The following is a 144,179-nucleotide window of genomic DNA, read 5'->3' as shown; positions in this document are numbered from 1 at the left end:
ATATATCTCGAAAACTACGCTTCTGATCAAAAAATATCATAGAACATAAATTGTAGGAAACATAATTCTCTACAAAAAACGTCTCTTAACATTTTGCCATAGCTCGCTTCGTTTCCGAGATATTTGCAGATATATCTCAAGGGAAGGGGCCTGACAGACATATTTCGAGATATTTCTTCTTCTTGTTGTTCTTCTTCTGCACAGCTAAGCTGGAAGTGGCATTGGCGGCTCGCACTAGTGCAGAGTTATCTCAAAGAAAGGGGCCACGGTGTTTCTGTATCTCTATTATGTTGGTGCGGCTTCGGAACTTTTAAATATCTCGATATATCTCGAAAACTACGCTTCTGATCAAAAAATATCATAGAACCTAAATTGTAGGAAACATAATTCTCTACAAAAAAGGTCCCTTAACATTTTGCCATAGCTCGCTTCGTTTCCGAGATATTTGCAGATATATCTCAAGGGAAGGGGCCTGACGGACATATTTCGAGATATTTCTTCTTCTTGTTGTTCTTCTTCTGCACAGCTAAGCTGGAAGTGGCATTTGCAGCTCGCAATAGTGCAGAGTTATCTCAAAGAAAGAGGCCACGGTGTTTCTGTATCTCTATTATGTTGGTGCGGCTTCGGAACTTTTAAATATCTTGATATATCTCGAGAACTACGCGTCTGATCAAAAAATATCATAGAACATAAAAAGTAGGAAACATAATTCTCTACAAAAACGGTCTCTTAACATTTTGCCATAGCTCGCTTCGTTTCCGAGATATTTGCAGATATATCTCAAGGGAAGGGGCTTGACGGACATATTTCGAGATATTTCTTCTTCTTGTTGTTCTTCTTCTGCACAGCTAAGCTGGAAGTAGCATTTGCGGCTCGCACTAGTGCACAGTTATCTCAAAGAAAGGGGCCACGGTGTTTCTGTATCTCTATTATGTTGGTGCGTCTTCGGAACTTTTAAATATCTCGATATATCTCGAAAACTACGCTTCTGATCAAAAAATATCATAGAACATAAATTGTAGGAAACATAATTCTCTACAAAATACGTCTCTTAACATTTTGCCATAGCTCGCTTCGTTTCCGAGATATTTGCAGATTCAGCTCAAAGGAACTGGCCTGACGGACATATTTCGAGATATTTCTTCTTCTTGTTGTTCTTCTTCTGCACAGCTAAACTGGAAGTGGCATTTCCAGCTCGCAATAGTGCAGAGTTATCTCAAAGAAAGGGGCCACGGTGTTTCTGTATCTCTATTATGTTGGTGCGGCTTCGGAACTTTTAAATATCTTGATATATCTCGAGAGCTACGCATCTGATCAAAAAATATCATAGAACATAAAAAGTAGGAAACTTAATTCTCTACAAAAAAGGTCTCTTAACATTTTGCCATAGCTCGCTTCGTTTCCGAGATATTTGCAGATTTATCTCAAGGGAAGGGGCCTGACGGACATATTTCGAGATATTTCTTCTTCTTGTTGTTCTTCTTCTGCACAGCTGAGCTGGAAGTGGCATTTGCAGGTCGCAATAGTGCAGAGTTATCTCAAAGAAAGGGGCCACGGTGTTTCTGTATCTCTATTATGTTGGTGCGGCTTCGGAACTTTTAAATATCTCGATATATCTCGAAAACTACGCTTCTGATCAAAAAATATCATAGAACATAAATTGTAGGAAACATAATTCTTTACAAAAAAGGTCTCTTAACATTTTGCCATAGCTCGCTTCGTTTCCGAGATATTTGCAGATTTATCTCAAGGGAAGGGGCCTGACGGACATATTTCGAGATATTTCTTCTTCTTGTTGTTCTTCTTCTGCACAGCTAAGCTGGAAGTGGCATTTGCGGCTCACACTAGTGCAGAGTTATCTCAAAGAAAGGGGCCACGGTGTTTCTGTATCTCTATTATGTTGGTGCGGCTTCGGAACTTTTAAATATCTCGATATATCTCGAAAACTACGCTTCTGATCAAAAAATATCATAGAACATAAATTGTAGGAAACATAATTCTCTACAAAAAACGTATCTTAACATTTTGCCATAGCTCGCTTCGTTTCCGAGATATTTGCAGATATATCTCAAGGGAAGCGGCCTGACGGACATATTTCGAGATATTTCTTCTTCTTGTTGTTCTTCTTCTGCACAGCTAAGCTGGAAGTGGCATTTGCGGCTCGCACTAGTGCAGAGTTATCTCAAAGAAAGGGGCCACGGTGTTTCTGTATCTCTATTATGTTGGTGCGGCTTCGGAACTTTTAAATATCTCGATATATCTCGAAAACTACGCTTCTGATCAAAAAATATCATAGAACCTAAATTGTAGGAAACATAATTCTCTACAAAAAAGGTCCCTTAACATTTTGCCATAGCTCGCTTCGTTTCCGAGATATTTGCAGATATATCTCAAGGGAAGGGGCCTGACGGACATATTTCGAGATATTTCTTCTTCTTGTTGTTCTTCTTCTGCACAGCTAAGCTGGAAGTGGCATTTGCAGCTCGCAATAGTGCAGAGTTATCTCAAAGAAAGAGGCCACGGTGTTTCTGTATCTCTATTATGTTGGTGCGGCTTCGGAACTTTTAAATATCTTGATATATCTCGAGAACTACGCGTCTGATCAAAAAATATCATAGAACATAAAAAGTAGGAAACATAATTCTCTACAAAAACGGTCTCTTAACATTTTGCCATAGCTCGCTTCGTTTCCGAGATATTTGCAGATATATCTCAAGGGAAGGGGCCTGACGGACATATTTCGAGATATTTCTTCTTCTTGTTGTTCTTCTTCTGCACAGCTAAGCTGGAAGTAGCATTTGCGGCTCGCACTAGTGCACAGTTATCTCAAAGAAAGGGGCCACGGTGTTTCTGTATCTCTATTATGTTGGTGCGTCTTCGGAACTTTTAAATATCTCGATATATCTCGAAAACTACGCTTCTGATCAAAAAATATCATAGAACATAAATTGTAGGAAACATAATTCTCTACAAAATACGTCTCTTAACATTTTGCCATAGCTCGCTTCGTTTCCGAGATATTTGCAGATTCAGCTCAAAGGAACTGGCCTGACGGACATATTTCGAGATATTTCTTCTTCTTGTTGTTCTTCTTCTGCACAGCTAAACTGGAAGTGGCATTTCCAGCTCGCAATAGTGCAGAGTTATCTCAAAGAAAGGGGCCACGGTGTTTCTGTATCTCTATTATGTTGGTGCGGCTTCGGAACTTTTAAATATCTTGATATATCTCGAGAGCTACGCATCTGATCAAAAAATATCATAGAACATAAAAAGTAGGAAACTTAATTCTCTACGAAAAAGGTCTCTTAACATTTTGCCATAGCTCGCTTCGTTTCCGAGATATTTGCAGATTTATCTCAAGGGAAGGGGCCTGACGGACATATTTCGAGATATTTCTTCTTCTTGTTGTTCTTCTTCTGCACAGCTGAGCTGGAAGTGGCATTTGCAGGTCGCAATAGTGCAGAGTTATCTCAAAGAAAGGGGCCACGGTGTTTCTGTATCTCTATTATGTTGGTGCGGCTTCGGAACTTTTAAATATCTCGATATATCTCGAAAACTACGCTTCTGATCAAAAAATATCATAGAACATAAATTGTAGGAAACATAATTTTTTACAAAAAAGGTCTCTTAACATTTTGCCATAGCTCGCTTCGTTTCCGAGATATTTGCAGATTTATCTCAAGGGAAGGGGCCTGACGGACATATTTCGAGATATTTCTTCTTCTTGTTGTTCTTCTTCTGCACAGCTAAGCTGGAAGTGGCATTTGCGGCTCACACTAGTGCAGAGTTATCTCAAAGAAAGGGGCCACGGTGTTTCTGTATCTCTATTATGTTGGTGCGGCTTCGGAACTTTTAAATATCTCGATATATCTCGAAAACTACGCTTCTGATCAAAAAATATCATAGAACATAAATTGTAGGAAACATAATTCTCTACAAAAAACGTATCTTAACATTTTGCCATAGCTCGCTTCGTTTCCGAGATATTTGCAGATATATCTCAAGGGAAGCGGCCTGACGGACATATTTCGAGATATTTCTTCTTCTTGTTGTTCTTCTTCTGCACAGCTAAGCTGGAAGTGGCATTTGCGGCTCGCACTAGTGCAGAGTTATCTCAAAGAAAGGGGCCACGGTGTTTCTGTATCTCTATTATGTTGGTGCGGCTTCGGAACTTTTAAATATCTCGATATATCTCGAAAACTACGCTTCTGATCAAAAAATATCATAGAACATAAATTGTAGGAAACATAATTCTCTACAAAAAACGTCTCTTAACATTTTGCCATAGCTCGCTTCGTTTCCGAGATATTTGCAGATTCAGCTCAAAGGAACTGGCCTGACGGACATATTTCGAGATATTTCTTCTTCTTGTTGTTCTTCCTCTGCACAGCTAAGCTGGAAGTGGCATTTGCAGCTCGCAATAGTGCGGAGTTATCTCAAAGAAAGGGGCCACGGTGTTTCTGTATCTCTATTATGTTGGTGCGGCTTCGGAACTTTTAAATATCTTGATATATCTCGAGAGCTACGCATCTGATCAAAAAATATCATAGAACATGAAAAGTAGGAAACTTAATTCTCTACAAAAAAGGTCTCTTAACATTTTGCCATAGCTCGCTTCGTTTCCGAGATATTTGCAGATTCAGCTCAAAGGAACTGGCCTGACGGACATATTTCGAGATATTTCGTCTTCTTGTTGTTCTTCCTCTGCACAGCTAAGCTGGAAGTGGCATTTGCAGCTCGCAATGGTGCAGAGTTATCTTAAAGAAAGGGGCCACGGTGTTTCTGTATCTCTATTATGTTGGTGCGGCTTCGGAACTTTTAAATATCTTGATATATCTCGAGAACTACGCATCTGATCAAAAAATGTCATAGAACATAAAAAGTAGGAAACTTAATTCTCTACAAAAAAGGTCTCTTAACATTTTGCCATAGCTCGCTTCGTTTCCGAGATATTTGCAGATTTATCTCAAGGGAAGGGGCCTAACGGACATATTTCGAGATATTTCTTCTTCTTGTTGTTCTTCTTCTGCACAGCTAAACTGGAAGTGGCATTTCCAGCTCGCAATAGTGCAGAGTTATCTCAAAGAAAGGGGCCACGGTGTTTCTGTATCTCTATTATGTTGGTGCGGTTTCGGAACTTTTAAATATCTTGATATATCTCGAGAACTACGCATCTGATCAAAAAATATCATAGAACATAAAAAGTAGGAAACTTAATTCTCTACAAAAAAGGTCTCTTAACATTTTGCCATAGCTCGCTTCGTTTCCGAGATATTTGCAGATTTATCTCAAGGGAAGGGGCCTGACGGACATATTTCGAGATATTTCTTCTTCTTGTTGTTCTTCTTCTGCACAGCTGAGCTGGAAGTGGCATTTGCAGGTCGCAATAGTGCAGAGTTATCTCAAAGAAAGGGGCCACGGTGTTTCTGTATCTCTATTATGTTGGTGCGGCTTCGGAACTTTTAAATATCTTGATATATCTCGAGAGCTACGCATCTGATCAAAAAATATCATAGAACATGAAAAGTAGGAAACTTAATTCTCTACAAAAAAGGTCTCTTAACATTTTGCCATAGCTCGCTTCGTTTCCGAGATATTTGCAGATTCAGCTCAAAGGAACTGGCCTGACGGACATATTTCGAGATATTTCGTCTTCTTGTTGTTCTTCCTCTGCACAGCTAAGCTGGAAGTGGCATTTGCAGCTCGCAATACTGCAGAGTTATCTTAAAGAAAGGGGCCACGGTGTTTCTGTATCTCTATTATGTTGGTGCGGCTTCGGAACTTTTAAATATCTTGATATATCTCGAGAACTACGCATCTGATCAAAAAATGTCATAGAACATAAAAAGTAGGAAACTTAATTCTCTACAAAAAAGGTCTCTTAACATTTTGCCATAGCTCGCTTCGTTTCCGAGATATTTGCATATATATCTCAAGGGAAGGGGCCTGACGGACATATTTCGAGATATTTCTTCTTCTTGTTGTTCTTCTTCTGCACAGCTAAGCTGGAAGTGGCATTTGCGGCTCGCACTAGTGCAGAGTTATCTCAAAGAAAGGGGCCACAGTGTTTCTGTATCTCTATTATGTTGGTGCGGCTTCGGAACTTTTAAATATCTCGATATATCTCGAAAACTACGCTTGTGATCAAAAAATATCATAGAACATAAAAAGTAGGAAACTTAATGCTCTACAAAAAAGGTCTCTTAACATTTTGCCATAGCTCGCTTCGTTTCCGAGATATTTGCAGATTTATCTCAAGGGAAGGGGCCTAACGGACATATTTCGAGATATTTCTTCTTCTTGTTGTTCTTCTTCTGCACAGCTAAACTGGAAGTGGCATTTCCAGCTCGCAATAGTGCAGAGTTATCTCAAAGAAAGGGGCCACGGTGTTTCTGTATCTCTATTATGTTGGTGCGGTTTCGGAACTTTTAAATATCTTGATATATCTCGAGAACTACGCATCTGATCAAAAAATATCATCGAACATAAAAAGTAGGAAACTTAATTCTCTACAAAAAAGGTCTCTTAACATTTTGCCATAGCTCGCTTCGTTTCCGAGATATTTGCAGATTTATCTCAAGGGAAGGGGCCTGACGGACATATTTCGAGATATTTCTTCTTCTTGTTGTTCTTCTTCTGCACAGCTGAGCTGGAAGTGGCATTTGCAGGTCGCAATAGTGCAGAGTTATCTCAAAGAAAGGGGCCACGGTGTTTCTGTATCTCTATTATGTTGGTGCGGCTTCGGAACTTTTAAATATCTCGATATATCTCGAAAACTACGCTTCTGATCAAAAAATATCATAGAACATAAATTGTAGGAAACATAATTCTTTACAAAAAAGGTCTCTTAACATTTTGCCATAGCTCGCTTCGTTTCCGAGATATTTGCAGATTTATCTCAAGGGAAGGGGCCTGACGGACATATTTCGAGATATTTCTTCTTCTTGTTGTTCTTCTTCTGCACAGCTAAGCTGGAAGTGGCATTTGCGGCTCGCACTAGTGCAGAGTTATCTCAAAGAAAGGGGCCACGGTGTTTCTGTATCTCTATTATGTTGGTGCGGCTTCGGAACTTTTAAATATCTTGATATATCTCGAGAACTACGCGTCTGATCAAAAAATTTCATAGAACATAAAAAGTAGGAAACATAATTCTCTACAAAAACGGTCTCTTAACATTTTGCCATAGCTCGCTTCGTTTCCGAGATATTTGCAGATATATCTCAAGGGAAGGGGCCTGACGGACATATTTCGAGATATTTCTTCTTCTTGTTGTTCTTCTTCTGCACAGCTAAGCTGGAAGTAGCATTTGCGGCTCGCACTAGTGCACAGTTATCTCAAAGAAAGGGGCCACGGTGTTTCTGTATCTCTATTATGTTGGCGCGTCTTCGGAACTTTTAAATATCTCGATATATCTCGAAAACTACGCTTCTGATCAAAAAATATCATAGAACATAAATTGTAGGAAACATAATTCTCTACAAAATACGTCTCTTAACATTTTGCCATAGCTCGCTCCGTTTCCGAGATATTTGCAGATTCAGCTCAAAGGAACTGGCCTGACGGACATATTTCGAGATATTTCTTCTTCTTGTTGTTCTTCTTCTGCACAGCTAAACTGGAAGTGGCATTTCCAGCTCGCAATAGTGCAGAGTTATCTCAAAGAAAGGGGCCACGGTGTTTCTGTATCTCTATTATGTTGGTGCGGTTTCGGAACATTTAAATATCTTGATATATCTCGAGAACTACGCATCTGATCAAAAAATATCGTAGAACATAAAAAGTAGGAAACTTAATTCTCTACAAAAAAGGTCTCTTAACATTTTGCCATAGCTCGCTTCGTTTCCGAGATATTTGCAGATTCAGCTCAAAGGAACGGGCCTGACGGACATATTTCGAGATACTTCTTCTTCTTGTTGTTCTTCCTCTGCACAGCTAAGCTGGAAGTGGCATTTGCGGCTCGCAATAGTGCAGAGTTATCTCAAAGAAAGGGGCCACGGTGTTTCTGTATCTCTATTATGTTGGTGCGGCTTCGGAACTTTTAAATATCTTGATATATCTCGAGAACTACGCATCTGATCAAAAAATATCATAGAACATCAAAAGTAGGAAACTTAATTCTCTACAAAAAAGGTCTCTTAACATTTTGCCATAGCTCGCTTCGTTTCCGAGATATTTGCAGATTTATCTGCAGGGAAGGGGCCTAACGGACATATTTCGAGATATTTCTTCTTCTTGTTGTTCTTCTTCTGCACAGCTAAACTGGAAGTGGCATTTCCAGCTCGCAATAGTGCAGAGTTATCTCAAAGAAAGAGGCCACGGTGTTTCTGTATCTCTATTATGTTGGTGCGGCTTCGGAACTTTTAAATATCTTGATATATCTCGAGAACTACGCGTCTGATCAAAAAATTTCATAGAACATAAAAAGTAGGAAACATAATTCTCTACAAAAACGGTCTCTTAACATTTTGCCATAGCTCGCTTCGTTTCCGAGATATTTGCAGATATATCTCAAGGGAAGGGGCCTGACGGACATATTTCGAGATATTTCTTCTTCTTGTTGTTCTTCTTCTGCACAGCTAAGCTGGAAGTAGCATTTGCGGCTCGCACTAGTGCACAGTTATCTCAAAGAAAGGGGCCACGGTGTTTCTGTATCTCTATTATGTTGGTGCGTCTTCGGAACTTTTAAATATCTCGATATATCTCGAAAACTACGCTTCTGATCAAAAAATATCATAGAACATAAATTGTAGGAAACATAATTCTCTACAAAATACGTCTCTTAACATTTTGCCATAGCTCGCTCCGTTTCCGAGATATTTGCAGATTCAGCTCAAAGGAACTGGCCTGACGGACATATTTCGAGATATTTCTTCTTCTTGTTGTTCTTCTTCTGCACAGCTAAACTGGAAGTGGCATTTCCAGCTCGCAATAGTGCAGAGTTATCTCAAAGAAAGGGGCCACGGTGTTTCTGTATCTCTATTATGTTGGTGCGGTTTCGGAACATTTAAATATCTTGATATATCTCGAGAACTACGCATCTGATCAAAAAATATCGTAGAACATAAAAAGTAGGAAACTTAATTCTCTACAAAAAAGGTCTCTTAACATTTTGCCATAGCTCGCTTCGTTTCCGAGATATTTGCAGATTCAGCTCAAAGGAACGGGCCTGACGGACATATTTCGAGATACTTCTTCTTCTTGTTGTTCTTCCTCTGCACAGCTAAGCTGGAAGTGGCATTTGCGGCTCGCAATAGTGCAGAGTTATCTCAAAGAAAGGGGCCACGGTGTTTCTGTATCTCTATTATGTTGGTGCGGCTTCGGAACTTTTAAATATCTTGATATATCTCGAGAACTACGCATCTGATCAAAAAATATCATAGAACATCAAAAGTAGGAAACTTAATTCTCTACAAAAAAGGTCTCTTAACATTTTGCCATAGCTCGCTTCGTTTCCGAGATATTTGCAGATTTATCTGCAGGGAAGGGGCCTAACGGACATATTTCGAGATATTTCTTCTTCTTGTTGTTCTTCTTCTGCACAGCTAAACTGGAAGTGGCATTTCCAGCTCGCAATAGTGCAGAGTTATCTCAAAGAAAGAGGCCACGGTGTTTCTGTATCTCTATTATGTTGGTGCGGCTTCGGAACTTTTAAATATCTTGATATATCTCGAGAACTACGCGTCTGATCAAAAAATATCATAGAACATAAAAAGTAGGAAACATAATTCTCTACAAAAACGGTCTCTTAACATTTTGCCATAGCTCGCTTCGTTTCCGAGATATTTGCATATTTATCTCAAGGGAAGGGGCCTGACGGACATATTTCGAGATATTTCTTCTTCTTGTTGTTATTCCTCTGCACAGCTAAGCTGGAAGTGGCATTTGCAGCTCGCACTAGTGCAGAGTTATCTCAAAGAAAGGGGCCACGGTGTTTCTGTATCTCTATTATGTTGGTGCGGCTTCGGAACTTTTAAATATCTCGATATATCTCGAAAACTACGCTTCTGATCAAAAAATATCATAGAACATAAAAAGTAGGAAACTTAATTCTCTACAAAATAGGTCTCTTAACATTTTGCCATAGCTCGCTTCGTTTCCGAGATATTTGCAGATTCAGCTCAAAGGAACTGGCCTGACGGACATATTTCGAGATATTTCTTCTTCTTGTTGTTCTTCCTCTGCACAGCTAAGCTGGAAGTGGCATTTGCAGCTCGCAATAGTGCAGAGTTATCTTAAAGAAAGGGGCCACGGTGTTTCTGTATCTCTATTATGTTGGTGCGGCTTCGGAACTTTTAAATATCTTGATATATCTCGAGAACTACGCATCTGATCAAAAAATGTCATAGAACATAAAAAGTAGGAAACTTAATTCTCTACAAAAAAGGTCTCTTAACATTTTGCCATAGCTCGCTTCGTTTCCGAGATATTTGCAGATTTATCTCAAGGGAAGTGGCCTGACGGACATATTTCGAGATATTCCTTCTTCTTGTTGTTCTTCTTCTGCACAGCTAAGCTGGAAGTGGCATTTCCAGCTCGCAATAGTGCAGAGTTATCTCAATGAAAGGGGCCACGGTGTTTCTGTATCTCTATTATGTTGGTGCGGCTTCGGAACTTTTAAATATCTTGATATATCTCGAGAACTACGCATCTGATCAAAAAATATCATACAACATAAAAAGTAGGAAACTTAATTCTCTACAAAAAAGGTCTCTTAACATTTTGCCATAGCTCGCTTCGTTTCCGAGATATTTGCAGATTTATCTCAAGGGAAGGGGCCTGACGGACATATTTCGAGATATTTCTTCTTCTTGTTGTTCTTCTGCACAGCTAAGCTGGAACTGGCATTTGCGGCTCGCACTAGTGCAGAGTTATCTCAAAGAAAGGGGCCACGGTGTTTCTGTATCCCTATTATGTTGGTGCGGCTTCGGAACTTTTAAATATCTTGATATATCTCGAGAACTACGCATCTGATCAAAAAATATCATAGAACATAAAAAGTAGGAAACTTAATTCTCTACAAAAAAGGTCTCTTAACATTTTGCCATAGCTCGCTTCGTTTCCGAGATATTTGCAGATTTATCTCAAGGGAAGGGGCCTGACGGACATATTTCGAGATATTTCTTCTTCTTGTTGTTCTTCTTCTGCACAGCTAAGCTGGAAGTGGCATTTGCGGCTCGCACTAGTGCAGAGTTATCTCAAAGAAAGGGGCCACGGTGTTTCTGTATCCCTATTATGTTGGTGCGGCTTCGGAACTTTTAAATATCTTGATATATCTCGAGAACTACGCATCTGATCAAAAAATATCATAGAACATAAAAAGTAGGAAACTTAATTCTCTACAAAAAAGGTCTCTTAACATTTTGCCATAGCTCGCTTCGTTTCCGAGATATTTGCAGATTTATCTCAAGGGAAGGGGCCTGACGGACATATTTCGAGATATTCCTTCTTCTTGTTGTTCTTCCTCTGCACAGCTAAGCTGGAAGTGACATTTGCAGCTCGCAATAGTGCAGAGTTATCTCAAAGAAAGGGGCCACGGTGTTTCTGTATCTCTATTATGTTGGTGCGGCTTCGGAACTTTTAAATATCTTGATATATCTCGAGAACTACGCATCTGATCAAAAAATATCATAGAACATAAAAAGTAGGAAACTTAATTCTCTACAAAAAAGGTCTCTTAACATTTTGCCATAGCTCGCTTCGTTTCCGAGATATTTGCATATTTATCTCAAGGGAAGGGGCCTGACGGACATATTTCGAGATATTTCTTCTTCTTGTTGTTCTTCTTCTGCACAGCTGAGCTGGAAGTGGCATTTGCGGCTCGCAATAGTGCAGAGTTATCTCAAAGAAAGGGGCCACGGTGTTTCTGTATCTCTATTATGTTGGTGCGGCTTCGGAACTTTTAAATATCTCGATATATCTCGAAAACTACGCTTCTGATCAAAAAATATCATAGAACGTAAATTGTAGGAAATATTACTCTCTACAAAAAAGGTCTCTTAACGTTTTGCCATAGCTCGCTTCGTTTCCGAGATATTTGCATATTTATCTCAAGGGAAGGGGCCTGACGGACATATTTCGAGATATTTCTTCTTCTTGTTGTTCTTCTTCTGCACAGCTGAGCTGGAAGTGGCATTTGCGGCTCGCAGTAGTGCAGAGTTATCTCAAAGAAAGGGGCCACGGTGTTTGTGTATCTCTATTATGTTGGTGCGGCTTCGGAACTTTTAAATATCTCGATATATCTCGAAAACTACGCTTCTGATCAAAAAATATCATAGAACGTAAATTGTAGGAAACATAATTCTCTACAAAAAAGGTCTCTTAACATTTTGCCATAGCTCGCTTCGTTTCCGAGATATTTGCAGATTTATCTCAAGGGAAGGGGCCTGACGGACATATTTCGAGATATTTCTTCTTCTTGTTGTTCTTCCTCTGCACAGCTAAGCTGGAAGTGGCATTTGCAGATCGCAATAGTGCAGAGTTATCTTAAAGAAAGGGGCCACGGTGTTTCTGTATCTCTATTATGTTGGTGCGGCTTCGGAACTTTTAAATATCTCGATATATCTCGAAAACTACGCTTCTGATCAAAAAATATCATAGAACATAAAAAGTAGGAAACTTAATTCTCTACAAAAAAGGTCTCTTAACATTTTGCCATAGCTCGCTTCGTTTCCGAGATATTTGCAGATTTATCTCAAGGGAAGGGGCCTAACGGACATATTTCGAGATATTTCTTCTTCTTGTTGTTCTTCTTCTGCACAGCTAAACTGGAAGTGGCATTTCCAGCTCGCAATAGTGCAGAGTTATCTCAAAGAAAGGGGCCACGGTGTTTCTGTATCTCTATTATGTTGGTGCGGTTTCGGAACTTTTAAATATCTTGATATATCTCGAGAACTACGCATCTGATCAAAAAATATCATAGAACATAAAAAGTAGGAAACTTAATTCTCTACAAAAAAGGTCTCTTAACATTTTGCCATGGCTCGCTTCGTTTCCGAGATATTTGCAGATTTATCTCAAGGGAAGGGGCCTGACGGACATATTTCGAGATATTTCTTCTTCTTGTTGTTCTTCTTCTGCACAGCTGAGCTGGAAGTGGCATTTGCAGGTCGCAATAGTGCAGAGTTATCTCAAAGAAAGGGGCCACGGTGTTTCTGTATCTCTATTATGTTGGTGCGGCTTCGGAACTTTTAAATATCTCGATATATCTCGAAAACTACGCTTCTGATCAAAAAATATCATAGAACATAAAAAGTAGGAAACTTAATTCTCTACAAAAAAGGTCTCTTAACATTTTGCCATAGCTCGCTTCGTTTCCGAGATATTTGCAGATTTATCTCAAGGGAAGGGGCCTAACGGACATATTTCGAGATATTTCTTCTTCTTGTTGTTCTTCTTCTGCACAGCTGAGCTGGAAGTGGCATTTGCAGGTCGCAATAGTGCAGAGTTATCTCAAAGAAAGGGGCCACGGTGTTTCTGTATCTCTATTATGTTGGTGCGGCTTCGGAACTTTTAAATATCTCGATATATCTCGAAAACTACGCTTCTGATCAAAAAATATCATAGAACGTAAATTGTAGGAAACATTATTCTCTACAAAAAAGGTCTCTTAACATTTTGCCATAGCTCGCTTCGTTTCCGAGATATTTGCAGATTCATCTCAAGGGAAGGGGTCTGACGGACATATTTCGAGATATTTCTTCTTCTTGTTGTTCTTCTTCTGCACAGCTAAGCTCGAAGCGGCATTTGCAGCTCGCAATAGTGCAGAGTTATCTCAAAGAAAGAGGCCACGGTGTTTCTGTACCTCTATTATGTTGGTGCAGCTTCGGAACTTTTAAATATCTTGATATATCTCGAGAACTACGCATCTGATCAAAAAATATCATTGAACATAAAAAGTAGGAAACTTAATTCTCTACAAAAAAGGTCTCTTAACATTTTGCCATAGCTCGCTTCGTTTCCGAGATATTTGCAGATTTATCTCAAGGGAAGTGGCCTGACGGACATATTTCGAGATATTCCTTCTTCTTGTTGTTCTTCTTCTGCACAGCTAAGCTGGAAGTGGCATTTCCAGCTCGCAATAGTGCAGAGTTATCTCAATGAAAGGGGCCACGGTGTTTCTGTATCTCTATTATGTTGGTGCGGCTTCGGAACTTTTAAATATCTTGATATATCTCGAGAACTACGCATCTGATCAAAAAATATCATAGAACATAAAAAGTAGGAAACTTAATTCTCTACAAAAAAGGTCTCTTAACATTTTGCCATAGCTCGCTTCGTTTCCGAGATATTTGCAGATTTATCTCAAGGGAAGGGGCCTGACGGACATATTTCGAGATATTTCTTCTTCTTGTTGTTCTTCTGCACAGCTAAGCTGGAACTGGCATTTGCGGCTCGCACTAGTGCAGAGTTATCTCAAAGAAAGGGGCCACGGTGTTTCTGTATCCCTATTATGTTGGTGCGGCTTCGGAACTTTTAAATATCTTGATATATCTCGAGAACTACGCATCTGATCAAAAAATATCATAGAACATAAAAAGTAGGAAACTTAATTCTCTACAAAAAAGGTCTCTTAACATTTTGCCATAGCTCGCTTCGTTTCCGAGATATTTGCAGATTTATCTCAAGGGAAGGGGCCTGACGGACATATTTCGAGATATTTCTTCTTCTTGTTGTTCTTCTTCTGCACAGCTAAGCTGGAAGTGGCATTTGCGGCTCGCACTAGTGCAGAGTTATCTCAAAGAAAGGGGCCACGGTGTTTCTGTATCCCTATTATGTTGGTGCGGCTTCGGAACTTTTAAATATCTTGATATATCTCGAGAACTACGCATCTGATCAAAAAATATCATAGAACATAAAAAGTAGGAAACTTAATTCTCTACAAAAAAGGTCTCTTAACATTTTGCCATAGCTCGCTTCGTTTCCGAGATATTTGCAGATTTATCTCAAGGGAAGGGGCCTGACGGACATATTTCGAGATATTCCTTCTTCTTGTTGTTCTTCCTCTGCACAGCTAAGCTGGAAGTGACATTTGCAGCTCGCAATAGTGCAGAGTTATCTCAAAGAAAGGGGCCACGGTGTTTCTGTATCTCTATTATGTTGGTGCGGCTTCGGAACTTTTAAATATCTTGATATATCTCGAGAACTACGCATCTGATCAAAAAATATCATAGAACATAAAAAGTAGGAAACTTAATTCTCTACAAAAAAGATCTCTTAACATTTTGCCATAGCTCGCTTCGTTTCCGAGATATTTGCATATTTATCTCAAGGGAAGGGGCCTGACGGACATATTTCGAGATATTTCTTCTTCTTGTTGTTCTTCTTCTGCACAGCTGAGCTGGAAGTGGCATTTGCGGCTCGCAATAGTGCAGAGTTATCTCAAAGAAAGGGGCCACGGTGTTTCTGTATCTCTATTATGTTGGTGCGGCTTCGGAACTTTTAAATATCTCGATATATCTCGAAAACTACGCTTCTGATCAAAAAATATCATAGAACGTAAATTGTAGGAAATATTACTCTCTACAAAAAAGGTCTCTTAACGTTTTGCCATAGCTCGCTTCGTTTCCGAGATATTTGCATATTTATCTCAAGGGAAGGGGCCTGACGGACATATTTCGAGATATTTCTTCTTCTTGTTGTTCTTCTTCTGCACAGCTGAGCTGGAAGTGGCATTTGCGGCTCGCAATAGTGCAGAGTTATCTCAAAGAAAGGGGCCACGGTGTTTCTGTATCTCTATTATGTTGGTGCGGCTTCGGAACTTTTAAATATCTCGATATATCTCGAAAACTACGCTTCTGATCAAAAAATATCATAGAACGTAAATTGTAGGAAATATTACTCTCTACAAAAAAGGTCTCTTAACGTTTTGCCATAGCTCGCTTCGTTTCCGAGATATTTGCATATTTATCTCAAGGGAAGGGGCCTGACGGACATATTTCGAGATATTTCTTCTTCTTGTTGTTCTTCTTCTGCACAGCTGAGCTGGAAGTGGCATTTGCGGCTCGCAGTAGTGCAGAGTTATCTCAAAGAAAGGGGCCACGGTGTTTCTGTATCTCTATTATGTTGGTGCGGCTTCGGAACTTTTAAATATCTCGATATATCTCGAAAACTACGCTTCTGATCAAAAAATATCATAGAACATAAATTGTAGGAAACATAATTCTCTACAAAAAAGGTCTCTTAACATTTTGCCATAGCTCGCTTCGTTTCCGAGATATTTGCAGATTTATCTCAAGGGAAGGGGCCTGACGGACATATTTCGAGATATTTCTTCTTCTTGTTGTTCTTCTTCTGCACAGCTGAGCTGGAAGTGGCATTTGCGGCTCGCAATAGTGCAGAGTTATCTCAAAGAAAGGGGCCACGGTGTTTCTGTATCTCTATTATGTTGGTGCGGCTTCGGAACTTTTAAATATCTCGATATATCTCGAAAACTACGCTTCTGATCAAAAAATATCATAGAACGTAAATTGTAGGAAATATTACTCTCTACAAAAAAGGTCTCTTAACGTTTTGCCATAGCTCGCTTCGTTTCCGAGATATTTGCATATTTATCTCAAGGGAAGGGGCCTGACGGACATATTTCGAGATATTTCTTCTTCTTGTTGTTCTTCTTCTGCACAGCTGAGCTGGAAGTGGCATTTGCGGCTCGCAGTAGTGCAGAGTTATCTCAAAGAAAGGGGCCACGGTGTTTCTGTATCTCTATTATGTTGGTGCGGCTTCGGAACTTTTAAATATCTCGATATATCTCGAAAACTACGCTTCTGATCAAAAAATATCATAGAACATAAATTGTAGGAAACATAATTCTCTACAAAAAAGGTCTCTTAACATTTTGCCATAGCTCGCTTCGTTTCCGAGATATTTGCAGATTTATCTCAAGGGAAGGGGCCTGACGGACATATTTCGAGATATTTTTTCTTCTTGTTGTTCTTCTTCTGCACAGCTAAGCTGGAAGTGGCATTTGCAGCTCGCAATAGTGCAGAGTTATCCCAAAGAAAGGGGCCACGGTGTTTCTGTATCTCTATTATGTTGGTGCGGCTTCGGAACTTTTAAATATCTTGATATATCTCGAGAACTACGCATCTGATCAAAAAATATCATACTACATAAAAAGTAGGAAACTTAATTCTCTACAAGAAAGGTCTCTAAACATTTTGCCACAGCTCGCTTCGTTTCCGAGATATTTGCAGATTTATCTCAAGGGAAGGGGCCTGACGGACATATTTCGAGATATTTCTTCTTCTTGTTGTTCTTCTCCTGCACAGCTAAGCTGGAAGTGGCATTTCCAGCTCGCAATAGTGCAGAGTTATCTCAAAGAAAGGGGCCACGGTGTTTCTGTATCTCTATTATGTTGGTGCGGTTTCGGAACTTTTAAATATCTTGATATATCTCGAGAACTACGCATCTGATCAAAAAATATCATAGAACATAAAAAGTAGGAAACTTAATTCTCTACAAAAAAGGTCTCTTAACATTTTGCCATGGCTCGCTTCGTTTCCGAGATATTTGCAGATTTATCTCAAGGGAAGGGGCCTGACGGACATATTTCGAGATATTTCTTCTTCTTGTTGTTCTTCTTCTGCACAGCTGAGCTGGAAGTGGCATTTGCAGGTCGCAATAGTGCAGAGTTATCTCAAAGAAAGGGGCCACGGTGTTTCTGTATCTCTATTATGTTGGTGCGGCTTCGGAACTTTTAAATATCTCGATATATCTCGAAAACTACGCTTCTGATCAAAAAATATCATAGAACATAAAAAGTAGGAAACTTAATTCTCTACAAAAAAGGTCTCTTAACATTTTGCCATAGCTCGCTTCGTTTCCGAGATATTTGCAGATTTATCTCAAGGGAAGGGGCCTAACGGACATATTTCGAGATATTTCTTCTTCTTGTTGTTCTTCTTCTGCACAGCTAAACTGGAAGTGGCATTTCCAGCTCGCAATAGTGCAGAGTTATCTCAAAGAAAGGGGCCACGGTGTTTCTGTATCTCTATTATGTTGGTGCGGTTTCGGAACTTTTAAATATCTTGATATATCTCGAGAACTACGCATCTGATCAAAAAATATCATAGAACATAAAAAGTAGGAAACTTAATTCTCTACAAAAAAGGTCTCTTAACATTTTGCCATGGCTCGCTTCGTTTCCGAGATATTTGCAGATTTATCTCAAGGGAAGGGGCCTGACGGACATATTTCGAGATATTTCTTCTTCTTGTTGTTCTTCTTCTGCACAGCTGAGCTGGAAGTGGCATTTGCAGGTCGCAATAGTGCAGAGTTATCTCAAAGAAAGGGGCCACGGTGTTTCTGTATCTCTATTATGTTGGTGCGGCTTCGGAACTTTTAAATATCTCGATATATCTCGAAAACTACGCTTCTGATCAAAAAATATCATAGAACGTAAATTGTAGGAAACATTATTCTCTACAAAAAAGGTCTCTTAACATTTTGCCATAGCTCGCTTCGTTTCCGAGATATTTGCAGATTCATCTCAAGGGAAGGGGTCTGACGGACATATTTCGAGATATTTCTTCTTCTTGTTGTTCTTCTTCTGCACAGCTAAGCTCGAAGCGGCATTTCCAGCTCGCAATAGTGCAGAGTTATCTCAAAGAAAGGGGCCACGGTGTTTCTGTATCTCTATTATGTTGGTGCGGCTTCGGAACTTTTAAATATCTCGATATATCTCGAAAACTACGCTTCTGATCAAAAAATATCGTAGAACATAAATTGTAGGAAACATAATTCTCTACAAAAAAGGTCTCTTAACATTTTGCGATAGCTCGCTTCGTTTCCGAGATATTTGCAGATTTATCTCAAGGGAAGGGGCCTGACGGACATATTTCGAGATATTTCTTCTTCTTGTTGTTCTTCTTCTGCACAGCTGAGCTGGAAGTGGCATTTGCGGCTCGCAATAGTGCAGAGTTATCTCAAAGAAAGGGGCCACGGTGTTTCTGTATCTCTATTATGTTGGTGCGGCTTCGGAACTTTTAAATATCTCGATATATCTCGAAAACTACGCTTCTGATCAAAAAATATCATAGAACGTAAATTGTAGGAAATATTACTCTCTACAAAAAAGGTCTCTTAACGTTTTGCCATAGCTCGCTTCGTTTCCGAGATATTTGCATATTTATCTCAAGGGAAGGGGCCTGACGGACATATTTCGAGATATTTCTTCTTCTTGTTGTTCTTCTTCTGCACAGCTGAGCTGGAAGTGGCATTTGCGGCTCGCAGTAGTGCAGAGTTATCTCAAAGAAAGGGGCCACGGTGTTTCTGTATCTCTATTATGTTGGTGCGGCTTCGGAACTTTTAAATATCTCGATATATCTCGAAAACTACGCTTCTGATCAAAAAATATCATAGAACATAAATTGTAGGAAACATAATTCTCTACAAAAAAGGTCTCTTAACATTTTGCCATAGCTCGCTTCGTTTCCGAGATATTTGCAGATTTATCTCAAGGGAAGGGGCCTGACGGACATATTTCGAGATATTTCTTCTTCTTGTTGTTCTTCTTCTGCACAGCTAAGCTGGAAGTGGCATTTGCAGCTCGCAATAGTGCAGAGTTATCCCAAAGAAAGGGGCCACGGTGTTTCTGTATCTCTATTATGTTGGTGCGGCTTCGGAACTTTTAAATATCTTGATATATCTCGAGAACTACGCATCTGATCAAAAAATATCATACTACATAAAAAGTAGGAAACTTAATTCTCTACAAGAAAGGTCTCTAAACATTTTGCCATAGCTCGCTTCGTTTCCGAGATATTTGCAGATTTATCTCAAGGGAAGGGGCCTGACGGACATATTTCGAGATATTTCTTCTTCTTGTTGTTCTTCTTCTGCACAGCTAAGCTGGAAGTGGCATTTGCAGCTCGCAATAGTGTAGAGTTATCTCAAAGAGAGGGGCCACGGTGTTTCTGTATCTCCATTATGTTGGTGCGGCTTCGGAACTTTTAAGTATGTTGATCTATCTCGAGAACTACGCATCTGACCAAAAAATATCATAGAAGATAAAAAGTAGGAAACTTAATTCTCTACAAAAAAGGTCTCTTAACATTTCGCCATAGCTCGCTTCGTTTCCGAGATATTTGCAGATTTATCTCAAGGGAAGGGGCCTGTCGGACATATTTCGAGATATTTCTTCTTCTTGTTGCTCTTCTTCTATACATGCTAAGCTGGAAGTGGCATTTGCGGCTCGCACTAGTGCAGAGTTATCTCAAAGAAAGGGGCCACGGTGTTTCTGTATCTCTATTATGTTGGTGCGACTTCGGAACTTTTAAATATCTCGATATATGTCGAAAACTACGCTTCTGATCAAAAAATATCATAGAACATAAATTGTAGGAAACATAATTCTCTACAAAAAACGTCTCTTAACATTTTGCCATAGCTCGCTTCGTTTCCGAGATATTTGCAGATTTATCTCAAGGGAAGTGGCCTGACGGACATATTTCGAGATATTTCTTCTTCTTGTTGTTCTTCTTCTGCACAGCTAAGCTGGAAGTGGCATTTGCGGCTCGCACTAGTGCAGAGTTATCTCAGAGAAAGGGGCCACGGTGTTTCTGTATCCCTATTATGTTGGTGCGGCTTCGGAACTTTTAAATATCTCGATATATCTCGAAAACTACGCTTCTGATCAAAAAATATCATAGAACATAAATTGTAGGAAACATAATTCTCTACAAAAAACGTCTCTTAACATTTTGCCATAGCTCGCTTCGTTTCCCAGATATTTGCAGATTCAGCTCAAAGGAACTGGCCTGACGGACATATTTCGAGATATTTCTTCTTCTTGCTGTTCTTCTTCTGCACAGCTAAGCTGGAAGTGGCATTTACAGCTCGCAATAGTGCAGAGTTATCTCAAAGAAAGGGGCCACGGTGTTTCTGTATCTCTATTATGTTGGTGCGGCTTCGGAACTTTTAAATATCTTGATATATCTCGAGAACTACGCATCTGATCAAAAAATATTATAGAGCATAAAAAGTAGGAAACCTAATTCTCTACAAAAAAGATCTCTTAACATTTTGCCATAGCTCGCTTCGTTTCCGAGATATTTGCAGATTTATCTCAAGGGAAGGGGCCTGACGGACATATTTCGAGATATTTCTTCTTCTTGTTGTTCTTCTTCTGCACAGCTAAGCTGGAAGTGGCATTTGCGGCTCGCACTAGTGCAGAGTTATCTCAAAGAAAGGGGCCACGGTGTTTCTGTATCTCTATTATGTTGGTGCGGCTTCGGAACTTTTAAATATCTCGATATATCTCGAAAACTACGCTTCTGTTCAAAAAATATCATAGAACATAAATTGTAGGAAACATAATTCTCTACAAAAAACGTCTCTTAACATTTTGCCATAGCTCGCTTCGTTTCCGAGATATTTGCAGATTCAGCTCAAAGGAACTGGCCTGACGGACATATTTCGAGATATTCCTTCTTCTTGTTGTTCTTCCTCTGCACAGCTAAGCTGGAAGTGGCATTTGCAGCTCGCAATAGTGCAGAGTTATCTCAAAGAAAGGGGCCACGGTGTTTCTGTATCTCTATTATGTTGGTGCGGCTTCGGAACTTTTAAATATCTTGGTATATCTCGAGAACTACGCATCTGATCAAAAAATATCATAGAACATAAATTGTAGGAAACGTAATTCTCTACAAAAAAGGTCTCTTAACATTTTGCCATAGCTCGCTTCGTTTCCGAGATATTTGCAGATATATCTCAAGGGAAGGGGCCTGACGGACATATTTCGAGATATTTCTTCTTCTTGTTGTTCTTCTTCTGCGCAGCTAAGCTGGAAGTGGCATTTGCAGCTCGCAATAGTGCAGAGATATCTCAAAGAAAGGGGCCACGGTGTTTCTGTATCTCTATTATGTTGGTGCGGCTTCGGAACTTTTGAATATCTTGATATATCTCGAGAACTACGCGTCTGATCAAAAAATATCATAGACCATACAAAGTAGGAAACTTAATTCTGTACAAAAAAGGTCTCTCAACATTTTGCCAGAGCTCGCTTCGTTTCCGAGATATTTGCAGATTTATCTCAAGGGAAGGGGCCTGACGGACATATTTCGAGATAATTCTTTTTCTTGTTGTTCTTCTTCTGCACAGCTAAGCTGGAAGTGGCATTTGCGGCTCGCACTAGTGCAGAGTTATCTCAACGAAAGGGGCCACGGTGTTTCTGTATCTCTATTATGTTGGTGCGGCTTCGGAACTTTTAAATATCTCGATATATCTCGAGAACTACGCATCTGATCAAAAAATATCATAGAACATAAAAAGTAGGAAACCTAATTCTCTACAAAAAAGGTCTCTTAACATTTTGCCATAGCTCTCTTCGTTTCCGAGATATTTGCAGATTTATCTCAAGGGAAGGGGCCTGACGGACATATTTCGAGATATTTCTTCCTCTTGTTGTTCTTCTTCTGCACAGCTAAGCTGAAAGTGGCATTTGCAGCTCGCAATAGTGCAGAGTTATCTCAAAGAAAGGGGCCACGGTGTTTCTGTATCTCTATTCTGTTGGTGCGGCTTCGGAACTTTTAAATATCTTGATATATCTCGAGAACTACGCATCTGATCAAAAAATATCATAGAACATAAAAAGTAGGAAACTTAATTCTCTACAAAAAATGTCGCTTAACATTTTGCCATAGCTCGCGTCGTTTCCGAGATATTTGCATATTTATCTCAAGGGAAGGGGCCTGACGGACATATTTCGAGATATTTCTTCTTCTTGTTGTTCTTCTTCTGCACAGCTAAGCTGGAAGTGGCATTTGCGGCTCGCACTAGTGCAGAGTTATCTCAAAGAACGGGGCCACGGTGTTTCTGTATCCCTATTATGTTGGTGCGGCTTCGGAACTTTTAAATATCTTGATATATCTCGAGAACTACGCTTCTGATCAAAAAATATCATAGAACATAAATTGTAGGAAACATAATTCTCTACAAAAAACGTCTCTTAACATTTTGCCATAGCTCGCTTCGTTTCCGAGATATTTGCAGATTCAGCTCAAAGGAACTGGCCTGACGGACATATTTCGAGATATTTCTTCTTCTTGTTGTTCTTCCTCTGCACAGCTAAGCTGGAAGTGGCATTTGCAGCTCGCAATAGTGCAGAGTTATCTCAAAGAAAGGGGCCACGGTGTTTCTGTATCTCTATTATGTTGGTGCGGCTTCGGAACTTTTGAATATCTTGATATATCTCGAGAACTACGCATCTGATCAAAAAATATCATAGAACATAAAAAGTAGGAAACTTAATTCTCTACAAAAAAGGTCTCTTAACATTTTGCCATAGCTCGCTTCGTTTCCGAGATATTTGCAGATTTATCTCAAGGGAAGGGGCCTGACGGACATATTTCGAGATATTTCTTCCTCTTGTTGTTCTTCTTCTGCACAGCTAAGCTGAAAGTGGCATTTGCAGCTCGCAATAGTGCAGAGTTATCTCAAAGAAAGGGGCCACGGTGTTTCTGTATCTCTATTCTGTTGGTGCGGCTTCGGAACTTTTAAATATCTTGATATATCTCGAGAACTACGCATCTGATCAAAAAATATCATAGAACATAAAAAGTAGGAAACTTAATTCTCTACAAAAAATGTCGCTTAACATTTTGCCATAGCTCGCGTCGTTTCCGAGATATTTGCATATTTATCTCAAGGGAAGGGGCCTGACGGACATATTTCGAGATATTTCTTCTTCTTGTTGTTCTTCTTCTGCACAGCTAAGCTGGAAGTGGCATTTGCGGCTCGCACTAGTGCAGAGTTATCTCAAAGAACGGGGCCACGGTGTTTCTGTATCCCTATTATGTTGGTGCGGCTTCGGAACTTTTAAATATCTTGATATATCTCGAGAACTACGCTTCTGATCAAAAAATATCATAGAACATAAATTGTAGGAAACATAATTCTCTACAAAAAACGTCTCTTAACATTTTGCCATAGCTCGCTTCGTTTCCGAGATATTTGCAGATTCAGCTCAAAGGAACTGGCCTGACGGACATATTTCGAGATATTTCTTCTTCTTGTTGTTCTTCCTCTGCACAGCTAAGCTGGAAGTGGCATTTGCAGCTCGCAATAGTGCAGAGTTATCTCAAAGAAAGGGGCCACGGTGTTTCTGTATCTCTATTATGTTGGTGCGGCTTCGGAACTTTTGAATATCTTGATATATCTCGAGAACTACGCATCTGATCAAAAAATATCATAGAACATAAAAAGTAGGAAACTTAATTCTCTACAAAAAAGGTCTCTTAACATTTTGCCATAGCTCGCTTCGTTTCCGAGATATTTGCAGATTTATCTCAAGGGAAGGGGCCTGACGGACATATTTCGAGATATTTCTTCTTCTTGTTGCTCTTCTTATGCACAGCTAAGCTGGAAGTGGCATTTGCGGCTCGCAATAGTGCAGAGTTATCTCAACGAAAGGGGCCACGGTGTTTCTGTATCTCTATTATGTTGGTGCGGCTTCGGAACTTTTAAATATCTCGATATATCTCGAAAACTACGCTTCTGATCAAAAAATATCATAGAACATAAATTGTAGGAAACATAATTCTCTAGAAAAAAGGTCTCTTAACATTTTGCCATAGCTCGCTTCGTTTCCGAGATATCTGCAGATTTATCTCAAGGGAAGGGGCCTGACGGACATATTTCGAGATATTTCTTCTTCTTGTTGTTCTTCTTCTGCACAGCTAAGCTGGAAGTGGCATTTGCGGCTCGCAATAGTGCAGAGTTATCTCAACGAAAGGGGCCACGGTGTTTCTGTATCTCTATTATGTTGGTGCGGCTTCGGAACTTTTAAATATCTCGATATATCTCGAAAACTACGCTTCTGATCAAAAAATATCATAGAACATAAATTGTAGGAAACATAATTCTCTACAAAAAAGGTCTCTTAACATTTTGCCATAGCTCGCTTCGTTTCCGTGATATTTGCAGATTTATCTCAAGGGAAGGGGCCTGACGGACATATTTCGAGATATTTCTTTTCTTGTTGTTCTTCTTCTGCACAGCTAAGCTGAAAGTGGCATTTGCAGCCCGCAATAGTGCAGAGTTATCTCAAAGAAAGGGGCCACGGTGTTTCTGTATCTCTATTATGTTGGTGCGGCTTCGGAACTTTTAAATATCTTGATATATCTCGAGAACTACGCATCTGATCAGAAAATATCATAGAAGATAAAAAGTAGGAAACTTAATTCTCTACAAAAAAGGTCTCTTAACATTTTGCCATAGCTCGCTTCGTTTCCGAGATATTTGCAGATTTATCTCAAGGTAAGGGGCCTGACGGACATATTTCGAGATATTTCTTCTTCTTGTTGTTCTTCCTCTGCACAGCTAAGCTGGAAGTGGCATTTGCAGCTCGCAATAGTGCATAGCTATCTGAAAGAAAGGGGCCACGGTGTTTCTGTATCTCTATTATGTTGGTGCGGCTTCGGAACTTTTAAATATCTTGATATATCTCGAGAACTACGCATCTGATCAAAAAATATCATAGAACATAAAAGGTAGGAAACTTAATTCGCTACAAAAAAGGTCTCTTAACATTTTGCCATAGCTCGCTTCGTTTCCGAGATATTTGCAGATTTATCTCAAGGGAAGGGGCCTGACGGACATATTTCGAGATATTTCTTCTTCTTGTTGTTCTTCTTCTGCACAGCTAAGCTGGAAGTGGCATTTGCGGCTCGCACTAGTGCAGAGTTATCTCAAAGAAAGGGGCCACGGTGTTTCTGTATCTCTATTATGTTGGTGCGACTTCGGAACTTTTAAATATCTTGATATATCTCGAGAACTACGCGTCTGATCAAAAAATATCATAGAACATAAAAAGTAGGAAACTTAATTCTCTACAAAAAAGTCTGTTAACATTTTGCCATAGCTCGCTTCGTTTCCGAGATATTTGCAGATTTATCTCAAGGGAAGGGGCCTGACGGACATATTTCGAGATATTTCTTCTTCTTGTTGTTCTTCTTCTGCACAGCTAAGCTGGAAGTGGCATTTGCAGCTCGCAATAGTGCAGAGTTATCTCAAAGAAAGGGGCCACGGTGTTTCTGTATCTCTATTATGTTGGTGCGGCTTCGGAACTCTTAAATATCTTGATATATCTCGAGAACTACGCATCTGATCAAAAAATATCATAGAACATAAAACGTAGGAAACATAATTCTCTACAAAAAACGTCTCTTAACATTTTGCCATAGCTCGCTTCGTTTCCGAGATATTTGCAGATTTATCTCAAGGGAAGGGGCCTAACGGACATATTTCGAGATATTTCTTCTTCTTGTTGTTCTTCTTCTGCACAGCTAAACTGGAAGTGGCATTTCCAGCTCGCAATAGTGCAGAGTTATCTCAAAGAGAGGGGCCACGGTGTTTCTGTATCTCTATTATGTTGGTGCGGCTTCGGAACTTTTAAATATCTTGATATATCTCGAGAACTACGCATCTGATCAAAAAATACCATAGAACATAAAAAGTAGGAAACTTAATTCTCTACACATAAGGTCTCTCAACATTTTGCCATAGCTCGCTTCGTTTCCGAGATATTTGCAGATTTATCTCAAGGGAAGGGGCCTGACGGACATATTTCGAGATATTTCTTCTTCTTGTTGTTCTTCTTCTGCACAGCTAAGCTGGAAGTGGCATTTGCAGCTCGCAATAGTGCAGAGTTATCTCAAAGAAAGGGGCCACGGTGTTTCTGTATCTCTATTATGTTGGTGCGGCTTCGGAACTTTTAAATATCTTGATATATCTCGAGAACTACGCGTCTGATCAAAAAATATCATAGAACATAAAAAGTAGGAAACTCAATTCTCTACAAAAAAGGTCTCTTAACATTTTGCAATAGCTCGCTTCGTTTCCGAGATATTTGCAGATTTATCTCAAGGGAAGGGGCCTGACGGACATATTTCGAGATATTTCTTCTTCTTGTTGTTCTTCTTCTGCACAGCTAAGCTGGAAGTGGCATTTGCGGCTCGCACTAGTGCAGAGTTATCTCAAAGAAAGGGGCCACGGTGTTTCTGTATCTCTATTATGTTGGTGCGGCTTCGGAACTTTTAAATATCTCGATATATCTCGAAAACTACGCTTCTGATCAAAAAATATCATACAACATAAATTGTAGGAAACATAATTCTCTACAAAAAACGTCGCTTAACATTTTGCCATAGCTCGCTTCGTTTCCGAGATATTTGCAGATTCAGCTCAAAGGAACTGGCCTGACGGACATATTTCGAGATATTTCTTCTTCTTGTTGTTCTTCCTCTGCACAGCTAAGCTGGAAGTGGCATTTGCAGCTCGCAATAGTGCAGAGTTATCTCAAAGAAAGGGGCCACGGTGTTTCTGTATCTCTATTATGTTGGTGCGGCTTCGGAACTTTAAAATATCTTGATATATCTCGAGAACTACGCATCTGATCAAAAAATATCATAGAAGATAAAAAGTAGGAAACTTAATTCTCTACAAAAAAGGGCTCTTAACATTTTGCCATAGCTCGCTTCGTTTCCGAGATATTTGCAGATTCAGCTCAAAGGAACTGGCCTGACGGACATATTTCGAGATATTTCTTCTTCTTGTTGTTCTTCTTCTGCACAGCTAAACTGGAAGTGGCATTTCCAGCTCGCAATAGTGCAGAGTTATCCCAAAGAAAGGGGCCACGATGTTTCTGTATCTCTATTATGTTGGTGCGGCTTCGGAACTTTTAAATATCTCGATATATCTCGAAAACTACGCTTCTGATCAAAAAATATCATAGGACATAAATTGTAGGAAACATAATTCTCTACAAAAAAGGTCTCTGAACATTTTGCCATAGCTCGCTTGGTTTCCGAGATATTTGCAGATTTATCTCAAGGGAAGGGGCCTGAGGGACATATTTCGAGATATTTCTTCTTCTTGATGTTCTTCTTCTGCACAGCTAAGCTGGAAGTGGCATTTGCAGCTCGCAATAGTGCAGAGTTACCTCAAAGAAAGGGGCCACGGTGTTTCTGTATCTCTATTATGTTGGTGCCGCTTCGGAACTTTTAAATATCTGGATATATCTCGAGAACTACGCATCTGATCAAAAAATATCATACAACATAAAAAGTAGGAAACTTAATTCTCTACAAAAAAGGTCTCTTAACATTTTGCCATAGCTCGCTTCGTTTCCGAGATATTTGCAGATTTATCCCAAGGGAAGGGGCCTGACGGACATATTTCGATATATTTCTTCTTCTTGTTGTTCTTCTTCTGCACAGCTAAGCTGGAAGTGGCATTTGCAGCTCGCAGTAGTGCAGAGTTATCTCAAAGAAAGGGGCCACGGTGTTTCTGTATCTCTATTATGTTGGTGCGGCTTCGGAACTTTTAAATATCTTGATATATCTCGAGAACTACGCATCTGATCAAAAAATATCATAGAACATAAAAAGTAGGAAACTTAATTCTCTACAAAAAAGGTCTCTTAACATTTTGCCATAGCTCGCTTCGTTTCCGAGATATTTGCAGATTTATCTCAAGGGAAGGGGCCTGACGGACATATTTCGAGATATTTCTTCTTCTTGTTGTTCTTCTTCTGCACAGCTAAGCTGGAAGTGCCATTTGCAGCGCGCAATAGTGCAGAGTTATCTCAAAGAAAGGGGCCACGGTGTTTCTGTATCTCTATTATGTTGGTGCGGCTTCGGAACTTTTAAATATCTTGATATATCTCGAGAACTACGCCTCTGATCGAAAAATATCATAGAACATAAAAAGTAGGAAACTGAATTCTCTACAAAAAAGGTCTCTTAACATTTTGCCATAGCTCGCTTCGTTTCCGAGATATTTGCAGATTTATCTCAAGGGAAGGGGCCGACGGACATATTTCGAGATATTTCTTCTTCTTGTTGTTCTTCTTCTGCACAGCTCAGCTGGAAGTGGCATTTGCAGCTCGCAATAGTGCAGAGTTATCTCAAAGAAAGGGGCCACGGTGTTTCTGTATCTCTATTATGTTGGTGCGGCTTCGGAACTTTTAAATATCTTGATATATCTCGAGAACTACGCATCTGATCAAAAAATATCGTAGAACATAAAAAGTAGGAAACTTAATTCTCTACAAATAAGGTCTCTTAACATTTTGCCATAGCTCGCTTGGTTTCCGAGATATTTGCAGATTTATCTCAAGGGAAGGGGCCTAACGGACATATTTCGAGTTATTTCTTCTTCTTGTTGTTCTTCCTCTGCACAGCTAAACTGGAAGTGGCATTTCCAGCTCGCAATAGTGCAGAGTTATCTCAAAGAAAGGGGCCACGGTGTTTCTGTATCTCTATTATGTTGGTGCGGCTTCGGAACTTTTAAATATCTCGATATATCTCGAAAACTACGCTTCTGATCAAAAAATATCATAGGACATAAATTGTAGGAAACATAATTCTCTACAAAAAAGGTCTCTTAACATTTTGCCATAGCTCGCTTGGTTTCCGAGATATTTGCAGATTTATCTCAAGGGAAGGGGCCTGAGGGACATATTTCGAGATATTTCTTCTTCTTGTTGTTCTTCTTCTGCACAGCTAAGCTGGAAGTGGCATTTGCAGCTCGCAATAGTGCAGAGTTACCTCAAAGAAAGGGGCCACGGTGTTTCTGTATCTCTATTATGTTGGTGCCGCTTCGGAACTTTTAAATATCTGGATATATCTCGAGAACTACGCATCTGATCAAAAAATATCATAGAACATAAAAAGTAGGAAACTTAATTCTCTACAAAAAAGGTCTCTTCACATTTTGCCATAGCTCGCTTCGTTTCCGAGATATTTGCAGATTTATCCCAAGGGAAGGGGCCTGACGGACATATTTCGATATATTTCTTCTTCTTGTTGTTCTTCTTCTGCACAGCTAAGCTGGAAGTGGCATTTGCAGCTCGCAGTAGTGCAGAGTTATCTCAAAGAAAGGGGCCACGGTGTTTCTGTATCTCTATTATGTTGGTGCGGCTTCGGAACTTTTAAATATCTTGATATATCTCGAGAACTACGCATCTGATCAAAAAATATCATAGAACATAAAAAGTAGGAAACTTAATTCTCTACAAAAAAGGTCTCTTAACATTTTGCCATAGCTCGCTTCGTTTCCGAGATATTTGCAGATTTATCTCAAGGGAAGGGGCCTGACGGACATATTTCGAGATATTTCTTCTTCTTGTTGTTCTTCTTCTGCACAGCTAAGCTGGAAGTGCCATTTGCAGCGCGCAATAGTGCAGAGTTATCTCAAAGAAAGGGGCCACGGTGTTTCTGTATCTCTATTATGTTGGTGCGGCTTCGGAACTTTTAAATATCTTGATATATCTCGAGAACTACGCCTCTGATCGAAAAATATCATAGAACATAAAAAGTAGGAAACTGAATTCTCTACAAAAAAGGTCTCTTAACATTTTGCCATAGCTCGCTTCGTTTCCGAGATATTTGCAGATTTATCTCAAGGGAAGGGGCCGACGGACATATTTCGAGATATTTCTTCTTCTTGTTGTTCTTCTTCTGCACAGCTCAGCTGGAAGTGGCATTTGCAGCTCGCAATAGTGCAGAGTTATCTCAAAGAAAGGGGCCACGGTGTTTCTGTATCTCTATTATGTTGGTGCGGCTTCGGAACTTTTAAATATCTTGATATATCTCGAGAACTACGCATCTGATCAAAAAATATCGTAGAACATAAAAAGTAGGAAACTTAATTCTCTACAAATAAGGTCTCTTAACATTTTGCCATAGCTCGCTTGGTTTCCGAGATATTTGCAGATTTATCTCAAGGGAAGGGGCCTAACGGACATATTTCGAGTTATTTCTTCTTCTTGTTGTTCTTCCTCTGCACAGCTAAACTGGAAGTGGCATTTCCAGCTCGCAATAGTGCAGAGTTATCTCAAAGAAAGGGGCCACGGTGTTTCTGTATCTCTATTATGTTGGTGCGGCTTCGGAAGTTTTAAATATCTTGATATCTCTCGAGAACTACGCATCTGATCAAAAAATATCATAGAACATAAAAAGTAGGAAACTTAATTCTCTACAAAAAAGGTCTCTTAACATTTTGCCATAGCTCGCTTTGTTTCCGAGATATTTGCAGATTTATCTCAAGGGAAGGGGCCTAACGGACATATTTCGAGATATTTCTTCTTCTTGTTGTTCTTCTTCTGCACAGCTAAACTGGAAGTGGCATTTCCAGCTCGCAATAGTGCAGAGTTATCTCAAAGAAAGGAGCCACGGTGTTTCTGTATCTCTATTATGTTGGTGCGGCTTCGGAACTTTTAAATATCTTGATATATCTCGAGAACTACGCATCTGATCAAAAAATATCATAGAACATAAAAAGTAGGAAACTTAATTCTCTACAAAAAAGGTCTCTTAACATTTTGCCATAGCTCGCTTCGTTTCCGAGATATTTGCAGATTTATCTCAAGGGAAGGGGCCTGACGGACATATTTCGAGATATTTCTTCTTCTTGTTGTTCTTCTTCTGCACAGCTAAGCTGGAAGTGGCATTTGCAGCTCGCAATAGTGCAGAGTTATCTCAAAGAAAGGGGCCACGGTGTTTCTGTATCTGTATTATGTTGGTGCGGCTTCGGAACTTTTAAATATCTTGATATATCTCGAGAACTACGCATCTGATCAAAAAATATCATAGAACATAAAAAGTAGGAAACTTAATTCTCTACACAAAAGGTCTCTTAACATTTTGCCATAGCTCGCTTCGTTTCCGAGATATTTGCAGATTTATCTCAAGGGAAGGGGCCTGACGGACATATTTCGAGATATTTCTTCTTCTTGTTGTTCTTCTTCTGCACAGCTAAGCTGGAAGTGGCATTTGCGGCTCGCACTAGTGCAGAGTTATCTCAAAGAAAGGGGCCACGGTGTTTCTGTATCTCTATTATGTTGGTGCGGCTTCGGAACTTTTAAATATCTCGATATATCTCGAAAACTACGCTTCTGATCAAAAAATATCATAGAACATAAATTGTAGGAAACATAATTCGCTACAAAAAAGGTCTCTCAACATTTTGCGATAGCTCGCTTCGTTTCCGAGATATTTGCAGATATATCTCAAGGGCAGGGGCCTGACGGACATATTTCGAGATATTTCTTCTTCTTGTTGTTCTTCTTCTGCACAGCTAAGCTGGAAGTGGCATTTACAGCTCGCAATAGTGCTGAGTTATCTCAAAGAAAGGGGCCACGGTGTTTCTGTATCTCTATTATGTTGGTGCGGCTTCGGAACTTTTAAATATCTTGATATATCTCGAGAACTACGCATCTGATCAAAAAATATCATAGAACATAAAAAGTAGGAAACTTAATTCTCTACAAAAAAGGTCTCTTAACATTTTGCCATAGCTCGCTTCGTTTCCGAGATATTTGCAGATTTATCTCAAGGGAAGGGGCCTAACGGACATATTTCGAGATATTTCTTCTTCTTGTTGTTCTTCTTCTGCACAGCTAAGCTGGAAGTGGCATTTGCGGCTCGCACTATTGCAGAGTTATCACAAAGAAAGGGGCCACGGTGTTTCTGTATCTCTATTATGTTGGTGCGGCTTCGGAACTTTTAAATATCTTGATATATCTCGAGAACTGCGCATCTGATCAAAAAATATCATAGAACATAAAAAGTAGGAAACTTAATTCTCTACAAAAAAGGTGTCTTAACATTTTGCCATAGCTCGCTTCGTTTCCGAGATATTTGCAGATTTATCTCAAGGGAAGGGGCCTAACGGACATATTTCGAGTTATTTCTTCTTCTTGTTGTTCTTCCTCTGCACAGCTAAACTGGAAGTGGCATTTCCAGCTCGCAATAGTGCAGAGTTATCTCAAAAAAAGGGGCCACGGTTTTTCTGTATCTCTATTATGTTGGTGCGGCTTCGGAACTTTTAAATATCTTGATATATCTCGAGAACTACGCATCTGATCAAAAAATATCATAGAACATAAAAAGTAGGAAACTTAATTCTCTACAAAAAAGGTCTCTCAACATTTTGCCATAGCTCGCTTCGTTTCCGAGATATTTGCAGATTTATCTCAAGGGAAGGGGCCTAACGGACATATTTCGAGATATTTCTTCTTCTTGTTGTTCTTCTTCTGCACAGCTAAACTGGAAGTGGCATTTCCAGCTCGCAATAGTGCAGAGTTATCTCAAAGAAAGGGGCCACGGTGTTTCTGTATCTCTATTATGTTGGTGCGGCTTCGGAACTTTTAAATATCTTGATATATCTCGAGAACTACGCATCTGATCAAAAAATATCATAGAACATAAAAAGTAGGAAACTTAATTCTCTACAAAAAAGGTCTCTTAACATTTTGCCATAGCTCGCTTCGTTTCCGAGATATTTGCAGATTTATCTCAAGGGAAGGGGCCTAACGGACATATTTCGAGATATTTCTTCTTCTTGTTGTTCTTCTTCTGCACAGCTAAGCTGGAAGTGGCATTTGCGGCTCGCACTATTGCAGAGTTATCACAAAGAAAGGGGCCACGGTGTTTCTGTATCTCTATTATGTTGGTGCGGCTTCGGAACTTTTAAATATCTTGATATATCTCGAAAACTGCGCATCTGATCAAAAAATATCATAGAACATAAAAAGTAGGAAACTTAATTCTCTACAAAAAAGGTCTCTTAACATTTTGCCATAGCTCGCTTCGTTTCCGAGATATTTGCAGATTTATCTCAAGGGAAGGGGCCTAACGGACATATTTCGAGTTATTTCTTCTTCTTGTTGTTCTTCCTCTGCACAGCTAAACTGGAAGTGGCATTTCCAGCTCGCAATAGTGCAGAGTTATCTCAAAAAAAGGGGCCACGGTTTTTCTGTATCTCTATTATGTTGGTGCGGCTTCGGAACTTTTAAATATCTTGATATATCTCGAGAACTACGCATCTGATCAAAAAATATCATAGAACATAAAAACTAGGAAACTTAATTCTCTACAAAAAAGGTCTCTTAACATTTTGCCATAGCTCGCTTCGTTTCCGAGATATTTGCAGATTTATCTCAAGGGAAGGGGCCTGACGGACATATTTCGAGATATTTCTTCTTCTTGTTGTTCTTCTTCTGCACAGCTAAGCTGGAAGTGGCATTTGCGGCTCGCACTAGTGCAGAGTTATCTCAAAGAAAGGGGCCACGGTGTTTCTGTATCTCTATTATGTTGGTGCGGCTTCGGAACTTTTAAATATCTTGATATATCTCGAGAACTACGCGTCTGATCAAAAAATTTGATAGAACATAAAAAGTAGGAAACATAATTCTCTACAAAAACGGTCTCTTAACATTTTGCCATAGCTCGCTTCGTTTCCGAGATATTTGCAGATATATCTCAAGGGAAGGGGCCTGACGGACATATTTCGAGATATTTCTTCTTCTTGTTGTTCTTCTTCTGCACAGCTAAGCTGGAAGTAGCATTTGCGGCTCGCACTAGTGCACAGTTATCTCAAAGAAAGGGGCCACGGTGTTTCTGTATCTCTATTATGTTGGTGCGTCTTCGGAACTTTTAAATATCTCGATATATCTCGAAAACTACGCTTCTGATCAAAAAATATCATAGAACATAAATTGTAGGAAACATAATTCTCTACAAAATACGTCTCTTAACATTTTGCCATAGCTCGCTCCGTTTCCGAGATATTTGCAGATTCAGCTCAAAGGAACTGGCCTGACGGACATATTTCGAGATATTTCTTCTTCTTGTTGTTCTTCTTCTGCACAGCTAAACTGGAAGTGGCATTTCCAGCTCGCAATAGTGCAGAGTTATCTCAAAGAAAGGGGCCACGGTGTTTCTGTATCTCTATTATGTTGGTGCGGTTTCGGAACATTTAAATATCTTGATATATCTCGAGAACTACGCATCTGATCAAAAAATATCGTAGAACATAAAAAGTAGGAAACTTAATTCTCTACAAAAAAGGTCTCTTAACATTTTGCCATAGCTCGCTTCGTTTCCGAGATATTTGCAGATTCAGCTCAAAGGAACGGGCCTGACGGACATATTTCGAGATACTTCTTCTTCTTGTTGTTCTTCCTCTGCACAGCTAAGCTGGAAGTGGCATTTGCGGCTCGCAATAGTGCAGAGTTATCTCAAAGAAAGGGGCCACGGTGTTTCTGTATCTCTATTATGTTGGTGCGGCTTCGGAACTTTTAAATATCTTGATATATCTCGAGAACTACGCATCTGATCAAAAAATATCATAGAACATCAAAAGTAGGAAACTTAATTCTCTACAAAAAAGGTCTCTTAACATTTTGCCATAGCTCGCTTCGTTTCCGAGATATTTGCAGATTTATCTGCAGGGAAGGGGCCTAACGGACATATTTCGAGATATTTCTTCTTCTTGTTGTTCTTCTTCTGCACAGCTAAACTGGAAGTGGCATTTCCAGCTCGCAATAGTGCAGAGTTATCTCAAAGAAAGGGGCCACGGTGTTTCTGTATCTCTACTATGTTGGTGCGGCTTCGGAACTTTTAAATATCTTGATATATCTCGAGAACTACGCATCTGATCAAAAAATATCATAGAACATAAAAAGTAGGAAACTTAATTCTCTACAAAAAAGGTCTCTTAACATTTTGCCATTGCTCGCTTCGTTTCCGAGACATTTGCAGATTTATCTCAAGGGAAGGGGCCTGACGGACATATTTCGAGATATTTCTTCTTCTTGTTGTTCTTCTTCTGCACAGCTAAGCTGGAAGTGGCATTTGCGGCTCGCACTAGTGCAGAGTTATCTCAACGAAAGGGGCCACGGTGTTTCTGTATCTCTATTATGTTGGTGCGGCTTCGGAACTTTTAAATATCTCGATATATCTCGAAAACTACGCTTCTGATCAAAAAATATCATAGAACATAAATTGTAGGAAGCATAATTCTCTACAAAAAAGGTCTCTTAACATTTTGCCATAGCTCGCTTCGTTTCCGAGATATTTGCAGATATATCTCAAGGGAAGCGGCCTGTCGGACATATTTCGAGATATTTCTTCTTCTTGTTGTTCTTCTTCTGCACAGCTAAGCTGGAAGTGGCATTGGCGGCTCGCACTAGTGCAGAGTTATCTCCAAGAAAGGGGCCACGGTGTTTCTGTATCTCTATTATGTTGGTGCGGCTTCGGAACTTTTAAATATCTCGATATATCTCGAAAACTACGCTTCTGATCAAAAAATATCATAGAACATAAAAAGTAGGAAACTTAATTCTCTACAAAATAGGTCTCTTAACATTTTGCCATAGCTCGCTTCGTTTCCGAGATATTTGCAGATTCAGCTCAAAGGAACTGGCCTGACGGACATATTTCGAGATATTTCTTCTTCTTGTTGTTCTTCCTCTGCACAGCTAAGCTGGAAGTGGCATTTGCAGCTCGCAATAGTGCAGAGTTATCTTAAAGAAAGGGGCCACGGTGTTTCTGTATCTCTATTATGTTGGTGCGGCTTCGGAACTTTTAAATATCTTGATATATCTCGAGAACTACGCATCTGATCAAAAAATGTCATAGAACATAAAAAGTAGGAAACTTAATTCTCTACAAAAAAGGTCTCTTAACATTTTGCCATAGCTCGCTTCGTTTCCGAGATATTTGCAGATTTATCTCAAGGGAAGTGGCCTGACGGACATATTTCGAGATATTCCTTCTTCTTGTTGTTCTTCTTCTGCACAGCTAAGCTGGAAGTGGCATTTCCAGCTCGCAATAGTGCAGAGTTATCTCAATGAAAGGGGCCACGGTGTTTCTGTATCTCTATTATGTTGGTGCGGCTTCGGAACTTTTAAATATCTTGATATATCTCGAGAACTACGCATCTGATCAAAAAATATCATAGAACATAAAAAGTAGGAAACTTAATTCTCTACAAAAAAGGTCTCTTAACATTTTGCCATAGCTCGCTTCGTTTCCGAGATATTTGCAGATTTATCTCAAGGGAAGGGGCCTGACGGACATATTTCGAGATATTTCTTCTTCTTGTTGTTCTTCTGCACAGCTAAGCTGGAACTGGCATTTGCGGCTCGCACTAGTGCAGAGTTATCTCAAAGAAAGGGGCCACGGTGTTTCTGTATCCCTATTATGTTGGTGCGGCTTCGGAACTTTTAAATATCTTGATATATCTCGAGAACTACGCATCTGATCAAAAAATATCATAGAACATAAAAAGTAGGAAACTTAATTCTCTACAAAAAAGGTCTCTTAACATTTTGCCATAGCTCGCTTCGTTTCCGAGATATTTGCAGATTTATCTCAAGGGAAGGGGCCTGACGGACATATTTCGAGATATTTCTTCTTCTTGTTGTTCTTCTTCTGCACAGCTAAGCTGGAAGTGGCATTTGCGGCTCGCACTAGTGCAGAGTTATCTCAAAGAAAGGGGCCACGGTGTTTCTGTATCCCTATTATGTTGGTGCGGCTTCGGAACTTTTAAATATCTTGATATATCTCGAGAACTACGCATCTGATCAAAAAATATCATAGAACATAAAAAGTAGGAAACTTAATTCTCTACAAAAAAGGTCTCTTAACATTTTGCCATAGCTCGCTTCGTTTCCGAGATATTTGCAGATTTATCTCAAGGGAAGGGGCCTGACGGACATATTTCGAGATATTCCTTCTTCTTGTTGTTCTTCCTCTGCACAGCTAAGCTGGAAGTGACATTTGCAGCTCGCAATAGTGCAGAGTTATCTCAAAGAAAGGGGCCACGGTGTTTCTGTATCTCTATTATGTTGGTGCGGCTTCGGAACTTTTAAATATCTTGATATATCTCGAGAACTACGCATCTGATCAAAAAATATCATAGAACATAAAAAGTAGGAAACTTAATTCTCTACAAAAAAGGTCTCTTAACATTTTGCCATAGCTCGCTTCGTTTCCGAGATATTTGCAGATATATCTCAAGGGAAGCGGCCTGTCGGACATATTTCGAGATATTTCTTCTTCTTGTTGTTCTTCTTCTGCACAGCTAAGCTGGAAGTGGCATTTGCAGCTCGCAATAGTGCAGAGTTATCTTAAAGAAAGGGGCCACGGTGTTTCTGTATCTCTATTATGTTGGTGCGGCTTCGGAACTTTTAAATATCTTGATATATCTCGAGAACTACGCATCTGATCAAAAAATGTCATAGAACATAAAAAGTAGGAAACTTAATTCTCTACAAAAAAGGTCTCTTAACATTTTGCCATAGCTCGCTTCGTTTCCGAGATATTTGCAGATTTATCTCAAGGGAAGTGGCCTGACGGACATATTTCGAGATATTCCTTCTTCTTGTTGTTCTTCTTCTGCACAGCTAAGCTGGAAGTGGCATTTCCAGCTCGCAATAGTGCAGAGTTATCTCAATGAAAGGGGCCACGGTGTTTCTGTATCTCTATTATGTTGGTGCGGCTTCGGAACTTTTAAATATCTTGATATATCTCGAGAACTACGCATCTGATCAAAAAATATCATACAACATAAAAAGTAGGAAACTTAATTCTCTACAAAAAAGGTCTCTTAACATTTTGCCATAGCTCGCTTCGTTTCCGAGATATTTGCAGATTTATCTCAAGGGAAGGGGCCTGACGGACATATTTCGAGATATTTCTTCTTCTTGTTGTTCTTCTGCACAGCTAAGCTGGAACTGGCATTTGCGGCTCGCACTAGTGCAGAGTTATCTCAAAGAAAGGGGCCACGGTGTTTCTGTATCCCTATTATGTTGGTGCGGCTTCGGAACTTTTAAATATCTTGATATATCTCGAGAACTACGCATCTGATCAAAAAATATCATAGAACATAAAAAGTAGGAAACTTAATTCTCTACAAAAAAGGTCTCTTAACATTTTGCCATAGCTCGCTTCGTTTCCGAGATATTTGCATATTTATCTCAAGGGAAGGGGCCTGACGGACATATTTCGAGATATTTCTTCTTCTTGTTGTTCTTCTTCTGCACAGCTGAGCTGGAAGTGGCATTTGCGGCTCGCAATAGTGCAGAGTTATCTCAAAGAAAGGGGCCACGGTGTTTCTGTATCTCTATTATGTTGGTGCGGCTTCGGAACTTTTAAATATCTCGATATATCTCGAAAACTACGCTTCTGATCAAAAAATATCATAGAACGTAAATTGTAGGAAATATTACTCTCTACAAAAAAGGTCTCTTAACGTTTTGCCATAGCTCGCTTCGTTTCCGAGATATTTGCATATTTATCTCAAGGGAAGGGGCCTGACGGACATATTTCGAGATATTTCTTCTTCTTGTTGTTCTTCTTCTGCACAGCTGAGCTGGAAGTGGCATTTGCGGCTCGCAGTAGTGCAGAGTTATCTCAAAGAAAGGGGCCACGGTGTTTCTGTATCTCTATTATGTTGGTGCGGCTTCGGAACTTTTAAATATCTCGATATATCTCGAAAACTACGCTTCTGATCAAAAAATATCATAGAACGTAAATTGTAGGAAACATAATTCTCTACAAAAAAGGTCTCTTAACATTTTGCCATAGCTCGCTTCGTTTCCGAGATATTTGCAGATTTATCTCAAGGGAAGGGGCCTGACGGACATATTTCGAGATATTTCTTCTTCTTGTTGTTCTTCCTCTGCACAGCTAAGCTGGAAGTGGCATTTGCAGATCGCAATAGTGCAGAGTTATCTTAAAGAAAGGGGCCACGGTGTTTCTGTATCTCTATTATGTTGGTGCGGCTTCGGAACTTTTAAATATCTCGATATATCTCGAAAACTACGCTTCTGATCAAAAAATATCATAGAACATAAAAAGTAGGAAACTTAATTCTCTACAAAAAAGGTCTCTTAACATTTTGCCATAGCTCGCTTCGTTTCCGAGATATTTGCAGATTTATCTCAAGGGAAGGGGCCTAACGGACATATTTCGAGATATTTCTTCTTCTTGTTGTTCTTCTTCTGCACAGCTAAACTGGAAGTGGCATTTCCAGCTCGCAATAGTGCAGAGTTATCTCAAAGAAAGGGGCCACGGTGTTTCTGTATCTCTATTATGTTGGTGCGGTTTCGGAACTTTTAAATATCTTGATATATCTCGAGAACTACGCATCTGATCAAAAAATATCATAGAACATAAAAAGTAGGAAACTTAATTCTCTACAAAAAAGGTCTCTTAACATTTTGCCATGGCTCGCTTCGTTTCCGAGATATTTGCAGATTTATCTCAAGGGAAGGGGCCTGACGGACATATTTCGAGATATTTCTTCTTCTTGTTGTTCTTCTTCTGCACAGCTGAGCTGGAAGTGGCATTTGCAGGTCGCAATAGTGCAGAGTTATCTCAAAGAAAGGGGCCACGGTGTTTCTGTATCTCTATTATGTTGGTGCGGCTTCGGAACTTTTAAATATCTCGATATATCTCGAAAACTACGCTTCTGATCAAAAAATATCATAGAACATAAAAAGTAGGAAACTTAATTCTCTACAAAAAAGGTCTCTTAACATTTTGCCATAGCTCGCTTCGTTTCCGAGATATTTGCAGATTTATCTCAAGGGAAGGGGCCTAACGGACATATTTCGAGATATTTCTTCTTCTTGTTGTTCTTCTTCTGCACAGCTGAGCTGGAAGTGGCATTTGCAGGTCGCAATAGTGCAGAGTTATCTCAAAGAAAGGGGCCACGGTGTTTCTGTATCTCTATTATGTTGGTGCGGCTTCGGAACTTTTAAATATCTCGATATATCTCGAAAACTACGCTTCTGATCAAAAAATATCATAGAACGTAAATTGTAGGAAACATTATTCTCTACAAAAAAGGTCTCTTAACATTTTGCCATAGCTCGCTTCGTTTCCGAGATATTTGCAGATTCATCTCAAGGGAAGGGGTCTGACGGACATATTTCGAGATATTTCTTCTTCTTGTTGTTCTTCTTCTGCACAGCTAAGCTCGAAGCGGCATTTGCAGCTCGCAATAGTGCAGAGTTATCTCAAAGAAAGAGGCCACGGTGTTTCTGTACCTCTATTATGTTGGTGCAGCTTCGGAACTTTTAAATATCTTGATATATCTCGAGAACTACGCATCTGATCAAAAAATATCATTGAACATAAAAAGTAGGAAACTTAATTCTCTACAAAAAAGGTCTCTTAACATTTTGCCATAGCTCGCTTCGTTTCCGAGATATTTGCAGATTTATCTCAAGGGAAGTGGCCTGACGGACATATTTCGAGATATTCCTTCTTCTTGTTGTTCTTCTTCTGCACAGCTAAGCTGGAAGTGGCATTTCCAGCTCGCAATAGTGCAGAGTTATCTCAATGAAAGGGGCCACGGTGTTTCTGTATCTCTATTATGTTGGTGCGGCTTCGGAACTTTTAAATATCTTGATATATCTCGAGAACTACGCATCTGATCAAAAAATATCATAGAACATAAAAAGTAGGAAACTTAATTCTCTACAAAAAAGGTCTCTTAACATTTTGCCATAGCTCGCTTCGTTTCCGAGATATTTGCAGATTTATCTCAAGGGAAGGGGCCTGACGGACATATTTCGAGATATTTCTTCTTCTTGTTGTTCTTCTGCACAGCTAAGCTGGAACTGGCATTTGCGGCTCGCACTAGTGCAGAGTTATCTCAAAGAAAGGGGCCACGGTGTTTCTGTATCCCTATTATGTTGGTGCGGCTTCGGAACTTTTAAATATCTTGATATATCTCGAGAACTACGCATCTGATCAAAAAATATCATAGAACATAAAAAGTAGGAAACTTAATTCTCTACAAAAAAGGTCTCTTAACATTTTGCCATAGCTCGCTTCGTTTCCGAGATATTTGCAGATTTATCTCAAGGGAAGGGGCCTGACGGACATATTTCGAGATATTTCTTCTTCTTGTTGTTCTTCTTCTGCACAGCTAAGCTGGAAGTGGCATTTGCGGCTCGCACTAGTGCAGAGTTATCTCAAAGAAAGGGGCCACGGTGTTTCTGTATCCCTATTATGTTGGTGCGGCTTCGGAACTTTTAAATATCTTGATATATCTCGAGAACTACGCATCTGATCAAAAAATATCATAGAACATAAAAAGTAGGAAACTTAATTCTCTACAAAAAAGGTCTCTTAACATTTTGCCATAGCTCGCTTCGTTTCCGAGATATTTGCAGATTTATCTCAAGGGAAGGGGCCTGACGGACATATTTCGAGATATTCCTTCTTCTTGTTGTTCTTCCTCTGCACAGCTAAGCTGGAAGTGACATTTGCAGCTCGCAATAGTGCAGAGTTATCTCAAAGAAAGGGGCCACGGTGTTTCTGTATCTCTATTATGTTGGTGCGGCTTCGGAACTTTTAAATATCTTGATATATCTCGAGAACTACGCATCTGATCAAAAAATATCATAGAACATAAAAAGTAGGAAACTTAATTCTCTACAAAAAAGATCTCTTAACATTTTGCCATAGCTCGCTTCGTTTCCGAGATATTTGCATATTTATCTCAAGGGAAGGGGCCTGACGGACATATTTCGAGATATTTCTTCTTCTTGTTGTTCTTCTTCTGCACAGCTGAGCTGGAAGTGGCATTTGCGGCTCGCAATAGTGCAGAGTTATCTCAAAGAAAGGGGCCACGGTGTTTCTGTATCTCTATTATGTTGGTGCGGCTTCGGAACTTTTAAATATCTCGATATATCTCGAAAACTACGCTTCTGATCAAAAAATATCATAGAACGTAAATTGTAGGAAATATTACTCTCTACAAAAAAGGTCTCTTAACGTTTTGCCATAGCTCGCTTCGTTTCCGAGATATTTGCATATTTATCTCAAGGGAAGGGGCCTGACGGACATATTTCGAGATATTTCTTCTTCTTGTTGTTCTTCTTCTGCACAGCTGAGCTGGAAGTGGCATTTGCGGCTCGCAGTAGTGCAGAGTTATCTCAAAGAAAGGGGCCACGGTGTTTCTGTATCTCTATTATGTTGGTGCGGCTTCGGAACTTTTAAATATCTCGATATATCTCGAAAACTACGCTTCTGATCAAAAAATATCATAGAACATAAATTGTAGGAAACATAATTCTCTACAAAAAAGGTCTCTTAACATTTTGCCATAGCTCGCTTCGTTTCCGAGATATTTGCAGATTTATCTCAAGGGAAGGGGCCTGACGGACATATTTCGAGATATTTCTTCTTCTTGTTGTTCTTCTTCTGCACAGCTGAGCTGGAAGTGGCATTTGCAGCTCGCAATAGTGTAGAGTTATCTCAAAGAGAGGGGCCACGGTGTTTCTGTATCTCCATTATGTTGGTGCGGCTTCGGAACTTTTAAGTATGTTGATCTATCTCGAGAACTACGCATCTGACCAAAAAATATCATAGAAGATAAAAAGTAGGAAACTTAATTCTCTACAAAAAAGGTCTCTTAACATTTCGCCATAGCTCGCTTCGTTTCCGAGATATTTGCAGATTTATCTCAAGGGAAGGGGCCTGTCGGACATATTTCGAGATATTTCTTCTTCTTGTTGCTCTTCTTCTGCACAGCTAAGCTGGAAGTGGCATTTGCGGCTCGCACTAGTGCAGAGTTATCTCAAAGAAAGGGGCCACGGTGTTTCTGTATCTCTATTATGTTGGTGCGACTTCGGAACTTTTAAATATCTCGATATATGTCGAAAACTACGCTTCTGATCAAAAAATATCATAGAACATAAATTGTAGGAAACATAATTCTCTACAAAAAACGTCTCTTAACATTTTGCCATAGCTCGCTTCGTTTCCGAGATATTTGCAGATTTATCTCAAGGGAAGTGGCCTGACGGACATATTTCGAGATATTTCTTCTTCTTGTTGTTCTTCTTCTGCACAGCTAAGCTGGAAGTGGCATTTGCGGCTCGCACTAGTGCAGAGTTATCTCAGAGAAAGGGGCCACGGTGTTTCTGTATCCCTATTATGTTGGTGCGGCTTCGGAACTTTTAAATATCTCGATATATCTCGAAAACTACGGTTCTGATCAAAAAATATCATAGAACATAAATTGTAGGAAACATAATTCTCTACAAAAAACGTCTCTTAACATTTTGCCATAGCTCGCTTCGTTTCCCAGATATTTGCAGATTCAGCTCAAAGGAACTGGCCTGACGGACATATTTCGAGATATTTCTTCTTCTTGCTGTTCTTCTTCTGCACAGCTAAGCTGGAAGTGGCATTTACAGCTCGCAATAGTGCAGAGTTATCTCAAAGAAAGGGGCCACGGTGTTTCTGTATCTCTATTATGTTGGTGCGGCTTCGGAACTTTTAAATATCTTGATATATCTCGAGAACTACGCATCTGATCAAAAAATATTATAGAGCATAAAAAGTAGGAAACCTAATTCTCTACAAAAAAGATCTCTTAACATTTTGCCATAGCTCGCTTCGTTTCCGAGATATTTGCAGATTTATCTCAAGGGAAGGGGCCTGACGGACATATTTCGAGATATTTCTTCTTCTTGTTGTTCTTCTTCTGCACAGCTAAGCTGGAAGTGGCATTTGCGGCTCGCACTAGTGCAGAGTTATCTCAAAGAAAGGGGCCACGGTGTTTCTGTATCTCTATTATGTTGGTGCGGCTTCGGAACTTTTAAATATCTCGATATATCTCGAAAACTACGCTTCTGTTCAAAAAATATCATAGAACATAAATTGTAGGAAACATAATTCTCTACAAAAAACGTCTCTTAACATTTTGCCATAGCTCGCTTCGTTTCCGAGATATTTGCAGATTCAGCTCAAAGGAACTGGCCTGACGGACATATTTCGAGATATTCCTTCTTCTTGTTGTTCTTCCTCTGCACAGCTAAGCTGGAAGTGGCATTTGCAGCTCGCAATAGTGCAGAGTTATCTCAAAGAAAGGGGCCACGGTGTTTCTGTATCTCTATTATGTTGGTGCGGCTTCGGAACTTTTAAATATCTTGGTATATCTCGAGAACTACGCATCTGATCAAAAAATATCATAGAACATAAATTGTAGGAAACGTAATTCTCTACAAAAAAGGTCTCTTAACATTTTGCCATAGCTCGCTTCGTTTCCGAGATATTTGCAGATATATCTCAAGGGAAGGGGCCTGACGGACATATTTCGAGATATTTCTTCTTCTTGTTGTTCTTCTTCTGCGCAGCTAAGCTGGAAGTGGCATTTGCAGCTCGCAATAGTGCAGAGATATCTCAAAGAAAGGGGCCACGGTGTTTCTGTATCTCTATTATGTTGGTGCGGCTTCGGAACTTTTGAATATCTTGATATATCTCGAGAACTACGCGTCTGATCAAAAAATATCATAGACCATACAAAGTAGGAAACTTAATTCTGTACAAAAAAGGTCTCTCAACATTTTGCCAGAGCTCGCTTCGTTTCCGAGATATTTGCAGATTTATCTCAAGGGAAGGGGCCTGACGGACATATTTCGAGATAATTCTTTTTCTTGTTGTTCTTCTTCTGCACAGCTAAGCTGGAAGTGGCATTTGCGGCTCGCACTAGTGCAGAGTTATCTCAACGAAAGGGGCCACGGTGTTTCTGTATCTCTATTATGTTGGTGCGGCTTCGGAACTTTTAAATATCTCGATATATCTCGAAAACTACGCTTCTGAACAAAAAATATCATAGAACATAAATTGTAGGAAACATAATTCTCTACAAAAAAGGTCTCTTAACATTTTGCCATAGCTCGCTTCGTTTCCGAGATATTTGCAGATATATCTCAAGGGAAGGGGCCTGACGGACATATTTCGAGATATTTCTTCTTCTTGTTGTTCTTCTTCTGCACAGCTTAACTGGAAGTGGCATTTACAGCTCGCAATAGTGCAGAGTTATCTCAAAGAAAGGGGCCACGGTGTTTCTGTATCTCTATTATGTTGGTGCGGCTTCGGAACTTTTAAATATCTTGATATATCTCGAGAACTACGCATCTGATCAAAAAATATCATAGAACATAAAAAGTAGGAAACCTAATTCTCTACAAAAAAGGTCTCTTAACATTTTGCCATAGCTCTCTTCGTTTCCGAGATATTTGCAGATTTATCTCAAGGGAAGGGGCCTGACGGACATATTTCGAGATATTTCTTCCTCTTGTTGTTCTTCTTCTGCACAGCTAAGCTGAAAGTGGCATTTGCAGCTCGCAATAGTGCAGAGTTATCTCAAAGAAAGGGGCCACGGTGTTTCTGTATCTCTATTCTGTTGGTGCGGCTTCGGAACTTTTAAATATCTTGATATATCTCGAGAACTACGCATCTGATCAAAAAATATCATAGAACATAAAAAGTAGGAAACTTAATTCTCTACAAAAAATGTCGCTTAACATTTTGCCATAGCTCGCGTCGTTTCCGAGATATTTGCATATTTATCTCAAGGGAAGGGGCCTGACGGACATATTTCGAGATATTTCTTCTTCTTGTTGTTCTTCTTCTGCACAGCTAAGCTGGAAGTGGCATTTGCGGCTCGCACTAGTGCAGAGTTATCTCAAAGAACGGGGCCACGGTGTTTCTGTATCCCTATTATGTTGGTGCGGCTTCGGAACTTTTAAATATCTTGATATATCTCGAGAACTACGCTTCTGATCAAAAAATATCATAGAACATAAATTGTAGGAAACATAATTCTCTACAAAAAACGTCTCTTAACATTTTGCCATAGCTCGCTTCGTTTCCGAGATATTTGCAGATTCAGCTCAAAGGAACTGGCCTGACGGACATATTTCGAGATATTTCTTCTTCTTGTTGTTCTTCCTCTGCACAGCTAAGCTGGAAGTGGCATTTGCAGCTCGCAATAGTGCAGAGTTATCTCAAAGAAAGGGGCCACGGTGTTTCTGTATCTCTATTATGTTGGTGCGGCTTCGGAACTTTTGAATATCTTGATATATCTCGAGAACTACGCATCTGATCAAAAAATATCATAGAACATAAAAAGTAGGAAACTTAATTCTCTACAAAAAAGGTCTCTTAACATTTTGCCATAGCTCGCTTCGTTTCCGAGATATTTGCAGATTTATCTCAAGGGAAGGGGCCTGACGGACATATTTCGAGATATTTCTTCCTCTTGTTGTTCTTCTTCTGCACAGCTAAGCTGAAAGTGGCATTTGCAGCTCGCAATAGTGCAGAGTTATCTCAAAGAAAGGGGCCACGGTGTTTCTGTATCTCTATTCTGTTGGTGCGGCTTCGGAACTTTTAAATATCTTGATATATCTCGAGAACTACGCATCTGATCAAAAAATATCATAGAACATAAAAAGTAGGAAACTTAATTCTCTACAAAAAATGTCGCTTAACATTTTGCCATAGCTCGCGTCGTTTCCGAGATATTTGCATATTTATCTCAAGGGAAGGGGCCTGACGGACATATTTCGAGATATTTCTTCTTCTTGTTGTTCTTCTTCTGCACAGCTAAGCTGGAAGTGGCATTTGCGGCTCGCACTAGTGCAGAGTTATCTCAAAGAACGGGGCCACGGTGTTTCTGTATCCCTATTATGTTGGTGCGGCTTCGGAACTTTTAAATATCTTGATATATCTCGAGAACTACGCTTCTGATCAAAAAATATCATAGAACATAAATTGTAGGAAACATAATTCTCTACAAAAAACGTCTCTTAACATTTTGCCATAGCTCGCTTCGTTTCCGAGATATTTGCAGATTCAGCTCAAAGGAACTGGCCTGACGGACATATTTCGAGATATTTCTTCTTCTTGTTGTTCTTCCTCTGCACAGCTAAGCTGGAAGTGGCATTTGCAGCTCGCAATAGTGCAGAGTTATCTCAAAGAAAGGGGCCACGGTGTTTCTGTATCTCTATTATGTTGGTGCGGCTTCGGAACTTTTGAATATCTTGATATATCTCGAGAACTACGCATCTGATCAAAAAATATCATAGAACATAAAAAGTAGGAAACTTAATTCTCTACAAAAAAGGTCTCTTAACATTTTGCCATAGCTCGCTTCGTTTCCGAGATATTTGCAGATTTATCTCAAGGGAAGGGGCCTGACGGACATATTTCGAGATATTTCTTCTTCTTGTTGCTCTTCTTATGCACAGCTAAGCTGGAAGTGGCATTTGCGGCTCGCAATAGTGCAGAGTTATCTCAACGAAAGGGGCCACGGTGTTTCTGTATCTCTATTATGTTGGTGCGGCTTCGGAACTTTTAAATATCTCGATATATCTCGAAAACTACGCTTCTGATCAAAAAATATCATAGAACATAAATTGTAGGAAACATAATTCTCTAGAAAAAAGGTCTCTTAACATTTTGCCATAGCTCGCTTCGTTTCCGAGATATCTGCAGATTTATCTCAAGGGAAGGGGCCTGACGGACATATTTCGAGATATTTCTTCTTCTTGTTGTTCTTCTTCTGCACAGCTAAGCTGGAAGTGGCATTTGCGGCTCGCAATAGTGCAGAGTTATCTCAACGAAAGGGGCCACGGTGTTTCTGTATCTCTATTATGTTGGTGCGGCTTCGGAACTTTCAAATATCTCGATATATCTCGAAAACTACGCTTCTGATCAAAAAATATCATAGAACATAAATTGTAGGAAACATAATTCTCTACAAAAAAGGTCTCTTAACATTTTGCCATAGCTCGCTTCGTTTCCGTGATATTTGCAGATTTATCTCAAGGGAAGGGGCCTGACGGACATATTTCGAGATATTTCTTTTCTTGTTGTTCTTCTTCTGCACAGCTAAGCTGAAAGTGGCATTTGCAGCCCGCAATAGTGCAGAGTTATCTCAAAGAAAGGGGCCACGGTGTTTCTGTATCTCTATTATGTTGGTGCGGCTTCGGAACTTTTAAATATCTTGATATATCTCGAGAACTACGCATCTGATCAGAAAATATCATAGAAGATAAAAAGTAGGAAACTTAATTCTCTACAAAAAAGGTCTCTTAACATTTTGCCATAGCTCGCTTCGTTTCCGAGATATTTGCAGATTTATCTCAAGGTAAGGGGCCTGACGGACATATTTCGAGATATTTCTTCTTCTTGTTGTTCTTCCTCTGCACAGCTAAGCTGGAAGTGGCATTTGCAGCTCGCAATAGTGCATAGCTATCTGAAAGAAAGGGGCCACGGTGTTTCTGTATCTCTATTATGTTGGTGCGGCTTCGGAACTTTTAAATATCTTGATATATCTCGAGAACTACGCATCTGATCAAAAAATATCATAGAACATAAAAGGTAGGAAACTTAATTCGCTACAAAAAAGGTCTCTTAACATTTTGCCATAGCTCGCTTCGTTTCCGAGATATTTGCAGATTTATCTCAAGGGAAGGGGCCTGACGGACATATTTCGAGATATTTCTTCTTCTTGTTGTTCTTCTTCTGCACAGCTAAGCTGGAAGTGGCATTTGCGGCTCGCACTAGTGCAGAGTTATCTCAAAGAAAGGGGCCACGGTGTTTCTGTATCTCTATTATGTTGGTGCGACTTCGGAACTTTTAAATATCTTGATATATCTCGAGAACTACGCGTCTGATCAAAAAATATCATAGAACATAAAAAGTAGGAAACTTAATTCTCTACAAAAAAGTCTGTTAACATTTTGCCATAGCTCGCTTCGTTTCCGAGATATTTGCAGATTTATCTCAAGGGAAGGGGCCTGACGGACATATTTCGAGATATTTCTTCTTCTTGTTGTTCTTCTTCTGCACAGCTAAGCTGGAAGTGGCATTTGCAGCTCGCAATAGTGCAGAGTTATCTCAAAGAAAGGGGCCACGGTGTTTCTGTATCTCTATTATGTTGGTGCGGCTTCGGAACTCTTAAATATCTTGATATATCTCGAGAACTACGCATCTGATCAAAAAATATCATAGAACATAAAACGTAGGAAACATAATTCTCTACAAAAAACGTCTCTTAACATTTTGCCATAGCTCGCTTCGTTTCCGAGATATTTGCAGATTTATCTCAAGGGAAGGGGCCTAACGGACATATTTCGAGATATTTCTTCTTCTTGTTGTTCTTCTTCTGCACAGCTAAACTGGAAGTGGCATTTCCAGCTCGCAATAGTGCAGAGTTATCTCAAAGAGAGGGGCCACGGTGTTTCTGTATCTCTATTATGTTGGTGCGGCTTCGGAACTTTTAAATATCTTGATATATCTCGAGAACTACGCATCTGATCAAAAAATACCATAGAACATAAAAAGTAGGAAACTTAATTCTCTACACATAAGGTCTCTCAACATTTTGCCATAGCTCGCTTCGTTTCCGAGATATTTGCAGATTTATCTCAAGGGAAGGGGCCTGACGGACATATTTCGAGATATTTCTTCTTCTTGTTGTTCTTCTTCTGCACAGCTAAGCTGGAAGTGGCATTTGCAGCTCGCAATAGTGCAGAGTTATCTCAAAGAAAGGGGCCACGGTGTTTCTGTATCTCTATTATGTTGGTGCGGCTTCGGAACTTTTAAATATCTTGATATATCTCGAGAACTACGCGTCTGATCAAAAAATATCATAGAACATAAAAAGTAGGAAACATAATTCTCTACAAAAAAGGTCTCTTAACATTTTGCCATAGCTCGCTTCGTTTCCGAGATATTTGCAGATTTATCTCAAGGGAAGGGGCCTGACGGACATATTTCGAGATATTTCTTCTTCTTGTTGTTATTCTTCTGCACAGCTAAGCTGGAAGTGGCATTTGCAGCTCGCAATAGTGCAGAGTTATCTCAAAGAAAGGGGCCACGGTGTTTCTGTATCTCTATTATGTTGGTGCGGCTTCTTAACTTTTAAATATCTTGATATATCTCGAGAACTACGCATCTGATCAAAAAATATCATAGAACATAAAAAGTAGGAAACTCAATTCTCTACAAAAAAGGTCTCTTAACATTTTGCAATAGCTCGCTTCGTTTCCGAGATATTTGCAGATTTATCTCAAGGGAAGGGGCCTGACGGACATATTTCGAGATATTTCTTCTTCTTGTTGTTCTTCTTCTGCACAGCTAAGCTGGAAGTGGCATTTGCGGCTCGCACTAGTGCAGAGTTATCTCAAAGAAAGGGGCCACGGTGTTTCTGTATCTCTATTATGTTGGTGCGGCTTCGGAACTTTTAAATATCTCGATATATCTCGAAAACTACGCTTCTGATCAAAAAATATCATACAACATAAATTGTAGGAAACATAATTCTCTACAAAAAACGTCGCTTAACATTTTGCCATAGCTCGCTTCGTTTCCGAGATATTTGCAGATTCAGCTCAAAGGAACTGGCCTGACGGACATATTTCGAGATATTTCTTCTTCTTGTTGTTCTTCCTCTGCACAGCTAAGCTGGAAGTGGCATTTGCAGCTCGCAATAGTGCAGAGTTATCTCAAAGAAAGGGGCCACGGTGTTTCTGTATCTCTATTATGTTGGTGCGGCTTCGGAACTTTAAAATATCTTGATATATCTCGAGAACTACGCATCTGATCAAAAAATATCATAGAAGATAAAAAGTAGGAAACTTAATTCTCTACAAAAAAGGGCTCTTAACATTTTGCCATAGCTCGCTTCGTTTCCGAGATATTTGCAGATTCAGCTCAAAGGAACTGGCCTGACGGACATATTTCGAGATATTTCTTCTTCTTGTTGTTCTTCTTCTGCACAGCTAAACTGGAAGTGGCATTTCCAGCTCGCAATAGTGCAGAGTTATCCCAAAGAAAGGGGCCACGATGTTTCTGTATCTCTATTATGTTGGTGCGGCTTCGGAACTTTTAAATATCTCGATATATCTCGAAAACTACGCTTCTGATCAAAAAATATCATAGGACATAAATTGTAGGAAACATAATTCTCTACAAAAAAGGTCTCTGAACATTTTGCCATAGCTCGCTTGGTTTCCGAGATATTTGCAGATTTATCTCAAGGGAAGGGGCCTGAGGGACATATTTCGAGATATTTCTTCTTCTTGATGTTCTTCTTCTGCACAGCTAAGCTGGAAGTGGCATTTGCAGCTCGCAATAGTGCAGAGTTACCTCAAAGAAAGGGGCCACGGTGTTTCTGTATCTCTATTATGTTGGTGCCGCTTCGGAACTTTTAAATATCTGGATATATCTCGAGAACTACGCATCTGATCAAAAAATATCATACAACATAAAAAGTAGGAAACTTAATTCTCTACAAAAAAGGTCTCTTAACATTTTGCCATAGCTCGCTTCGTTTCCGAGATATTTGCAGATTTATCCCAAGGGAAGGGGCCTGACGGACATATTTCGATATATTTCTTCTTCTTGTTGTTCTTCTTCTGCACAGCTAAGCTGGAAGTGGCATTTGCAGCTCGCAGTAGTGCAGAGTTATCTCAAAGAAAGGGGCCACGGTGTTTCTGTATCTCTATTATGTTGGTGCGGCTTCGGAACTTTTAAATATCTTGATATATCTCGAGAACTACGCATCTGATCAAAAAATATCATAGAACATAAAAAGTAGGAAACTTAATTCTCTACAAAAAAGGTCTCTTAACATTTTGCCATAGCTCGCTTCGTTTCCGAGATATTTGCAGATTTATCTCAAGGGAAGGGGCCTGACGGACATATTTCGAGATATTTCTTCTTCTTGTTGTTCTTCTTCTGCACAGCTAAGCTGGAAGTGCCATTTGCAGCGCGCAATAGTGCAGAGTTATCTCAAAGAAAGGGGCCACGGTGTTTCTGTATCTCTATTATGTTGGTGCGGCTTCGGAACTTTTAAATATCTTGATATATCTCGAGAACTACGCCTCTGATCGAAAAATATCATAGAACATAAAAAGTAGGAAACTGAATTCTCTACAAAAAAGGTCTCTTAACATTTTGCCATAGCTCGCTTCGTTTCCGAGATATTTGCAGATTTATCTCAAGGGAAGGGGCCGACGGACATATTTCGAGATATTTCTTCTTCTTGTTGTTCTTCTTCTGCACAGCTCAGCTGGAAGTGGCATTTGCAGCTCGCAATAGTGCAGAGTTATCTCAAAGAAAGGGGCCACGGTGTTTCTGTATCTCTATTATGTTGGTGCGGCTTCGGAACTTTTAAATATCTTGATATATCTCGAGAACTACGCATCTGATCAAAAAATATCGTAGAACATAAAAAGTAGGAAACTTAATTCTCTACAAATAAGGTCTCTTAACATTTTGCCATAGCTCGCTTGGTTTCCGAGATATTTGCAGATTTATCTCAAGGGAAGGGGCCTAACGGACATATTTCGAGTTATTTCTTCTTCTTGTTGTTCTTCCTCTGCACAGCTAAACTGGAAGTGGCATTTCCAGCTCGCAATAGTGCAGAGTTATCTCAAAGAAAGGGGCCACGGTGTTTCTGTATCTCTATTATGTTGGTGCGGCTTCGGAACTTTTAAATATCTCGATATATCTCGAAAACTACGCTTCTGATCAAAAAATATCATAGGACATAAATTGTAGGAAACATAATTCTCTACAAAAAAGGTCTCTTAACATTTTGCCATAGCTCGCTTGGTTTCCGAGATATTTGCAGATTTATCTCAAGGGAAGGGGCCTGAGGGACATATTTCGAGATATTTCTTCTTCTTGTTGTTCTTCTTCTGCACAGCTAAGCTGGAAGTGGCATTTGCAGCTCGCAATAGTGCAGAGTTACCTCAAAGAAAGGGGCCACGGTGTTTCTGTATCTCTATTATGTTGGTGCCGCTTCGGAACTTTTAAATATCTGGATATATCTCGAGAACTACGCATCTGATCAAAAAATATCATAGAACATAAAAAGTAGGAAACTTAATTCTCTACAAAAAAGGTCTCTTCACATTTTGCCATAGCTCGCTTCGTTTCCGAGATATTTGCAGATTTATCCCAAGGGAAGGGGCCTGACGGACATATTTCGATATATTTCTTCTTCTTGTTGTTCTTCTTCTGCACAGCTAAGCTGGAAGTGGCATTTGCAGCTCGCAGTAGTGCAGAGTTATCTCAAAGAAAGGGGCCACGGTGTTTCTGTATCTCTATTATGTTGGTGCGGCTTCGGAACTTTTAAATATCTTGATATATCTCGAGAACTACGCATCTGATCAAAAAATATCATAGAACATAAAAAGTAGGAAACTTAATTCTCTACAAAAAAGGTCTCTTAACATTTTGCCATAGCTCGCTTCGTTTCCGAGATATTTGCAGATTTATCTCAAGGGAAGGGGCCTGACGGACATATTTCGAGATATTTCTTCTTCTTGTTGTTCTTCTTCTGCACAGCTAAGCTGGAAGTGCCATTTGCAGCGCGCAATAGTGCAGAGTTATCTCAAAGAAAGGGGCCACGGTGTTTCTGTATCTCTATTATGTTGGTGCGGCTTCGGAACTTTTAAATATCTTGATATATCTCGAGAACTACGCCTCTGATCGAAAAATATCATAGAACATAAAAAGTAGGAAACTGAATTCTCTACAAAAAAGGTCTCTTAACATTTTGCCATAGCTCGCTTCGTTTCCGAGATATTTGCAGATTTATCTCAAGGGAAGGGGCCGACGGACATATTTCGAGATATTTCTTCTTCTTGTTGTTCTTCTTCTGCACAGCTCAGCTGGAAGTGGCATTTGCAGCTCGCAATAGTGCAGAGTTATCTCAAAGAAAGGGGCCACGGTGTTTCTGTATCTCTATTATGTTGGTGCGGCTTCGGAACTTTTAAATATCTTGATATATCTCGAGAACTACGCATCTGATCAAAAAATATCGTAGAACATAAAAAGTAGGAAACTTAATTCTCTACAAATAAGGTCTCTTAACATTTTGCCATAGCTCGCTTGGTTTCCGAGATATTTGCAGATTTATCTCAAGGGAAGGGGCCTAACGGACATATTTCGAGTTATTTCTTCTTCTTGTTGTTCTTCCTCTGCACAGCTAAACTGGAAGTGGCATTTCCAGCTCGCAATAGTGCAGAGTTATCTCAAAGAAAGGGGCCACGGTGTTTCTGTATCTCTATTATGTTGGTGCGGCTTCGGAAGTTTTAAATATCTTGATATCTCTCGAGAACTACGCATCTGATCAAAAAATATCATAGAACATAAAAAGTAGGAAACTTAATTCTCTACAAAAAAGGTCTCTTAACATTTTGCCATAGCTCGCTTTGTTTCCGAGATATTTGCAGATTTATCTCAAGGGAAGGGGCCTAACGGACATATTTCGAGATATTTCTTCTTCTTGTTGTTCTTCTTCTGCACAGCTAAACTGGAAGTGGCATTTCCAGCTCGCAATAGTGCAGAGTTATCTCAAAGAAAGGAGCCACGGTGTTTCTGTATCTCTATTATGTTGGTGCGGCTTCGGAACTTTTAAATATCTTGATATATCTCGAGAACTACGCATCTGATCAAAAAATATCATAGAACATAAAAAGTAGGAAACTTAATTCTCTACAAAAAAGGTCTCTTAACATTTTGCCATAGCTCGCTTCGTTTCCGAGATATTTGCAGATTTATCTCAGGGGAAGGGGCCTGACGGACATATTTCGAGATATTTCTTCTTCTTGTTGTTCTTCTTCTGCACAGCTAAGCTGGAAGTGGCATTTGCAGCTCGCAATAGTGCAGAGTTATCTCAAAGAAAGGGGCCACGGTGTTTCTGTATCTGTATTATGTTGGTGCGGCTTCGGAACTTTTAAATATCTTGATATATCTCGAGAACTACGCATCTGATCAAAAAATATCATAGAACATAAAAAGTAGGAAACTTAATTCTCTACACAAAAGGTCTCTTAACATTTTGCCATAGCTCGCTTCGTTTCCGAGATATTTGCAGATTTATCTCAAGGGAAGGGGCCTGACGGACATATTTCGAGATATTTCTTCTTCTTGTTGTTCTTCTTCTGCACAGCTAAGCTGGAAGTGGCATTTGCGGCTCGCACTAGTGCAGAGTTATCTCAAAGAAAGGGGCCACGGTGTTTCTGTATCTCTATTATGTTGGTGCGGCTTCGGAACTTTTAAATATCTCGATATATCTCGAAAACTACGCTTCTGATCAAAAAATATCATAGAACATAAATTGTAGGAAACATAATTCGCTACAAAAAAGGTCTCTCAACATTTTGCGATAGCTCGCTTCGTTTCCGAGATATTTGCAGATATATCTCAAGGGCAGGGGCCTGACGGACATATTTCGAGATATTTCTTCTTCTTGTTGTTCTTCTTCTGCACAGCTAAGCTGGAAGTGGCATTTACAGCTCGCAATAGTGCTGAGTTATCTCAAAGAAAGGGGCCACGGTGTTTCTGTATCTCTATTATGTTGGTGCGGCTTCGGAACTTTTAAATATCTTGATATATCTCGAGAACTACGCATCTGATCAAAAAATATCATAGAACATAAAAAGTAGGAAACTTAATTCTCTACAAAAAAGGTCTCTTAACATTTTGCCATAGCTCGCTTCGTTTCCGAGATATTTGCAGATTTATCTCAAGGGAAGGGGCCTAACGGACATATTTCGAGATATTTCTTCTTCTTGTTGTTCTTCTTCTGCACAGCTAAGCTGGAAGTGGCATTTGCGGCTCGCACTATTGCAGAGTTATCACAAAGAAAGGGGCCACGGTGTTTCTGTATCTCTATTATGTTGGTGTGGCTTCGGAACTTTTAAATATCTTGATATATCTCGAGAACTGCGCATCTGATCAAAAAATATCATAGAACATAAAAAGTAGGAAACTTAATTCTCTACAAAAAAGGTCTCTTAACATTTTGCCATAGCTCGCTTCGTTTCCGAGATATTTGCAGATTTATCTCAAGGGAAGGGGCCTAACGGACATATTTCGAGTTATTTCTTCTTCTTGTTGTTCTTCCTCTGCACAGCTAAACTGGAAGTGGCATTTCCAGCTCGCAATAGTGCAGAGTTATCTCAAAAAAAGGGGCCACGGTTTTTCTGTATCTCTATTATGTTGGTGCGGCTTCGGAACTTTTAAATATCTTGATATATCTCGAGAACTACGCATCTGATCAAAAAATATCATAGAACATAAAAACTAGGAAACTTAATTCTCTACAAAAAAGGTCTCTTAACATTTTGCCATACCTCGCTTCGTTTCCGAGATATTTGCAGATTTATCTCAAGGGAAGGGGCCTGACGGACATATTTCGAGATATTTCTTCTTCTTGTTGTTCTTCTTCTGCACAGCTAAGCTGGAAGTGGCATTTGCGGCTCGCACTAGTGCAGAGTTATCTCAAAGAAAGGGGCCACGGTGTTTCTGTATCTGTATTATGTTGGTGCGGCTTCGGAACTTTTAAATATCTTGATATATCTCGAGAACTACGCATCTGATCAAAAAATATCATAGAACATAAAAAGTAGGAAACTTAATTCTCTACAAAAAAGGTCTCTTAACATTTTGCCATAGCTCGCTTCGTTTCCGAGATATTTGCAGATTTATCTCAAGGGAAGGGGCCTGACGGACATATTTCGAGATATTTCTTCTTCTTGTTGTTCTTCTTCTGCACAGCTAAGCTGGAAGTGGCATTTGCGGCTCGCACTAGTGCAGAGTTATCTCAAAGAAAGGGGCCACGGTGTTTCTGTATCTCTATTATGTTGGTGCGGCTTCGGAACTTTTAAATATCTCGATATATCTCGAAAACTACGCTTCTGATCAAAAAATATCATAGAACATAAATTGTAGGAAACATAATTCGCTACAAAAAAGGTCTCTCAACATTTTGCGATAGCTCGCTTCGTTTCCGAGATATTTGCAGATATATCTCAAGGGCAGGGGCCTGACGGACATATTTCGAGATATTTCTTCTTCTTGTTGTTCTTCTTCTGCACAGCTAAGCTGGAAGTGGCATTTACAGCTCGCAATAGTGCTGAGTTATCTCAAAGAAAGGGGCCACGGTGTTTCTGTATCTCTATTATGTTGGTGCGGCTTCGGAACTTTTAAATATCTTGATATATCTCGAGAACTACGCATCTGATCAAAAAATATCATAGAACATAAAAAGTAGGAAACTTAATTCTCTACAAAAAAGGTCTCTTAACATTTTGCCATAGCTCGCTTCGTTTCCGAGATATTTGCAGATTTATCTCAAGGGAAGGGGCCTAACGGACATATTTCGAGATATTTCTTCTTCTTGTTGTTCTTCTTCTGCACAGCTAAGCTGGAAGTGGCATTTGCGGCTCGCACTATTGCAGAGTTATCACAAAGAAAGGGGCCACGGTGTTTCTGTATCTCTATTATGTTGGTGCGGCTTCGGAACTTTTAAATATCTTGATATATCTCGAGAACTGCGCATCTGATCAAAAAATATCATAGAACGTAAAAAGTAGGAAACTTCATTCTCTACAAAAAAGGTCTCTTAACATTTTGCCATAGCTCGCTTCGTTTCCGAGATATTTGCAGATTTATCTCAAGGGAAGGGGCCTGACGGACATATTTCGAGATATTTCTTCTTCTTGTTGTTCTTCTTCTGCACAGCTAAGCTGGAAGTGGCATTTGCAGCTCGCAATAGTGCAGAGTTATCTCAAAGAGAGGGGCCACGGTTTTTCTGTATCTCTATTATGTTGGTGCGGCTTCGGAACTTTTAAATATCTTGATATATCTCGAGAACTACGCATCTGATCAAAAAATATCATAGAACATAAAAAGTACGAAACTTAATTCTCTACAAAAAAGGTCTCTCAACATTTTGCCATAGCTCGCTTCGTTTCCGAGATATTTGCAGATTTATCTCAAGGGAAGGGGCCTAACGGACATATTTCGAGATATTTCTTCTTCTTGTTGTTCTTCTTCTGCACAGCTAAACTGGAAGTGGCATTTCCAGCTCGCAATAGTGCAGAGTTATCTCAAAGAAAGGGGCCACGGTGTTTCTGTATCTCTATTATGTTGGTGCGGCTTCGGAACTTTTAAATATCTTGATATATCTCGAGAACTACGCATCTGATCAAAAAATATCATAGAACATAAAAAGTAGGAAACTTAATTCTCTACAAAAAAGGTCTCTTAACATTTTGCCATAGCTCGCGTCGTTTCCGAGATATTTGCAGATTTATCTCAAGGGAAGGGGCCTAACGGACATATTTCGAGATATTTCTTCTTCTTGTTGTTCTTCTTCTGCACAGCTAAACTGGAAGTGGCATTTCCAGCTCGCAATAGTGCAGAGTTATCTCAAAGAAAGGAGCCACGGTGTTTCTGTATCTCTATTATGTTGGTGCGGCTTCGGAACTTTTAAATATCTTGATATATCTCGAGAACTACGCATCTGATCAAAAAATATCATAGAACGTAAAAAGTAGGAAACTTAATTCTCTACAAAAAAGGTCTCTTAACATTTTGCCATACCTCGCTTCGTTTCCGAGATATTTGCAGATTTATCTCAAGGGAAGGGGCCTGACGGACATATTTCGAGATATTTCTTCTTCTTGTTGTTCTTCTTCTGCGCAGCTAAGCTGGAAGTGGCATTTGCGGCTCGCACTAGTGAAGAGTTATCTCAAAGAAAGGGGCCACGGTGTTTCTGTATCTGTATTATGTTGGTGCGGCTTCGGAACTTTTAAATATCTTGATATATCTCGAGAACTACGCATCTGATCAAAAAATATCATAGAACATAAAAAGTAGGAAACTTAATTCTCTACAAAAAAGGTCTCTTAACATTTTGCCATAGCTCGCTTCGATTCCGAGATATTTGCAGATTTATCTCAAGGGAAGGGGCCTGACGGACATATTTCGAGATATTTCTTCTTCTTGTTGTTCTTCTTCTGCACAGCTAAGCTGGAAGTGGCATTTGCGGCTCGCACTAGTGCAGTGTTATCTCAAAGAAAGGGGCCACGGTGTTTCTGTATCTCTATTATGTTGGTGCGGCTTCGGAACTTTTAAATATCTCGATATATCTCGAAAACTACGCTTCTGATCGAAAAATATCATAGAACATAAATTGTAGGAAACATAATTCTCTACAAAAAACGTCTCTTAACATTTTGCCATAGCTCGCTTCGTTTCCGAGATATTTGCAGATTCAGCTCAAAGGAACGGGCCTGACGGACATATTTCGAGATACTTCTTTTTCTTGTTGTTCTTCCTCTGCACAGCTAAGCTGGAAGTGGCATTTGCAGCTCGCAATAGTGCAGAGTTATCTCAAAGAAAGGGGCCACGGTGTTTCTGTATCTCTATTATGTTGGTGCGGCTTCGGAACTTTTAAATATCTCGATATATCTCGAAAACTACGCATCTGATCAAAAAATATCATAGAACATAAAAAGTAGGAAACTTAATTCTCTACAAAAAAGGTCTCTTAACATTTTGCCATAGCTCGCTTCGTTTCCGAGATATTTGCAGATTCAGCTCAAAGGAACGGGCCTGACGGACATATTTCGAGATACTTCTTTTTCTTGTTGTTCTTCCTCTGCACAGCTAAGCTGGAAGTGGCATTTGCAGCTCGCAATAGTGCAGAGTTATCTCAAAGAAAGGGGCCACGGTGTTTCTGTATCTCTATTATGTTGGTGCGGCTTCGGAACTTTTAAATATCTTTATATATCTCGAGAACTACGCATCTGATCAAAAAATATCATAGAACATAAAAAGTAGGAAACTTAATTCTCTACAAAAAAGGTCTCTTAACATTTTGCCATAGCTGGCTTCGTTTCCGAGATATTTGCAGATTTATCTCAAGGGAAGGGGCCTGACGGACATATTTCGAGATATTTCTTCTTCTTGTTGTTCTTCTTCTGCACAGCTAAGCTGGAAGTGGCATTTGCGTCTCGCACTAGTGCAGAGTTATCTCAAAGAAAGGGGCCACGGTGTTTCTGTATCTCTATTATGTTGGTGCGGCTTCGGAACTTTTAAATATCTTGATATATCTCGAGAACTGCGCATCTGATCAAAAAATATCATAGAACATAAAAAGTAGGAAACTTAATTCTCTACAAAAAAGGTCTCTTAACATTTTGCCATAGCTCGCTTCGTTTCCGAGATATTTGCAGATTTATCTCAAGGGAAGGGGCCTAACGGACATATTTCGAGATATTTCTTCTTCTTGTTGTTCTTCTTCTGCACAGCTAAGCTGGAAGTGGCATTTGCGGCTCGCACTATTGCAGAGTTATCTCAAAGAAAGGGGCCACGGTGTTTCTGTATCTAAATTATGTTGGTGCGGCTTCGGAACTTTTAAATATCTCGATATATCTCGAAAACTACGCTTCTGATCAAAAAATATCATAGAACATAAAAAGTAGGAAACTTAATTCTCTACAAAAAAGGTCTCTTAACATTTTGCCATAGCTCGCTTCGTTTCCGAGATATTTGCAGATTCAGCTCAAAGGAACGGGCCTGACGGACATATTTCGAGATACTTCTTTTTCTTGTTGTTCTTCCTCTGCACAGCTAAGCTGGAAGTGGCATTTGCAGCTCGCAATAGTGCAGAGTTATCTCAAAGAAAGGGGCCACGGTGTTTCTGTATCTCTATTATGTTGGTGCGGCTTCGGAACTTTTAAATATCTTGATATATCTCGAGAACTACGCATCTGATCAAAAAATATCATAGAACATAAAAAGTAGGAAACTTAATTCTCTACAAAAAAGGTCTCTTAACATTTTGCCATAGCTCGCTTCGTTTCCGAGATATTTGCAGATTTATCTCAAGGGAAGGGGCCTGACGGACATATTTCGAGATATTTCTTCTTCTTGTTGTTCTTCTTCTGCACAGCTAAGCTGGAAGTGGCATTTGCGGCTCGCACTAATGCAGAGTTATCTCAAAGAAAGGGGCCACGGTGTTTCTGTATCTCTATTATGTTGGTGCGGCTTCGGAACTTTTAAATATCTCGATATATCTCGAAAACTACGCTTCTGATCAAAAAATATCATAGAACATAAATTGTAGGAAACATAATTCTCTACAAAAAAGGTCTCTCAACATTTTGCCATAGCTCGCTTCGTTTCCGAGATATTTGCAGATTTATCTCAAGGGAAGGGGCCTGACGGACATATTTCGAGATATTTCTTCTTCTTGTTGTTCTTCTTCTGCACAGCTAAGCTGGAAGTGGCATTTGCGGCTCGCACTAGTGCAGAGTTATCTCAAAGAAAGGGGCCACGGTGTTTCTGTATCTGTATTATGTTGGTGCGGCTTCGGAACTTTTAAATATCTTGATATATCTCGAGAACTACGCATCTGATCAAAAAATATCATAGAACATAAAAAGTAGGAAACTTAATTCTCTACAAAAAAGGTCTCTTAACATTTTGCCATAGCTCGCTTCGTTTCCGAGATATTTGCAGATTTATCTCAAGGGAAGGGGCCTGACGGACATATTTCGAGATATTTCTTCTTCCTGTTGTTCTTCTTCTGCACAGCTAAGCTGGAAGTGGCATTTGCGGCTCGCACTAATGCAGAGTTATCTCAAAGAAAGGGGCCACGGTGTTTCTGTATCTCTATTATGTTGGTGCGGCTTCGGAACTTTTAAATATCTCGATATATCTCGAAAACTACGCTTCTGATCAAAAAATATCATAGAACATAAATTGTAGGAAACATAATTCTCTACAAAAAAGGTCTCCCAACATTTTGCCATAGCTCGCTTCGTTTCCGAGATATTTGCAGATTTATCTCAAGGGAAGGGGCCTGACGGACATATTTCGAGATATTTCTTCTTCTTGTTGTTCTTCTTCTGCACAGCTAAGCTGGAAGTGGCATTTGCGGCTCGCACTAGTGCAGAGTTATCTCAAAGAAAGGGGCCACGGTGTTTCTGTATCTGTATTATGTTGGTGCGGCTTCGGAACTTTTAAATATCTTGATATATCTCGAGAACTACGCATCTGATCAAAAAATATCATAGAACATAAAAAGTAGGAAACTTAATTCTCTACAAAAAAGGTCTCTTAACATTTTGCCATAGCTCGCTTCGTTTCCGAGATATTTGCAGATTTATCTCAAGGGAAGGGGCCTGACGGACATATTTCGAGATATTTCTTCTTCCTGTTGTTCTTCTTCTGCACAGCTAAGCTGGAAGTGGCATTTGCGGCTCGCACTAGTGCAGAGTTATCTCAAAGAAAGGGGCCACGGTGTTTCTGTATCTGCATTATGTTGGTGCGGCTTCGGCACTTTTAAATATCTTGATATATCTCGAGAACTACGCATCTGATCAAAAAATATCATAGGAGATAAAAAGTAGGAAACTTAATTCTCTACAAAAAAGGTCTCTTAACATTTCGCCATAGCTCGCTTCCTTTCCGAGATATTTGCAGATTTATCTCAAGGGAAGGGGCCTGTCGGACATATTTCGAGATATTTCTTCTTCTTGTTGTTCTTCTTCTGCACAGCTAAGCTGGAAGTGGCATTTGCGGCTCGCACTAGTGCAGAGTTATCTCAAAGAAAGGGGCCACGGTGTTTCGGTATCTCTATTATGTTGGTGCGGCTTCGGAACTTTTAAATATCTCGATATATCTCGAAAACTACGCTTCTGATCGAAAAATATCATAGAACATAAATTGTAGGAAACATAATTCTCTACAAAAAACGTCTCTTAACATTTTGCCATAGCTCGCTTCGTTTCCGAGATATTTGCAGATTCAGCTCAAAGGAACGGGCCTGACGGACATATTTCGAGATACTTCTTTTTCTTGTTGTTCTTCCTCTGCACAGCTAAGCTGGAAGTGGCATTTGCAGCTCGCAATAGTGCAGAGTTATCTCAAAGAAAGGGGCCACGGTGTTTCTGTATCTCTATTATGTTGGTGCGGCTTCGGAACTTTTAAATATCTTGATATATCTCGAGAACTACGCATCTGATCAAAAAATATCATAGAACATAAAAAGTAGGAAACTTAATTCTCTACAAAAAAGGTCTCTTAACATTTTGCCATAGCTCGCTTCGTTTCCGAGATATTTGCAGATTTATCTCAAGGGAAGGGGCCTGACGGACATATTTCGAGATATTTCTTCTTCCTGTTGTTCTTCTTCTGCACAGCTAAGCTGGAAGTGGCATTTGCGGCTCGCACTAGTGCAGAGTTATCTCAAAGAAAGGGGCCACGGTGTTTCTGTATCTGTATTATGTTGGTGCGGCTTCGGCACTTTTAAATATCTTGATATATCTCGAGAACTACGCATCTGATCAAAAAATATCATAGGAGATAAAAAGTAGGAAACTTAATTCTCTACAAAAAAGGTCTCTTAACATTTCGCCATAGCTCGCTTCCTTTCCGAGATATTTGCAGATTTATCTCAAGGGAAGGGGCCTGTCGGACATATTTCGAGATATTTCTTCTTCTTGTTGTTCTTCTTCTGCACAGCTAAGCTGGAAGTGGCATTTGCGGCTCGCACTAGTGCAGAGTTATCTCAAAGAAAGGGGCCACGGTGTTTCGGTATCTCTATTATGTTGGTGCGGCTTCGGAACTTTTAAATATCTCGATATATCTCGAAAACTACGCCTCTGATCGAAAAATATCATAGAACATAAATTGTAGGAAACATAATTCTCTACAAAAAACGTCTCTTAACATTTTGCCATAGCTCGCTTCGTTTCCGAGATATTTGCAGATTCAGCTCAAAGGAACGGGCCTGACGGACATATTTCGAGATATTTCTTCTTCTTGTTGTTCTTCTTCTGCACAGCTAAGCTGGAAGTGGCATTTGCGGCTCGCACTAGTGCAGAGTTATCTCAAAGAAAGGGGCCACGGTGTTTCTGTATCTCTATTATGTTTGTGCGGCTTCGGAACTTTTAAATATCTTGATATATCTCGAGAACTACGCATCTGATCAAAAAATATCATAGAACATAAAAAGTAGGAAACTTAATTCTCTACAAAAAAGGTCTCTTAACATTTTGCCATAGCTCGCTTCGTTTCCGAGATATTTGCAGATTTATCACAAGGGAAGGGGCCTGACGGACATATTTCGAGATATTTCTTCTTCTTGTTGTTCTTCTTCTGCACAGCTAAGCTGGAAGTGGCATTTGCGGCTCGCACTATTGCAGAGTTATCTCAAAGAAAGGGGCCACGGTGTTTCTGTATCTCTATTATGTTGGTGCGGCTTCGGAACTTTTAAATATCTTGATATATCTCGAGAACTACGCATCTGATCAAAAAATATCATAGAACATAAAAAGTAGGAAACTTAATTCTCTACAAAAAAGGTCGCTTAACATTTTGCCATACCTCGCTTCGTTTCCGAGATATTTGCAGATTTATCTCAAGGGAAGGGGCCTGACGGACATATTTCGAGATATTTCTTCTTCTTGTTGTTCTTCTTCTGCACAGCTAAGCTGGAAGTGGCATTTGCGGCTCGCACTAGTGCAGAGTTATCTCAAAGAAAGGGGCCACGGTGTTTCTGTATCTGTATTATGTTGGTGCGGCTTCGGAACTTTTAAATATCTTGATATATCTCGAGAACTACGCATCTGATCAAAAAATATCATAGAACATAAAAAGTAGGAAACTTAATTCTCTACAAAAAAGGTCTCTTAACATTTTGCCATAGCTCGCTTCGTTTCCGAGATATTTGCAGATTTATCTCAAGGGAAGGGGCCTGACGGACATATTTCGAGATATTTCTTCTTCCTGTTGTTCTTCTTCTGCACAGCTAAGCTGGAAGTGGCATTTGCGGCTCGCACTAGTGCAGAGTTATCTCAAAGAAAGGGGCCACGGTGTTTCTGTATCTGCATTATGTTGGTGCGGCTTCGGCACTTTTAAATATCTTGATATATCTCGAGAACTACGCATCTGATCAAAAAATATCATAGGAGATAAAAAGTAGGAAACTTAATTCTCTACAAAAAAGGTCTCTTAACATTTCGCCATAGCTCGCTTCCGTTCCGAGATATTTGCAGATTTATCTCAAGGGAAGGGGCCTGTCGGACATATTTCGAGATATTTCTTCTTCTTGTTGTTCTTCTTCTGCACAGCTAAGCTGGAAGTGGCATTTGCGGCTCGCACTAGTGCAGAGTTATCTCAAAGAAAGGGGCCACGGTGTTTCGGTATCTCTATTATGTTGGTGCGGCTTCGGAACTTTTAAATATCTCGATATATCTCGAAAACTACGCTTCTGATCGAAAAATATCATAGAACATAAATTGTAGGAAACATAATTCTCTACAAAAAACGTCTCTTAACATTTTGCCATAGCTCGCTTCGTTTCCGAGATATTTGCAGATTTATCTCAAGGGAAGGGGCCTGACGGACATATTTCGAGATATTTCTTCTTCTTGTTGTTCTTCTTCTGCACAGCTAAGCTGGAAGTGGCATTTGCGGCTCGCACTATTGCAGAGTTATCTCAAAGAAAGGGGCCACGGTGTTTCTGTATCTCTATTATGTTGGTGCGGCTTCGGAACTTTTAAATATCTTGATATATCTCGAGAACTACGCATCTGATCAAAAAATATCATAGAACATAAAAAGTAGGAAACTTAATTCTCTACAAAAAAGGTCTCTTAACATTTTGCCATAGCTCGCTTCGTTTCCGAGATATTTGCAGATTTATCTCAAGGGAAGGGGCCTAACGGACATATTTCGAGAAGTTTCTTCTTCTTGTTGTTCTTCTTCTGCACAGCTAAGCTGGAAGTGGCATTTGCGGCTCGCACTAGTGCACAGTTATCACAAAGAAAGGGGCCACGGTGTTTCTGTATCTCTAATATGTTGGTGCGGCTTCGGAACTTTTAAGTATCTCGATATATCTCGAAAACTACGCTTCTGCTCAAAAAATATCATAGAACATAAATTGTAGGAAACATAATTCCCTACAAAAAACGTCTCTTAACATTTTGCAATAGCTCGCTTCGTTTCCGAGATATTTGCAGATTCAGCTCAAAGGAACTGACCTGACGGACATATTTCGAGATATTTCTTCTTCTTGTTGTTCTTCTTCTGCACAGCTAAACTGGAAGTGGCATTTCCAGCTCGCAATAGTGCAGAGTTATCTCAAAGAAAGGGGCCACGGTGTTTCTGTATCTCTATTATGTTGGTGCGGCTTCGGAACTTTTAAATATCTTGATATATCTCGAGAACTACGCATCTGATCAAAAAATATCATAGAACACAAAAAGTAGGAAACTTAATTCTCTACAAAAAAGGTCTCTTAACATTTTGCCATAGCTCGCTTTGTTTCCGAGATATTTGCAGATTTATCTCAAGGGAAGGGGCCTGACGGACATATTTCGAGATATTTCTTCTTCTTGTTGTTCTTCTTCTGCACAGCTGAGCTGGAAGTGGCATTTGCAGGTCGCAATAGTGCAGAGTTATCTCAAAGAAAGGGGCCACGGTGTTTCTGTATCTCTATTATGTTGGTGCGGCTTCGGAACTTTTAAATATCTCGATATATCTCGAAAACTACGCTTCTGATCAAAAAATATCATAGAAGGTAAATTGTAGGAAACATTGTTCTCTACAAAAAAGGTCTCTTAACATTTTGCCATAGCTCGCTTCGTTTCCGAGATATTTGCAGATTCATCTCAAGGGAAGGGGTCTGACGGACATATTTCGAGATATTTCTTCTTCTTGTTGTTCTTCTTCTGCACAGCTAAGCTCGAAGCGGCATTTGCAGCTCGCAATAGTGCAGAGTTATCTCAAAGAAAGAGGCCACGGTGTTTCTGTACCTCTATTATGTTGGTGCAGCTTCGGAACTTTTAAATATCTTGATATATCTCGAGAACTACGCATCTGATCAAAAAATATGATCGAACATAAAAAGTAGGAAACTTAATTCTCTACAAAAAAGGTCTCTTAACATTTTGCCATAGCTCGCTTCGTTTCCGAGATATTTGCAGATTCATCTCAAGGGAAGGGGTCTGACGGACATATTTCGAGATATTTCTTCTTCTTGTTGTTCTTCTTCTGCACAGCTAAGCTGGAAGTGGCATTTACAGCTCGCTATAATGCAGAGTTATCTCAAAGAAAGGGGCCACGGTGTTTCTGTATCTCTATTATGTTGGTGCGGCTTCGGAACTTTTAAGTATCTCGATATATCTCGAAAACTACGCTTCTGATCAAAAAATATCATAGAACATAAAAAGTAGGAAACTTAATTCTCTACAAAAAAGGTCTCTTAACATTTTGCCATAGCTCGCTTCGTTTCCGAGATATTTGCAGATTTATCTCAAGGGAAGGGGCCTAACGGACATATTTCGAGATATTTCTTCTTCTTGTTGTTCTTCTTCTGCACAGCTAAACTGGAAGTGGCATTTCCAGCTCGCAATAGTGCAGAGTTATCTCAAAGAAAGGGGCCACGGTGTTTCTGTATCTCTATTATGTTGGTGCGGCTTCGGAACTTTTAAATATCTTGATATATCTCGAGAACTACGCATCTGATCAAAAAATATCATACAACACAAAAAGTAGGAAACTTAATTCTCTACAAAAAAGGTCTCTTAACATTTTGCCATAGCTCGCTTCGTTTCCGAGATATTTGCAGATTTATCTCAAGGGAAGGGGCCTGACGGACATATTTCGAGATATTTCTTCTTCTTGTTGTTCTTCTTCTGCACAGCTGAGCTGGAAGTGGCATTTGCAGGTCGCAATAGTGCAGAGTTATCTCAAAGAAAGGGGCCACGGTGTTTCTGTATCTCTATTATGTTGGTGCGGCTTCGGAACTTTTAAATATCTCGATATATCTCGAAAACTACGCTTCTGATCAAAAAATATCATAGAACGTAAATTGTAGGAAACATTATTCTCTACAAAAAAGGTCTCTTAACATTTTGCCATAGCTCGCTTCGTTTCCGAGATATTTGCAGATTCATCTCAAGGGAAGGGGGCTGACGGACATATTTCGAGATATTTCTTCTTCTTGTTGTTCTTCTTCTGCACAGCTAAGCTGGAAGTGGCATTTGCAGCTCGCAATAGCGCAGAGTTATCTCAAAGAAAGGGGCCACGGTGTTTCTGTATCTCTATTATGCTGGTGCGGCTTCGGGACTTTTAAATATCTCGATATATCTCGAAAACTACGCTTCTGATCAAAAAATATCATAGAACATAAAAAGTAGGAAACTTAATTCTCTACAAAAAAGGTCTCTTAACATTTTGCCATAGCTCGCTTCGTTTCCGAGATATTTGCAGATTTATCTCAAGGGAAGGGGCCTAACGGACATATTTCGAGATATTTCTTCTTCTTGTTGTTCTTCTTCTGCACAGCTAAACTGGAAGTGGCATTTCCAGCTCGCAATAGTGCAGAGTTATCTCAAAGAAAGGAGCCACGGTGTTTCTATATCTCTATTATGTTGGTGCGGCTTCGGAACTTTTAAATATCTTGATATATCTCGAGAACTACGCATCTGATCAAAAAATATCATAGAACATAAAAAGTAGGAAACTTAATTCTCTACAAAAAAGGTCTCTTAACATTTTGCCATAGCTCGCTTCGTTTCCGAGATATTTGCAGATTTATCTCAAGGGAAGGGGCCTGACGGACATATTTCGAGATATTACTTCTTCTTGTTGTTCTTCTTCTGCACAGCTAAGCTGGAAGTGGCATTTGCGGCTCGCACTAGTGCAGAGTTATCTCAAAGAAAGGGGCCACGGTGTTTCTGTATCTCTATTATGTTGGTGCGGCTTCGGAACTTTTAAATATCTCGATATATCTCGAAAACTACGCTTCAGATCGAAAAATATCATAGAACATAAATTGTAGGAAACATAATTCTCTACAAAAAACGTCTCTTAACATTTTGCCATAGCTCGCTTCATTTCCGAGATATTTGCAGATTCAGCTCAAAGGAACGGGCCTGACGGACATATTTCGAGATACTTCTTTTTCTTGTTGTTCTTCCTCTGCACAGCTAAGCTGGAAGTGGCATTTGCAGCTCGCAATAGTGCAGAGTTATCTCAAAGGAAGGGGCCACGGTGTTTCTGTATCTCTATTATGTTGGTGCGGCTTCGGAACTTTTAAATATCTCGATATATCTCGACAACTACGCTTCTGATCAAAAAATATCATAGAACATAAAAAGTAGGAAACTTAATTCTCTACAAAAAAGGTCTCTTAACATTTTGCCATAGCTCGCTTCGTTTCCGAGATATTTGCAGATTTATCTCAAGTGAAGGGGCCTGACGGACATATTTCGAGATATTTCTTCTTCTTGTTGTTCTTCTTCTGCACAGCTGAGCTGGAAGTGGCATTTGCAGGTCGCAATAGTGCAGAGTTATCTCAAAGAAAGGGGCCACGGTGTTTCTGTATCTCTATTATGTTGGTGCGGCTTCGGAACTTTTAAATATCTCGATATATCTCGAAAACTACGCTTCTGATCAAAAAATATCATAGAAGGTAAATTGTAGGAAACATTGTTCTCTACAAAAAAGGTCTCTTAACATTTTGCCATAGCTCGCTTCGTTTCCGAGATATTTGCAGATTCATCTCAAGGGAAGGGGTCTGACGGACATATTTCGAGATATTTCTTCTTCTTGTTGTTCTTCTTCTGCACAGCTAAGCTCGAAGCGGCATTTGCAGCTCGCAATAGTGCAGAGTTATCTCAAAGAAAGAGGCCACGGTGTTTCTGTACCTCTATTATGTTGGTGCAGCTTCGGAACTTTTAAATATCTTGATATATCTCGAGAACTACGCATCTGATCAAAAAATATGATCGAACATAAAAAGTAGGAAACTTAATTCTCTACAAAAAAGGTCTCTTAACATTTTGCCATAGCTCGCTTCGTTTCCGAGATATTTGCAGATTCATCTCAAGGGAAGGGGTCTGACGGACATATTTCGAGATATTTCTTCTTCTTGTTGTTCTTCTTCTGCACAGCTAAGCTGGAAGTGGCATTTACAGCTCGCTATAGTGCAGAGTTATCTCAAAGAAAGGGGCCACGGTGTTTCTGTATCTCTATTATGTTGGTGCGGCTTCGGAACTTTTAAGTATCTCGATATATCTCGAAAACTACGCTTCTGATCAAAAAATATCATAGAACATAAAAAGTAGGAAACTTAATTCTCTACAAAAAAGGTCTCTTAACATTTTGCCATAGCTCGCTTCGTTTCCGAGATATTTGCAGATTTATCTCAAGGGAAGGGGCCTAACGGACATATTTCGAGATATTTCTTCTTCTTGTTGTTCTTCTTCTGCACAGCTAAACTGGAAGTGGCATTTCCAGCTCGCAATAGTGCAGAGTTATCTCAAAGAAAGGGGCCACGGTGTTTCTGTATCTCTATTATGTTGGTGCGGCTTCGGAACTTTTAAATATCTTGATATATCTCGAGAACTACGCATCTGATCAAAAAATATCATACAACACAAAAAGTAGGAAACTTAATTCTCTACAAAAAAGGTCTCTTAACATTTTGCCATAGCTCGCTTCGTTTCCGAGATATTTGCAGATTTATCTCAAGGGAAGGGGCCTGACGGACATATTTCGAGATATTTCTTCTTCTTGTTGTTCTTCTTCTGCACAGCTGAGCTGGAAGTGGCATTTGCAGGTCGCAATAGTGCAGAGTTATCTCAAAGAAAGGGGCCACGGTGTTTCTGTATCTCTATTATGTTGGTGCGGCTTCGGAACTTTTAAATATCTCGATATATCTCGAAAACTACGCTTCTGATCAAAAAATATCATAGAACGTAAATTGTAGGAAACATTATTCTCTACAAAAAAGGTCTCTTAACATTTTGCCATAGCTCGCTTCGTTTCCGAGATATTTGCAGATTCATCTCAAGGGAAGGGGGCTGACGGACATATTTCGAGATATTTCTTCTTCTTGTTGTTCTTCTTCTGCACAGCTAAGCTGGAAGTGGCATTTGCAGCTCGCACTAGTGCAGAGTTATCTCAAAGAAAGGGGCCACGGTGTTTCTGTATCTCTATTATGTTGGTGCGGCTTCGGAACTTTTAAATATCTCGATATATCTCGAAAACTACGCTTCAGATCGAAAAATATCATAGAACATAAATTGTAGGAAACATAATTCTCTACAAAAAACGTCTCTTAACATTTTGCCATAGCTCGCTTCATTTCCGAGATATTTGCAGATTCAGCTCAAAGGAACGGGCCTGACGGACATATTTCGAGATCCTTCTTTTTCTTGTTGTTCTTCCTCTGCACAGCTAAGCTGGAAGTGGCATTTGCAGCTCGCAATAGTGCAGAGTTATCTCAAAGGAAGGGGCCACGGTGTTTCTGTATCTCTATTATGTTGGTGCGGCTTCGGAACTTTTAAATATCTCGATATATCTCGACAACTACGCTTCTGATCAAAAAATATCATAGAACATAAAAAGTAGGAAACTTAATTCTCTACAAAAAAGGTCTCTTAACATTTTGCCATAGCTCGCTTCGTTTCCGAGATATTTGCAGATTTATCTCAAGTGAAGGGGCCTGACGGACATATTTCGAGATATTTCTTCTTCTTGTTGTTCTTCTTCTGCACAGCTGAGCTGGAAGTGGCATTTGCAGGTCGCAATAGTGCAGAGTTATCTCAAAGAAAGGGGCCACGGTGTTTCTGTATCTCTATTATGTTGGTGCGGCTTCGGAACTTTTAAATATCTCGATATATCTCGAAAACTACGCTTCTGATCAAAAAATATCATAGAAGGTAAATTGTAGGAAACATTGTTCTCTACAAAAAAGGTCTCTTAACATTTTGCCATAGCTCGCTTCGTTTCCGAGATATTTGCAGATTCATCTCAAGGGAAGGGGTCTGACGGACATATTTCGAGATATTTCTTCTTCTTGTTGTTCTTCTTCTGCACAGCTAAGCTCGAAGCGGCATTTGCAGCTCGCAATAGTGCAGAGTTATCTCAAAGAAAGAGGCCACGGTGTTTCTGTACCTCTATTATGTTGGTGCAGCTTCGGAACTTTTAAATATCTTGATATATCTCGAGAACTACGCATCTGATCAAAAAATATGATCGAACATAAAAAGTAGGAAACTTAATTCTCTACAAAAAAGGTCTCTTAACATTTTGCCATAGCTCGCTTCGTTTCCGAGATATTTGCAGATTCATCTCAAGGGAAGGGGTCTGACGGACATATTTCGAGATATTTCTTCTTCTTGTTGTTCTTCTTCTGCACAGCTAAGCTGGAAGTGGCATTTACAGCTCGCTATAGTGCAGAGTTATCTCAAAGAAAGGGGCCACGGTGTTTCTGTATCTCTATTATGTTGGTGCGGCTTCGGAACTTTTAAGTATCTCGATATATCTCGAAAACTACGCTTCTGATCAAAAAATATCATAGAACATAAAAAGTAGGAAACTTAATTCTCTACAAAAAAGGTCTCTTAACATTTTGCCATAGCTCGCTTCGTTTCCGAGATATTTGCAGATTTATCTCAAGGGAAGGGGCCTAACGGACATATTTCGAGATATTTCTTCTTCTTGTTGTTCTTCTTCTGCACAGCTAAACTGGAAGTGGCATTTCCAGCTCGCAATAGTGCAGAGTTATCTCAAAGAAAGGGGCCACGGTGTTTCTGTATCTCTATTATGTTGGTGCGGCTTCGGAACTTTTAAATATCTTGATATATCTCGAGAACTACGCATCTGATCAAAAAATATCATACAACACAAAAAGTAGGAAACTTAATTCTCTACAAAAAAGGTCTCTTAACATTTTGCCATAGCTCGCTTCGTTTCCGAGATATTTGCAGATTTATCTCAAGGGAAGGGGCCTGACGGACATATTTCGAGATATTTCTTCTTCTTGTTGTTCTTCTTCTGCACAGCTGAGCTGGAAGTGGCATTTGCAGGTCGCAATAGTGCAGAGTTATCTCAAAGAAAGGGGCCACGGTGTTTCTGTATCTCTATTATGTTGGTGCGGCTTCGGAACTTTTAAATATCTCGATATATCTCGAAAACTACGCTTCTGATCAAAAAATATCATAGAACGTAAATTGTAGGAAACATTATTCTCTACAAAAAAGGTCTCTTAACATTTTGCCATAGCTCGCTTCGTTTCCGAGATATTTGCAGATTCATCTCAAGGGAAGGGGGCTGACGGACATATTTCGAGATATTTCTTCTTCTTGTTGTTCTTCTTCTGCACAGCTAAGCTGGAAGTGGCATTTGCAGCTCGCAATAGCGCAGAGTTATCTCAAAGAAAGGGGCCACGGTGTTTCTGTATCTCTATTATGCTGGTGCGGCTTCGGGACTTTTAAATATCTCGATATATCTCGAAAACTACGCTTCTGATCAAAAAATATCATAGAACGTAAATTGTAGGAAACATTATTCTCTACAAAAAAGGTCTCTTAACATTTTGCCATAGCTCGCTTCGTTTCCGAGATATTTGCAGATTCATCTCAAGGGAAGGGGGCTGACGGACATATTTCGAGATATTTCTTCTTCTTGTTGTTCTTCTTCTGCACAGCTAAGCTGGAAGTGGCATTTGCAGCTCGCAATAGCGCAGAGTTATCTCAAAGAAAGGGGCCACGGTGTTTCTGTATCTCTATTATGCTGGTGCGGCTTCGGGACTTTTAAATATCTCGATATATCTCGAAAACTACGCTTCTGATCAAAAAATATCATACAACATAAAAAGTAGGAAACTTAATTCTCTACAAAAAAGGTCTCTTAACATTTTGCCATAGCTCGCTTCGTTTCCGAGATATTTGCAGATTTATCTCAAGGGAAGGGGCCTAACGGACATATTTCGAGATATTTCTTCTTCTTGTTGTTCTTCTTCTGCACAGCTAAACTGGAAGTGGCATTTCCAGCTCGCAATAGTGCAGAGTTATCTCAAAGAAAGGAGCCACGGTGTTTCTATATCTCTATTATGTTGGTGCGGCTTCGGAACTTTTAAATATCTTGATATATCTCGAGAACTACGCATCTGATCAAAAAATATCATAGAACATAAAAAGTAGGAAACTTAATTCTCTACAAAAAAGGTCTCTTAACATTTTGCCATAGCTCGCTTCGTTTCCGAGATATTTGCAGATTTATCTCAAGGGAAGGGGCCTGACGGACATATTTCGAGATATTACTTCTTCTTGTTGTTCTTCTTCTGCACAGCTAAGCTGGAAGTGGCATTTGCGGCTCGCACTAGTGCAGAGTTATCTCAAAGAAAGGGGCCACGGTGTTTCTGTATCTCTATTATGTTGGTGCGGCTTCGGAACTTTTAAATATCTCGATATATCTCGAAAACTACGCTTCAGATCGAAAAATATCATAGAACATAAATTGTAGGAAACATAATTCTCTACAAAAAACGTCTCTTAACATTTTGCCATAGCTCGCTTCATTTCCGAGATATTTGCAGATTCAGCTCAAAGGAACGGGCCTGACGGACATATTTCGAGATACTTCTTTTTCATGTTGTTCTTCCTCTGCACAGCTAAGCTGGAAGTGGCATTTGCAGCTCGCAATAGTGCAGAGTTATCTCAAAGGAAGGGGCCACGGTGTTTCTGTATCTCTATTATGTTGGTGCGGCTTCGGAACTTTTAAATATCTCGATATATCTCGACAACTACGCTTCTGATCAAAAAATATCATAGAACATAAAAAGTAGGAAACTTAATTCTCTACAAAAAAGGTCTCTTAACATTTTGCCATAGCTCGCTTCGTTTCCGAGATATTTGCAGATTTATCTCAAGTGAAGGGGCCTGACGGACATATTTCGAGATATTTCTTCTTCTTGTTGTCCTTCTTCTGCACAGCTGAGCTGGAAGTGGCATTTGCAGGTCGCAATAGTGCAGAGTTATCTCAAAGAAAGGGGCCACGGTGTTTCTGTATCTCTATTATGTTGGTGCGGCTTCGGAACTTTTAAATATCTTGATATATCTCGAGAACTACACGTCTGATCAAAAAATATCATAGAACATAAAAAGTAGGAAACATAATTCTCTACAAAAACGGTCTCTTAACATTTTGCCATAGCTCGCTTCGTTTCCGAGATATTTGCAGATATATCTCAAGGGAAGGGGCCTGACGGACATATTTCGAGATATTTCTTCTTCTTGTTGTTCTTCTTCTGCACAGCTAAGCTGGAAGTTGCATTTGCGGCTCGCACTAGTGCACAGTTATCTCAAAGAAAGGGGCCACGGTGTTTCTGTATCTCTATTATGTTGGTGCGTCTTCGGAACTTTTAAATATCTCGATATATCTCGAAAACTACGCTTCTGATCAAAAAATATCATAGAACATAAATTGTAGGAAAGATAATTCTCTACAAAAAACGTCTCTTAACATTTTGCCATAGCTCGCTTCGTTTCCGAGATATTTGCAGATTCAGCTCAAAGGAACTGGCCTGACGGACATATTTCGAGATATTTCTTCTTCTTGTTGTTCTTCCTCTGCACAGCTAAGCTGGAAGTGGCATTTGCAGCTCGCAATAGTGCAGACTTATCTCAAAGAAAGGGGCCACGGTGTTTCTGTATCTATTATGTTGGTGCGGCTTCGGAACTTTTAAATATCTTGATATATCTCGAGAACTACGCATCTGATCAAAAAATATCATAGAACATAAAAAGTAGGAAACTTAATTCTCTACAAAAAAGGTCTCTTAACATTTTGCCATAGCTCGCTTCGTTTCCGAGATATTTGCAGATTTACCTCAAGGGAAGGGGCCTGACGGACATATTTCGAGATATTTCTTCTTCTTGTTGTTCTTCTTCTGCACAGCTAAGCTGGAAGTGGCATTTGCGGCTCGCACTAGTGCAGAGTTATCTGAAAGAAAGGGGCCACGGTGTTTCTGTATCTCTATTATGTTGGTGCGGCTTCGGAACTTTTAAATATCTCGATATATCTCGAAAACTACGCTTCAGATCGAAAAATATCATAGAACATAAATTGTAGGAAACATAATTCTCTACAAAAAACGTCTCTTAACATTTTGCCATAGCTCGCTTCATTTCCGAGATATTTGCAGATTCAGCTCAAAGGAACGGGCCTGACGGACATATTTCGAGATACTTCTTTTTCTTGTTGTTCTTCCTCTGCACAGCTAAGCTGGAAGTGGCATTTGCAGCTCGCAATAGTGCAGAGTTATCTCAAAGGAAGGGGCCACGGTGTTTCTGTATCTCTATTATGTTGGTGCGGCTTCGGAACTTTTAAATATCTCGATATATCTCGACAACTACGCTTCTGATCAAAAAATATCATAGAACATAAAAAGTAGGAAACTTAATTCTCTACAAAAAAGGTCTCTTAACATTTTGCCATAGCTCGCTTCGTTTCCGAGATATTTGCAGATTTATCTCAAGTGAAGGGGCCTGACGGACATATTTCGAGATATTTCTTCTTCTTGTTGTTCTTCTTCTGCACAGCTGAGCTGGAAGTGGCATTTGCAGGTCGCAATAGTGCAGAGTTATCTCAAAGAAAGGGGCCACGGTGTTTCTGTATCTCTATTATGTTGGTGCGGCTTCGGAACTTTTAAATATCTTGATATATCTCGAGAACTACGCGTCTGATCAAAAAATATCATAGAACATAAAAAGTAGGAAACATAACTCTCTACAAAAACGGTCTCTTAACATTTTGCCATAGCTCGCTTCGTTTCCGAGATATTTGCAGATATATCTCAAGGGAAGGGGCCTGACGGACATATTTCGAGATATTTCTTCTTCTTGTTGTTCTTCTTCTGCACAGCTAAGCTGGAAGATGCATTTGCGGCTCGCACTAGTGCACAGTTATCTCAAAGAAAGGGGCCACGGTGTTTCTGTATCTCTATTATGTTGGTGCGTCTTCGGAACTTTTAAATATCTCGATATATCTCGAAAACTACGCTTCTGATCAAAAAATATCATAGAACATAAATTGTAGGAAACATAATTCTCTACAAAAAACGTCTCTTAACATTTTGCCATAGCTCGCTTCGTTTCCGAGATATTTGCAGATTCAGCTCAAAGGAACTGGCCTGACGGACATATTTCGAGATATTTCGTCTTCTTGTTGTTCTTCCTCTGCACAGCTAAGCTGCAAATTGCATTTGCAGCTCGCAATAGTGCAGAGTTATCTTAAAGAAAGGGGCCACGGTGTTTCTGTATCTCTATTATGTTGGTGCGGCTTCGGAACTTTTAAATATCTTGATATATCTCGAGAACTACGCATCTGATCAAAAAATATCATAGAACATAAAAAGTAGGAAACTTAATTCTCTACAAAAAAGGTCTCTTAACATTTTGCCATAGCTCGCTTCGTTTCCGAGATATTTGCAGATTTATCTCAAGGGAAGGGGCCTAACGGACATATTTCGAGAAGTTTCTTCTTCTTGTTGTTCTTCTTCTGCACAGCTAAGCTGGAAGTGGCATTTGCGGCTCGCACTAGTGCACAGTTATCACAAAGAAAGGGGCCACGGTGTTTCTGTATCTCTAATATGTTGGTGCGGCTTCGGAACTTTTAAGTATCTCGATATATCTCGAAAACTACGCTTCTGATCAAAAAATATCATAGAACATAAATTGTAGGAAACATAATTCCCTACAAAAATCGTCTCTTAACATTTTGCCATAGCTCGCTTCGTTTCCGAGATATTTGCAGATTCAGCTCAAAGGAACTGGCCTGACGGACATATTTCGAGATATTTCTTCTTCTTGTTGTTCTTCCTCTGCACAGCTAAGCTGGAAGTGGCATTTGCAGCTCGCAATAGTGCAGACTTATCTCAAAGAAAGGGGCCACGGTGTTTCTGTATCTATTATGTTGGTGCGGCTTCGGAACTTTTAAATATCTTGATATATCTCGAGAACTACGCATCTGATCAAAAAATATCATAGAACATAAAAAGTAGGAAACTTAATTCTCTACAAAAAAGGTCTCTTAACATTTTGCCATAGCTCGCTTCGTTTCCGAGATATTTGCAGATTTATCTCAAGGGAAGGGGCCTGACGGACATATTTCGAGATATTTCTTCTTCTTGTTGTTCTTCTTCTGCACAGCTAAGCTGGAAGTGGCATTTGCAGCTCGCAATAGTGCAGAGTTATCTCAAAGAAAGGGGCCACGGTGTTTCTGTATCTCTATTATGTTGGTGCGGCTTCGGAACTTTTAAGTATCTCGATATATCTCGAAAACTACGCTTCTGATCAAAAAATATCATAGAACATAAAAAGTAGGAAACTTAATTCTCTACAAAAAAGGTCTCTTAACATTTTGCCATAGCTCGCTTCGTTTCCGAGATATTTGCAGATTTATCTCAAGGGAAGGGGCCTAACGGACATATTTCGAGATATTTCTTCTTCTTGTTGCTCTTCTTCTGCACAGCTAAACTGGAAGTGGCATTTCCAGCTCGCAATAGTGCAGAGTTATCTCAAAGAAAGGGGCCACGGTGTTTCTGTATCTCTATTATGTTGGTGCGGCTTCGGAACTTTTAAATATCTTGATATATCTCGAGAACTACGCATCTGATCAAAAAATATCATACAACACAAAAAGTAGGAAACTTAATTCTCTACAAAAAAGGTCTCTTAACATTTTGCCATAGCTCGCTTCGTTTCCGAGATATTTGCAGATTTATCTCAAGGGAAGGGGCCTGACGGACATATTTCGAGATATTTCTTCTTCTTGTTGTTCTTCTTCTGCACAGCTGAGCTGGAAGTGGCATTTGCAGGTCGCAATAGTGCAGAGTTATCTCAAAGAAAGGGGCCACGGTGTTTCTGTATCTCTATTATGTTGGTGCGGCTTCGGAACTTTTAAATATCTCGATATATCTCGAAAACTACGCTTCTGATCAAAAAATATCATAGAGCGTAAATTGTAGGAAACATTATTCTCTACAAAAAAGGTCTCTTAACATTTTGCCATAGCTCGCTTCGTTTCCGAGATATTTGCAGATTCATCTCAAGGGAAGGGGTCTGACGGACATATTTCGAGATATTTCTTCTTCTTGTTGTTCTTCTTCTGCACAGCTAAGCTGGAAGTGGCATTTGCAGCTCGCAATAGTGCAGAGTTATCTCAAAGAAAGGGGCCACGGTGTTTCTGTATCTCTATTATGCTGGTGCGGCTTCGGGACTTTTAAATATCTCGATATATCTCGAAAACTACGCTTCTGATCAAAAAATATCATAGAACATAAAAAGTAGGAAACTTAATTCTCTACAAAAAAGGTCTCTTAACATTTTGCCATAGCTCGCTTCGTTTCCGAGATATTTGCAGATTTATCTCAAGGGAAGGGGCCTAACGGACATATTTCGAGATATTTCTTCTTCTTGTTGTTCTTCTTCTGCACAGCTAAACTGGAAGTGGCATTTCCAGCTCGCAATAGTGCAGAGTTATCTCAAAGAAAGGAGCCACGGTGTTTCTATATCTCTATTATGTTGGTGCGGCTTCGGAACTTTTAAATATCTTGATATATCTCGAGAACTACGCATCTGATCAAAAAATATCATAGAACATAAAAAGTAGGAAACTTAATTCTCTACAAAAAAGGTCTCTTAACATTTTGCCATAGCTCGCTTCGTTTCCGAGATATTTGCAGATTTATCTCAAGGGAAGGGGCCTGACGGACATATTTCGAGATATTTCTTCTTCTTGTTGTTCTTCTTCTGCACAGCTAAGCTGGAAGTGGCATTTGCGGCTCGCACTAGTGCAGAGTTATCTCAAAGAAAGGGGCCACGGTGTTTCTGTATCTCTATTATGTTGGTGCGGCTTCGGAACTTTTAAATATCTCGATATATCTCGAAAACTACGCTTCTGATCGAAAAATATCATAGAACATAAATTGTAGGAAACATAATTCTCTACAAAAAACGTCTCTTAACATTTTGCCATAGCTCGCTTCGTTTCCGAGATATTTGCAGATTCAGCTCAAAGGAACGGGCCTGACGGACATATTTCGAGATACTTCTTTTTCTTGTTGTTCTTCCTCTGCACAGCTAAGCTGGAAGTGGCATTTGCAGCTCGCAATAGTGCAGAGTTATCTCAAAGGAAGGGGCCACGGTGTTTCTGTATCTCTATTATGTTGGTGCGGCTTCGGAACTTTTAAATATCTCGATATATCTCGACAACTACGCTTCTGATCAAAAAATACCATAGAACACAAAAAGTAGGAAACTTAATTCTCTACAAAAACGGTCTCTTAACATTTTGCCATAGCTCGCTTCGTTTCCGAGATATTTGCAGATTTATCTCAAGGGAAGGGGCCTGACGGACATATTTCGAGATATTTCTTCTTCTTGTTGTTCTTCTTCTGCACAGCTAAGCTGGAAGTGGCATTTGCGGCTCGCACTAGTGCAGAGTTATCTCAAAGAAAGGGGCCACGGTGTTTCTGTATCTCTATTATGTTGGTGCGGCTTCGGAACTTTTAAATATCTCGATATATCTCGAAAACTACGCTTCTGATCAAAAAATATCATAGAACATAAATTGTAGGAAACATAATTCTCTACAAAAAACGTCTCTTAACATTTTGCCATAGCTCGCTTCGTTTCCGAGATATTTGCAGATTCAGCTCAAAGGAACTGGCCTGACGGACATATTTCGAGATATTTCTTCTTCTTGTTGTTCTTCCTCTGCACAGCTAAGCTGGAAGTGGAATTTGCAGCTCGCGAATAGTGCAGAGTTATCTCAAAGAAAGGGGCCACGGTGTTTCTGTATCTCTATTATGTTGGTGCGGCTTCGGAACTTTTAAATATCTTGATATATCTCGAGAGCTACGCATCTGATCAAAAAATATCATAGAACATGAAAAGTAGGAAACTTAATTCTCTACAAAAAAGGTCTCTTAACATTTTGCCATAGCTCGCTTCGTTTCCGAGATATTTGCAGATTCAGCTCAAAGGAACTGGCCTGACGGACATATTTCGAGATATTTCGTCTTCTTGTTGTTCTTCCTCTGCACAGCTAAGCTGGAAGTGGCATTTGCAGCTCGCAATAGTGCAGAGTTATCTTAAAGAAAGGGGCCACGGTGTTTCTGTATCTCTATTATGTTGGTGCGGCTTCGGAACTTTTAAATATCTTGATATATCTCGAGAACTACGCATCTGATCAAAAAATGTCATAGAACATAAAAAGTAGGAAACTTAATTCTCTAGAAAAAAGGTCTCTTAACATTTTGCCATAGCTCGCTTCGTTTCCGAGATATTTGCATATATATCTCAAGGGAAGGGGCCTGACGGACATATTTCGAGATATTTCTTCTTCTTGTTGTTCTTCTTCTGCACAGCTAAACTGGAAGTGGCATTTCCAGCTCGCAATAGTGCAGAGTTATCTCAAAGAAAGGGGCCACGGTGTTTCTGTATCTCTATTATGTTGGTGCGGTTTCGGAACTTTTAAATATCTTGATATATCTCGAGAACTACGCATCTGATCAAAAAATATCATAGAACATAAAAAGTAGGAAACTTAATTCTCTACAAAAAAGGTCTCTTAACATTTTGCCATAGCTCGCTTCGTTTCCGAGATATTTGCAGATTTATCTCAAGGGAAGGGGCCTGACGGACATATTTCGAGATATTTCTTCTTCTTGTTGTTCTTCTTCTGCACAGCTGAGCTGGAAGTGGCATTTGCAGGTCGCAATAGTGCAGAGTTATCTCAAAGAAAGGGGCCACGGTGTTTCTGTATCTCTATTATGTTGGTGCGGCTTCGGAACTTTTAAATATCTCGATATATCTCGAAAACTACGCTTCTGATCAAAAAATATTATAGAACATAAATTGTAGGAAACATAATTCTTTACAAAAAAGGTCTCTTAACATTTTGCCATAGCTCGCTTCGTTTCCGAGATATTTGCAGATTTATCTCAAGGGAAGGGGCCTGACGGACATATTTCGAGATATTTCTTCTTCTTGTTGTTCTTCTTCTGCACAGCTAAGCTGGAAGTGGCATTTGCGGCTCGCACTAGTGTAGAGTTATCTCAAAGAAAGGGGCCACGGTGTTTCTGTATCTCTATTATGTTGGTGCGGCTTCCGAACTTTTAAATATCTCGATATATCTCGAAAACTACGCTTCTGATCAAAAAATATCATAGAACATAAATTGTAGGAAACATAATTCTCTACAAAAAACGTATCTTAACATTTTGCCATAGCTCGCTTCGTTTCCGAGATATTTGCAGATATATCTCAAGGGAAGCGGCCTGACGGACATATTTCGAGATATTTCTTCTTCTTGTTGTTCTTCTTCTGCACAGCTAAGCTGGAAGTGGCATTTGCGGCTCGCACTAGTGCAGAGTTATCTCAAAGAAAGGGGCCACGGTGTTTCTGTATCTCTATTATGTTGGTGCGGCTTCGGAACTTTTAAATATCTCGATATATCTCGAAAACTACGCTTCTGATCAAAAAATATCATAGAACATAAATTGTAGGAAACATAATTCTCTACAAAAAACGTCTCTTAACATTTTGCCATAGCTCGCTTCGTTTCCGAGATATTTGCAGATTCAGCTCAAAGGAACTGGCCTGACGGACATATTTCGAGATATTTCTTCTTCTTGTTGTTCTTCCTCTGCACAGCTAAGCTGGAAGTGGCATTTGCAGCTCGCAATAGTGCAGAGTTATCTCAAAGAAAGGGGCCACGGTGTTTCTGTATCTCTATTATGTTGGTGCGGCTTCGGAACTTTTAAATATCTTGATATATCTCGAGAGCTACGCATCTGATCAAAAAATATCAGAGAACATGAAAAGTAGGAAACTTAATTCTCTACAAAAAAGGTCTCTTAACATTTTGCCATAGCTCGCTTCGTTTCCGAGATATTTGCAGATTCAGCTCAAAGGAACTGGCCTGACGGACATATTTCGAGATATTTCGTCTTCTTGTTGTTCTTCCTCTGCACAGCTAAGCTGGAAGTGGCATTTGCAGCTCGCAATAGTGCAGAGTTATCTTAAAGAAAGGGGCCACGGTGTTTCTGTATCTCTATTATGTTGGTGCGGCTTCGGAACTTTTAAATATCTTGATATATCTCGAGAACTACGCATCTGATCAAAAAATGTCATAGAACATAAAAAGTAGGAAACTTAATTCTCTAGAAAAAAGGTCTCTTAACATTTTGCCATAGCTCGCTTCGTTTCCGAGATATTTGCATATATATCTCAAGGGAAGGGGCCTGACGGACATATTTCGAGATATTTCTTCTTCTTGTTGTTCTTCTTCTGCACAGCTAAGCTGGAAGTGGCATTTGCGGCTCGCACTAGTGCAGAGTTATCTCAAAGAAAGGGGCCACGGTGTTTCTGTATCTCTATTATGTTGGTGCGGCTTCGGAACTTTTAAATATCTCGATATATCTCGAAAACTACGCTTCTGATCAAAAAATATCATAGAACATAAAAAGTAGGAAACTTAATTCTCTACAAAAAAGGTCTCTTAACATTTTGCCATAGCTCGCTTCGTTTCCGAGATATTTGCAGATTTATCTCAAGGGAAGGGGCCTAACGGACATATTTCGAGATATTTCTTCTGCTTGTTGTTCTTCTTCTGCACAGCTAAACTGGAAGTGGCATTTCCAGCTCGCAATAGTGCAGAGTTATCTCAAAGAAAGGGGCCACGGTGTTTCTGTATCTCTATTATGTTGGTGCGGCTTCGGAACTTTTAAATATCTTGATATATCTCGAGAGCTACGCATCTGATCAAAAAATATCAGAGAACATGAAAAGTAGGAAACTTAATTCTCTACAAAAAAGGTCTCTTAACATTTTGCCATAGCTCGCTTCGTTTCCGAGATATTTGCAGATTCAGCTCAAAGGAACTGGCCTGACGGACATATTTCGAGATATTTCGTCTTCTTGTTGTTCTTCCTCTGCACAGCTAAGCTGGAAGTGGCATTTGCAGCTCGCAATAGTGCAGAGTTATCTTAAAGAAAGGGGCCACGGTGTTTCTGTATCTCTATTATGTTGGTGCGGCTTCGGAACTTTTAAATATCTTGATATATCTCGAGAACTACGCATCTGATCAAAAAATGTCATAGAACATAAAAAGTAGGAAACTTAATTCTCTAGAAAAAAGGTCTCTTAACATTTTGCCATAGCTCGCTTCGTTTCCGAGATATTTGCATATATATCTCAAGGGAAGGGGCCTGACGGACATATTTCGAGATATTTCTTCTTCTTGTTGTTCTTCTTCTGCACAGCTAAGCTGGAAGTGGCATTTGCGGCTCGCACTAGTGCAGAGTTATCTCAAAGAAAGGGGCCACGGTGTTTCTGTATCTCTATTATGTTGGTGCGGCTTCGGAACTTTTAAATATCTCGATATATCTCGAAAACTACGCTTCTGATCAAAAAATATCATAGAACATAAAAAGTAGGAAACTTAATTCTCTACAAAAAAGGTCTCTTAACATTTTGCCATAGCTCGCTTCGTTTCCGAGATATTTGCAGATTTATCTCAAGGGAAGGGGCCTAACGGACATATTTCGAGATATTTCTTCTGCTTGTTGTTCTTCTTCTGCACAGCTAAACTGGAAGTGGCATTTCCAGCTCGCAATAGTGCAGAGTTATCTCAAAGAAAGGGGCCACGGTGTTTCTGTATCTCTATTATGTTGGTGCGGTTTCGGAACTTTTAAATATCTTGATATATCTCGAGAACTACGCATCTGATCAAAAAATATCATAGAACATAAAAAGTAGGAAACTTAATTCTCTACAAAAAAGGTCTCTTAACATTTTGCCATAGCTCGCTTCGTTTCCGAGATATTTGCAGATTTATCTCAAGGGAAGGGGCCTGACGGACATATTTCGAGATATTTCTTCTTCTTGTTGTTCTTCTTCTGCACAGCTGAGCTGGAAGTGGCATTTGCAGGTCGCAATAGTGCAGAGTTATCTCAAAGAAAGGGGCCACGGTGTTTCTGTATCTCTATTACGTTGGTGCGGCTTCGGAACTTTTAAATATCTCGATATATCTCGAAAACTACGCTTCTGATCAAAAAATATCATAGAACATAAATTGTAGGAAACATAATTCTTTACAAAAAAGGTCTCTTAACATTTTGCCATAGCTCGCTTCGTTTCCGAGATATTTGCAGATTTATCTCAAGGGAAGGGGCCTGACGGACATATTTCGAGATATTTCTTCTTCTTGTTGTTCTTCTTCTGCACAGCTAAGCTGGAAGTGGCATTTGCGGCTCGCACTAGTGCAGAGTTATCTCAAAGAAAGGGGCCACGGTGTTTCTGTATCTCTATTATGTTGGTGCGGCTTCGGAACTTTTAAATATCTTGATATATCTCGAGAACTACGCGTCTGATCAAAAAATATCATAGAACATAAAAAGTAGGAAACATAATTCTCTACAAAAACGGTCTCTTAACATTTTGCCATAGCTCGCTTCGTTTCCGAGATATTTGCATATTTATCTCAAGGGAAGGGGCCTGACGGACATATTTCGAGATATTTCTTCTTCTTGTTGTTCTTCCTCGGCACAGCTAAGCTGGAAGTGGCATTTGCAGCTCGCAATAGTGCAGAGTTATCTCAAAGAAAGGGGCCACGGTGTTTCAGTATCTCTACTATGTTGGTGCGGCTTCGGAACTTTTAAATATCTTGATATATCTCGAGAGCTACGCATCTGATCAAAAAATATCATAGAACATGAAAAGTAGGAAACTTAATTCTCTACAAAAAAGGTCTCTTAACATTTTGCCATAGCTCGCTTCGTTTCCGAGATATTTACAGATTCAGCTCAAAGGAACTGGCCTGACGGACATATTTCGAGATATTTCTTCTTCTTGTTGTTCTTCCTCTGCACAGCTAAGCTGGAAGTGGCATTTGCAGCTCGCAATAGTGCAGAGTTATCTTAAAGAAAGGGGCCACGGTGTTTCTGTATCTCTATTATGTTGGTGCGGCTTCGGAACTTTTAAATATCTTGATATATCTCGAGAACTACGCATCTGATCAAAAAATGCCATAGAACATAAAAAGTAGGAAACTTAATTCTCCACAAAAAAGGTCTCTTAACATTTTGCCATAGCTCGCTTCGTTTCCGAGATATTTGCATATATATCTCAAGGGAAGGGGCCTGACGGACATATTTCGAGAAATTCTTCTTCTTGTTGTTCTTCTTCTGCACAGCTAAGCTGGAAGTGGCATTTGCGGCTCGCACTAGTGTAGAGTTATCTCAAAGAAAGGGGCCACGGTGTTTCTGTATCTCTATTATGTTGGTGCGGCTTCGGAACTTTTAAATATCTCGATATATCTCGAAAACTACGCTTCTGATCAAAAAATATCATAGAACATAAATTGTAGGAAACATAATTCTCTACAAAAAAGGTCTCTTAACATTTTGCCATAGCTCGCTTCGTTTCCGAGATATTTGCAGATTTATCTCAAGGGAAGGGGCCTGACGGACATATTTCGAGATATTTCTTCTTCTTGTTGTTCTTCTTCTGCACAGCTAAGCTGGAAGTGGCATTTGCAGCGCGCAATAGTGCAGAGTTATCTCAAAGAAAGGGGCCACGGTGTTTCTGTATCTCTATTATGTTGGTGCGGCTTCGGAACTTTTAAATATCTTGATATATCTCGAGAACTACGCATCTGATCAAAAAATATCATACTACATAAAAAGTAGGAAACTTAATTCTCTACAAGAAAGGTCTCTAAACATTTTGCCATAGCTCGCTTCGTTTCCGAGATATTTGCAGATTTATCTCAAGGGAAGGGGCCTGACGGACATATTTCGAGATATTTCTTCTTCTTGTTGCCCTTCTTCTGCACAGCTAAGCTGGAAGTGGCATTTGCGGCTCGCACTAGTGCAGAGTTATCTCAAAGAAAGGGGCCACGGTGTTTCTGTATCTCTATTATGTTGGTGCGGCTTCGGAACTTTTAAGTATGTTGATCTATCTCGAGAACTACGCATCTGACCAAAAAATATCATAGAAGATAAAAAGTAGGAAACTTAATTCTCTACAAAAAAGGTCTCTTAACATTTCGCCATAGCTCGCTTCGTTTCCGAGATATTTGCAGATTTATCTCAAGGGAAGGGGCCTGTCGGACATATTTCGAGATATTTCTTCTTCTTGTTGCCCTTCTTCTGCACAGCTAAGCTGGAAGTGGCATTTGCGGCTCGCACTAGTGCAGAGTTATCTCAAAGAAAGGGGCCACGGTGTTTCTGTATCTCTATTATGTTGGTGCGACTTCGGAACTTTTAAATATCTCGATATATCTCGAAAACTACACTTCTGATCAAAAAATATCATAGAACATAAGTTGTAGGAAACATAATTCTCTACAAAAAACGTCTCTTAACATTTTGCCATAGCTCGCTTCGTTTCCGAGATATTTGCAGATTTATCTCAAGGGAAGTGGCCTGACGGACATATTTCGAGATATTTCTTCTTCTTGTTGTTCTTCTTCTGCACAGCTAAGCTGGAAGTGGCATTTGCGGCTCGCACTAGTGCAGAGTTATCTCAAAGAAAGGGGCCACGGTGTTTCAGTATCTCTACTATGTTGGTGCGGCTTCGGAACTTTTAAATATCTTGATATATCTCGAGAGCTACGCATCTGATCAAAAAATATCATAGAACATGAAAAGTAGGAAACTTAATTCTCTACAAAAAAGGTCTCTTAACATTTTGCCATAGCTCGCTTCGTTTCCGAGATATTTACAGATTCAGCTCAAAGGAACTGGCCTGACGGACATATTTCGAGATATTTCTTCTTCTTGTTGTTCTTCCTCTGCACAGCTAAGCTGGAAGTGGCATTTGCAGCTCGCAATAGTGCAGAGTTATCTTAAAGAAAGGGGCCACGGTGTTTCTGTATCTCTATTATGTTGGTGCGGCTTCGGAACTTTTAAATATCTTGATATATCTCGAGAACTACGCATCTGATCAAAAAATGCCATAGAACATAAAAAGTAGGAAACTTAATTCTCCACAAAAAAGGTCTCTTAACATTTTGCCATAGCTCGCTTCGTTTCCGAGATATTTGCATATATATCTCAAGGGAAGGGGCCTGACGGACATATTTCGAGAAATTCTTCTTCTTGTTGTTCTTCTTCTGCACAGCTAAGCTGGAAGTGGCATTTGCGGCTCGCACTAGTGTAGAGTTATCTCAAAGAAAGGGGCCACGGTGTTTCTGTATCTCTATTATGTTGGTGCGGCTTCGGAACTTTTAAATATCTCGATATATCTCGAAAACTACGCTTCTGATCAAAAAATATCATAGAACATAAATTGTAGGAAACATAATTCTCTACAAAAAAGGTCTCTTAACATTTTGCCATAGCTCGCTTCGTTTCCGAGATATTTGCAGATTTATCTCAAGGGAAGGGGCCTGACGGACATATTTCGAGATATTTCTTCTTCTTGTTGTTCTTCTTCTGCACAGCTAAGCTGGAAGTGGCATTTGCAGCGCGCAATAGTGCAGAGTTATCTCAAAGAAAGGGGCCACGGTGTTTCTGTATCTCTATTATGTTGGTGCGGCTTCGGAACTTTTAAATATCTTGATATATCTCGAGAACTACGCATCTGATCAAAAAATATCATACTACATAAAAAGTAGGAAACTTAATTCTCTACAAGAAAGGTCTCTAAACATTTTGCCATAGCTCGCTTCGTTTCCGAGATATTTGCAGATTTATCTCAAGGGAAGGGGCCTGACGGACATATTTCGAGATATTTCTTCTTCTTGTTGCCCTTCTTCTGCACAGCTAAGCTGGAAGTGGCATTTGCGGCTCGCACTAGTGCAGAGTTATCTCAAAGAAAGGGGCCACGGTGTTTCTGTATCTCTATTATGTTGGTGCGGCTTCGGAACTTTTAAGTATGTTGATCTATCTCGAGAACTACGCATCTGACCAAAAAATATCATAGAAGATAAAAAGTAGGAAACTTAATTCTCTACAAAAAAGGTCTCTTAACATTTCGCCATAGCTCGCTTCGTTTCCGAGATATTTGCAGATTTATCTCAAGGGAAGGGGCCTGTCGGACATATTTCGAGATATTTCTTCTTCTTGTTGCCCTTCTTCTGCACAGCTAAGCTGGAAGTGGCATTTGCGGCTCGCACTAGTGCAGAGTTATCTCAAAGAAAGGGGCCACGGTGTTTCTGTATCTCTATTATGTTGGTGCGACTTCGGAACTTTTAAATATCTCGATATATCTCGAAAACTACACTTGTGATCAAAAAATATCATGGAACATAAGTTGTAGGAAACATAATTCTCTACAAAAAACGTCTCTTAACATTTTGCCATAGCTCGCTTCGTTTCCGAGATATTTGCAGATTTATCTCAAGGGAAGTGGCCTGACGGACATATTTCGAGATATTTCTTCTTCTTGTTGTTCTTCTTCTGCACAGCTAAGCTGGAAGTGGCATTTGCGGCTCGCACTAGTGCAGAGTTATCTCAGAGAAAGGGGCCACGGTGTTTCTGTATCCCTATTATGTTGGTGCGGCTTCGGAACTTTTAAATATCTCGATATATCTCGAAAACTACGCTTCTGATCAAAAAATATCATAGAACATAAATTGTAGGAAACATAATTCTCTACAAAAAACGTCTCTTAACATTTTGCCATAGCTCGCTTCGTTTCCGAGATATTTGCAGATTCAGCTCAAAGGAACTGGCCTGACGGACATATTTCGAGATATTTCTTCTTCTTGCTGTTCTTCTTCTGCACAGCTAAGCTGGAAGTGGCATTTACAGCTCGCAATAGTGCAGAGTTATCTCAAAGAAAGGGGCCACGGTGTTTCTGTATCTCTATTATGTTGGTGCGGCTTCGGAACTTTTAAATATCTTGATATATCTCGAGAACTACGCATCTGATCAAAAAATATCATAGAGCATAAAAAGTAGGAAACCTAATTCTCTACAAAAAAGATCTCTTAACATTTTGCCATAGCTCGCTTCGTTTCCGAGATATTTGCAGATTTATCTCAAGGGAAGGGGCCTGACGGACATATTTCGAGATATTTCTTCTTCTTGTTGTTCTTCTTCTGCACAGCTAAGCTGGAAGTGGCATTTGCAGCGCGCAATAGTGCAGAGTTATCTCAAAGAAAGGGGCCACGGTGTTTCTGTATCTCTATTATGTTGGTGCGGCTTCGGAACTTTTAAATATCTTGATATATCTCGAGAACTACGCATCTGATCAAAAAATATCATACTACATAAAAAGTAGGAAACTTAATTCTCTACAAGAAAGGTCTCTAAACATTTTGCCATAGCTCGCTTCGTTTCCGAGATATTTTTAGATTTATCTCAAGGGAAGGGGCCTGACGGACATATTTGGAGATATTTCTTCTTCTTGTTGTTCTTCTTCTGCACAGCTAAGCTGGAAGTGGCATTTGCGGCTCGCACTAGTGCAGAGTTATCTCAAAGAAAGGGGCCACGGTGTTTCTGTATCCATATTATGTTGGTGCGGCTTCGGAACTTTTAAATATCTCGATATATCTCGAAAACTACGCTTCTGATCAAAAAATATCATAGAACATAAATTGTAGGAAACATAATTCTCTACAAAAAAGGTCTCTTAACATTTTGCCATAGCTCGCTTCGTTTCCGAGATATTTGCAGATTTATCTCAAGGGAAGGGGCCTGACGGACATATTTCGAGATACTTCTTCTTCTTGTTGTTCTTCTTCTGCACAGCTAAGCTGGAAGTGGCATTTGCGGCTCGCACTAGTGCAGAGTTATCTCAAAGAAAGGGGCCACGGTGTTTCTGTATCTCTATTATGTTGGTGCGGCTTCGGAACTTTTAAATATCTCGATATATCTCGAAAACTACGCTTCTGATCAAAAAATATCATAGAACCTAAATTGTAGGAAACATAATTCTCTAAAAAAAAGGGCTCTTAACATTTTGCCATAGCTCGCTTCGTTTCCGAGATATTTGCAGATATATCTCAAGGGAAGGGGCCTGACGGACATATTTCGAGATATTTCTTCTTCTTGTTGTTCTTCTTCTGCACAGCTAAGCTGGAAGTGGCATTTGCAGCTCGCAATAGTGCAGAGTTATCTCAAAGAAAGAGGCCACGGTGTTTCTGTATCTCTATTATGTTGGTGCGGCTTCGGAACTTTTAAATATCTTGATATATCTCGAGAACTACGCGTCTGATCAAAAAATATCATAGAACATAAAAAGTAGGAAACATAATTCTCTACAAAAACGGTCTCTTAACATTTTGCCATAGCTCGCTTCGTTTCCGAGATATTTGCATATTTATCTCAAGGGAAGGGGCCTGACGGACATATTTCGAGATATTTCTTCTTCTTGTTGTTCTTCCTCGGCACAGCTAAGCTGGAAGTGGCATTTGCAGCTCGCAATAGTGCAGAGTTATCTCAAAGAAAGCGGCCACGGTGTTTCAGTATCTCTATTATGTTGGTGCGGCTTCGGAACTTTTAAATATCTTGATATATCTCGAGAGCTACGCATCTGATCAAAAAATATCATAGAACATGAAAAGTAGGAAACTTAATTCTCTACAAAAAAGGTCTCTTAACATTTTGCCATAGCTCGCTTCGTTTCCGAGATATTTACAGATTCAGCTCAAAGGAACTGGCCTGACGGACATATTTCGAGATATTTCTTCTTCTTGTTGTTCTTCTTCTGCACAGCTAAGCTGGAAGTGGCATTTGCAGCTCGCAATAGTGCAGAGTTATCTCAAAGAAAGAGGCCACGGTGTTTCTGTATCTCTATTATGTTGGTGCGGCTTCGGAACTTTTAAATATCTTGATATATCTCGAGAACTACGCGTCTGATCAAAAAATATCATAGAACATAAAAAGTAGGAAACATAATTCTCTACAAAAACGGTCTCTTAACATTTTGCCATAGCTCGCTTCGTTTCCGAGATATTTGCATATTTATCTCAAGGGAAGGGGCCTGACGGACATATTTCGAGATATTTCTTCTTCTTGTTGTTCTTCCTCGGCACAGCTAAGCTGGAAGTGGCATTTGCAGCTCGCAATAGTGCAGAGTTATCTCAAAGAAAGCGGCCACGGTGTTTCAGTATCTCTATTATGTTGGTGCGGCTTCGGAACTTTTAAATATCTTGATATATCTCGAGAGCTACGCATCTGATCAAAAAATATCATAGAACATGAAAAGTAGGAAACTTAATTCTCTACAAAAAAGGTCTCTTAACATTTTGCCATAGCTCGCTTCGTTTCCGAGATATTTACAGATTCAGCTCAAAGGAACTGGCCTGACGGACATATTTCGAGATATTTCTTCTTCTTGTTGTTCTTCTTCTGCACAGCTAAGCTGGAAGTGGCATTTGCAGCTCGCAATAGTGCAGAGTTATCTCAAAGAAAGAGGCCACGGTGTTTCTGTATCTCTATTATGTTGGTGCGGCTTCGGAACTTTTAAATATCTTGATATATCTCGAGAACTACGCGTCTGATCAAAAAATATCATAGAACATAAAAAGTAGGAAACATAATTCTCTACAAAAACGGTCTCTTAACATTTTGCCATAGCTCGCTTCGTTTCCGAGATATTTGCATATTTATCTCAAGGGAAGGGGCCTGACGGACATATTTCGAGATATTTCTTCTTCTTGTTGTTCTTCCTCGGCACAGCTAAGCTGGAAGTGGCATTTGCAGCTCGCAATAGTGCAGAGTTATCTCAAAGAAAGGGGCCACGGTGTTTCAGTATCTCTATTATGTTGGTGCGGCTTCGGAACTTTTAAATATCTTGATATATCTCGAGAGCTACGCATCTGATCAAAAAATATCATAGAACATGAAAAGTAGGAAACTTAATTCTCTACAAAAAAGGTCTCTTAACATTTTGCCATAGCTCGCTTCGTTTCCGAGATATTTACAGATTCAGCTCAAAGGAACTGGCCTGACGGACATATTTCGAGATATTTCTTCTTCTTGTTGTTCTTCCTCTGCACAGCTAAGCTGGAAGTGGCATTTGCAGCTCGCAATAGTGCAGAGTTATCTTAAAGAAAGGGGCCACGGTGTTTCTGTATCTCTATTATGTTGGTGCGGCTTCGGAACTTTTAAATATCTTGATATATCTCGAGAACTACGCATCTGATCAAAAAATGCCATAGAACATAAAAAGTAGGAAACTTAATTCTCTACAAAAAAGCTCTCTTAACATTTTGCCATAGCTCGCTTCGTTTCCGAGATATTTGCATATATATCTCAAGGGAAGGGGCCTGACGGACATATTTCGAGAAATTCTTCTTCTTGTTGTTCTTCTTCTGCACAGCTAAGCTGGAAGTGGCATTTGCGGCTCGCACTAGTGTAGAGTTATCTCAAAGAAAGGGGCCACGGTGTTTCTGTATCTCTATTATGTTGGTGCGGCTTCGGAACTTTTAAATATCTCGATATATCTCGAAAACTACGCTTCTGATCAAAAAATATCATAGAACATAAATTGTAGGAAACATAATTCTCTACAAAAAAGGTCTCTTAACATTTTGCCATAGCTCGCTTCGTTTCCGAGATATTTGCAGATTTATCTCAAGGGAAGGGGCCTGACGGACATATTTCGAGATATTTCTTCTTCTTGTTGTTCTTCTTCTGCACAGCTAAGCTGGAAGTGGCATTTGCAGCGCGCAATAGTGCAGAGTTATCTCAAAGAAAGGGGCCACGGTGTTTCTGTATCTCTATTATGTTGGTGCGGCTTCGGAACTTTTAAATATCTTGATATATCTCGAGAACTACGCATCTGATCAAAAAATATCATACTACATAAAAAGTAGGAAACTTAATTCTCTACAAGAAAGGTCTCTAAACATTTTGCCATAGCTCGCTTCGTCTCCGAGATATTTGCAGATTTATCTCAAGGGAAGGGGCCTGACGGACATATTTCGAGATATTTCTTCTTCTTGTTGTTCTTCTTCTGCACAGCTAAGCTGGAAGTGGCATTTGCAGCTCGCAATAGTGCAGAGTTATCTCAAAGAGAGGGGCCACGGTGTTTCTGTATCTCTATTATGTTGGTGCGGCTTCGGAACTTTTAAGTATGTTGATCTATCTCCAGAACTACGCATCTGACCAAAAAATATCATAGAAGATAAAAAGTAGGAAACTTAATTCTCTACAAAAAAGGTCTCTTAACATTTCGCCATAGCTCGCTTCGTTTCCGAGATATTTGCAGATTTATCTCAAGGGAAGGGGCCTGTCGGACATATTTCGAGATATTTCTTCTTCTTGTTGCCCTTCTTCTGCACAGCTAAGCTGGAAGTGGCATTTGCGGCTCGCACTAGTGCAGAGTTATCTCAAAGAAAGGGGCCACGGTGTTTCTGTATCTCTATTATGTTGGTGCGACTTCGGAACTTTTAAATATCTCGATATATCTCGAAAACTACGCTTCTGATCAAAAAATATCATAGAACATAAGTTGTAGGAAACATAATTCTCTACAAAAAACGTCTCTTAACATTTTGCCATAGCTCGCTTCGTTTCCGAGATATTTGCAGATTCAGCTCAAAGGAACTGGCCTGACGGACATATTTCGAGATATTTCTTCTTCTTGCTGTTCTTCTTCTGCACAGCTAAGCTGGAAGTGGCATTTACAGCTCGCAATAGTGCAGAGTTATCTCAAAGAAAGGGGCCACGGTGTTTCTGTATCTCTATTATGTTGGTGCGGCTTCGGAACTTTTAAATATCTTGATATATCTCGAGAACTACGCATCTGATCAAAAAATATCATAGAGCATAAAAAGTAGGAAACCTAATTCTCTACAAAAAAGATCTCTTAACATTTTGCCATAGCTCGCTTCGTTTCCGAGATATTTGCAGATTTATCTCAAGGGAAGGGGCCTGACGGACATATTTCGAGATATTTCTTCTTCTTGTTGTTCTTCTTCTGCACAGCTAAGCTGGAAGTGGCATTTGCAGCGCGCAATAGTGCAGAGTTATCTCAAAGAAAGGGGCCACGGTGTTTCTGTATCTCTATTATGTTGGTGCGGCTTCGGAACTTTTAAATATCTTGATATATCTCGAGAACTACGCATCTGATCAAAAAATATCATACTACATAAAAAGTAGGAAACTTAATTCTCTACAAGAAAGGTCTCTAAACATTTTGCCATAGCTCGCTTCGTTTCCGAGATATTTTTAGATTTATCTCAAGGGAAGGGGCCTGACGGACATATTTGGAGATATTTCTTCTTCTTGTTGTTCTTCTTCTGCACAGCTAAGCTGGAAGTGGCATTTGCGGCTCGCACTAGTGCAGAGTTATCTCAAAGAAAGGGGCCACGGTGTTTCTGTATCCATATTATGTTGGTGCGGCTTCGGAACTTTTAAATATCTCGATATATCTCGAAAACTACGCTTCTGATCAAAAAATATCATAGAACATAAATTGTAGGAAACATAATTCTCTACAAAAAAGGTCTCTTAACATTTTGCCATAGCTCGCTTCGTTTCCGAGATATTTGCAGATTTATCTCAAGGGAAGGGGCCTGACGGACATATTTCGAGATACTTCTTCTTCTTGTTGTTCTTCTTCTGCACAGCTAAGCTGGAAGTGGCATTTGCGGCTCGCACTAGTGCAGAGTTATCTCAAAGAAAGGGGCCACGGTGTTTCTGTATCTCTATTATGTTGGTGCGGCTTCGGAACTTTTAAATATCTCGATATATCTCGAAAACTACGCTTCTGATCAAAAAATATCATAGAACCTAAATTGTAGGAAACATAATTCTCTAAAAAAAAGGGCTCTTAACATTTTGCCATAGCTCGCTTCGTTTCCGAGATATTTGCAGATATATCTCAAGGGAAGGGGCCTGACGGACATATTTCGAGATATTTCTTCTTCTTGTTGTTCTTCTTCTGCACAGCTAAGCTGGAAGTGGCATTTGCAGCTCGCAATAGTGCAGAGTTATCTCAAAGAAAGAGGCCACGGTGTTTCTGTATCTCTATTATGTTGGTGCGGCTTCGGAACTTTTAAATATCTTGATATATCTCGAGAACTACGCGTCTGATCAAAAAATATCATAGAACATAAAAAGTAGGAAACATAATTCTCTACAAAAACGGTCTCTTAACATTTTGCCATAGCTCGCTTCGTTTCCGAGATATTTGCATATTTATCTCAAGGGAAGGGGCCTGACGGACATATTTCGAGATATTTCTTCTTCTTGTTGTTCTTCTTCTGCACAGCTAAGCTGGAAGTGGCATTTGCGGGTCGCACTAGTGCAGAGTTATCTCAAAGAAAGGGGCCACGGTGTTTCTGTATCTCTATTATGTTGGTGCGGCTTCGGAACTTTTAAATATCTTGATATATCTCGAGAGCTACGCATCTGATCAAAAAATATCATAGAACATGAAAAGTAGGAAACTTAATTCTCTACAAAAAAGGTCTCTTAACATTTTGCCATAGCTCGCTTCGTTTCCGAGATATTTACAGATTCAGCTCAAAGGAACTGGCCTGACGGACATATTTCGAGATATTTCTTCTTCTTGTTGTTCTTCCTCTGCACAGCTAAGCTGGAAGTGGCATTTGCAGCTCGCAATAGTGCAGAGTTATCTTAAAGAAAGGGGCCACGGTGTTTCTGTATCTCTATTATGTTGGTGCGGCTTCGGAACTTTTAAATATCTTGATATATCTCGAGAACTACGCATCTGATCAAAAAATGCCATAGAACATAAAAAGTAGGAAACTTAATTCTCTACAAAAAAGGTCTCTTAACATTTTGCCATAGCTCGCTTCGTTTCCGAGATATTTGCATATATATCTCAAGGGAAGGGGCCTGACGGACATATTTCGAGATATTTCTTCTTCTTGTTGTTCTTCTTCTGCACAGCTAAGCTGGAAGTGGCATTTGCGGCTCGCAATAGTGCAGAGTTATCTCAAAGAAAGGGGCCACGGTGTTTCTGTATCTCTATTATGTTGGTGCGGCTTCGGAACTTTTAAATATCTCGATATATCTCGAAAACTACGCTTCTGATCAAAAAATATCATAGAACATAAATTGTAGGAAACTTAATTCTCTACAAAAAAGGTCTCTTAACATTTTGCCATAGCTCGCTTCGTTTCCGAGATATTTGCAGATTTATCTCAAGGGAAGGGGCCTGACGGACATATTTCGAGATATTTCTTCTTCTTGTTGTTCTTCTTCTGCACAGCTAAGCTGGAAGTGGCATTTGCAGCGCGCAATAGTGCAGAGTTATGTCAAAGAAAGGGGCCACGGTGTTTCTGTATCTCTATTATGTTGGTGCGGCTTCGGAACTTTTAAATATCTTGATATATCTCGAGAACTACGCATCTGATCAAAAAATATCATACTACATAAAAAGTAGGAAACTTAATTCTCTACAAGAAAGGTCTCTAAACATTTTGCCATAGCTCGCTTCGTTTCCGAGATATTTGCAGATTTATCTCAAGGGAAGGGGCCTGTCGGACATATTTCGAGATATTTCTTCTTCTTGTTGTTCTTCTTCTGCACAGCTAAGCTGGAAGTGGCATTTACAGCTCGCAATAGTGCAGAGTTATCTCAAAGAAAGGGGCCACGGTGTTTCTGTATCTCTATTATGTTGGTGCGGCTTCGGAACTTTTAAATATCTTGATATATCTCGAGAACTACGCCTCTGATCGAAAAATATCATAGAACATAAAAAGTAGGAAACTTAATTCTCTACAAAAAAGGTCTCTTAACATTTTGCCATAGCTCGCTTCGTTTCCGAGATATTTGCAGATTTATCTCAAGGGAAGGGGCCTGACGGACATATTTCGAGATATTTCTTCTTCTTGTTGTTCTTCTTCTGCACAGCTAAGCTGGAAGTGGCATTTGCGGCTCGGACTAGTGCAGAGTTATCTCAAAGAAAGGGGCCACGGTGTTTCTGTATCCCTATTATGTTGGTGCGGCTTCGGAACTTTTAAATATCTCGATATATCTCGAAAACTACGCTTCTGATCAAAAAATATCATAGAACATAAATTGTAGGAAACATAATTCTCTACAAAAAACGTCTCTTAACATTTTGCCATAGCTCGCTTCGTTTCCGAGATATTTGCAGATTCAGCTCAAAGGAACTGGCCTGACGGACATATTTCGAGATATTTCTTCTTCTTGTTGTTCTTCTTCTGCACAGCTAAGCTGGAAGTGGCATTTACAGCTCGCAATAGTGCAGAGCTATCTCAAAGAAAGGGGCCACGGTGTTTCTGTATCTCTATTATGTTGGTGCGGCTTCGGAACTTTTAAATATCTTGATATATCTCGAGAACTACGCATCTGATCAAAAAATATCATAGAACCTAAAAAGTAGGAAACCTAATTCTCTACAAAAAAGGTCTCTTAACATTTTGCCATAGCTCGCTTCGTTTCCGAGATATTTGCAGATTTATCTCAAGGGAAGGGGCCTGACGGACATATTTCGAGATATTTCTTCTTCTTGTTGTTCTTCTTCTGCACAGCTAAGCTGGAAGTGGCATTTGCGGGTCGCACTAGTGCAGAGTTATCTCAAAGAAAGGGGCCACGGTGTTTCTGTATCCCTATTATGTTTGTGCGGCTTCGGAACTTTTAAATATCTCGATATATCTCGAAAACTACGCTTCTGATCAAAAAATATCATAGAACATAAATTGTAGGAAACATAATTCTCTACAAAAAACGTCTCTTAACATTTTGCCATAGCTCGCTTCGTTTCCGAGATATTTGCAGATTCAGCTCAAAGGAACTGGCCTGACGGACATATTTCGAGATATTTCTTCTTCTTGTTGTTCTTCCTCTGCACAGCTAAGCTGGAAGTGGCATTTGCAGCTCGCAATAGTGCAGAGTTATCTCAAAGAAAGGGGCCACGGTGTTTCTGTATCTCTATTATGTTGGTGCGGCTTCGGAACTTTTAAATATCTCGATATATCTCGAAAACTACGCTTCTGATGAAAAAATATCATAGAACATAAATTGTAGGAAACATAATTCTCTACAAAAAAGGTCTCTTAACATTTTGCCATAGCTCGCTTCGTTTCCGAGATATTTGCAGATTTATCTCAAGGGAAGGGGCCTGACGGACATATTTCGAGATATTTCTTCTTCTTGTTGTTCTTCTTCTGCACAGCTAAGCTGGAAGTGGCATTTGCAGCTCGCAATAGTGCAGAGTTATCTCAAAGAAAGGGGCCACGGTGTTTCTGTATCTCTATTATGTTGGTGCGGCTTCGGAACTTTTAAATATCTTGATATATCTCGAGAACTACGCATCTGATCAAAAAATATCATAGAACATAAAAAGTAGGAAACTTAATTCTCTACAAAAAAGGTCGCTTAACATTTTGCCATAGCTCGCTTCGTTTCCGAGATATTTGCATATTTATCTCAAGGGAAGGGGCCTGACGGACATATTTCGAGATATTTCTTCTTCTTGTTGTTCTTCTTCTGCACAGCTAAGCTGGAAGTGGCATTTGCGGCTCGCACTAGTGCAGAGTTATCTCAAAGAACGGGGCCACGGTGTTTCTGTATCCCTATTATGTTGGTGCGGCTTCGGAACTTTTAAATATCTTGATATATCTCGAGAACTACGCTTCTGATCAAAAAATATCATAGAACATAAATTGTAGGAAACATAATTCTCTACAAAAAACGTCTCTTAACATTTTGCCATAGCTCGCTTCGTTTCCGAGATATTTGCAGATTCAGCTCAAAGGAACTGGCCTGACGGACATATTTCGAGATATTTCTTCTTCTTGTTGTTCTTCTTCTGCACAGCTAAGCTGGAAGTGGCATTTGCAGCTCGCAATAGTGCAGAGTTATCTCAAAGAAAGGGGCCACGGTGTTTCTGTATCTCTATTATGTTGGTGCAGCTTCAGAACTTTTAAATATCTTGATGTATCTCGAGAACTACGCATCTGATCAAAAAATATCATGGAACATAAAAAGTAGAAAACTTAATTCTCTACAGAAAAGGTCTCTTAACATTTTGCCATAGCTCGCTTCGTTTCCGAGATATTTGCAGATTTATCTCAAGGGAAGGGGCCTGACGGACATATTTCGAGATATTTCTTCTTCTTGTTGTTCTTCTTCTGCACAGCTAAACTGGACGTGGCATTTCCAGCTCGCAATAGTGCAGAGTTATCTCAAAGAGAGGGGCCACGGTGTTTCTGTATCTCGATTATGTTGGTGCGGCTTCGGAACTTTTAAATATCTTGATATATCTCGAGAACTACGCATCTGATCAAAAAATATCATAGAACATAAATTGTAGGAAACATAATTGTCTACAAAAAAGGTCTCTCAACATTTTGCCATAGCTCGCTTCGTTTCCGAGATACTTGCCGATTTATCTCAAGGGAAGGGGCCTGACGGACATATTTCGAGATATTTCTCCTTCTTGTTGTTCTTCTTCTGCACAGCTAAGCTGAAAGTGGCATTTGCAGCTCGCAATAGTGCAGAGTTATCTCAAAGAAAGGGGCCACGGTGTTTCTGTACCTCTATTCTGTTGGTGCGGCTTCGGAACTTTTAAATATCTTGATATATCTCGAGAACTACGCATCTGATCAAAAAATATCATAGAACATAAAAAGTAGGAAACTTAATTCTCTACAAAAAAGGTCGCTTAACATTTTGCCATAGCTCGCTTCGTTTCCGAGATATTTGCATATTTATCTCAAGGGAAGGGGCCTGACGGACATATTTCGAGATATTTCTTCTTCTTGTTGTTCTTCTTCTGCACAGCTAAGCTGGAAGTGGCATTTGCGGCTCGCACTAGTGCAGAGTTATCTCAAAGAACGGGGCCACGGTGTTTCTGTATCCCTATTATGTTGGTGCGGCTTCGGAACTTTTAAATATCTTGATATATCTCGAGAACTACGCTTCTGATCAAAAAATATCATAGAACATAAATTGTAGGAAACATAATTCTCTACAAAAAACGTCTCTTAACATTTTGCCATAGCTCGCTTCGTTTCCGAGATATTTGCAGATTCAGCTCAAAGGAACTGGCCTGACGGACATATTTCGAGATATTTCTTCTTCTTGTTGTTCTTCTTCTGCACAGCTAAGCTGGAAGTGGCATTTGCAGCTCGCAATAGTGCAGAGTTATCTCAAAGAAAGGGGCCACGGTGTTTCTGTATCTCTATTATGTTGGTGCAGCTTCAGAACTTTTAAATATCTTGATGTATCTCGAGAACTACGCATCTGATCAAAAAATATCATGGAACATAAAAAGTAGAAAACTTAATTCTCTACAGAAAAGGTCTCTTAACATTTTGCCATAGCTCGCTTCGTTTCCGAGATATTTGCAGATTTATCTCAAGGGAAGGGGCCTGACGGACATATTTCGAGATATTTCTTCTTCTTGTTGTTCTTCTTCTGCACAGCTAAACTGGACGTGGCATTTCCAGCTCGCAATAGTGCAGAGTTATCTCAAAGAGAGGGGCCACGGTGTTTCTGTATCTCGATTATGTTGGTGCGGCTTCGGAACTTTTAAATATCTTGATATATCTCGAGAACTACGCATCTGATCAAAAAATATCATAGAACATAAATTGTAGGAAACATAATTGTCTACAAAAAAGGTCTCTTAACATTTTGCCATAGCTCGCTTCGTTTCCGAGATACTTGCCGATTTATCTCAAGGGAAGGGGCCTGACGGACATATATCGAGATATTTCTTCTTCTTGTTGTTCTTCTTCTGCACAGCTAAGCTGGAAGTGGCATTTGCAGCTCGCAATTGTGCAGAGTTATCTCAAAGAGAGGGGCCACGGTGTTTCTGTATCTCTATTATGTTGGTGCGGCTTCGGAACTTTTAAATATCTTGATATATCTCGAGAACTACGCATCTGATCAGAAAATATCATAGAAGATAAAAAGTAGGAAACTTAATTCTCTACAAAAAAGGTCTCTTAACATTTTGCCATAGCTCGCTTCGTTTCCGAGATATTTGCAGATTTATCTCAAGGTAAGGGGCCTGACGGACATATTTCGAGATATTTCTTCTTCTTGTTGTTCTTCTTCTGCACAGCTAAGCTGGAAGTGGCATTTGCAGCTCGCAATAGTGCATAGCTATCTGAAAGAAAGGGGCCACGGTGTTTCTGTATCTCTATTATGTTGGTGCGGCTTCGGAACTTTTAAATATCTTGATATATCTCGAGAACTACGCATCTGATCAAAAAATATCATAGACCATAAAAGGTAGGAAACTTAATTCGCTACAAAAAAGGTCTCTTAACATTTTGCCATAGCTCGCTTCGTTTCCGAGATATTTGCAGATTTATCTCAAGGGAAGGGGCCTGACGGACATATTTCGAGATATTTCTTCTTCTTGTTGTTCTTCTTCTGCACAGCTAAGCTGGAAGTGGCATTTGCGGCTCGCACTAGTGCAGAGTTATCTCAAAGAAAGGGGCCACGGTGTTTCTGTATCTCTATTATGTTGGTGCGGCTTCGGAACTTTTAAATATCTTGATATATCTCGAGAACTACGCGTCTGATCAAAAAATATCATAGAACATAAAAAGTAGGAAACTTAATTCTCTACAAAAAAGTCTGTTAACATTTTGCCATAGCTCGCTTCGTTTCCGAGATATTTGCAGATTTATCTCAAGGGAAGGGGCCTGACGGACATATTTCGAGATATTTCTTCTTCTTGTTGTTCTTCTTCTGCACAGCTAAACTGGACGTGGCATTTCCAGCTCGCAATAGTGCAGAGTTATCTCAAAGAGAGGGGCCACGGTGTTTCTGTATCTCGATTATGTTGGTGCGGCTTCGGAACTTTTAAATATCTTGATATATCTCGAGAACTACGCATCTGATCAAAAAATATCATAGAACATAAATTGTAGGAAACATAATTGTCTACAAAAAAGGTCTCTTAACATTTTGCCATAGCTCGCTTCGTTTCCGAGATACTTGCCGATTTATCTCAAGGGAAGGGGCCTGACGGACATATATCGAGATATTTCTTCTTCTTGTTGTTCTTCTTCTGCACAGCTAAGCTGGAAGTGGCATTTGCAGCTCGCAATTGTGCAGAGTTATCTCAAAGAGAGGGGCCACGGTGTTTCTGTATCTCTATTATGTTGGTGCGGCTTCGGAACTTTTAAATATCTTGATATATCTCGAGAACTACGAATCTGATCAGAAAATATCATAGAAGATAAAAAGTAGGAAACTTAATTCTCTACAAAAAAGGTCTCTTAACATTTTGCCATAGCTCGCTTCGTTTCCGAGATATTTGCAGATTTATCTCATGGTAAGGGGCCTGACGGACATATTTCGAGATACTTCTTCTTCTTGTTGTTCTTCTTCTGCACAGCTAAGCTGGAAGTGGCATTTGCAGCTCGCAATAGTATATAGTTATCTGAAAGAAAGGGGCCACGGTGTTTCTGTATCTCTATTATGTTGGTGCGGCTTCGGAACTTTTAAATATCTCGATATATCTCGAAAACTACGCTTCTGATCAAAAAATATCATAGAACATAAATTGTAGGAAACATAATTCTCTACAAAAAAGGTCTCTTCACATTTTGCCATAGCTCGCTTCGTTTCCGAGATATTTGCAGATATATCTCAAGGGAAGGGGCCTGACGGACATATTTCGAGATATTTCTTCTTCTTGTTGTTCTTCTTCTGCACAGCTAAGCTGGAAGTGGCATTTACAGCTCGCAATAGTGCAGAGTTATCTCAAAGAAAGGGGCCACGGTGTTTCTGTATCTCTATTATGTTGGTGCGGCTTCGGAACTTTTAAATATCTTGATATATCTCGAGAACTACGCATCTGATCAAAAAATATCATAGAAGATAAAAAGTAGGGAACTTAATTCTCTACAAAAAAGGTATCTTAACATTTTCCCATAGCTGGCATCGTTTCCGAGATATTTGCAGATTTATCTCAAGGGAAGGGGCCTGACGGACATATTTCGAGATATTTCTTCTTCTTGTTGTTCTTCTTCTGCACAGCTAAGCTGGAAGTGGCATTTGCGGCTCGCACTAGTGCAGAGTTATCTCAAAGAAAGGGGCCACGGTGTTTCTGTATCTCTATTATGTTGGTGCGGCTTCGGAACTTTTAAATATCTTGATATATCTCGAGAACTACGCGTCTGATCAAAAAATATCATAGAACATAAAAAGTAGGAAACTTAATTCTCTACAAAAAAGTCTGTTAACATTTTGCCATAGCTCGCTTCGTTTCCGAGATATTTGCAGATTTATCTCAAGGGAAGGGGCCTGACGGACATATTTCGAGATATTTCTTCTTCTTGTTGTTCTTCTTCTGCACAGCTAAGCTGGAAGTGGCATTTGCAGCTCGCAATAGTGCAGAGTTATCTCAAAGAAAGGGGCCACGGTGTTTCTGTATCTCTATTATGTTGGTGCAGCTTCAGAACTTTTAAATATCTTGATGTATCTCGAGAACTACGCATCTGATCAAAAAATATCATGGAACATAAAAAGTAGAAAACTTAATTCTCTACAGAAAAGGTCTCTTAACATTTTGCCATAGCTCGCTTCGTTTCCGAGATATTTGCAGATTTATCTCAAGGGAAGGGGCCTGACGGACATATTTCGAGATATTTCTTCTTCTTGTTGTTCTTCTTCTGCATAGCTAAACTGGACGTGGCATTTCCAGCTCGCAATAGTGCAGAGTTATCTCAAAGAGAGGGGCCACGGTGTTTCTGTATCTCGATTATGTTGGTGCGGCTTCGGAACTTTTAAATATCTTGATATATCTCGAGAACTACGCATCTGATCAAAAAATATCATAGAACATAAATAGTAGGAAACATAATTGTCTACAAAAAAGGTCTCTTAACATTTTGCCATAGCTCGCTTCGTTTCCGAGATACTTGCCGATTTATCTCAAGGGAAGGGGCCTGACGGACATATATCGAGATATTTCTTCTTCTTGTTGTTCTTCTTCTGCACAGCTAAGCTGGAAGTGGCATTTGCAGCTCGCAATTGTGCAGAGTTATCTCAAAGAGAGGGGCCACGGTGTTTCTGTATCTCTATTATGTTGGTGCGGCTTCGGAACTTTTAAATATCTTGATATATCTCGAGAACTACGAATCTGATCAGAAAATATCATAGAAGATAAAAAGTAGGAAACTTAATTCTCTACAAAAAAGGTCTCTTAACATTTTGCCATAGCTCGCTTCGTTTCCGAGATATTTGCAGATCTATCTCATGGTAAGGGGCCTGACGGACATATTTCGAGATATTTCTTCTTCTTGTTGTTCTTCCTCTGCACAGCTAAGCTGGAAGTGGCATTTGCAGCTCGCAATAGTGCAGAGTTATCTCAAAGAAAGGGGCCACGGTGTTTCTGTATCTCTATTATGTTGGTGCGGCTTCTTAACTTTTAAATATCTTGATATATCTCGAGAACTACGCATCTGATCAAAAAATATCATAGAACATAAAAAGTAGGAAACTCAATTCTCTACAAAAAAGGTCTCTTAACATTTTGCAATAGCTCGCTTCGTTTCCGAGATATTTGCAGATTTATCTCAAGGGAAGGGGCCTGACGGACATATTTCGAGATATTTCTTCTTCTTGTTGTTCTTCTTCTGCACAGCTAAGCTGGAAGTGGCATTTGCGGCTCGCACTAGTGCAGAGTTATCTCAAAGAAAGGAGCCACGGTGTTTCTGTATCTCTATTATGTTGGTGCGGCTTCGGAACTTTTAAATATCTTGATATATCTCGAGAACTACGCGTCTGATCAAAAAATATCATAGAACATAAAAAGTAGGAAACATAATTCTCTACAAAAAACGTCTCTTAACATTTTGCCATAGCTCGCTTCGTTTCCGAGATATTTGCACATTCAGCTCAAAGGAACTGGCCTGACGGACATATTTCGAGATATTTCTTCTTCTTGTTGTTCTTCCTCTGCACAGCTAAGCTGGAAGTGGCATTTGCAGCTCGCAATAGTGCAGAGTTATCTCAAAGAAAGGGGCCACGGTGTTTCTGTATCTCTATTATGTTGGTGCGGCTTCGGAACTTTTAAATATCTTGATATATCTCGAGAACTACGCATCTGATCAGAAAATATCATACAAGATAAAAAGTAGGAAGCTTAATTCTCTACAAAAAAGGGCTCTTAACATTTTGCCATAGCTCGCTTCGTTTCCGAGATATTTGCAGATTCAGCTCAAAGGAACTGGCCTGACGGACATATTTCGAGATATTTCTTCTTCTTGTTGTTCTTCTTCTGCACAGCTAAGCTGGAAGTGGCATTTGCAGCTCGCAATAGTGCAGAGTTATCTCAAAGAAAGGGGCCACGGTGTTTCTGTATCTCTATTATGTTGGTGCGGCTTCGGAACTTTTAAATATCTTGATATATCTCGAGAACTACGCGTCTGATCAAAAAATATCATAGAACATAAAAAGTAGGAAACTTAATTCTCTACACATAAGGTCTCTCAACATTTCGCCATAGCTCGCTTCGTTTCCGAGATATTTGCAGATTTATCTCAAGGGAAGGGGCCTGACGGACATATTTCGAGATATTTCTTCCTCTTGTTGTTCTTCTTCTGCACAGCTAAACTGGACGTGGCATTTCCAGCTCGCAATAGTGCAGAGTTATCTCAAAGAGAGGGGCCACGGTGTTTCTGTATCTCTATTATGTTGGTGCAGCTTCGGAACTTTTAAATATCTTGATATATCGCGAGAACTACGCATCTGATCAAAAAATATCATAGAACATAAATTGTAGGAAACATAATTGTCTACAAAAAAGGTCTCTTAACATTTTGCCATAGCTCGCTTCGTTTCCGAGATACTTGCCGATTTATCTCAAGGGAAGGGGCCTGATGGACATATTTCGAGATATTTCTTCTTCTTGTTGTTCTTCTTCTGCACAGCTAAGCTGGAAGTGGCATTTGCAGCTCGCAATTGTGCAGAGTTATCTCAAAGAGAGGGGCCACGGTGTTTCTGTATCTCTATTATGTTGGTGCGGCTTCGGAACTTTTAAATATCTTGATATATCTCGAGAACTACGAATCTGATCAGAAAATACCATAGAAGATAAAAAGTAGGAAACTTAATTCTCTACAAAAAAGCTCTCTTAACATTTTGCCATAGCTCGCTTCGTTTCCGAGATATTTGCAGATTTATCTCATGGTAAGGGGCCTGACGGACATATTTCGAGATATTTCTTCTTCTTGTTGTTCTTCTTCTGCACAGCTAAGCGGGAAGTGGCATTTGCAGCTCGCAATAGTGCATAGTTATCTGAAAGAAAGGGGCCACGGTGTTTCTGTATCTCTATTATGTTGGTGCGGCTTCGGAACTTTTAAATATCTTGATATATCTCGAGGACTACGCATCTGATCAAAAAATACCATAGAACATAAAAAGTAGGAAACTTAATTCTCTACACATAAGGTCTCTTAACATTTTGCCATAGCTCGCTTCGTTTCCGAGATATTTGCAGATTTATCTCAAGGGAAGGGGCCTGACGGACATATTTCGAGATATTTCTTCTTCTTGTTGTTCTTCTTCTGCACAGCTAAGCTGGAAGTGGCATTTGCGGCTCGCACTAGTGCAGAGTTATCTCAAAGAAAGGGGCCACGGTGTTTCTGTATCCCTATTATGTTGGTGCGGCTTCGGAACTTTTAAATATCTCGATATATCTCGAAAACTACGCTTCTGATCAAAAAATATCATAGAACATAAATTGTAGGAAACACAATTCTCTACAAAAAACGTCTCTTAACATTTTGCTATAGCTCGCTTCGTTTCCGAGATATTTGCAGATTCAGCTCAAAGGAACTGGCCTGACGGACATATTTCGAGATATTTCTTCTTCTTGTTGTTCTTCCTCTGCACAGCTAAGCTGGAAGTGGCATTAGCAGCTCGCAATAGTGCAGAGTTATCTCAAAGAAAGGGGCCACGGTGTTTCTGTATCCCTATTATGTTGGTGCGGCTTCGGAACTTTTAAATATCTCGATATATCTCGAAAACTACGCTTCTGATCAAAAAATATCATAGAACATAAATTGTAGGAAACACAATTCTCTACAAAAAACGTCTCTTAACATTTTGCTATAGCTCGCTTCGTTTCCGAGATATTTGCAGATTCAGCTCAAAGGAACTGGCCTGACGGACATATTTCGAGATATTTCTTCTTCTTGTTGTTCTTCCTCTGCACAGCTAAGCTGGAAGTGGCATTAGCAGCTCGCAATAGTGCAGAGTTATCTCAAAGAAAGGGGCCACGGTGTTTCTGTATCTCTATTATGTTGGTGCGGCTTCGGAACTTTTAAATATCTTGATATATCTCGAGAACTACGCATCTCATCAAAAAATATCATAGAACGTAAAAAGTAGGAAACTTAATTCTCTACAAAAAAGGTCTCTTAACATTTTGCCATAGGTCGCTTCGTTTCCGAGATGTTTGCAGATTTATCTCAAGGGAAGGGGCCTAACGGACATATTTCGAGATATTTCTTCTTCTTGTTGTCCTTCTTCTGCACAGCTAAACTGGAAGTGGCATTTCCAGCTCGCAATAGTGCAGAGTTATCTCAAAGAGAGGGGCCACGGTGTTTCTGTATCTCTATTATGTTGGTGCGGCATCGGAACTTTTAAATATCTTGATATATCTCGAGAACTACGCATCTGATCAAAAAATATCATAGAAGATAAAAAGTAGGAAACTTAATTCTCTACAAAAAAGGTCTCTTAACATTTTGCCATAGCTCGCTTCGTTTCCGAGATATTTGCAGATTTATCTCAAGGAAAGGGGCCTGACGGACATATTTCGAGATATTTCTTCTTCTTGTTGTTCTTCTTCTGCACAGCTAAGCTGGAAGTGGCATTTGCGGCTCGCACTAGTGCAGAGTTATCTCAAAGAACGGGGCCACGGTGTTTCTGTATCCCTATTATGTTGGTGCGGCTTCGGAACTTTTAAATATCTTGATATATCTCGAGAACTACGCATCTGATCAAAAAATATCATAGAACGTAAAAAGTAGGAAACTTAATTCTCTACAAAAAAGGTCTCTGAACATTTTGCCATAGCTCGCTTCGTTTCCGAGATATTTGCAGATTTATCTCAAGGGAAGGGGCCTGACGGACATATTTCGAGATATTTCTTCTTCTTGTTGTTCTTCTTCTGCACAGCTAAGCTGGAAGTGGCATTTGCGGCTCGCACTAGTGCAGAGTTATCTCAAAGAAAGGGGCCACGGTGTTTCTGTATCTCTATTATGTTGGTGCGGCTTCGGAACTTTTAAATATCTCGATATATCTCGAAAACTACGCTTCTGATCAAAAAATATCATAGAACATAAATTGTAGGAAACAGAATTCTCTACAAAAAAGGTCTCTTAACATTTTGCCATAGCTCGCTTCGTTTCCGAGATATTTGCAGATATATCTCAAGGGAAGGGGCCTGACGGACATATTTCGAGATATTTCTTCTTCTTGTTGTTCTTCTTCTGCACAGCTAAGCTGGAAGTGGCATTTGCGGCTCGCACTAGTGCAGAGTTATCTCAAAGAAAGGGGCCACGGTGTTTCTGTATCCCTATTATGTTGGTGCGGCTTCGGAACTTTTAAATATCTCGATATATCTCGAAAACTACGCTTCTGATCAAAAAATATCATAGAAGATAAAAAGTAGGAAACTTAATTCTCTACAAAAAAGGTCTCTTAACATTTTGCCATAGCTCGCTTCGTTTCCGAGATATTTGCAGATTTATCTCAAGGAAAGGGGCCTGACGGACATATTTCGAGATATTTCTTCTTCTTGTTGTTCTTCTTCTGCACAGCTAAGCTGGAAGTGGCATTTGCGGCTCGCACTAGTGCAGAGTTATCTCAAAGAAAGGGGCCACGGTGTTTCTGTATCTCTATTATGTTGGTGCGGCTTCGGAACTTTTAAATATCTTGATATATCTCGAGAACTACGCATCTGATCAAAAAATATCATAGAACATAAAAAGTAGGAAACTTAATTCTCTACAAAAAAGGTCTCTTAACATTTTGCCATAGCTCGCTTCGTTTCCGAGATATTTGCAGATTTATCTCAAGGGAATGGGCCTGACGGACATATTTCGAGATATTTCTTCTTCTTGTTGTTCTTCTTCTGCACAGCTAAGCTGGAAGTGGCATTTGCGGCTCGCACTAGTGCAGAGTTATCTCAAAGAAAGGGGCCACGGTGTTTCTGTATCCCTATTATGTTGGTGCGGCTTCGGAACTTTTAAATATCTCGATATATCTCGAGAACTACGCATCTGATCAAAAAATATTATACAACATAAAAAGTAGGAAACTTAATTCTCTACAAAAAAGGTCTCTTAACATTTTGCCATAGCTCGCTTCGTTTCCGAGATATTTGCAGATTTATCTCAAGGGAAGGGGCCTGACGGACATATTTCGAGATATTTCTTCTTCTTGTTGTTCTTCTTCTGCACAGCTAAGCTGGAACTGGCATTTGCGGCTCGCACTAGTGCAGAGTTATCTCAAAGAAAGGGGCCACGGTGTTTCTGTATCTCTATTATGTTGGTGCGGCTTCGGAACTTTTAAATATCTTGATATATCTCGAGAACTACGCATCTGATCAAAAAATATCATAGAACATAAATTGTAGGAAACAGAGTTCTCTACAAAAAAGGTCTGTTAACATTTTGCCATAGCTCGCTTCGTTTCCGAGATATTTGCAGATATATCTCAAGGGAAGGGGCCTGACGGACATATTTCGAGATATTTCTTCTTCTTGTTGTTCTTCTTCTGCACAGCTAAGCTGGAAGTGGCATTTGCGGCTCGCACTAGTGCAGAGTTATCTCAAAGAAAGGGGCCACGGTGTTTCTGTATCCCTATTATGTTGGTGCGGCTTCGGAACTTTTAAATATCTTGATATATCTCGAGAACTACGCATCTGATCAAAAAATATCATAGAACGTAAAAAGTAGGAAACTTAATTCTCTACAAAAAAGGTCTCTGAACATTTTGCCATAGCTCGCTTCGTTTCCGAGATATTTGCAGATATATCTCAAGGGAAGGGGCCTGACGGACATATTTCGAGATATTTCTTCTTCTTGTTGTTCTTCTTCTGCACAGCTAAGCTGGGAGTGGCATTTGCGGCTCGCACTAGTGCAGAGTTATCTCAAAGAAAGGGGCCACGGTGTTTCTGTATCCCTATTATGTTGGTGCGGCTTCGGAACTTTTAAATATCTCGATATATCTCGAGAACTACGCATCTGATCAAAAAATATCATACAACATAAAAAGTAGGAAACTTAATTCTCTACAAAAAAGGTCTCTTAACATTTTGCCATAGCTCGCTTCGTTTCCGAGATATTTGCAGATTTATCTCAAGGGAAGGGGCCTGACGGACATATTTCGAGATATTTCTTCTTCTTGTTGTTCTTCTTCTGCACAGCTAAGCTGGAACTGGCATTTGCGGCTCGCACTAGTGCAGAGTTATCTCAAAGAAAGGGGCCACGGTGTTTCTGTATCTCTATTATGTTGGTGCGGCTTCGGAACTTTTAAATATCTTGATATATCTCGAGAACTACGCATCTGATCAAAAAATATCATAGAACATAAATTGTAGGAAACAGAGTTCTCTACAAAAAAGGTCTGTTAACATTTTGCCATAGCTCGCTTCGTTTCCGAGATATTTGCAGATATATCTCAAGGGAAGGGGCCTGACGGACATATTTCGAGATATTTCTTCTTCTTGTTGTTCTTCTTCTGCACAGCTAAGCTGGAAGTGGCATTTACAGCTCGCAATAGTGCAGAGTTATCTCAAAGAAAGGGGCCACGGTGTTTCTGTATCTCTATTATGTTGGTGCGGCTTCGGAACTTTTAAATATCTTGATATATCTCGAGAACTACGCATCTGATCAAAAAATATCATAGAACATAAAAAGTAGGAAACTTAATTCTCTACAAAAAAGGTCTCTTAACATTTTGCCATAGCTCGCTTCGTTTCCGAGATATTTGCAGATTTATCTCAAGGGAAGGGGCCTGACGGACATATTTCGAGATATTTCTTCTTCTTGTTGTTCTTCTTCTGCACAGCTAAGCTGGAAGTGGCATTTGCGGCTCGCACTAGTGCAGAGTTATCTCAAAGAAAGGGGCCACGGTGTTTCTGTATCCCTATTATGTTGGTGCGGCTTCGGAACTTTTAAATATCTCGATATATCTCGAAAAGTACGCTTCTGATCAAAAAATATCATAGAACATAAATTGTAGGAAACATAATTCTCTACAAAAGACGTCTCTTAACATTTTGCCATAGCTCGCTTCGTTTCCGAGATATTTGCAGATTCAGCTCAAATGAACTGGCCTGACGGACATATTTCGAGATATTTCTACTTCTTGTTGTTCTTCCTCTGCACAGCTAAGCTGGAAGTGGCATTTGCAGCTCGCAATAGTGCAGAGTTATCTCAAAGAAAGGGGCCACGGTGTTTCTGTATCTCTATTATGTTGGTGCGGCTTCGGAACTTTTAAATATCTTGATATATCTCGAGATCTACGCATCTCATCAAAAAATATCATAGAACATAAAAAGTAGGAAACTTAATTCTCTACAAAAAAGGTCTCTTAACATTTTGCCATAGCTCGCTTCGTTTCCGAGATATTTGCAGATTTATCTCAAGGGAAGGGGCCTGACGGACACATTTCGAGATATTTCTTCTTCTTGTTGTTCTTCTTCTGCACAGCTAAGCTGGAAGTGGCATTTGCGGCTCGCACTAGTGCAGAGTTATCTCAAAGAAAGGGGCCACGGTGTTTCTGTATCCCTATTATGTTGGTGCGGCTTCGGAACTTTTAAATATCTCGATATATCTCGAAAACTACGCTTCTGATCAAAAAATATCATAGAACATAAATTGTAGGAAACATAATTCTCTACAAAAAACGTCTCTTAACATTTTGCCATAGCTCGCTTCGTTTCCGAGATATTTGCAGATTCAGCTCAAAGGAACTGGCCTGACGGACATATTTCGAGATATTTCTACTTCTTGTTGTTCTTCCTCTGCACAGCTAAGCTGGAAGTGGCATTTCCAGCTCGCAATAGTGCAGAGTTATCTCAAAGAAAGGGGCCACGGTGTTTCTGTATCTCTATTATGTTGGTGCGGCTTCGGAACTTTTAAATATCTTGATATATCTCGAGATCTACGCATCTCATCAAAAAATATCATAGAACATAAAAAGTAGGAAACTTAATTCTCTACAAAAAAGGTCTCTTAACATTTTGCCATAGCTCGCTTCTTTTCCGAGATATTTGCAGATATATCTCAAGGGAAGGGGCCTGACGGACATATTTCGAGATATTTCTTCTTCTTGTTGTTCTTCTTCTGCACAGCTAAGCTGGAAGTGGCATTTGCAGCTCGCAATAGTGCAGAGTTATCTCAAAGAAAGGGGCCACGGTGTTTCTGTATCTCTATTATGTTGGTGCGGCTTCGGAACTTTTAAATATATTGATATATCTCGAGAACTACGCATCTGATCAAAAAATATCATAGAACGTAAAAGGTAGGAAACTTAATTCTCTACAAATAAGGTCTCTTAACATTTTGCCATAGCTCGCTTCGTTTCCGAGATATTTGCAGATTTATCTCAAGGGAAGGGGCCTAACGGACATATTTCGAGATATTTTTGCTTCTTGTTGTTCTTCCTCTGCACAGCTAAGCTGGAAGTGGCATTTGCAGCTCGCAATAGTGCAGAGTTATCTCAAAGAAAGGGGCCACGGTGTTTCTGTATCTCTATTATGTTGGTGCGGCTTCGGAACTTTTAAATATCTTGATATATCTCGAGAACTACGCATCTGATCAAAAAATATCATACAACATAAAAAGTAGGAAACTTAATTCTCTACAAAAAAGGTCTCTTAACATTTCGCCATAGCTCGCTTCGTTTCCGAGATATTTGCAGATTTATCTCAAGGGAAGGGGCCTGACGGACATATTTCGAGATATTTCTTCTTCTTGTTGTCCTTCTTCTGCACAGCTAAGCTGGAAGTGGCATTTACAGCTCGCAATCGTGCAGAGTTATCTCAAAGAAAGGGGCCACGGTGTTTCTGTATCTCTATTATGTTGGTGCGGCTTCGGAACTTTTAAATATCTTGATATATCTCGAGAACTACGCATCTGATCAAAAAATATCATAGAACATGAAAAGTAGGAAACTTAATTCTCTACAAAAAAGGTCTCTTAACATTTCGCCATAGCTCGCTTCGTTTCCGAGATATTTGCAGATTTATCTCAAGGGAAGGGGCCTGACAGACATATTTCGAGATATTTCTTCTTCTTGTTGTTCTTCTTCTGCACAGCTAAGCTGGAAGTGGCATTTGCGGCTCGCACTAGTGCAGAGTTATCTCAAAGAAAGGGGCCACGGTGTTTCTGTATCCCTATTATGTTGGTGCGGCTTCGGAACTTTTAAATATCTCGATATATCTCGAAAACTACGCTTCTGATCAAAAAATATCATAGAACATAAATTGTAGGAAACATAATTCTCTACAAAAAATGTCTCTTAACATTTTGCCATAGCTCGCTTCGTTTCCGAGATATTTGCAGATTCAGCTCAAAGGAACTGTCCTGACGGACATATTTCGAGATATTTCTTCTTCTTGTTGTTCTTCCTCTGCACAGCTAAGCTGGAAGTGGCATTTGCAGCTCGCAATAGTGCAGAGTTATCTCAAAGAAAGGGGCCACGGTGTTTCTGTATCTCTATTATGTTGGTGCGGCTTCGGAACTTTTAAATATCTTGATATATCTCGAGAACTACGCATCTGATCAAAAAATATCATAGAACATAAAAAGTAGGAAACTTAATTCTCTACAAAAAAGGTCTCTTAACATTTTGCCATAGCTCGCTTCGTTTCCGAGATATTTGCAGATTTATCTCAAGGGAAGGGGCCTGACGGACATATTTCGAGATATTTCTTCTTCTTGTTGTTCTTCTTCTGCACAGCTAAGCTGGAACTGGCATTTGCGGCTCGCACTAGTGCAGAGTTATCTCAAAGAAAGGGGCCACGGTGTTTCTGTATCTCTATTGTGTTGGTGTGGCTTCGGAACTTTTAAATATCTCGATGTATCTGGAAAACTACGCTTCTGATCAAAAACTATCATAGAACATAAATTGTAGGAAGCATAATTCTCTACAAAAAAGGTCTCTTAACATTTTGCCATAGCTCGCTTCTTTTCCGAGATATTTGCAGATATATCTCAAGGGAAGGGGCCTGACGGACATATTTCGAGATATTTCTTCTTCTTGTTGTTCTTCTTCTGCACAGCTAAGCTGGAAGTGGCATTTGCGGCTCGCACTAGTGCAGAGTTATCTCAAAGAAAGGGGCCACGGTGTTTCTGTATCCCTATTATGTTGGTGCGGCTTCGGAACTTTTGAATATCTCGATATATCTCGAAAACTACGCTTCTGATCAAAAAATATCATAGAACATAAATTGTAGGAACCATAATTCTCTATAAAAAACGTCTCTTAACATTTTCCCATAGCTCGCTTCGTTTCCGAGATATTTGCAGATTCAGCTCAAAGGAACTGGCCTGACGGACATATTTCGAGATATTTCTTCTTCTTGTTGTTCTTCCTCTGCACAGCTAAGCTGGAAGTGGCATTTGCGGCTCGCACTAGTGCAGAGTTATCTCAACGAAAGGGGCCACGGTGTTTCTGTATCTCTATTATGTTGGTGCGGCTTCGGAACTTTTAAATATCTCGATATATCTCGAAAACTACGCTTCTGATCAAAAAGTATCATACAACATAAATTGTAGGAAACTTAATTCTCTACAAAAAAGGTCTCTTAACATTTTGCCATAGCTCTCTTCGTTTCCGAGACATTTGCAGATTTATCTCAAGGGAAGGGGCCTGACGGACATATTTCGAGATATTTCTTCTTCTTGTTGTTCTTCTGCACAGCTAAGCTGGAAGTGGCATTTGCAGCTCGCAATAGTGCATAGTTATCTGAAAGAAAGGGGCCACGGTGTTTCTGTATCTCTATTATGTTGGTGCGGCTTCGGAACTTTTAAATATCTTGATATATCTCGAGAACTACGCATCTAATCAAAAAATATCATAGAACTGAAAAGTAGGAAACTTAATTCTCTACAAAAAAGGTCTCTTAACATTTTGCCATAGCTCTCTTCGTTTCCGAGATATTTGCAGATTTATCTCAAGGGAAGGGGCCTGACGGACATATTTCGAGATATTTCTTCTTCTTGTTGTTCTTCTTCTGCACAGCTAAGCTGGAAGTGGCATTTGCAGCTCGCAATAGTGCAGAGTTATCTCAAAGAAAGGGGCCACGGTGTTTCTGTATCTCTATTATGTTGGTGCGGCTTCGGAACTTTTAAATATATTGATATATCTCGAGAACTACGCATCTGATCAAAAAATATCATAGAACGTAAAAGGTAGGAAACTTAATTCTCTACAAATAAGGTCTCTTAACATTTTGCCATAGCTCGCTTCGTTTCCGAGATATTTGCAGATTTATCTCAAGGGAAGGGGCCTAACGGACATATTTCGAGATATTTTTGCTTCTTGTTGTTCTTCTTCTGCACAGCTAAACTGGAAGTGGCATTTCCAGCTCGCAATAGTGCAGAGTTATCTCAAAGAGAGGGGCCACGGTGTTTCTGTATCTCTATTATGTTGGTGCGGCTTCGGAACTTTTAAATATCTTGATATATCTCGAGAACTACGCATCTGATCAAAAAATATCATAGAACATAAAAAGTAGGAAACTTAATTCTCTACAAAAAAGGTCTCTTAACATTTTGCCATAGCTCGCTTCGTTTCCGAGATATTTGCAGATTTATCTCAAGGGAAGGGGCCTGACGGACATATTTCGAGATATTTCTTCTTCTTGTTGTTCTTCTTCTGCACAGCTAAGCTGGAAGTGGCATTTGCGGCTCGCACTAGTGCAGAGTTATCTCAAAGAAAGGGGCCACGGTGTTTCTGTATCTCTATTATATTGGTGCGGCTTCGGAACTTTTAAATATCTCGATATATCTCGAAAACTACGCTTCTGATCAAAAAATATCATAGAACATAAATTGTAGGAAACATAATTCTCTACAAAAAAGGTCTCTCAACATTTTGTCATAGCTCGCTTCGTTTCCGAGATATTTGCAGATATATCTCAAGGGAAGGGGCCTGACGGACATATTTCGGGATATTTCTTCTTCTTGTTGTTCTTCTTCTGCACAGCTAAGCTGGAAGTGGCATTTACAGCGCGCAATAGTGCAGAGTTATCTCAAAGAAAGGGGCCACGGTGTTTCTGTATCTCTATTATGTTGGTGCAGCTTCGGAACTTTTAAATATCTTGATATATCTCGAGAACTACGCATCTGATCAAAAAATATCATAGAACATAAAAAGTAGGAAGCTTAATTCTCTACAAAAGAGGTCTCTTAACATTTTGCCATAGCTCGCTTCGTTTCCGAGATATTTGCAGATTTATCTCAAGGGAAGGGGCCTAACGGACATATTTCGAGATATTTCTTCTTCTTGTTGTTCTTCTTCTGCACAGCTAAGCTGGAAGTGGCATTTACAGCTCGCAATAGTGCAGAGTTATCTCAAAGAAAGGGGCCACGGTGTTTCTGTATCTCTATTATGTTGGTGCGGCTTCGGAACTTTTAAATATCTTGATATATCTCGAGAACTACGCATCAGATCAAAAAATATCATAGAACATAAAAAGTAGGAAACTTAATTCTCTACACAAAAGGTCTCTTAACATTTTGCCATAGCTCTCTTCTTTTCCGAGATATTTGCAGATTTATCTCAAGGGAAGGGGCCTGACGGACATATTTCGAGATATTTCTTCTTCTTGTTGTTCTTCTTCTGCACAGCTAAGCTGGAAGTGGCATTTACAGCTCGCAATACTGCAGAGTTATCTCAAAGAAAGGGGCCACGGTGTTTCTGTATCCCTATTATGTTGGTGCGGCTTCGGAACTTTTAAATATCTCGATATATCTCGAAAACTACGCTTCTGATCAAAAAATATCATAGAACATAAATTGTAGGAAACATAATTCTCTACAAAAAACGTCTCTTAATATTTTGCCATAGCTCGCTTCGTTTCCGAGATATTTGCAGATTCAGCTCAAAGGAACTGGCCTGACGGACATATTTCGAGATATTTCTTCTTCTTGTTGTTCTTCCTCTGCACAGCTAAGCTGGAAGTGGCATTTGCAGCTCGCAATAGTGCAGAGTTATCTCAAAGAAAGGGGCCACGGTGTTTCTGTATCTCTATTATGTTGGTGCGGCTTTGGAACTTTTAAATATCTCGATATATCTCGAAAACTACGCTTCTGATCAAAAAATATCATAGAACATAAGTTGTAGGAAACATAATTCTCTACAAAAAAGGTCTCTTAACATTTTGCCATAGCTCGCTTCGTTTCCGAGATATTTGCAGATTTATCTCAAGGGAAGGGGCCTGACGGACATATTTCGAGATATTTCTTCTTCTTGATGTTCTTCTTCTGCACAGCTAAGCTGGAAGTGCTATTTGCAGCTCGCAATAGTGCAGAGTTATCTCAAAGGAAGGGGCCACGGTGTTTCTGTATCTCTATTATGTTGGTGCGGCTTCGGAACTTTTAAATATCTTGATATATCTCGAGAACTACGCATCTGATCAAAAAATATCATAGAACATAAAACGTAGGAAACTTAATTCTCTACAAAAAAGGTCTCTCAACATTTTGCCATAGCTCGCTTCGTTTCCGAGATATTTGCAGATTTATCTCAAGGGAAGGGGCCTGACGGACATATTTCGAGATATTTCTTCTTCTTGTTGTTCTTCTTCTGCACAGCTAAGCTGGAAGTGGCATTTGCGGCTCGCAATAGTGCAGAGTTATCTCAAAGAAAGGGGCCACGGTGTTTCTGTATCTCTATTATGTTGGTGCGGCTTCGGAACTTTTAAATATCTCGATATATCTCGAAAACTACGCTTCTGATCAAAAAATATCATAGAACATAAATTGTAGGAAACCTAATTCTCTACAAAAAAGGTCTCTTAACATTTTGCCATAGCTCGCTTCGTTTCCGAGATATTTGCAGATATATCTCAAGGGAAGGGGCCTGACGGACATATTTCGAGATATTTCTTCTTCTTGATGTTCTTCTTCTGCACAGCTAAGCTGGAAGTGGCATTTGCAGCTCGCAATAGTGCAGAGTTATCTCAAAGAAAGGGGCCACGGTGTTTCTGTATCTCTATTATGTTGGTGCGGCTTCGGAACTTTTAAATATCTTGATATATCTCGAGAACTACGCATCTGATCAAAAAATATCATAGAACATAAAACGTAGGAAACTTAATTCTCTACAAAAAAAGGTCTCTCAACATTTTGCCATAGCTCGCTTCGTTTCCGAGATATTTGCAGATTTATCTCAAGGGAAGGGGCCTGACGGACATATTTCGAGATATTTCTTCTTCTTGTTGTTCTTCTTCTGCACAGCTAAGCTGGAAGTGGCATTTGCGGCTCGCAATAGTGCAGAGTTATCTCAAAGAAAGGGGCCACGGTGTTTCTGTATCTCTATTATGTTGGTGCGGCTTCGGAACTTTTAAATATCTTGATATATCTCGAGAACTACGCATCAGATCAAAAAATATCAATGAACATAAAAAGTAGGAAACTTAATTCTCTACAAAAAAGGTCTCTTAACATTTTGCCATAGCTCTCTTCGTTTCCGCGATATTTGCAGATTTATCTCAAGGGAAGGGGCCTGACGGACATATTTCGAGATATTTCTTCTTCTTGATGTTCTTCTTCTGCACAGCTAAGCTGGAAGTGGCATTTGCAGCTCGCAATAGTGCAGAGTTATCTCAAAGAAAGGGGCCACGGTGTTTCTGTATCTCTATTATGTTGGTGTGGCTTCGGAACTTTTAAATATCTCGATGTATCTCGAAAACTACGCTTCTGATCAAAAAATATCATAGAACATAAATTGTAGGAAGCATAATTCTCTACAAAAAAGGTCTCTTAACATTTTGCCATAGCTCGCTTCTTTTCCGAGATATTTGCAGATATATCTCAAGGGAAGGGGCCTGACGGACATATTTCGAGATATTTCTTCTTCTTGTTGTTCTTCTTCTGCACAGCTAAGCTGGAAGTGGCATTTGCGGCTCGCACTAGTGCAGAGTTATCTCAAAGAAAGGGGCCACGGTGTTTCTGTATCCCTATTATGTTGGTGCGGCTTCGGAACTTTTAAATATCTCGATATATCTCGAAAACTACGCTTCTGATCAAAAAATATCATAGAACATAAATTGTAGGAACCATAATTCTCTATAAAAAACGTCTCTTAACATTTTGCCATAGCTCTCTTCGTTTCCGAGACATTTGCAGATTTATCTCAAGGGAAGGGGCCTGACGGACATATTTCGAGATATTTCTTCTTCTTGTTGTTCTTCTGCACAGCTAAGCTGGAAGTGGCATTTGCAGCTCGCAATAGTGCATAGTTATCTGAAAGAAAGGGGCCACGGTGTTTCTGTATCTCTATTATGTTGGTGCGGCTTCGGAACTTTTAAATATCTTGATATATCTCGAGAACTACGCATCTAATCAAAAAATATCATAGAACTAAAAAGTAGGAAACTTAATTCTCTACAAAAAAGGTCTCTTAACATTTTGCCATAGCTCTCTTCGTTTCCGAGATATTTGCAGATTTATCTCAAGGGAAGGGGCCTGACGGACATATTTCGAGATATTTCTTCTTCTTGTTGTTCTTCTTCTGCACAGCTAAGCTGGAAGTGGCATTTGCAGCTCGCAATAGTGCAGAGTTATCTCAAAGAAAGGGGCCACGGTGTTTCTGTATCTCTATTATGTTGGTGCGGCTTCGGAACTTTTAAATATATTGATATATCTCGAGAACTACGCATCTGATCAAAAAATATCATAGAACGTAAGAGGTAGGAAACTTAATTCTCTACAAATAAGGTCTCTTAACATTTTGCCATAGCTCGCTTCGTTTCCGAGATATTTGCAGATTTATCTCAAGGGAAGGGGCCTAACGGACATATTTCGAGATATTTTTGCTTCTTGTTGTTCTTCTTCTGCACAGCTAAACTGGAAGTGGCATTTCCAGCTCGCAATAGTGCAGAGTTATCTCAAAGAGAGGGGCCACGGTGTTTCTGTATCTCTATTATGTTGGTGCGGCTTCGGAACTTTTAAATATCTTGATATATCTCGAGAACTACGCATCTGATCAAAAAATATCATAGAACATAAAAAGTAGGAAACTTAATTCTCTACAAAAAAGGTCTCTTAACATTTTGCCATAGCTCTCTTCGTTTCCGAGATATTTGCAGATTTATCTCAAGGGAAGGGGCCTGACGGACATATTTCGAGATATTTCTTCTTCTTGTTGTTCTTCTTCTGCACAGCTAAGCTGGAAGTGGCATTTGCAGCTCGCAATAGTGCAGAGTTATCTCAAAGAAAGGGGCCACGGTGTTTCTGTATCTCTATTATATTGGTGCGGCTTCGGAACTTTTAAATATCTCGATATATCTCGAAAACTACGCTTCTGATCAAAAAATATCATAGAACATAAATTGTAGGAAACATAATTCTCTACAAAAAAGGTCTCTCAACATTTTGTCATAGCTCGCTTCGTTTCCGAGATATTTGCAGATATATCTCAAGGGAAGGGGCCTGACGGACATATTTCGGGATATTTCTTCTTCTTGTTGTTCTTCTTCTGCACAGCTAAGCTGGAAGTGGCATTTACAGCGCGCAATAGTGCAGAGTTATCTCAAAGAAAGGGGCCACGGTGTTTCTGTATCTCTATTATGTTGGTGCAGCTTCGGAACTTTTAAATATCTTGATATATCTCGAGAACTACGCATCTGATCAAAAAATATCATAGAACATAAAAAGTAGGAAGCTTAATTCTCTACAAAAGAGGTCTCTTAACATTTTGCCATAGCTCGCTTCGTTTCCGAGATATTTGCAGATTTATCTCAAGGGAAGGGGCCTAACGGACATATTTCGAGATATTTCTTCTTCTTGTTGTTCTTCTTCTGCACAGCTAAGCTGGAAGTGGCATTTGCGGCTCGCACTAGTGCAGAGTTATCTCAAAGAAAGGGGCCACGGTGTTTCTGTATCCCTATTATGTTGGTGCGGCTTCGGAACTTTTAAATATCTCGATATATCTCGAAAACTACGCTTCTGATCAAAAAATATCATAGAACATAAATTGTAGGAACCATAATTCTCTATAAAAAACGTCTCTTAACATTTTGCCATAGCTCTCTTCGTTTCCGAGACATTTGCAGATTTATCTCAAGGGAAGGGGCCTGACGGACATATTTCGAGATATTTCTTCTTCTTGTTGTTCTTCTGCACAGCTAAGCTGGAAGTGGCATTTGCAGCTCGCAATAGTGCATAGTTATCTGAAAGAAAGGGGCCACGGTGTTTCTGTATCTCTATTATGTTGGTGCGGCTTCGGAACTTTTAAATATCTTGATATATCTCGAGAACTACGCTTCTGATCAAAAAATATCATAGAACATAAATTGTAGGAAGCATAATTCTCTACAAAAAAGGTCTCTTAACATTTTGCCATAGCTCGCTTCTTTTCCGAGATATTTGCAGATATATCTCAAGGGAAGGGGCCTGACGGACATATTTCGAGATATTTCTTCTTCTTGTTGTTCTTCTTCTGCACAGCTAAGCTGGAAGTGGCATTTGCGGCTCGCACTAGTGCAGAGTTATCTCAAAGAAAGGGGCCACGGTGTTTCTGTATCCCTATTATGTTGGTGCGGCTTCGGAACTTTTAAATATCTCGATATATCTCGAAAACTACGCTTCTGATCAAAAAATATCATAGAACATAAATTGTAGGAACCATAATTCTCTATAAAAAACGTCTCTTAACATTTTGCCATAGCTCTCTTCGTTTCCGAGACATTTGCAGATTTATCTCAAGGGAAGGGGCCTGACGGACATATTTCGAGATATTTCTTCTTCTTGTTGTTCTTCTGCACAGCTAAGCTGGAAGTGGCATTTGCAGCTCGCAATAGTGCATAGTTATCTGAAAGAAAGGGGCCACGGTGTTTCTGTATCTCTATTATGTTGGTGCGGCTTCGGAACTTTTAAATATCTTGATATATCTCGAGAACTACGCATCTAATCAAAAAATATCATAGAACTAAAAAGTAGGAAACTTAATTCTCTACAAAAAAGGTCTCTTAACATTTTGCCATAGCTCTCTTCGTTTCCGAGATATTTGCAGATTTATCTCAAGGGAAGGGGCCTGACGGACATATTTCGAGATATTTCTTCTTCTTGTTGTTCTTCTTCTGCACAGCTAAGCTGGAAGTGGCATTTGCAGCTCGCAATAGTGCAGAGTTATCTCAAAGAAAGGGGCCACGGTGTTTCTGTATCTCTATTATGTTGGTGCGGCTTCGGAACTTTTAAATATATTGATATATCTCGAGAACTACGCATCTGATCAAAAAATATCATAGAACGTAAGAGGTAGGAAACTTAATTCTCTACAAATAAGGTCTCTTAACATTTTGCCATAGCTCGCTTCGTTTCCGAGATATTTGCAGATTTATCTCAAGGGAAGGGGCCTAACGGACATATTTCGAGATATTTTTGCTTCTTGTTGTTCTTCTTCTGCACAGCTAAACTGGAAGTGGCATTTCCAGCTCGCAATAGTGCAGAGTTATCTCAAAGAGAGGGGCCACGGTGTTTCTGTATCTCTATTATGTTGGTGCGGCTTCGGAACTTTTAAATATCTTGATATATCTCGAGAACTACGCATCTGATCAAAAAATATCATAGAACATAAAAAGTAGGAAACTTAATTCTCTACAAAAAAGGTCTCTTAACATTTTGCCATAGCTCTCTTCGTTTCCGAGATATTTGCAGATTTATCTCAAGGGAAGGGGCCTGACGGACATATTTCGAGATATTTCTTCTTCTTGTTGTTCTTCTTCTGCACAGCTAAGCTGGAAGTGGCATTTGCAGCTCGCAATAGTGCAGAGTTATCTCAAAGAAAGGGGCCACGGTGTTTCTGTATCTCTATTATATTGGTGCGGCTTCGGAACTTTTAAATATCTCGATATATCTCGAAAACTACGCTTCTGATCAAAAAATATCATAGAACATAAATTGTAGGAAACATAATTCTCTACAAAAAAGGTCTCTCAACATTTTGTCATAGCTCGCTTCGTTTCCGAGATATTTGCAGATATATCTCAAGGGAAGGGGCCTGACGGACATATTTCGGGATATTTCTTCTTCTTGTTGTTCTTCTTCTGCACAGCTAAGCTGGAAGTGGCATTTACAGCGCGCAATAGTGCAGAGTTATCTCAAAGAAAGGGGCCACGGTGTTTCTGTATCTCTATTATGTTGGTGCAGCTTCGGAACTTTTAAATATCTTGATATATCTCGAGAACTACGCATCTGATCAAAAAATATCATAGAACATAAAAAGTAGGAAGCTTAATTCTCTACAAAAGAGGTCTCTTAACATTTTGCCATAGCTCGCTTCGTTTCCGAGATATTTGCAGATTTATCTCAAGGGAAGGGGCCTAACGGACATATTTCGAGATATTTCTTCTTCTTGTTGTTCTTCTTCTGCACAGCTAAGCTGGAAGTGGCATTTGCGGCTCGCACTAGTGCAGAGTTATCTCAAAGAAAGGGGCCACGGTGTTTCTGTATCCCTATTATGTTGGTGCGGCTTCGGAACTTTTAAATATCTCGATATATCTCGAAAACTACGCTTCTGATCAAAAAATATCATAGAACATAAATTGTAGGAACCATAATTCTCTATAAAAAACGTCTCTTAACATTTTGCCATAGCTCTCTTCGTTTCCGAGACATTTGCAGATTTATCTCAAGGGAAGGGGCCTGACGGACATATTTCGAGATATTTCTTCTTCTTGTTGTTCTTCTGCACAGCTAAGCTGGAAGTGGCATTTGCAGCTCGCAATAGTGCATAGTTATCTGAAAGAAAGGGGCCACGGTGTTTCTGTATCTCTATTATGTTGGTGCGGCTTCGGAACTTTTAAATATCTTGATATATCTCGAGAACTACGCATCTAATCAAAAAATATCATAGAACTAAAAAGTAGGAAACTTAATTCTCTACAAAAAAGGTCTCTTAACATTTTGCCATAGCTCTCTTCGTTTCCGAGATATTTGCAGATTTATCTCAAGGGAAGGGGCCTGACGGACATATTTCGAGATATTTCTTCTTCTTGTTGTTCTTCTTCTGCACAGCTAAGCTGGAAGTGGCATTTGCAGCTCGCAATAGTGCAGAGTTATCTCAAAGAAAGGGGCCACGGTGTTTCTGTATCTCTATTATGTTGGTGCGGCTTCGGAACTTTTAAATATATTGATATATCTCGAGAACTACGCATCTGATCAAAAAATATCATAGAACGTAAGAGGTAGGAAACTTAATTCTCTACAAATAAGGTCTCTTAACATTTTGCCATAGCTCGCTTCGTTTCCGAGATATTTGCAGATTTATCTCAAGGGAAGGGGCCTAACGGACATATTTCGAGATATTTTTGCTTCTTGTTGTTCTTCTTCTGCACAGCTAAACTGGAAGTGGCATTTCCAGCTCGCAATAGTGCAGAGTTATCTCAAAGAGAGGGGCCACGGTGTTTCTGTATCTCTATTATGTTGGTGCGGCTTCGGAACTTTTAAATATCTTGATATATCTCGAGAACTACGCATCTGATCAAAAAATATCATAGAACATAAAAAGTAGGAAACTTAATTCTCTACAAAAAAGGTCTCTTAACATTTTGCCATAGCTCTCTTCGTTTCCGAGATATTTGCAGATTTATCTCAAGGGAAGGGGCCTGACGGACATATTTCGAGATATTTCTTCTTCTTGTTGTTCTTCTTCTGCACAGCTAAGCTGGAAGTGGCATTTGCAGCTCGCAATAGTGCAGAGTTATCTCAAAGAAAGGGGCCACGGTGTTTCTGTATCTCTATTATATTGGTGCGGCTTCGGAACTTTTAAATATCTCGATATATCTCGAAAACTACGCTTCTGATCAAAAAATATCATAGAACATAAATTGTAGGAAACATAATTCTCTACAAAAAAGGTCTCTCAACATTTTGTCATAGCTCGCTTCGTTTCCGAGATATTTGCAGATATATCTCAAGGGAAGGGGCCTGACGGACATATTTCGGGATATTTCTTCTTCTTGTTGTTCTTCTTCTGCACAGCTAAGCTGGAAGTGGCATTTACAGCGCGCAATAGTGCAGAGTTATCTCAAAGAAAGGGGCCACGGTGTTTCTGTATCTCTATTATGTTGGTGCAGCTTCGGAACTTTTAAATATCTTGATATATCTCGAGAACTACGCATCTGATCAAAAAATATCATAGAACATAAAAAGTAGGAAGCTTAATTCTCTACAAAAGAGGTCTCTTAACATTTTGCCATAGCTCGCTTCGTTTCCGAGATATTTGCAGATTTATCTCAAGGGAAGGGGCCTAACGGACATATTTCGAGATATTTCTTCTTCTTGTTGTTCTTCTTCTGCACAGCTAAGCTGGAAGTGGCATTTACAGCTCGCGATAGTGCAGAGTTATCTCAAAGAAAGGGGCCACGGTGTTTCTGTATCTCTATTATGTTGGTGCGGCTTCGGAACTTTTAAATATCTTGATATATCTCGAGAACTACGCATCAGATCAAAAAATATCATAGAACATAAAAAGTAGGAAACTTAATTCTCTACACAAAAGGTCTCTTAACATTTTGCCATAGCTCTCTTCTTTTCCGAGATATTTGCAGATTTATCTCAAGGGAAGGGGCCTGACGGACATATTTCGAGATATTTCTTCTTCTTGTTGTTCTTCTTCTGCACAGCTAAGCTGGAAGTGGCATTTACAGCTCGCAATACTGCAGAGTTATCTCAAAGAAAGGGGCCACGGTGTTTCTGTATCCCTATTATGTTGGTGCGGCTTCGGAACTTTTAAATATCTCGATATATCTCGAAAACTACGCTTCTGATCAAAAAATATCATAGAACATAAATTGTAGGAAACATAATTCTCTATAAAAAACGTCTCTTAATATTTTGCCATAGCTCGCTTCGTTTCCGAGATATTTGCAGATTCAGCTCAAAGGAACTGGCCTGACGGACATATTTCGAGATATTTCTTCTTCTTGTTGTTCTTCCTCTGCACAGCTAAGCTGGAAGTGGCATTTGCAGCTCGCAATAGTGCAGAGTTATCTCAAAGAAAGGGGCCACGGTGTTTCTGTATCTCTATTATGTTGGTGCGGCTTCGGAACTTTTAAATATCTTGATATATCTCGAGAACTACGCATCTGATCAAAAAATATCATAGAACATAAAACGTAGGAAACTTAATTCTATACAAAAAAGGTCTCTCAACATTTTGCCATAGCTCGCTTCGTTTCCGAGATATTTGCAGATTTATCTCAAGGGAAGGGGCCTGACGGACATATTTCGAGATATTTCTTCTTCTTGTTGTTCTTCTTCTGCACAGCTAAGCTGGAAGTGGCATTTGCGGCTCGCACTAGTGCAGAGTTATCTCAAAGAAAGGGGCCACGGTGTTTCTGTATCTCTATTATGTTGGTGCGGCTTTGGAACTTTTAAATATCTCGATATATCTCGAAAACTACGCTTCTGATCAAAAAATATCATAGAACATAAAAAGTAGGAAACTTAATTCTCTACAAAAAAGGTCTCTTAACATTTTGCCATAGCTCGCTTCGTTTCCGAGATATTTGCAGATTTATCTCAAGGCAAGGGGCCTAACGGACATATTTCGAGATATTTCTTCTTCTTGTTGTTCTTCTTCTGCACAGCTAAGCTGGAAGTGGCATTTGCAGCTCGCAATAGTGCAGAGTTATCCCAAAGAAAGGGGCCACGGTGTTTCTGTATCTCTATTATGTTGGTGCGGCTTCGGAACTTTTAAATATCTCGATATATCTCGAAAACTACGCTTCTGATCAAAAAATATCATAGAACATAAATTGTAGGAAACATAATTCTCTACAAAAAAGGTCTCTTAACATTTTGCCATAGCTCGCTTCGTTTCCGAGATATTTGCAGATTTATCTCAAGGGAAGGGTCCTGATGGACATATTTCGAGATATTTCTTCTTCTTGTTGTTCTTCTTCTGCACAGCTAAACTGGAAGTGGCATTTCCAGCTCGCAATCGTGCAGAGTTATCTCAAAGAAAGGGGCCACGGTGTTTCTGTATCTCTATTATGTTGGTGCGGCTTCGGAACTTTTAAATATCTTGATATATCTCGAGAACTACGCCTCTGATCGAAAAATATCATAGAACCTAAAAAGTAGGAAACTTAATTCTCTACAAAAACGGTCTCTAAACATTTTGCCATAGCTCGCTTCGTTTCCGAGATATTTGCACATATATCTCAAGGGAAGGGGCCTGACGGACATATTTCGAGATATTTCTTCTTCTTGTTGTTCTTCTTCTGCACAGCTAAGCTGGAAGTGGCATTTGCGGCTCGCACTAGTGCACAGTTATCTCAAAGAAAGGGGCCACGGTGTTTCTGTATCTCTATTATGTTGGTGCGTCTTCGGAACTTTTAAATATCTCGATATATCTCGAAAACTACGCATCTGATCAAAAAATATCATAGAACATAAAAAGTAGGAAACTTAATTCTCTACAAAAAAGGTCTCTTAACATTTTGCCATAGCTCGCTTCGTTTCCGAGATATTTGCAGATTTATCTCAAGGGAAGGGTCCTGATGGACATATTTCGAGATATTTCTTCTTCTTGTTGTTCTTCTTCTGCACAGCTAAACTGGAAGTGGCATTTCCAGCTCGCAATCGTGCAGAGTTATCTCAAAGAAAGGGGCCACGGTGTTTCTGTATCTCTATTATGTTGGTGCGGCTTCGGAACTTTTAAATATCTTGATATATCTCGAGAACTACGCCTCTGATCGAAAAATATCATAGAACCTAAAAAGTAGGAAACTTAATTCTCTACAAAAACGGTCTCTAAACATTTTGCCATAGCTCGCTTCGTTTCCGAGATATTTGCACATATATCTCAAGGGAAGGGGCCTGACGGACATATTTCGAGATATTTCTTCTTCTTGTTGTTCTTCTTCTGCACAGCTAAGCTGGAAGTGGCATTTGCGGCTCGCACTAGTGCACAGTTATCTCAAAGAAAGGGGCCACGGTGTTTCTGTATCTCTATTATGTTGGTGCGTCTTCGGAACTTTTAAATATCTCGATATATCTCGAAAACTACGCATCTGATCAAAAAATATCATAGAACATAAAAAGTAGGAAACTTAATTCTCTACAAAAAAGGTCTCTTAACATTTTGCCATAGCTCGCTTCGTTTCCGAGATATTTGCAGATTTATCTCAAGGGAAGGGGCCTGACGGACATATTTCGAGATATTTCTTCTTCTTGTTTTTCTTCTTCTGCACAGCTAAGCTGGAAGTGGCATTTGCAGCTCGCAATAGTGCAGAGTTATCTCAAAGAAAGGGGCCACGGTGTTTCTGTATCTCTATTGTGTTGGTGCGGCTTCGGAACTTTTAAATATCTTGATATATCTCGAGAACTACGCGTCTGATCAAAAAATATCATACAACATAAAAAGTAGGAAACTTAATTCTCTACAAAAACGGTCTCTTAACATTTTGCCATAGCTCGCTTCGTTTCCGAGATATTTGCAGATATATCTCAAGGGAAGGGGCCTGACGGACATATTTCGAGATATTTCTTCTTCTTGTTGTTCTTCTTCTGCACAGCTAAGCTGGAAGTGGCATTTGCGGCTCGCACTAGTGCACAGTTATCTCAAAGAAAGGGGCCACGGTGTTTCTGTATCTCTATTATGTTGGTGCGTCTTCGGAACTTTTAAATATCTCGATATATCTCGAAAACTACGCTTCTGATCAAAAAATATCATAGAACATAAATTGTAGGAAACATAATTCTCTACAAAAAACGTCTCTTAACATTTTGCCATAGCTCGCTTCGTTTCCGAGATATTTGCAGATTCAGCTCAAAGGAACTGGCCTGACGGACATATTTCGAGATATTTCTTCTTCTTGTTGTTCTTCCTCTGCACAGCTAAGCTGGAAGTGGCATTTGCAGCTCGCAATAGTGCAGAGTTATCTCAAAGAAAGGGGCCACGGTGTTTCTGTATCTCTATTATGTTGGTGCGGCTTCGGAACTTTTAAATATCTTGATATATCTCGAGAACTACGCATCTGATCAAAAAATATCATAGAACATAAAAAGTAGGAAACTTAATTCTCTACAAAAAAGGTCTCTTAACATTTTGCCATACCTCGCTTCGTTCCCGAGATATTTGCATATTTATCTCAAGGGAAGGGGCCTGACGGACATATTTCGAGATATTTCTTCTTCTTGTTGTTCTTCTTCTGCACAGCTAAACTGGAAGTGGCATTTCCAGCTCGCAATAGTGCAGAGTTATCTCAAAGAAAGGGGCCACGGTGTTTCTGTATCTCTATTATGTTGGTGCGGCTTCGGAACTTTTAAATATCTTGATATATCTCGAGAACTACGCATCTGATCAAAAAATATCATAGAACATAAAAAGTAGGAAACTTAATTCTCTACAAAAAAGGTCTCTTAACATTTTGCCATAGCTCGCTTCGTTTCCGAGATATTTGCAGATTTATCTCAAGGGAAGGGGCCTGACGGACATATTTCGAGATACTTCTTCTTCTTGTTGTTCTTCTTCTGCACAGCTGAGCTGGAAGTGGCATTTGCAGGTCGCAATAGTGCAGAGTTATCTCAAAGAAAGGGGCCACGATGTTTCTGTATCTCTATTATGTTGGTGCGGCTTCGGAACTTTTAAATATATCGATATATCTCGAAAACTACGCTTCTGATCAAAAAATATCATAGAACGTAAATTGTAGGAAACGTTATTCTCTACAAAAAAGGTCTCTTAACATTTTGCCATAGCTCGCTTCGTTTCCGAGATATTTGCAGATTTATCTCAGGGGAAGGGTCCTGATGGACATATTTCGAGATATTTCTTCTTCTTGTTGTTCTTCTTCTGCACAGCTAAACTGGAAGTGGCATTTCCAGCTCGCAATCGTGCAGAGTTATCTCAAAGAAAGGGGCCACGGTGTTTCTCTATCTCTATTATGTTGGTGCGGCTTCGGAACTTTTAAATATCTTGATATATCTCGAGAACTACGCCTCTGATCGAAAAATATCATAGAACATAAAAAGTAGGAAACTTAATTCTCTACAAAAAAGGTCTCTTAACATTTTGCCATAGCTCGCTTCGTTTCCGAGATATTTGCAGATTTATCTCAAGGGAAGGGGCCTGACGGACATATTTCGAGATATTTCTTCTTCTTGTTGTTCTTCTTCTGCACAGCTAAGCTGGAAGTGGCATTTGCAGCGCGCAATAGTGCAGAGTTATCTCAAAGAAAGGGGCCACGGTGTTTCTGTATCTCTATTATGTTGGTGCGACTTCGGAACTTTTAAATATCTTAATATATCTCGAGAACTACGCATCTGATCTAAAAATATCATGCTACATAAAAAGTAGGAAACTTAATTCTCTACAAGAAAGGTCTCTAAACATTTTGCCATAGCTCGCTTCGTTTCCGAGATATTTGCAGATTTATCTCAAGGGAAGGGGCCTGACGGACGTATTTCGAGATATTTCTTCTTCTTGTTGTTCTTCCTCTGCACAGCTAAGCTGGAAGTGGCATTTGCAGCTCGCAATAGTGTAGAGTTATCTCAAAGAGAGGGGCCACGGTGTTTCTGTATCTCTATTATGTTGGTGCGGCTTCGGAACTTTTAAATATCTTGATATATCTCGAGAACTACGCATCTGATCAAAAAATATCATAGAACATAAAAAGTAGGAAACTTAATTCTCTACAAAAAAGGTCTCTTAACATTTTGCCATAGCTCGCTTCGTTTCCGAGATATTTGCAGATTTATCTCAAGGGAAGGGGCCTGACGGACATATTTCGAGATACTTCTTCTTCTTGTTGTTCTTCTTCTGCACAGCTGAGCTGGAAGTGGCATTTGCAGGTCGCAATAGTGCAGAGTTATCTCAAAGAAAGGGGCCACGATGTTTCTGTATCTCTATTATGTTGGTGCGGCTTCGGAACTTTTAAATATATCGATATATCTCGAAAACTACGCTTCTGATCAAAAAATATCATAGAACGTAAATTGTAGGAAACGTTATTCTCTACAAAAAAGGTCTCTTAACATTTTGCCATAGCTCGCTTCGTTTCCGAGATATTTGCAGATTTATCTCAGGGGAAGGGTCCTGATGGACATATTTCGAGATATTTCTTCTTCTTGTTGTTCTTCTTCTGCACAGCTAAGCTGGAAGTGGCATTTGCAGCTCGCAATAGTGCAGAGTTATCTCAAAGAAAGGGGCCACGGTGTTTCTGTATCTCTATTATGTTGGTGCGGCTTCGGAACTTTTAAATATCTTGATATATCTCGAGAACTACGCATCTGATCAAAAAATATCATAGAACATAAAAAGTAGGAAACTTAATTCTCTACAAAAAAGGTCTCTTAACATTTTGCCATAGCTCGCTTCGTTTCCGAGATATTTGCAGATATATCTCAAGGGAAGGGGCCTGACGGACATATTTCGAGATATTTCTTCTTCTTGTTGTTCTTCTTCTGCACAGCTAGGCTGGAAGTGGCATTTGCGGCTCGCACTAGTGCAGAGTTATCTCAAAGAAAGGGGCCACGGTGTTTCTGTATCTCTATTATGTTGGTGCGGCTTTGGAACTTTTAAATATCTCGATATATCTCGAAAACTACGCTTCTGACCAACAAATATCATAGAACATAAATTGTAGGAAACATAATTCTCTACAAAAAAGGTCTCTTAACATTTTGCCATAGCTCGCTTCGTTTCCGAGATATTTGCAGATTTATCGCAAGGGAAGGGGCCTGACGGACATATTTCGAGATATTTCTTCTTCTTGTTGTTCTTCTTCTGCACAGCTAAGCTGGAAGTGGCATTTGCGGCTCGCACTAGTGCAGAGTTATCTCAAAGAAAGGGGCCACGGTGTTTCTGTATCTCTATTATGTTGGTGCGGCTTCGGAACTTTTAAATATCTCGATGTATCTCGAAAACTACGCTTCTGATCAAAAAATATCATAGAACATAAATTGTAGGAAACATAATTCTCTACAAAAAAGGTCTCTTAACATTTTGCTATAGCTCGCTTCGTTTCCGAGATATTTGCTGATATATCTCAAGGGAAGGGGCCTGACGCACATATTTCGAGATATTTCTTCTTCTTGTTGTTCTTCTTCTGCACAGCTAAGCTGGAAGTGGCATTTACAGCTCGCAATAGTGCAGAGTTATCTCAAAGAAAGGGGCCACGGTGTTTCTGTATCTCTATTATGTTGGTGCGGCTTCGGAACTTTTAAATATCTTGATATATCTCGAGAACTACGCATCTGATCAAAAAATATCATAGAACATAAAAAGTAGGAAACTTAATTCTCTACAAAAAAGGTCTCTTAACATTTTGCCATAGCTCTCTTCGTTTCCGAGATATTTGCAGATTTATCTCAAGGGAAGGGGCCTAACGGACATATTTCGAAATATTTCTTCATCTTGTTGTTCTTCCTCTGCACAGCTAAGCTGGAAGTGGCATTTGCAGCTCGCAATAGTGCAGAGTTATCTCAAAGAAAGGGGCCACGGTGTTTCTGTATCTCTATTATGTTGGTGCGGCTTCGGAACTTTTAAATATCTTGATATATCTCGAGAACTACGCATCTGATCAAAAAATATCATAGAACATAAAAAGTAGGAAACTTAATTCTCTACAAAAAAGGTCTCTTAACATTTTGCCATAGCTCGCTTCGTTTCCGAGATATTTGCAGATTTATCTCAAGGGAACGGGCCTAACGGACATATTTCGAGATATTTCTTCTTCTTGTTGTTCTTCTTCTGCACAGCTAAACTGGAAGTGGCATTTCCAGCTCGCAATAGTGCAGAGTTATGTCAAAGAGAGGGGCCACGGTGTTTCTGTATCTCTATTATGTTGGTGCGGCTTCGGAACTTTTAAATATCTTGATATATCTCGAGAACTACGCATCTGATCAAAAAATATCATAGAACATAAAAAGTAGGAAACTTAATTCTCTACAAAAAAGGTCTCCTAACATTTTGCCATAGCTCGCTTCGTTTCCGAGATATTTGCAGATTTATCTCAAGGGAAGGGGCCTGACGGACATATTTCGAGATATTTCTTCTTCTTGTTGTTCTTCTTCTGCACAGCTAAGCTGGAAGTGGCATTTGCGGCTCGCACTAGTGCAGAGTTATCTCAAAGAAAGGGGCCACGGTGTTTCTGTATCTCTATTATGTTGGTGCGGCTTCGGAACTTTTAAATATCTTGATATATCTCGAGAACTACGGGTCTGATCAAAAAATATCATAGAACATAAAAAGTAGGAAACATAATTCTCTACAAAAAAGGTCTCTTAACATTTTGCCATAGCTCGCTTCGTTTCCGAGATATTTGCAGATTTATCTCAAGGGAAGGGGCCTGACGGACATATTTCGAGATATTTCTTCTTCTTGTTGTTCTTCTTCTGCACAGCTAAGCTGGAAGTGGCATTTGCGGCTCGCACTAGTGCAGAGTTATCTCAAAGAAAGGGGCCACGGTGTTTCTGTATCTCTATTATGTTGGTGCGGCTTCGGAACTTTTAAATATCTTGATATATCTCGAGAACTACGCATCTGATCAAAAAATATCATAGAACATGAAAAGTAGGAAACTTAATTCTCTACAAAAAAGGTCTCTTAACATTTTGCCATAGCTCTCTTCGTTTCCGAGATATTTGCAGATTTATCTCAAGGGAAGGGGCCTGACGGACATATTTCGAGATATTTCTTCTTCTTGTTGTTCTTCTTCTGCACAGCTAAGCTGGAAGTGGCATTTGCAGCTCGCAATAGTGCAGAGTTATCTCAAAGAAAGGGGCCACGGTGTTTCTGTATCTCTATTATGTTGGTGCGGCTTCGGAACTTTTAAATATCTTGATATATCTCGAGAACTACGCGTCTGATCAAAAAATATCATAGAACATAAAAAGTAGGAAACTTAATTCTCTACAAAAAAGGTCTCTTAACATTTTGCCATAGCTCGCTTCGTTTCCGAGATATTTGCAGATTTATCTCAAGGGAACGGGCCTAACGGACATATTTCGGGATATTTCTTCTTCTTGTTGTTCTTCTTCTGCACAGCTAAGCTGGAAGTGGCATTTGCAGCTCGCAATAGTGCAGAGTTATCTCCAAGAAAGGGGCCACGGTGTTTCTGTATCTCTATTATGTTGGTGCGGCTTCGGAACTTTTAAATATCTTGATATATCTCGAGAACTACGCATCTGATCAAAAAATATCATAGAACGTAAAAGGTAGGAAACTTAATTCTCTACAAATAAGGTCTCTTAACATTTTGCCATAGCTCGCTTCGTTTCCGAGATATTTGCAGATTTATCTCAAGGGAAGGGGCCTGACGGACATATTTCGAGATATTTCTTCTTCTTGTTGTTCTTCTTCTGCACAGCTAAGCTGGAAGAGGCATTTGCGGCTCGCACTAGTGCAGAGTTATCTCAAAGAAAGGGGCCACGGTGTTTCTGTATCTCTATTATGTTGGTGCGGCTTCGGAACTTTTAAATATCTTGATATATCTCGAGAACTACGGGTCTGATCAAAAAATATCATAGAACATAAAAAGTAGGAAACATAATTCTCTACAAAAAAGGTCTCTTAACATTTTGCCATAGCTCGCTTCGTTTCCGAGATATTTGCAGATTTATCTCAAGGGAAGGGGCCTGACGGACATATTTCGAGATATTTCTTCTTCTTGTTGTTCTTCTTCTGCACAGCTAAGCTGGAAGTGGCATTTGCGGCTCGCACTAGTGCAGAGTTATCTCAAAGAAAGGGGCCACGGTGTTTCTGTATCTCTATTATGTTGGTGCGGCTTCGGAACTTTTAAATATCTTGATATATCTCGAGAACTACGCATCTGATCAAAAAATATCATAGAACATGAAAAGTAGGAAACTTAATTCTCTACAAAAAAGGTCTCTTAACATTTTGCCATTGCTCTCTTCGTTTCCGAGATATTTGCAGATTTATCTCAAGGGAAGGGGCCTGACGGACATATTTCGAGATATTTCTTCTTCTTGTTGTTCTTCTTCTGCACAGCTAAGCTGGAAGTGGCATTTGCAGCTCGCAATAGTGCAGAGTTATCTCAAAGAAAGGGGCCACGGTGTTTCTGTATCTCTATTATGTTGGTGCGGCTTCGGAACTTTTAAATATCTTGATATATCTCGAGAACTACGCGTCTGATCAAAAAATATCATAGAACATAAAAAGTAGGAAACTTAATTCTCTACAAAAACGGTCTCTTAACATTTTGCCATAGCTCGCTTCGTTTCCGAGATATTTGCAGATTTATCTCAAGGGAAGGGGCCTGACGGACATATTTCGAGATATTTCTTCTTCTTGTTGTTCTTCTTCTGCACAGCTAAGCTGGAAGTGGCATTTGCGGCTCGCACTAGTGCACAGTTATCTCAAAGAAAGGGGCCACGGTGTTTCTGGATCTTTATTATGTTGGTGCGGCTTCGGAACTTTTAAACATCTCGATATATCTCGAAAACTACGCTTCTGATCAAAAAATATCATAGAACATAAATTGTAGGAAACATAATTCTCTACAATAAACGTCTCTTAACATTTTGCCATAGCTCGCTTCGTTTCCGAGATATTTGCAGATTCAGCTCAAAGGAACTGGCCTGACGGACATATTTCGAGATATTTCTTCTTCTTGTTGTTCTTCCTCTGCACAGCTAAGCTGGAAGTGGCATTTGCAGCTCGCAATAGTGCAGGGTTATCTCAAAGAAAGGGGCCACGGTGTTTCTGTATCTCTATTATGTTGGTGCGGCTTCGGAACTTTTAAATATCTTGATATATCTCGAGAACTACGCATCTGATCAAAAAATATCATAGAACATAAAAAGTGGGAAACTTAATTCTCTACAAAAAAGGTCTCCTAACATTTTGCCATAGCTCGCTTCGTTTCCGAGATATTTGCAGATTTATCTCAAGGGAAGGGGCCTAACGGACATATTTCGAGATATTTCTTCTTCTTGTTGTTCTTCTTCTGCACAGCTAAGCTGGAAGTGGCATTTGCAGCTCGCAATAGTGCAGAGTTATCTCAAAGAAAGGGGCCACGGTGTTTCTGTATCTCTATTATGTTGGTGCGGCTTCGGAACTTTTAAATATCTTGATATATCTCGAGAACTACGCATCTGATCAAAAAATATCATAGAACGTAAAAAGTAGGAAACTTAATTCTCTACAAATAAGGTCTCTTAACATTTTGCCATAGCTCGCTTCGTTTCCGAGATATTTGCAGATTTATGTCAAGGGAAGGGGCCTGACGGACATATTTCGAGATATTTCTTCTTCTTGTTGTTCTTCTTCTGCACAGCTAAGCTGGAAGTGGCATTTGCAGCTCGCAATAGTGCAGAGATGTCTCAAAGAAAGGGGCCACGGTGTTTCTGTATCTCTATTATGTTGGTGCGGTTTCGGAACTTTTAAATATCTTGATATATCTCGAGAACTACGCATCTGATCAAAAAATATCATAGAACGTAAAAAGTAGGAAACTTAATTCTCTACAAATAAGGTCTCTTAACATTTTGCCATAGCTCGCTTCGTTTCCGAGATATTTGCAGATTTATGTCAAGGGAAGGGGCCTGACGGACATATTTCGAGATATTTCTTCTTCTTGTTGTTCTTCTTCTGCACAGCTAAGCTGGAAGTGGCATTTGCGGCTCGCACTAGTGCACAGTTATCTCAAAGAAAGGGGCCACGGTGTTTCTGTATCTTTATTATGTTGGTGCGGCTTCGGAACTTTTAAATATCTCGATATATCTCGAAAACTACGCATCTGATCAAAAAATATCATAGAACATAAAAAGTAGGAAACTTAATTCTCTACAAAAAAGGTCTCTTAACATTTTGCCATAGCTCGCTTCGTTTCCGAGATATTTGCATATTTATCTCAAGGGAAGGGGCCTGACGGACATATTTCGAGATATTTCTTCTTCTTGTTGTTCTTCTTCTGCACAGCTAGGCTGGAAGTGGCATTTGCGGCTCGCACTAGTGCAGAGTTATCTCAAAGAAAGGGGCCACGGTGTTTCTGTATCTCTATTATGTTGGTGCGGCTTCGGAACTTTTAAATATCTGGATATATCTCGAGAACTACGCGTCTGATCAAAAAATATCATAGAACATAAAAAGTAGGAAACTTAATTCTCTACAAAAACGGTCTCTTAACATTTTGCCATAGCTCGCTTCGTTTCCGAGATATTTGCAGATTTATCTCAAGGGAAGGGGCCTGACGGACATATTTCGAGATATTTCTTCTTCTTGTTGTTCTCCTTCTGCACAGCTAAGCCGGAAGTGGCATTTGCAGCTCGCAATAGTGCAGAGTTATCTCAAAGAAAGGGGCCACGGTGTTTCTGTATCTCTATTATGTTGGTGCGGCTTCGGAACTTTTAAATATCTTGATATATCTCGAGAGCTACGCATCTGATCAAAAAATATCATAGAACATAAAAAGTAGGAAACTTAATTCTCTACAAAAACGGTCTCTTAACATTTTGCCATAGCTCGCTTCGTTTCCGAGATATTTGCAGATTTATCTCAAGGGAAGGGGCCTGACGGACATATTTCGAGATATTTCTTCTTCTTGTTGTTCTTCTTCTGCACAGCTAAGCTGGAAGTGGCATTTGCGGCTCGCACTAGTGCACAGTTATCTCAAAGAAAGGGGCCACGGTGTTTCTGGATCTTTATTATGTTGGTGCGGCTTCGGAACTTTTAAATATCTCGATATATCTCGAAAACTACGCTTCTGATCAAAAAATATCATAGAACATAAATTGTAGGAAACATAATTCTCTACAATAAACGTCTCTTAACATTTTGCCATAGCTCGCTTCGTTTCCGAGATATTTGCAGATTTATCTCAAGGGAAGGGGCCTGACGGACATATTTCGAGATATTTCTTCTTCTTGTTGTTCTCCTTCTGCACAGCTAAGCCGGAAGTGGCATTTGCAGCTCGCAATAGTGCAGAGTTATCTCAAAGAAAGGGGCCACGGTGTTTCTGTATCTCTATTATGTTGGTGCGGCTTCGGAACTTTTAAATATCTTGATATATCTCGAGAGCCACGCGTCTGATCAAAAAATATCATAGAACATAAAAAGTAGGAAACTTAATTCTCTACAAAAACGGTCTCTTAACATTTTGCCATAGCTCGCTTCGTTTCCGAGATATTTGCAGATTTATCTCAAGGGAAGGGGCCTGACGGACATATTTCGAGATATTTCTTCTTCTTGTTGTTCTTCTTCTGCACAGCTAAGCTGGAAGTGGCATTTGCGGCTCGCACTAGTGCACAGTTATCTCAAAGAAAGGGGCCACGGTGTTTCTGGATCTTTATTATGTTGGTGCGGCTTCGGAACTTTTAAATATCTCGATATATCTCGAAAACTACGCTTCTGATCAAAAAATATCATAGAACATAAATTGTAGGAAACATAATTCTCTACAATAAACGTCTCTTAACATTTTGCCATAGCTCGCTTCGTTTCCGAGATATTTGCAGATTCAGCTCAAAGGAACTGGCCTGACGGACATATTTCGAGATATTTCTTCTTCTTGTTGTTCTTCCTCTGCACAGCTAAGCTGGAAGTGGCATTTGCAGCTCGCAATAGTGCAGAGTTATCTCAAAGAAAGGGGCCACGGTGTTTCTGTATCTCTATTATGTTGGTGCGGCTTCGGAACTTTTAAATATCTTGATATATCTCGAGAACTACGCATCTGATCAAAAAATATCATAGAACATAAAAAGTAGGAAACTTAATTCTCTACAAAAAAGGTCTCTTAACATTTTGCCATAGCTCGCTTCGTTTCCGAGATATTTGCAGATTTATCTCAAGGGAAGGGGCCTAACGGACATATTTCGAGATATTTCTTCTTCTTGTTGTTCTTCTTCTGCACAGCTAAGCTGGAAGTGGCATTTGCAGCTCGCAATAGTGCAGAGTTATCTCAAAGAAAGGGGCCACGGTGTTTCTGTATCTCTATTATGTTGGTGCGGCTTCGGAACTTTTAAATATCTTGATATATCTCGAGAACTACGCATCTGATCAAAAAATATCATAGAACGTAAAAAGTAGGAAACTTAATTCTCTACAAATAAGGTCTCTTAACATTTTGCCATAGCTCGCTTCGTTTCCGAGATATTTGCAGATTTATGTCAAGGGAAGGGGCCTGACGGACATATTTCGAGATATTTCTTCTTCTTGTTGTTCTTCTTCTGCACAGCTAAGCTGGAAGTGGCATTTGCAGCTCGCAATAGTGCAGAGATATCTCAAAGAAAGGGGCCACGGTGTTTCTGTATCTCTATTATGTTGGTGCGGTTTCGGAACTTTTAAATATCTTGATATATATCGAGAACTACGCATCTGATCAAAAAATATCATAGAACGTAAAAAGTAGGAAACTTAATTCTCTACAAATAAGGTCTCTTAACATTTTGCCATAGCTCGCTTCGTTTCCGAGATATTTGCAGATTTATGTCAAGGGAAGGGGCCTGACGGACATATTTCGAGATATTTCTTCTTCTTGTTGTTCTTCTTCTGCACAGCTAAGATGGAAGTGGCATTTGCAGCTCGCAATAGTGCAGAGATATCTCAAAGAAAGGGGCCACGGTGTTTCTGTATCTCTATTATGTTGGTGCGGCTTCGGAACTTTTAAATATCTTGATATATCTCGAGAACTACGGGTCTGATCAAAAAATATCATAGAACATAAAAAGTAGGAAACATAATTCTCTACAAAAAAGGTCTCTTACCATTTTGCCATAGCTCGCTTCGTTTCCGAGATATTTGCAGATTTATCTCAAGGGAAGGGGCCTGACGGACATATTTCGAGATATTTCTTCTTCTTGTTGTTCTTCTTCTGCACAGCTAAGCTGGAAGTGGCATTTGCAGCTCGCAATAGTGCAGAGTTATCTCAAAGAAAGGGGCCACGGTGTTTCTGTATCTCTATTATGTTGGTGCGGCTTCGGAACTTTTAAATATCGTGATATATCTCGAGAACTACGCGTCTCATCAAAAAATATCATAGAACATAAAAAGTAGGAAACATAATTCTCTACAAAAACGGTCTCTTAACATTTTGCCATAGCTCGCTTCGTTTCCGAGATATTTGCAGATTTATCTCAAGGGAAGGGGCCTGACGGACATATTTCGAGATATTTCTTCTTCTTGTTGTTCTTCTTCTGCACAGCTAAGCTGGAAGTGGCATTTGCGGCTCGCACTAGTGCACAGTTATCTCAAAGAAAGGGGCCACGGTGTTTCTGTATCTTTATTATGTTGGTGCGGCTTCGGAACTTTTAAATATCTCGATATATCTCGAAAACTACGCTTCTGATCAAAAAATATCATAGAACATAAATTGTAGGAAACATAATTCTCTACAAAAAACGTCTCTTAACATTTTGCCATAGCTCGCTTCGTTTCCGAGATATTTGCAGATTCAGCTCAAAGGAACTGGCCTGACGGACATATTTCGAGATATTTCTTCTTCTTGTTGTTCTTCCTCTGCACCGCTAAGCTGGAAGTGGCATTTACAGCTCGCAATAGTGCAGAGTTATCTCACAGAAAGGGGCCACGGTGTTTCTGTATCTCTATTATGTTGGTGCGGCTTCGGAACTTTTAAATATCTTGATATATCTCGAGAACTACGCATCTGATCAAAAAATATCATAGAACGTAAAAAGTAGGAAACTTAATTCTCTACAAATAAGGTCTCTTAACATTTTGCCATAGCTCGCTTCGTTTCCGAGATATTTGCAGATTTATGTCAAGGGAAGGGGCCTGACGGACATATTTCGAGATATTTCTTCTTCTTGTTGTTCTTCTTCTGCACAGCTAAGCTGGAAGTGGCATTTGCAGCTCGCAATAGTGCAGAGATATCTCAAAGAGAGGGGCCACGGTGTTTCTGTATCTCTATTATGTTGGTGCGGCTTCGGAACTTTTAAATATCTTGATATATCTCGAGAACTACGCTTCTGATCAAAAAACATCATAGAACATAAATTGTAGGAAACATAATTCTCTACAATAAACGTCTCTTAACATTTTGCCATAGCTCGCTTCGTTTCCGAGATATTTGCAGATTCAGCTCAAAGGAACTGGCCTGACGGACATATTTCGAGATATTTCTTCTTCTTGTTGTTCTTCCTCTGCACAGCTAAGCTGGAAGTGGCATTTGCAGCTCGCAATAGTGCAGAGTTATCTCAAAGAAAGGGGCCACGGTGTTTCTGTATCTCTATTATGTTGGTGCGGCTTCGGAACTTTTAAATATCTTGATATATCTCGAGAACTACGCATCTGATCAAACAATATCATAGAACATAAAAAGTAGGAAACTTAATTCTCTACAAAAAAGGTCTCTTAACATTTTGCCATAGCTCGCTTCGTTTCCGAGATATTTGCATATTTATCTCATGGGAAGGGGCCTGACGGACATATTTCGAGATATTTCTTCTTCTTGTTGTTCTTCTTCTGCACAGCTAAGCTGGAAGTGGCATTTGCGGCTCGCACTAGTGCAGAGTTATCTCAAAGAAAGGGGCCACGGTGTTTCTGTATCTCTATTATGTTGGTGCGGCTTCGGAACTTTTAAATATCTCGATATATCTCGAGAACTACGCATCTGATCAAAAAATATCATAGAACATAAAAAGTAGGAAACCTAATTCTCTACAAAAAAGGTCTCTTAACATTTTGCCATAGCTCACTTCGTTTCCGAGATATTTGCATATTTATCTCAAGGGAAGGGGCCTGACGGAAATATTTCGAGATATTTCTTCTTCTTGTTGTTCTTCTTCTGCACAGCTAAGCTGGAAGTGGCATTTGCGGCTCGCACTAGTGCAGAGTTATCTCAAAGAAAGGGGCCACGGTGTTTCTGTATCTCTATTATGTTGGTGCGGCTTCGGAACTTTTAAATATCTCGATATATCTCGAAAACTACGCTTCTGATCAAAAAATATCATAGAACATAAAAAGTAGGAAACTTAATTCTCTACAAAAAAGGTCTCTTAACAGTTTGCCATAGCTCGCTTTGTTTCCGAGATATTTGCAGATTTATCTCAAGGGAAGGGGCCTGACGGACATATTTCGAGATATTTCTTCTTCTTGTTGTTCTTCCTCTGCACAGCTAAGCTGGAAGTGGCATTTGCAGCTCGCAATAGTGCAGAGTTATCTCAAAGAAAGGGGCCACGGTGTTTCTGTATCTCTATTATGTTGGTGCGGCTTCGGAACTTTTAAATATCTTGATATATCTCGAGAACTACGCATCTGATCAAAAAATATCGTAGAACATAAAAAGTAGGAAACTTAATTCTCTACAAAAAAGGTCTCTTAACATTTTGCCATAGCTCGCTTCGTTTCCGAGATATTTGCATATTTATCTCAAGGGAAGGGGCCTGACGGACATATTTCGAGATATTTCTTCTTCTTGTTGTTCTTCTTCTGCACAGCTAAGCTGGAAGTGGCATTTGCGGCTCGCACTAGTGCAGAGTTATCTCAAAGAAAGGGGCCACGGTGTTTCTGTATCTCTATTATGTTGGTGCGGCTTCGGAACTTTTAAATATCTCGATATATCTCGAAAACTACGCTTCTGATCAAAAAATATCATAGAACATAAATTGTAGGAAACATAATTCTCTACAAAAAAGGTCTCTTAACATTTTGCCATAGCTCTATTCGTTTCCGAGATATTTGCAGATATATCTCAAGGGAAGGGGCCTGACGGACATATTTCGAGATATTTCTTCTTCTTGTTGTTCTTCCTCTACACAGCTAAGCTGGAAGTGGCATTTGCAGCTCGCAATAGTGCAGAGTTATCTCAAAGAAAGGGGCCACGGTGTTTCTGTATCTCTATTATGTTG

Source organism: Osmia lignaria, unplaced genomic scaffold (assembly GCF_051020975.1).
Source record: "Osmia lignaria lignaria isolate PbOS001 unplaced genomic scaffold, iyOsmLign1 scaffold0011, whole genome shotgun sequence".
NCBI classification, from domain to species: domain Eukaryota; kingdom Metazoa; phylum Arthropoda; class Insecta; order Hymenoptera; family Megachilidae; genus Osmia; species Osmia lignaria.
The sequence above is the reverse complement of the archived record's forward strand: the minus strand, read 5'-3'. Positions refer to the sequence as shown.